Below are 144,179 nucleotides of genomic sequence, written 5' to 3' on the forward strand. Positions count from 1 at the left end.
AAAATTAATATCCTAATGGGCTCAAGCCAGTGAGGATCCACTCCTAGGGCTTTGAGTGACTGGAAATGGAGGAGGGCTCCACCAGGCAACCAGGGAACACTGTGGGAGGTGTGGTGGCGTGGCTGCCGGGGAGGCAGTGAACAGATGTCTACCACAATGCTCGGTAGGTCTGCATTTCCGCGGCCTTTGAGTCTTGCAACGGTCTTCCAGGATGGCCAACATTACAGCAATCACTAGCCTGGGCGATGGCCAGAAAACTTTTCTATTTCTAAATTTGACACACAAATTATTATGCTCCATCACATTGTTTCAGCGATCGACTTTAAAGGGCCCTGGCTTACCTCCTCCTGGAATAATAAAGCAGTCGCAGGAGTTCTTTGGGCCACTCCAAAAACCACTCCAGAGCGGTTTGCCACACATAATAGAGGGTGCACTTGAAAGGCAGCATCCAATGACCAGTTCTGGCTGAAAACTTTTGTGTTTTTTGAAAGTTCAATAAGCAACAGAAGTGACCACAATGCGTTTGAAACTTTATAGCATGTGTCTTCAGGAGACGAAGTGCCTAAAACTAGATGGAAAGACTTGTAATTTTTTAAATTAAAAACTGTAGACAGGAGAGGTAACAAAGTAAAATAAGCATGAATCCTACTTTTTTCTTTCAAAAATAAAACCCGAGGTATGGGGAAAATTGTAATATGGAATTCAGAAATCTGCTTTGGCCATATGTTACACTGCATGTTCGCTGTGCCTGCTCTCCTTGGGCCAAAAGGCTCTCAATGATGGGTCAAGCTTAGGTGGGGAAGACAAAACCGATGGGACCAAAGGCGCAGGGTGGGGGTGGGGGGCACACGTTCTGTCCTCAAGTCAGGGATCAGAGGGCAAACTTAACCGCCACCAGCCTCTTTAGACACTAGTGGTCTAGGTGGTCGGTGTGCGAAGGTGGAGGGACCAGCGGTGGACATCACTACTTCTCGAGACACTCAGGCCAGGTCAACTCCCCACAAGGAGGTCAGCTTTGTGATCTGCACAAATGGAAGGCAGCCAAAATCAGTACCCAGCCTTGTCCATCCCGTCTCAGAAATGGTTTGTGCGGATCCTGGCTCTACCACGTACTCAAGGAGGGAATTGGTTATAACCACTCCCTCTCAGCTTTGGGGCCCTCGTGTGTAAAATGAGGGCAATGATACTCATGTTGCAGACTGATGTGAGAAAAAAATTAAAAAAAAAAAAAAAATAGCTCATGTGACAAGTGCCTGAAAATGTCCAGGACAAAGCGAACCCTACAAAGACCATTCTCCCTCCTGCCCCGGCTCAGTCCCCTTCAGTGGCTCTAACTTTATAAACATACAACTAAAGTGCTTTGGTGTGATCACAGACCTTTCATAACTTCTCTCTGCCTTTGCTAGAATGCGTGCAGCACTCAGCTTGTACAATCATATATATTTTTCAAGTCATACCTTTTAGTGCTGCAGTAATTGGATTAGGGGGAAAAAAAAAACTGTGAAAAATCTTCCAGTTTTCACACGGACGTAAAAACAACACGAAATGACGGCAGGAGCATGGCTTCATCTCCTGCTGAACGTACCGTCTTGGGCAAGTTTAGTTTAATAGTAGATTTAATCACAGCTTTTACAACAGCAGCAACAACAAACATTTCTCCTATTAGATTGTAAGATCCTTGAGAGTTGAGCTCTCTTTTATTCAAACTTCTATTCTCCTGAGGAACATAGGGAGAATACAGTGTCCGTCGAAGCCTGGCCAAAATGGTAGGAGAGGCTGAAGGGAAGGATAAAATGAAATACCTTGAAGGGCTTATTGCCTTGCAAGGCTGAAAAGGCTGCTTAATTGCTAGAAAATAAAAAACAAAGAAACCACCGTTGAGAAAGCGTGGACTTGTTGCCTGAGGACTACAGAAGTCACGATTTTTTTAAATTTCTTCAACTTCAAATCACTCTTGAGAAAAGGTCACCCTGGCCTCGAGACAGAAGGTTTCCTATCGGGTCTAGCTTTGATTCCATGACCTCTGGGAAAGCTCCTTCTTCTCTCCAAACTTCAGTTTCCTCAACCACACAGGATACGAAAGAACAAGTTTTCTAAAATCCCTTACAGCTGTAAAATTAGGTGTCCAAGACTTCTGTGCGTACTTGTGGCAGTAAGTCTCCCCCGAGAGAGGCACCCCCCCCCCCCCCGCTAGACACTCCCGGGACAGACCTGGACTGTCTTCCACAGGCTCATGGCTTCGTAAGCAATAAAACACAAGGATGCAAGTGACTGTGATTCAAGGTGGGAAGGGGGAACGGCCATCCAAGAGGCGCTCACGCGGAATGTGGGCCGTGCAGACGAGGGCCAGCTTCGTGGCGGGGCGGCATCCGTGCCTGTCTCCGGGTGGTGAATACGAAGCACGCACTACGCCAGACAGCGTGCCTCAGTACGAAAAACACCACACAACCGGGCCTGAGAGAAACAGAGCCAGGCCCTCACAGTGCCTGAGGCCGGCTGGCAGGAGGCAGACATCTGGAGCGGGAGGGAGGCCAGGCAGAGGGACCTGGACCTCAAGACGGGAGGGCAGGGCCTCCAGAAGCACACAGGAGCGAGCCCGCGCTCGGCCTGTGCGCAGGCGGGCAGGGCACGGGCCGGCGGCGGGAGGAAAGGCAGACGGGTGGAGGGTGGAGCCCCTGACGTTGCCAGGCTGCAGGGTCTGGACCCGAATCCGTCCAACAGAACAACCTAACAATTCGAAGTGACCGAACGCTTAGGAAACGCGACGTGATCGCTCATCCAGTACCCGAACACACCGTTTACTGTCACTACAAGGCAAACGGCAGAAGGAAAACACCCCCACGAAAAGTAACTGGAATGAGTTTATTTGCAGAAGAACGTCTGAACATCAGGGACAGTCCGACCCACAATGATCCAACAGCAGTCGTGACACGTCCTGGGAGGGCTCTTGCACGGTCGCCGGACCACGTCCGCGTGCAGCACCAGCTGGACAGTTCTCCAAATTCACAAAGCCATCTAACCTGAGTAGTACACAATATAGCATGAGCATGATACAGTAATAAAAATACAATATCAAATACTCACTACTCTGTGAACTATAGCTACTATAGAAACCATTTAGGCCTTTTTTTAAAAAATGAGAAAAAATAGATCTATTAGAGCTTTATTTCAAGCATTTTCAGGTGGATACAACTTTAGATATTTTCACTCACAAGAGATAGCAAAAGAATGCCTTCTGAAGTATCTGTAGATAAAATACGTTACTTGTTTAAATGTTTGCAGTCTGACGCGTACTTTGCCAGGTAGGAGTTCAGAGAAGAGAATGAAACCGTGCCGTGGCCAAATCCTGGCTGCTGACCAAGACTCGTGGAGTTTTCAGATTTGTCTAAAAAAGTTTACATCAGGTGACAGAGAAGGGAGAACGTAAAGAGGACCAACGTTATTCTTTTCCAGTGAAGCCGTCTAAGTCCAGAGAAGGGCCATTTCGGATTCCAAGTGTGCCGTCCAGAAGTGGAATTCCGTCCGGGCCAGGGAGCGGCCTGCGGCTGACTGAGGGAGCTGAGAGGAAAGCGTTAACTGAACAACAGAGATGGCCACGGAGAACACAAGCTTCCAGAGGCGCCGGGCCCACACAGAGGCGAGGGGCAGCCAGGACTACGGGGACAAAAGCAAGCTGTGCTCACTGAACTGCACACATAGAGCTCCTAGGAGGGTTAACAGTTCTTGACATGGGCTCCTGGTTGTAGTTTACAATATCTGCCTTCACCACTCTCTGTCATAAAAGAAAACAGAGTCATTATCAGGACATCAGACCATTTAGAAAGAGCTCCTTAAAGTATATTTTTATTTTCTGAACTCTGGTGAACTCCTGATGACAGACATCATAAATGAAGCCGGAGCGGATATTAGAAGAATCAATCAGAGAACAAACTCATGTAGAGCTCAGACGGTGGGGAGAGAGGGATGTGGGTTTTTGTTTTTTGTTTTTTGTTTTTTAAGGATGGAATATTAATTCCCTTGCCGAGTCTTCCCCGGTTTCATGACGCTAACTTGAGGTCACCAAAAGTCTAATAAAAAATTGACAAATCAACATGCCTTATAATTTAAGGCAAAAGAATTAAAATTAATCATTCAGCATATTTTAATTCATAGGTAAGACCTCATAATTTCGAAGTAAAAAAGTCATTATTTATTAATATTTAAATAGACCATTATTTCCAGCCGTTAACTTTTTTAGAATGTTTGCAGCAATTTGTGAGTTAGTAAGAAAATGTGTAAATGTTAAATAAGAGTCACATATAAAGGAGAAATGTTTTGAGCAGCCCAATTTTTAAAACTTTCCTCCCAAATCCCTAACTTACTTCCAAAGAGCTCACTATTGGGTTATGAATAATGTTTCTAACAAAATACAGAAAGAAAAATTTAGAAGATTACCTCAGATTCGTGTTTTTAAAATAATTTCAACCAAAAGACACTTTTAACTCTTCTTTCCATCCCTCTAACCCACACTTCAAGGAATATCTTCAGTGATGAATTTAGCAATTATGCCCTAAGTAATAATTTAAATTAAAACAGCTCCTTTACTGTTCTCAACTCTATTACTAAGTCTGCACACACGAGCAGACAAAGAAAGGTAATTCAAGGCAAATTTTAAAAATACTCTTTTGATTACCACGCTACTTCAGGAAAAATGGGAAGGAGTGAATAATGAAATAACTGTCTCAATTCTCCACTTCACTGCACATGCAATAAACACAACTATAAAGACAAATATGTTTGAAAGTAACCGAAATGTTATTTTAATTTGTTCCAATTCCTTGTTTAATTTGTCGGTCTCCTGGCAAAGAATCAATTTTCCAAAGTTCTAAAACAGGACTCACACAATATTAATTCCCAATAATGTACAATAATCATTTGAACTTCAGAATAAAGAACAAGATAGCAACCACTAGTTCTCCCGCCCTCCTCCCCCAAGTTGCAATCATTTGCCCATTAATACCTGCACTACTGTACTGAACAGATTCTACTCTGAGCAGAGTTGGTACGTTGGTTATCTTCTTCCGGGTACTTCACTATTTCTGCCCTGACAATATGCTGCCAATTCCGTACGATACAAACAAGATGAGGAAGAAAGAAAAACAAAAAGAAAGAAAGAAAGAAAGAAAAAAATGGAAAGTATGTTCAATGACGATAATAGAAGGGGGCATCAAAGGAGAAAAAGAAATACACACATAACTTTCAACACGTCACAAAAGAAACAGCAGAATATATGCATATAAAAGGAAAGAAAATGAACCAAGACCCAGGAAACGTAATTCTTTGCAACTCTATTTAGTTATTGAAATAGACATGGCTACTGACCCTCCCAGATGAGCTGTGAGTTCTATTTTTGGTGTCACAGTTACACATAATATACGTAGTGCCCAGAATTTCAGAGGACAACAAGGAATTACAGGGCTTTTCTATGCTTAAGCGCAGTGAAAGTACTTAATTCCATCTCCTTCGACATTACTGAAGACCCCTCTTTGTGCCAGTCATCCTGTACTGGGAATGCGCGGGGGAGTTCACAGGCTCTGTTCACAAGGAGCTCTGGACTTAATGGGCAGAGAAACACGTACACAGCTAATTGCCATACAAGATAAGTGCTCTACTAGTGGACTTATACTACACTGTGGGAACACAGGGGAAGGAGTAATTAATTTTCTCTGAAGGTGGGGAGAGGATGCATAAATCCGAGGAAGCCATGTGTCACGATCTTTACATTTAATAATGTCTATTCCTTGTCAAAGATTTAATTTGGAGGCTCATTCCCTCATCCCACACAACCCTTACCTTCACGCTTCCAAATTCCATATAGAAGTAAACAAGCTGCAAAGCATACTTTTCTATCATTTAAAAAAAAAACTCCTGACATACAATATTTAAGCCCAAGAGCTGTTGTTTCAAATATCTAAGTGTCTGGTTGAATGAAAAAGCACAACTAGTTTGCTCGGTTTGGATCGCTATGACCCTGAAGATGAGAAGAGAACGTATCACAAGCAGGTATGATAAACATCCCCTCGAGTGTGGTAGACTTGAAATTATCCTCTCTTGTTTTATGATTTCAAATACCTGATTTCAGAAGAACTCTCTTCATAATAGTATCTATTAACACATATTGAAAAGCACGTTAATCTGGGCAGCTGTTTGTGACGACATTTCTAGAGACTGTGGACAAACAACTGAAAGCAAACAAAGAGGGCGCTCTTATTAGCCTTGGATGGGCTCCGCTCCAGTTCTCTAGCAAGCAGCATTAACTTCTGGACAAGACTCGTGATTTACTAGGCATTTGGCCTGATGCTATCAACAGAAGCATTACCAACTGCCACAAGAGGTATTAACGTTGAACACCATTATCTGACCTCCTCAAACCTAACCGTTTCAGGCCAAACTATGGGTTACAATAAAGAAAAGGGATTTTCATAATCAGTAAGCAACTCATTAATCCTCCGCAATGTTGTTTAAAACCTATCCTATAAACACAACCAGGTTACTGACCTGTGGTCAAAACATTTTGGTTGAAGTATTGACTAACATAAATGAATTGGATTTTCACCATTAATTTTCATCAAATTAACGGAGAACTAACAAGGCAATATCTTTCTCAGAGGCATTGGCTGTCCGACATAAAGCTTTATACGAAGTTTCTGAACTGGAAGTTAGACCAAGGCTCTGCAGATTCAAAACTTTGCTTTCTATGAGGAGAAAAACATAACTTCCATGCAGTAAACTTCATGGTAGGTGATTTCATAGTAGTCAGCTTGTTTACAAGCCACTCAGTGATGTTTTCAGAGAAAATGTTACCTACAAAACATCAACTTCTACTTGTGGAGCCACAAAGTACACTCTGCTATTATTCTCTGCTATTAATCAATGGAGTCAAAATAAAGAAGTGGCCCTAAGGGGAAAGAACACCAGCTTAACCCTTATTTGTCGAAGAGTATTTATGAGTGGATACTGAAAACGAACTTGTAGCTATGTAGAGGGCAAGCAAGAAAGCAACCCAGGAGCTGGGGCCATACGGTGTAAGGAGTGGATAGTCTCGTGGGAAGACACTAAAGATAAATTTGGCCAATTCTGTAATTGTGTCCTTATCCAGACAGCAGCAACACATTTACTATGGTAAAACTCGTAGTCTGTCATGTTCAGGATGTGGAGTAAACATACCCTGAAGGCTAAAACACCTGTCACTATCACTCATTCAAAGCCAATCACTATTCTAGATATCGAAGACATTCAGATAAATAATATATAATCTCTGGTTTTGAGATGCCTAAGAGTCTAGCATGGAACACAGGTACGTAAAATATTAAAGAATATCATGATGGATAAACACTCAAAGTGGAACAAAACTGTAGAGTACCATTTAAAGCATGGATATTGCATTTTTTTAAAGCACAGTACTTTGCACACCGTAGGTATTTTAAGGAAACTACTTTTCTTTTTCTTCCATACAATGTGCCATCAGATGCTGCCAGTAGCTTTCATTACTTTGGGTGAAAGTTACTTTACCGCTTTGGTGCTCACAACTTCCCGGTCTATAAAACACGAGGTTTATATACATGGTCTCTAAAGTCCCACCTTTAGATCTGGACACCATACGAGAAAAGTAACTTTAAAAGGTGAGGAGAGAACGAAAAACATGGGATATGATATGGAGATCCATGAAGCAATGTTCAGTATCCGAGAATTAGAGTAGTATGTACAAAGTGAGTAAATACGTTTCACAAGGAAGACAAGGATGTTCAGGGTAAGAAAAGAATCCCAGTGCAGTTTTTGTGAACGGGTTGAAAAAATTTATAAAGATTAACGTGTAGGTTAAGAAGAATCTATGTTCCTCATGGCTCCTTAAGGAAGATCAGTTTTCAGATACAGCTGAAGAGAGGGACCCTAGGACCAGGGGTCAAACAGTGCTTGAGTCGTACAGTCATGTGCTGACTTTAGTTAAGGCTTGAGCATGCCTACCACATACCAGGTCCTATACTAGGTAAGTTCATATATAGTATGAAAATACTCAGAGGGGACATAAGGAATACATATATTTTTAGCAAGTTTAGTATCTCAGACATGAGAGAAATTTTTGTTTTAAAGAAACTAATGCTTACCAAGTTCGAACCAAACAGAAATACAACAGTTTATTAACTGGCAAGTGAAAAATGTCAAGGCTTAAAAATGTATTAAGAACTCTTAACACCAAGTATATATGGCAAGGCCTTCTTGCAATTCAGACTGAAAGAAGGAAGACACAGGACGATGTATTTTCTTCTTAGATGATCTGATGGATTACTGAAAAGCTAAATGCTGTACGTTTTAGAGAACAGCAATTGGAAATTCGTTCTTTCCCCTAAAGGTCTGACTACTTTGTAAACAAACAAACCAAAAACTTAAGCAACATGGGAAATGAGGACATCTGTTAACAACGAGTCCTAACTTTTATAGGATGCTACAGGAGAAGAGTTGAGGGGAAGGGTGGGGGCAGGGCGGAGAACAGATAAAGGATACAAATGCAGCTATTGCTTAAATCAGGGATTGTGGAAAAGGCATCCAGAGTGCACATTAAGTGTCTAAATAGCTGTCTGTCCCCGCTGATTCTGGGAGCTCCTTGAGGACAAGGACTTTAATGCATTTCTCTCTGTATCCCCAGATGCTGCTGTGGTCCCTGGCATGAAGGAGGCCATCAAACAGTGTCTGCTGTATTAATGAACTGTGTGCCCTTTCTTTCCTCCCTTTTTCCCTTTCCCTTCCTTGCAAAGCTTGCAAAATGTGCTGGTAACTTGTTTTCTAGAACTTCCTGAGAGGAACAATGCAGGTTAGAACTAAAATAGCAGAATCTCTTTACATAATCACTGAATGGAACTAAGACTCTAATCTGATTATAAATACCTATGTCACAAACTCAATTACTAAAGTATCAATTCCCATGTGTCTGCTGGTGAGTCTACCATCCAGCTCCTTCTCCATAAAATAATACAAAACACTATCAAATGTTATACTAAATTCCCCCAGGTATCCTTCAAATGGCATAAAAAACCCAGAAAACAAGTGTGCGTGGGCTCTCCCACCCTGCCTTGCCTCCATGGCCCACCTCTGTCTGTCTCTCTCTCTCTCTCTCTCTCCTTCTCTCTCTCACTCACCAGTTAGAATGGCCATCATCAAGAAGAAAAAGATAAATGTTGGTGAGGATGTGGAGAAGTAGGAACCCTTCTGCACTATTGGTGGGAATGTACATTGGTACAGCCACTATGAAAGACAGTATGGCAGTTCCCCCCAAAATTAAAAACAGAACCACCATATATATGAGTTAGTAATCCCACTTCGGGGTATTTAGCCAAAGAAAAACACTAATTTGAAAAGGTATATGCATCCCCATGTTCATTGCAACATTATTTACAATAGCCCAAGATACTCAAACAACCCAAGTGTCCATCAATAGATGAATGGATAAAAAAAAATGTAGTGAAAATATATATAATGGAGTGTTATTAAGCCACGAAAAAGGAAGACATTCTGTCATTTGCAACAACATGGATATCCTTTTGAACTCATTAGGCTAAATGAGAGATGTCAGCCAGACGAGCACTGTGTGGTATCACTTATGTGTGAAATTTTAAAAAGTCAAACGTGTGAAAAAAGAGAATAAAATGGCAGTTGCCAGGGGATAGGAGATGGGGAGGACCAAAGAGATGTCGTTTAAGGGTACAAACTTTCAACGAGTAGTAAATAGACTCTAGAGATGAAACGCACAGTACCTTGAGGATAGACAACAGTATTGTATTATAATCATGAGACTTGTTAAGACACTAGAACTTAATTATTCCAACTACTAAAAAGAAAGGATAATGATGTAATGTGACAGAGGTGCTAATTATCACTACAACTGCAACCATATTACAATATGTAAATGTATCAAATTAATGTGTCATACACCTTAAGTTTATCCAATGTTATATACCAAATAAATTTCAATTAAAAAAAAAAAAGAAAGAAAGAAAGAACTCTGGGCTCACCACAGCTGGCTGGCTTGCAAGTAAGGTTCTTAGAAATCTCTTTTTAAAAAATAAACTTTCAAAAATGTTTCCACTGAGAAACATTCATTGTGCAATCAGTAATTTAATTGGCAAAGACACCAAATTCGTCAGGTTCAGGAAAGAAAAATGAGGCTTCCCTACACAAAGGATTCTGACAAACACAACAAAGGAGGGCTCTAGTAACTTGAATTCCTTCTCAAAGAAATGAATTCAAAGTAAACGCCACCAACAAACTGAAGATTGAATTAAATGTCGTCACATAATAAACAAGATGACAGGGTGCACTAAACAAACAAGGTTTACAAGGTGTACAGGAAGTATAGAGAGCCATGTAATTTACACATCTGGATACCTCCGCAGTTAAAATATGCCTAGATTGCTTCAGATTCTTTGTCCCCCTCTGTCTCTGCCCCTCCTCCACTTGTGCTCTGTCTCTCTCAAAAATAAACAATAAAATTTTTTTTTAAAAAAAGGGGGTGCCTGGGTGGCTCAGTCAGTTAAGCATCCAACTTCAGATCAGGTCATGATCTCACAGTTTGTGGGTTCGAGCCCCACGTCGGGCTCTGTGCTGGCAGCTCGGAGCCTGGAGCCTGCTTCGGATTTTGAGTCTCCCTCTCTCTCTGCCCCTCCCCAACTTGGGTGGGCTCTCTCTCTCTCTCTCAAAAATAAATAAACATTAAAATTTTTTTTAAAAAATATGCCTAGATGTTAAATCCATCTCTAACGTCAAAATAGTAGCTATCTGGCTCTGGTGACTGAGAGGGAGCTAAGAAACTTAAAGCCTCCCTAAAATTTTGCCGTCAAAAGTATCCCAAGTTAGTCCATCTCTCTGGAGTTTTTCTTGAAACTGACCACTGTTGTGAAGATGAGGCAGTACAGAGAACTTTCTCCCGGAGTGGCTGCCTGCGATGTATCAGCACACCTTCCACTCTAGGGAGGGCCCACCAGTCACCAGGGCTCTCCTTTGTCCATCCCCTTAGGAGGGAAATTGCAAAGTAATCTTGGACTTGTCTCTTTCATCCAGTCGATCCACAAGCCCTGTTGATTCTGCTCTCTTACATCCATTATTTCCCTTCCTCTCTGAGTCTGGTCCTTATCACATGAAGGCAGTATAGTCTCCTTGCTTCAATCTCTTTCCCTACCAACCACACACACTCTCACACACACACGCACACTCACACACACGTGTGTGCACACAGCCATTCGATTACTCCTACCTAAAAACTGCTTTCATTTTATTTCCCAGCTTTAAAAAATGATTTCCTACTATCTACATGTTACATAAAATGTATCCACTTGGCATTCATAAATCTCCATAATCGTTTTACAAATCCCTTTCACTCTACAATGCAATGGTCATTTATTTTAACCAAACTGCCCTTCTGCTTCTAAAATATAACTTAAGCTTTTCAGCTTGTCCATACGAGCTTCTCTTTCCGTCATTTTCTTCCTCCTACTTCAACCTGCCCAGCAAATCTTCCAATAGAGCAGCGTCATTCTCAAATGACCCTGAGTTCAAATCCTGCCTCCACCACTGCCTAATCATAGGTCAGTGAAATCAAGTTACTCAATCTCAACAGTTTCCATACCCTGCCCATAAAATGATGAAATACTGCCTGCCCCACAGAGTTAAGAAGATGGTTGAATGAGGTAACACAATGCCTAGTACATGATCATAATTTTCTTCACTTAAGGCAGAAACTAAATTCCTTTAAATCTTCTTTAGACCCACCACTATACCACATCTATATGATCAATATGATAATCACTCATGGACTCTCTAACCAGAGACAAACATCATTTAGAAAGAGAAGCTAGGGGCACCTGGATGGCTCAGTCAGTAAAGCATCTGACTCTTGATCTCGGCTCAGGTTACGATCTTATGGTCCGTGAGATCAAGCCCTACGTCAGGCTCCTCGCTGACAGGGCAGAACCTGTTTGGGATTCTCTCTCTCCCTCCCTCTCTGCCCCTCCCCCACTTGTGCATGTATGCGCACGTGTTCGCTTGTGTGCTCTCTCTCTCAAAATAAATAAATAAACTTAAAAAACAGAACAAAAAAAAAGGAGCTAAAAAGGAGAGGAAATCATTCGAGCTCTGGAGTCTGCCAAGTTCTGTTCAATCAAGCAAGTCATGGTCATTGCTCTTTCTTGTAGCCATCCTCCTGGGCCAAAGCCAAGCACAGTTGACCTTGGGTTTGAAATGCACCAGTCCACTTATACTGGATTTTTTTTTTATAAATACAGTAATATAAATGTATTTCCTCTTATGATTTTCTTAAAAAACATTTTCTTTTCTCTAGCTTACTTTATCGAAGAATACAGTATATAATACATATAACATACGAAAATCAACTGGTTATGTTATCAGTAAGGCTTCCAACCAACACTAAGCTATTAGTAGTTAAGTTTTGGGAACACCAAAAGTTACACGTGGATTTTTGACTCTACAGAGGGTGATGTCAGTGCCCCTAGCTCCCGTGCTGTTCAAGAGTCAACTGTAGCTATTTTTATATGTCTGAGAGCAATTTACATGGCATAAAATATCTTAACACTGTGCCTTACCATAATAAGTCTTGAAAGCTAAGAAATAAAAGATTTCCACAGTTTCAATATTATAATCAAATCCTAGGAACAGCCACATCAGCGTGACAATTTTCAATTGATATTTGCTCGGTTTTAAAACACACACACACACACACACACACACACACACACACACGCACGCACACAGAGTGACCATAAAAATAAGAAACAGAACACTGAAAGAATTAAAGAAAAATATAAAAAGGGAAAAGGACAATTATACCCTTTTAGCTGTATGGGGTGGGGACAGAGCGGAGGGGATTGAGGAAAAATGTAATTTATTTGTTGCCTTCTCAGCAAACCAAAAGCTTAACGTTATACGATAGGCTCTTTCTCTGATTTTTCATTCTATCAAACATGTGAATTGCATAATATTATGGTGGTATTTTAAATGCTTGATTTTTGGTATTCACATTTGTTTCTTAGTCTAAGAATTTCTAGAAATAGTGAAAGAATTCAGAAATTCTCAATAATACCATCATTAAACTGTGTATTAAATTAACGATAAAATAACATCAAGAATTAATATCATTACGGGGGGGATGTTTTTGAGAAGAACGGAGAACAGAGACATAAAGAAAACATAATGTTTTACCAAAGCAAACACGGAGTAAATGCTGAGACTGAACTTTGATAAATCTCTGGCATTTTATACGAAATACAAAAAATATTATAGTGCATTAATCCTGGAAGAACTTAAATAAGGAAGTATAAAACAGTATGATCAACATCTTAACCCATTATTTACTCACTGATGAAATTTGTATATTAATCTCAACTTTAGGACAAAATGGAGTTTGAAGGGCATCATAATTTGGCAAAATTATTCACATCTTCCACCTTCCACAACAAACACTGATTCACACACACAATTTATTCCTAAGGCTGTTAGGGATATGTACATAGAATGCATAAATGTGAAGGGAGTCAGTGATGAAAATTAATGCCTTTTAGGAAATAAATTGTTTTTTAAAAATATAAAGTTCAAATATAATCACCTGTGACTGTTCTATTTCTGCTTTGTTTAACTTGATTCCAAGGATTTCAGCAGCAACTTTCTGAAAACACAGGAAGACCTACATAACAAAAATAGGTTTAAATGATTTAAAACAGGCATGCTTAAGTTCCTTCAAATAAATTGAATTTTCTAAAAAATGATAAACAGCAAGAATTGCAAAAATACGATGTACCAGGTTATTCCAAAACTAGCTTTGTCAAATACACTAACATTTTAAGAGTAATAATTTTTTTAAATATTGAATCATAATTTGAAAATCATACAATTCACTAAATTGATCTAAACATAAAGGGGCGCCTGGGTGGCTCAGTCAGTTAAGCGTCCGACTTCAGCTCAGGTCATGATCTCGCGGTTCAGGAGTTCAAGCCCCGCGTCGAGCTCTGTGCTGATGGCTCAGAGCCTGGAGCCTGTTTCAGATTCTGTGTCTTCCTCTCTCTCTGACCCTCCCCCGTTCATGCTCTGTCTCTCTCTGTCTCAAAAATAAATAAACGTTAAAAAAAAAAAAAAAGTTTTTAAACATAAAGACATTTATCCCTAAAAATTTTAATTTTTAAGATTTTAACATAAAACAATTAATTATAGATACCACATTAAAAACAAAACAAATAAAAACTACTAGTATAACAAACTCCTAGAAGTCCTGGAGAAGATGAAAATAAATTAGCCTATACTTCAGTACCCAGGTTTTTCACTGCCAATTCTGTATCCGTTTTTGGTCTGGGTTTAGCCTATCTCAAAAGGTCTTACCTTCCAACCCTTTAATAATCTTTGTGGCTCTCATGGATTTCAATAAATCCTCCATATATCTTGAGCAAAACAACTTAGTAATGTCTACTGTATTTTATCAGTTCAGAGTAAAAGAACAGTAAACTGTTATCACTAAACAGAAATCAACAATACTTTTCTATAAATAGCCTTTCATACATATGTGGCTTATAATGGGCCCACTATGATTCCTAGGGCTCCAATCGCACACTGACTATGATGTATAACTTGTCTTGCTTCATAAGTGTCTTATCATATTCTTACTCCTACTTATCTCATGATTGCTTACTGAATATTTATTGCAACAAATTTAATTTTGATTTCTAATAAAAAAAAAAGATATACATGTACCCAACAGGCATATGTTGTTTACATCCTAAAAAGCATTATACATTATAGTCTGATGGTCAACAGTCAAGGAAAACAAGGAAGCTGGTATGTTGGAATGGAGACAAAGAGAGGGTTTGTGGAAGAAAATGAGCAAAGAGATGAAGGCAATACAAATCACAAGATCCGGCAGGCTATGGAGGACTTTGGCTTTTACTCGAGTTAAATGGAAGCCATGGGAAGATGGCCTGATGTGACTTCTATTTTAATGCGGTCAATCTGATGGTTGTATTGAGTATTCTCACTGTAGAAGATCAAGGGTACAAAAAGAGAAGCCAGCAAGGACACTGATGTAAGAGATGATGGCAGCTTGAAACGAAGTGGCAGCAAGGAGAGGGTACAAAATAGTCACCAAATCCCGCACATATCATGGAAGTAGAGCCAATAGGACTTGGCAATAGACAGATGTGGGGTGTGGGATGTAAAAGAAAGACAGGAGTTGAGACTGATTCTAAGATTTTCTTGGCCTTAGCAACAGTAGAAGATCTGCCGTTTATTGAACTGGGGACGACAATGAGGGATTTTAGGAGGGGCTATCAAGAGTTCAGTTCTGAACCTGAATTAAGTTAGGGCTGCTTATTAGACATCTAAGTGGAGGTGCTGGGCAGACAACTGGATATATGAGTCTTGAGTTTAGGGAAGAGGTCTGGTCAAAGCCCTGAGCCTAAATGAGATGACCAAGGGAGTAAGTTTAGAAAAAGATACCCAAGGACTGAGCCCTAGGGCACTCCAATATTCAGAAGTTGGAGAGAAAAGGAATCAGCAAAATGAAATGAAAGAGAGTAGCTAGCAAGGGAAGAGGAGAACCAGGAGGGGCAGTATCCTGGAAGGTAATGAGGAAAGTATTTCAAAGAAGAGAGAGTGATCAGCTATTTTACATGCCACAACTAAGTCCAGTAAGATGGGGACTAAGAACTGACCACCGCAATAAGCAAAAAGGAGGTCACTGGTGACTTTAATAACAGTAGTGTGCATCAAATACTGGGGGCAAAAGTCCAACCGCAACTGTTCAAGAGAAACTGCAAAGAGAGAACTGGGAGCTACTCTTTCAAAACATCCCACTGAAGGGGCGCCTGGGTGGCACAGTCGGTTAAGCGTCCGACTTCAGCCAGGTCACGATCTCGCGGTCCGTGAGTTCGAGCCCCGCGTCGGGCTCTGGGCTGATGGCTCAGAGCCTGGAGCCTGTTTCCGATTCTGTGTCTCCCTCTCTCTCTGCCCCTCCCCCATTCATGCTCTGTCTCTCTCTGTCCCAGAAATAAATAAACGTTGAAAAAAAAAAAAAAAAAAAAACATCCCACTGAAACCAGGGGAAAGAAAGAAAGCTAGAGCTCGAGAAGGATGTGGGCTCCACAGTTCCTTGTCTTTAAGATAAGAGAAGTCATAATATTTGATATGCAGATAGAATAATCCAGTAGACAGAAAACAAGCAATGATGTAGGAAGAAGAGAGAACTGCTGAGCAATGTTCTTCACTAGGCAAGGAGAAGTGGGACTAACACACACTGAGCCTGGGAGCACAGAAGGTCTCCCACAGTAATCGTAGAGAAGACAGGAAATATGGGAACAGAGGCAGCAAACATGGCAAGTAGGGGTGAATGTGGCAAGAGTATGCAGCTGTCTTCTGTTGGCTTCAAATTCCTTATAAACTAGGAAAAAAGGCCATCAGCAGAGAGAATGGACGAGGAAATGCTGAAGATCTGAGGAGAGAAGAGAAGTGATAAAAACAGTCAACAGCTCATCCTAGGTGAGCAGCAGAGACATGGCCTGGGGACACGTGGCATAATTACTGGGAAGCATTAAGGGCCTAACTCAGGTTGATGAGTATGAATTTTGAGTGAAACAGCTAGCATGCCTCTGTTCAAATACTTGGGTACGGCCACAAAACAGTGGGGGCTTGCTTTAAACCAGAGTGAAGACTTAGCCAAGTGAGTCTGATACTCTCAAAGTGGGGAAATGGAATTAAGGGCATATACACGACCATAATTTTGATTGCACCTCAGATTTAAGTTAGGAAAAGAGGAAAATGAGAACATGACAGGAGGTGAGGAACATTAAAAATATGTTCAGATCAGGGTCTATAGGTCCTGCCCAGACTGCAGATTGACTGGATTAGGGCAGTCAGGGGTATGAGCTGGAAAGATGGGAGTGTGGTCAGTGATTAGGACGTCTGACACTGAGACAGAGGTAACAAAAGAGCTGCAGTGATTTGTAATGACAGAGCATGGGAGCCAGTGGCTGAGGTGGAGTGGAGAATAAAGAACATGAAATCACCGAGGATTATGACCAAGGTAGTATTAGAGAAAAGTACAGTAAATTAGGAGTGCAACTCCTCAAGCAACGAGGGGAATAACCTCTAGATGGAGTGAACTACAAGTGTCAAAGTGATTCCATAAGAACAAACGACTTCAAAGTTGCATTTAAAAAGAAAATAATCGGGGCGCCTGGGTGGCGCAGTCGGTTAAGCGTCCGACTTCAGCCAGGTCACGATCTCGCGGTCCGTGAGTTCGAGCCCCGCGTCGGGCTCTGGGCCGATGGCTCGGAGCCTGGAGCCTGTTTCCGATTCTGTGTCTCCCTCTCTCTCTGCCCCTCCCCCGTTCATGCTCCGTCTCTCTCTGTCCCAAAAATAAATAAAAAACGTTGAAAAAAAAAATTTTAAAAGAAAATAATGAGGATTTTTAGTGGCGGCTCAACATAAGTACACAAAAAATACTGAGTGGTTAAACACAAACTAAAATACTGGAAGTTAAAATAATTCTAAAATGACAAAAGACTCCAAGGAAGATAAATGAGAGTAGAAGCCCAGCCCATGGATAGACTTACCAAGGAGTACTGATTTTTGTATATTTTTAAGTGGCATGTGTGGGTATGTGCTGATGTTTGCATTACCTTGGGGAAAAGGGTTCCGATAATAATCAGAAAATAAATAATGAAATCTTTAAAAGTTTAACCTTGATCAATCAAAGAAATTAAAATAGTAAAATACTTTTTTTTTTTTTTTTTTTGCCTACCAAATTGACAAAGATTTAAAAGTAAATACATAAATCCTGGATGCTAAAAAATAGTGCCATGATATGGCACTCATACAAATGTTGGTGGTAGTATGGATTATTAAATCTATTTAGTAATATTAAGTGACATGGCAAAACTTTCTGCATATAAATTTTTAAATAAAAGTAAAACGCAAAATTATTTCTACATTATGATCTTAATTTTTTAAATAAACATTTAGTGCAGTTCAAAACGCTGGAGTGTCACCGCTTGGGTTTACAAATCCTATCCCCACCACTCATTAGCTGTGCACCCTGGACCCCATTACATCATCTCTCCAGGACTCATCCTTAGCACAGAGATAGCGAGAGAATGAGAGAACCACAGTGCAGTCACGAAGCAAGCATTCAGTGAGTTCAATTCGCTAGCAGCAACAGCAGTAATGTTGAGTATTTGTGCGCATCAGAAAAAGAAAACTATAAGGAATCATATGAGGTTGTGAGTGGTCACCTCTGGATGCTGAGATAATGTATGATTTATACGTTCTTTTTCTTTTCTTATGTTCTTTTTAACTCTCATATTTTTAAATTCCCTAAAATATCCATAAAATTACGTTAAATGAATTGCAAATGTAATACAGACCAATTAAACATTATATCTATTTTATATCTTCAACAGGAATCAATTTGTTCCAAAAGTTATGTCTGGGAAGTATACTTCCTATGAATATTATTAATAAACAAAAGATCACTTATAATATGCAGTATTCATTATTTTACTTACAGAGTCTCCTGTCTTTGCTGAGACAAAGTGGCTACTAAAACCATTTTCCTGGCAAAACCGTAAATGTTTATCAGGTTTTACTGTTCGCATATGCTCCAAATCAACTAGAAAAGTGAACAAAAACAAACAGAACAAAACTCAGTATCAGAGTCAATCAATACATTGTTAACAAGTTTAACTGTGACTTACTTTCCAATATTATATCCCAGCTTAGACACTATCTGTGTAACCTTGAGCAATTTCTTTAACCTCTTTATGCTTGAGTCTATAAATCTAAAAACGGAGAATAACAAATAGACCTCCCTCATATAGAGTTATTTGAGAATGACTCCATGAACATTGCACAATGACCAGCACATGAAAAGTGCTCAAAAAACGGAAAGTACTCATTCCTATTATCTACAGCCTCAGGCACACTGATGAGACGTGAAAAAGATCTCATCGTGGCATCACATGTTTAAACACAATGATTACAGTGGACTGTTGAACATCATGGGTTTGAACTTACACGTGGACTTCTACTGTATAGTACTCTAAATGTATTTTCTCTTCCTTATGACTTGCTTGATAGCATTCTTTTCTCTACCTTACTTTACTGAAAGAATATATAATACGTATAGCAAATAAAAAATGTGTTCATTGACAGTTTATGTTATCAGTAAGCCTTCTGGTCAATAGCAGGCTGTTAGTGGTTATGTTTTGGGGAAGCCAAAAGTTATACATAGATTTTTGACTATGCGAGGGATGGGCACACCTAACCCCCATGTTGTTCAAAGTCACTGTAATTGAAAGCAAGATGCACTTCCCCAAGCATATTTAGTTTGAAACAACTTAATTACCTTAATAATTACAATAGTTCTATAATCCCTAGAAACTTTAATGTTAACACAAATACAAAATTAATTTTGTGCCAAAAGATAACAATATTTTGTTGCATGTTTACTTTATTTATAGCCACAGTTTGATTTCACAAAGATACAGCTCAGTTGCTTTCCAAATCTAAAGTGTACATTTTGAAAGTAATGGGCAAGCGAATATTTCCTTGAAAGTTGTAGGTACTTTAAAGCAAAGCACGGTACCAAAGCCAATACTGGCTTTATCCAGCACAGTCTATTTTTTCAAATGTGATCCTTTATTGAACAGTTTCTCCTTTTACAACACTACAGACCCTATAAGGGTGTTGACTCAATGCCGTCAAATTATAAGGCAAATATATTCACAGGATTTAAGGACAACTAGGCTCTTTGAGTCAATATAGGAAAAAAAAACTTAAACTGATTTCCTGAGGAAGGGACCCAACTGACTTGTAAAAACTTGTAAATTTGCAAATCTACTAAGCCTACATAATAGTGGCAATTGATTATCAACTAAAAAATGCTCTCATACTACATAAAAGGCTTTATTTAATATTATATCGAAGGTCTTTAGTTTGTAGGCTCAACAGATCTTTCTCTAGGAGATTCCTGATCTAGTGGGGGGATTTCTGAGTCCCATTTACACTGCTTAGCTTGGATAATGTGGAGCTTTTTTCCTTTCTGGCCACAAGTGCTGTTCCTTAAACATCACTGAGACCTTATTTACAAGAACAAGCCAAAAAATGTCCAGATACCACAGGCATCAATTTGTAGAAGACTAAAATACTGAGCTATTAGCACTGACATTTATACATCTAGTTTATCATAATATTGAGGCTAAAATGCTTTCCTAATGCAACATGAGTAAGAACAAATCATGTCACTAAGAAAATTACCCAATGAAATCACTGTCCAATTAAAAAGAAACAAACATGAAGTTTGTCACTTAATGTGTGTGTGCATTTGTCTTTTCAAATGGAATAGTCTATCAGTGTTCTGTTTTTTCTTTCTCTTTCTTCCTCCCTACCACCTGCCCCCCAACTCCCTAACTACCACTTACATTTATCTATAGCATTGGGGAATTAACCACCCAAGTACGAGTTTTTTTCCTAATAAAGATAACCATGAGAAACTAGTACTATCACTGGTCAACTGAAAACAGCAGCAACATTTATCCAACAAACATTTATTGAGTACCTATTATATACCAAGCACTGTGGGAGGCAGTGAGAACCCAAAGATAAAAAATATATAAGCCATGGGGCGCCTGGGTGACTTAGTCAGTTAACTGTCTAACTTCGGCTCAGATCATGATCTCACGGCTCACAAGTTCGAGTCCCATATCGGGCTCTGTGCTGACAGCTCAGAGCCTGGAGCCTGCTTCGGATTTGTGTCTCCCTCTCTCTCTGCCCCTTCCCCACTCACACTCTGTCTGTCTCTGTCTCTGTGTCTCTCTCTCTCTCTCTCTCTCTCTCTCTCTCAAAAATAAACATTAAAAATAAAAAAGAAAGAAAAGACAAAAAGAAAACTATACAATCCAGGTCCTAAAAAAGCCACCACCCTACTTTAAGAACATAAAAGACCATCAGAAACGTTATTTTAAATAACTGAGAGTCTGACAAAGGAGACAGCAGATCAAGAAAAGGCCCTCACAGAACTTCACCACAAAGTTTCCCTCTGTTCTGTTAGAATTTAGTGGGCAACCCTGAAGAGGACACAGTTACTAGAATACTTAATTCTAAATAACCCAGAAATGTACACCCTGAAGATAAAGTTATGGTGAGACAATGCTAAAATCTTTCCTTTCTTCACTTTTAAGAGCATCCTTAAGATTATTATCCAGTAGTCATCTATCATACATGCGATAATACTCTCACTGCTACCGTTTAATTTCTTTTATGTCCTTCAGTGAGCTACATCATCTTTCCAGTTCTCATATTTTATTTTTGAAAATGGAATAAAAATTTCCTAATAACAGTAATACATACTCATTTCCCAAACATTCTGGCATATATCCTTCCAATAGCTAAGCAACTGAAGGACAAAGGCATTCACATCATACATACGTGCAATTCCTTTCACCTCAACCACACTACAACGCTGCTTAAACATGGGCTTAACAATCCTTTTTTTTTTTTTTTTAATTTTTTAAATGTTTACTTTTGAAGGAGAGAGAGACAGAGTGTGAGCAGGGGAGGGGCAGAGAGAGAGGGAGACACAGAATCCGAAGCAGGCTCCAGGCTTTGAGTTGTCAGCACAGAGCCCGACACAGGGCTTGAACCCACAAACCGTGAGATCAGGACCTGAGCCAAAGTTGGATGCTCAACCGAATGAGCCACCCAGGCTCCCCTGAGCTTAACAATTTCTAAGGACAGCCACTTTATTGATCATTCATTCATTTGGTTATTTAGGAGTGCCTATTATGGCCAGGCACTGTCCTGGGTGCTGGGGACCCAAGGAGCTTACATTTTAGTAAAGGCAAGAGACTGACAAATAAAAATAACATAGTATGTCAACTGCTAATAGATCTTATGGAGAAAAATAAAGGGCACAGGAGGGGAAGTACTATTTTAAACAGGTAAGCCAAAGACCTTCAGAAGGCTAAGGGACAAGGAAATCTGGGAAAAGCCTTCCAAGCAGAAGAAACTGTAAGGGCAACGGCACTAAAGGAAGATTATGCATAGCAGTAAAAGAAAAGCCAGGAGGCCAGAGTGGCTGAAATGAGTTAACAAGAAAGGGAAACAGTAGGGAATGAGGTTTAAAAAGCTAGGAACCAGATCACAAAGGGTGTGCAGGTCACATTTTATAAGGTTAATATGGGCTGCTCTGCAGAGAATAAACTATAGAGTCACATGTAAAGCAGAGAAGCCACTGAGGAAGCTACTGCAAAAACCTAAGAAAACAAACAAACAAACAAAACCACCAGGAAAGAAAGCAGAGCCAAGAGAGACTGGGTTGCAGAGATTGTACGTATTTTTTAAGTCCCTGGATCACACCACACCTGAACACAGCATACTTATTGGGTTTTTCAGTTATGTAAGGCAATAAAATTCCCTCTAATCTTGTCCAAAAAAAAAAAAAAAATATATATATATATATATATATATATATATATATATGAAAGAGAAGATGGTACTTTGGACAATACTCTAGTTAGTAGCAGTAGAGATGATAAAAAGTAGGGCAGATTCTCAATATATTTTTGGAATAAAAAGTAAATACAAAATACTAATGGATTTGATGTGGGATGTGAGAGATTCTGAGAAATCACTTGCAGATAGTAACCTGGATTTAAAATGAGACACAGTATATTACAGGTCTTATTCCAGCCACATTCAGCTACATGGGTGGGGGTGCATTCAAGCAGAGAAATTACTTACTAATTAAACAGAGAAACTGTACCACGTACAATTACTGCAAAGAAGGCCAGGTAAATTGAGGACAGTAAACGTAAGGAAGTGATTATTTTGATGAAGCATGAAATCCAAGTTGGGTAAAGAGAGGTTCAGGAAATTGAAAACTGTTAAGATGTAATTGATAACTGATGTTAAGGTTTTGTGTGGGTCTAAAATTTACTGGAGTTGAGTTACTAAAGAAGCTGAGTTGGAAAGACAGGAGATAATGGACAGATTGGGATATACGAAATTAATATCAATACTATGGGAAAAGCTCAGAAACTGTTAATGACGAGGTCTTCAGAATAACTCTGTTGGTGTCGATCGGGGGCAAGATGACTGGAGGTAAAGGATTCATGGAACATGAGAGACCAAGGACAGTCCATATGGATACTGAAACTACCAAGAATGGTGACAGTAACAGCAATGGTGTGACTGTAATCCAGGAGAAATTTCTCTGAGAAATTCAAGGAATGATTCAGGCAGGGGTTGGCTGATAAGGCCAACAAATACAAGTAGCAAGAGGTATAATCACATGGCTTGATATTCAAATCTAAGGGTTTTAGGAAAGACAAAGGAGAATGGTCTGAAAAGAGGCATATGAACAAGGTCACCTATCCCACCTCCAGTCCTTACTGATAAGGTAGATAATGGGTCTTTAGGTATTGGGTCCTGAATCATTAGTTAACTGAGCTAACAACTCAAGACCCAATCTTGAATCTAAAGTTGTCACTTCATCCTTCATTTGGCCCTAATTCCAATGGAATACTAACTCCATAAGTTGATGTGATGGTTCAAAATTTATCCACGTGGGTAACTTTCAGGATAAAGTGGCCTGTATATTAGGATACAGAGACCGATTTTATGAGTAACAAGAAGTAAATGATGTTTAATAAACAATTATTCTAATACGTCACATCACATCAAATATCATCATAAAGAGTTATTACAAAAAATTATTCATACACCAGTAGATGATCTTTGTTACTATTTTATTGATCTGGAGTGATATATTACATATAAGAACTACTCTCATACAAGAAATAACTTTTCTGAAATTCTCAATTGTTTGCACTAAGGCAAATATAGGGGAGAAAAAAAAAAACTATGGTTCTTCAAAAATTCACTGATTTACGTCAAGAAGTAAGACATGGTAAGTAAAGAATGCAGTCTCCAAAGCCAGACTGCCTAGGTTTGATTTCCTATTCGATTACCACTTGTGGAATTTTGAACAAATCAATCCCTTTATCTCAGTTTTCTCACCTATAAGAGGAGGCAATAACAATACCTACCTCATAATGTTACTGTGATAGATAAAATAAGGAAATACGTATAAAGCACATGCAGCACTGATTGGTACATGGAAAGGCCATACTATGTGACTGGCACATACTCAGTAAGTATTAGTGTATTATGGTCTGTCTATCCATTCATTTATTCGTGAATTATTTACTCAGCACCTTGTAAGTGCTATAACTTACAAGGAAGGCTTATAACTTACTTATAGGAAGGCTAAGAGAAACACATGTAGACAGATATTATACAATGGAATTCTGAGACCAAGAGAACAATAGTGGTCTGTATAAGACAAGGTACAGCAAAAGAAAAGAGAAATGAAATTTCTAGAATTGCTCAGAGGGCTAGGAAAGATGTCACAGAGAAGATGATGCTTCAGTTGCCTCCTAAACTATGAGGGGAAAAAACAATCACACAACCCTGGGGATAGAGAGGATGAACATTCCTTAACAACATCAGCAAAAAAAAAAAAAAAAAAAAAAAAAAATGTGCATGAGCATCTGGAAGAACCTGGCTCCAAGAACTGGTGAAATCAGCAGGGCTGGGACATGAGGGTCCTGTATGGGGTGCTAAGGAGTTCATACACATATAGGTTCCATCTACACAGCCACATTTTCACCCATCTTACCTTATGTATTCCAGTCCACCTGAGCAAAACTATAGGCACAAAAAGGAAATCCCTCTGGGTGACATATATTAGCAAACCCCCATCTTTCCCCTGTTGGGTTCAAAGCACTTCCATTCACTATACAGTGACAACTCCTTGCTTCCAAATTCAGAGACCATTCAAAAGAAAATTACAAATGATAAAAAAGGGTGCACTCCTACAGATTTGATGAATATGGCATTTTTTTTCCGTTTAGCCAGCTTGTATATGGAAATAGTTACCATTATCTGTAACTTTCAAAATAGAAGGTGGCAAGTGTTACACATGTGCAGCTGATGATTCTTCCTCCCCAAAGTTGTAACAATCCTACATTAATCAACCTACAGATGACTCACTGGGGGAGGAGGAGCAGATGGGGAGTGACAGGAGCCAAGAGAGTAATGATGACAGTTTCATACGATGGCTATAGGAGACCTCTTTCATCTGAGACATAAAGGATGAGAACAAGCCAATCAGGCTAAGAGGAGGCTGGAGGAGAGAAATGTTGCAGTGACTGGAACTAGGACAAAACCAAACAGAGGAAAATGACTGTGTACAACTGAGGAAAACCAAGAAACATAATGATCAAGAGTGGGGGCATGTGGCATGTGTAACAGGAGGACAGGAGCCAAATTCAGCAACATGAAGCCCTTGCAGGGTCATAGCCCATGACACGATGTGATCTTGTGTTTTGAAAAAATTACTTGGATAGAAAAGATGAGGAGAACGGATGGGAGGGCAAAAACAGAGAGAAACCATTCTACGAGACTCCAGAAACAATCTAAACTCCGTTTCAAAATCTGCAAAACACTCGGACCTGGCAACACTCCTGGCAAATAGGTAAAGCACTCATCTAACTCACACATTGAAGAACCAAGGCTCACGGTGACTTAACCACAGACCCAATGCTAGTTGTCAGTAGCACCAGAATTAGGACCAAGCCATTCAATGTCTTGCAAAGAAGAATGAACATCAGCCTTGGGGATGATGTTTCCTTATTTTATCTAACATCAACTTAACAGAGATTTAGTTAAAAGAATGTAGATATACAAACTTTAAATTCTCATCATTATAAAAAAGTAAACTATTAAATACCTGGTTACTACTTATTAGTACTTTAAAAGTATTCATTACTAACAGTAAATCATAAAATTGAGCCCATCAACATTATAAACTAAGATACTCTTTGCCTTAGCACTTGATTATATAAAGTCTTTTACAAAGTACTTGCAGCTGTACAAATTGTGAAATTACATAATGTTTAAAAATGATCCATCATGATTATCCCAAATATGACAAGTAAAATACCTTTAATAATGTACTAAATTTGATTTACATGTGCTTAAAATATGTATATATTTTGACTTCTAAAACACACACACTAATATTAATTAGCCAAGTATAGGAGAACTTCTCTTTGTAAGTCCTATTTGTTTACTGGCATTCAGGCATCCTTATTCAGGACGTCCACTACATCTACCAATAGGATTACTGATATAATGAACAGAGCAGTCTTCAAAGTTACAGTACCAAATGTAATAAATAGCTTAAAAACTAGGTATATTAAAAAAAACATATCAAATGTATAATAATCAGAGCTACTGATAAGAGACTAAGTGATGAAAAACTTTTAAGATTTTTAAAATCTAAAAAACATAATAGTATTTTTTTTATTTTGGTCTGAAACTTTACAATATTCCTATTTTCCTAATATTCATTTTTAAATATGATATAAAAACATATTCTATAATGAATATGACTTTTTCATCCAAGCCAGAATGTATTACTACAGGTTTTTACAAAAAGGGAAAGCGCTCTACGATGCTAATTATTATTGTCTAGATAGATGCTAAATATTAATGTCTATTCCCTATCAGTGGAAAGAAAGCATTAAAAGGATAAACTGGTTTTGCCCCTCAGTTCATATATGATGGCAGAAACAGAATATTCTCCGTGAAATGACTGTAAAATATGTTGCTGTCTAACTTAAAGAAGTAAAAGCAAAATAGAAACATAGCACTTGTACAGATTTTCACAGTAATTTTTAGGGTATCAAGGAAACATCTAGAGTGTTGATCTGGTTATACTCAATTCAAACAAACTACTTGTCACATTAACTACCTCCAGGAAGTTACTCCAAACACAAAATAAACTGTTTATGCCCCTACTCAGATAGATAACATGACAGATTGTTATTAGTTGAAGACAGATGAAATACATTAATTTGATTGTGAGCATGTGTTTAATTTTACCCTGCCATGTACACTCTCTAATGCTGTCTTTCTCTGATGACACAGTAAATCATACTGTATTAGAAGAATTGCTAATGCCACAAAATAAAAAATTACCAGAACTTGACTTTGTAGATTCTTAAACCAACCAACCTTCTTAAAAAAACATAACTGCCTGGAAATCACTGTGTTCCACAGATAAAGAAAAAAGGTGTCATCAAAGAAACTACTTTAGTTTCTAGTATAAATTTAAAGACCTCAATGCAGTTTACCATTTTTCCTGTACACTAGATGTTTTATATGTGTGTGTATATATATATATGTATGTGTGTATATACTAGTTCTTATATTTATTTATCAAATGTCTCTTCCTTTCTTTTCCATTTTCTACTGTGTTTTAAGTGTTTAACCTTATCAATGTGTATAAGCACTTTCTTTGATAAGGACATTTGCCAAATTTGTTCCAAACATTCCCCTCAGGTTAGGATTTTCCTTTCAATTGTTTCATGATGCTTTAGAAACACAGAAATTCGGATTTCATGAAATCAAATACACTGAGATGGCAAACTCATTACTTAAGACCTGCTAATTTGGTTCTTTCGGTACGTGCAGCTAAAAACAAAAGCAGATGAGCACAGGAAAGCACAGAACACAAGAGCCACTGACAAAGTAGGTGTTGAATAAAGACAAAAACATTTTTAAGCTCTTAAAAGAAATACAAAGTATCAACTGTGTCTAAAATAATACGCAGTGGACCCTCGAAGGACTGAGTTTGAGCTGCATGCGTCCACTTGCATGTTGGCCTTTCTTTTTTCTTTTTTGAGTTCCAGTCCCACTTCCTTTTTATTTAAATAACCAAAGCCACTGCCTTGGCACAGCAGAGGGAGGCTTGGCTGGAGTAAGAGGTGGCAGTAAGTAGTATGACCTATGGGGGGCGGGGGGGGGGGGTGGAAGGGAAGCAGTGCCTGAGTCACACTGCACTCCCCACACGGATGCCCCACACCCCTCCGTCAGGTTCGGCAGTCCCGGCTGTGGTATTAGGGGCACCAGAGAGGAGACATCAGGTAATGATGTCTCACCAAGTCCCAGAGACCTTGGGGATGGGGGCTAAGTCAGCTCTGGCCAGTGGCAGAGCCAGGGCATCCCAGTCAGGGGTCACGGGGCCTGGGCTGCAGTGGCAGCTAAGGTTTGTCCCGCAATGTTGAAGACACCAGAAGCTAAGCCTTGCCGGGCCTCTGAGTGCTGGCACCTGTTCGGCAGTACAAGGAGCGGACCTGCCTGCACATCACACTTCCCAGGACAGTGATGCCGGTGAAGAACATCAGATGACAAAACCACAAACAACAGCAAGGAAAAGATTAGGACGAAGGATAATAGATGCCTCCAGAGCTAGAAAGAGGATTGATAAAGACACTTCGTGGGCCTCTGGGGTGCTCGGCAATACAATGCTCTGTCTCCCAACCCGGGAATGGCTCTTCTCTCATCTGTACGTAGATTTTACATATTCTTATGTACGTAGATCTCACTATATAAAACTTCCTATTAAAATGATAATCATGACAGTCTTTTCCTCAAACCTATTTTTTCATATGATCATAAAGAAGGTTCTTTGCTGCAAAAACACTGACAGTTTTCATAGTTTTTCCCAAGGACCTTTATCAATCCTTTATCAAAGCCTATTCTTTTGACCTCCTATATGCGCCATGAGTCCTGTGGATTCTCTCTTCAATTATTTACCACCTGACTCTGCCAGAGCCTCATTTGTTACCTACTTTGCTTCTAATAATCCTGCAACACGTTCACAGATTCTCTATATTGTTACAGAATTTGCCTAATCCCTTTGCATTGCATTTGTATTGTAGTCACATACGTATCACAAAGCAACGTATAAGAATTCTGAAGTGATAACGAACATGAACTCCGTGGAGTCACGAGACCAACACCAACAGCAGCCAGAATCAACAGGACAGGAGGGAGTATGTGAGAACTCATATTATTTCCTCAACTTATTTAGCTTCGTTAGATCACCTAAATTCTTTCTGGCGATAGATAATGGATAACTACTTCTCCTCTAACTTCATGCTAAAATGAAATAATAGGTCGAAATGAGAACACGGCACCGCAGAGTAAGTAAATCTTTCTACATCTGTGGCTGTCTACAACTTACTGTTGCTTTCTAGAACATGTGTGCATAAATCATGAAGATTAGCATTAGCCCACATGCCAAAAGCCTAAGGGAACTGGGAAATTAATTCACGTTTTAAACATTCTCCATAGGAATTCTCACTAGGGAATCGCATACCTGCACAGAACTATATAGGTTTGTTTGCAAAATTCTGCATGATATATATGTAATAGATAGGTATAACAGACACAATAAGGTCCAAGTTCACTTATGCCTTTCATACACAGACTTGCATGGGACAAAAAAAAAGTATACCTGTCTTGCCTAGATACCAGCATACCCTGGGATCTTGCAAAGAACAGAAGCCACAGTGAGAATTGCCTCAACTGGCAATGACACTACGGTTATCCAATTCTTCTTTATATTTTCCAATTCCCCACCACAGACTAGATCTACTGAGAGAGGCGCAATGAAAGAACATCATTTCAAATAACAACAAAAAGGAAACAGTAAAAGAACAGAGAGCAGTAGGAGCAGCTAACATACACACAGCAGCGCAGTTTTCCACGTGCTTTACTCCTATATCGTATCCATTCATCCTCACAGCTACCGTCATTGACAGATGAAACAACTGAGGCACGGAAAGGGTTTAGGACTTCTGGAAGGACACACATCTAGCGAGGAGGGGAGCCAGAATTCCACCCCAAGGCAATCCAGCTCCAGAGTCTGCGTTCTCAACTCCCGTACAACTTGCCCTTCACACGTGTAGTGTTCCGAGACGGTCTGTTTCTCACACCGCGTCATTTCAGGCATGGTATCCCAAGTCGAACAATCCACTTGTTTTCACCGCCACAGAGGACACCTCTGGACAGACACAACACAACTTAGAGATCTTTCCGCCCGCTGATGGACACGCAAGCTTCTCCCAGTCGTTGGCTATTACCAACAACGAAGCACTGTGATCATTCACAGTACACGTCACCTGACACACATGGGAAGCAGTCTAAGATACACGGCAGAGTAAAACTGTTGAATCATAGTCTACGAATGTTCACTGCTTCTCGGCCTTTTGGCTAAGACCAAGCATCGTCTATGAATGTTCTTCACAGATTAACGCCAAATCATTTTCAAAGCGATTGTACCAACTTATAATCCACCCAGTAATGAGTATGAATTCTTAGAGATTCATATTATGTCTCCATCACTGTTATTCTGAGGCTTCTTGATCTGTATCTCATTTCTTACCTGTGGTCCTATTTTGCATTTCCTTCTTAGTGATGAGACTGCACTTATTTTCACCTCTTTGGGTCATTTGTCTTTCTTATTCTGTGAAATCCCTATTTCTGTTTCATTTCCATTTATCTAGTGAGTTGTCTTTTCCTCATATATTTGTAAAGTATACTAACCTTTTGATTTTTACTTTTATTATAAATACCTTCTCCCAGTTTGTGGCTCATCTTTTGAATTCTCTAATGTGTCACCTGAGAGAGGCAAACGTGTTTATCTTACGTGGTTGATATATTCAATATTTAACTGCATCTTGGTTAAGAAACCCTTCTATGTACCAAGGTAAGAGAGAAATTCCTTTATTTTTTTCTTCTAAAAAGTTGTGCCAGGGAACCTGGGTGGCTCAGTCAGTTCGACTCACGTCATGATCTCACAGTTCGTGGGTTCGAGCCCTGCGTCAGGTTCTGTGCTGACAGCTCAGAGCCTGGAGCCTGCTTCAGATTCTGTGTCTACCTCTCTCTCTCTCTGCCCCTCCCCCATTGCACTCTGTCTCTCTCTGTCTCTCAAAAATGAATAAACATTAACAGAAGACCATGGGGGGGGGGGAAACTTACAGAGAGGTAAGGAGGCAAACCATATGAGACTCTCAATAACTGAGAATCTCTTAATAACTGAGAATAAACTGAGGGTTCATGGGGGGTGGGAGGTCAGGGAAAGTGGGTGATGGGCACTGAGGAGGGTGCCTGTTGGGATGAGCACTGGGTGTTGCATGGAAACCAATCTGACAATAAATTTCATATTAAAAAAAGAAGAAAAAAATTTAATAATAAATAAACAGTTGTGCCATTAACATTTCATTCCAAGTGAACAGTTTTTTTGTGTATGGGAATAACATAGCGATCCATTTTCTTTTTCAAGTAAACAACTGTCCTAGGACTACTTATTAAACACTCTACTCTTTCTCCAAGGTCTCCAAGACCATTTTCAAAATAACATCAAAGTTCCATTTATGTGAGCTTCGTTGCCAGTACCTCTACTGTGTTTCCTGGAATGAACTCCACATTGTCGTTATTCAACGTTTATTTATTTTTGGGACAGAGAGAGACAGAGCATGAACGGGGGAGGGGCAGAGAGAGAGGGAGACACAGAATCGGAAACGGGCTCCAGGCTCCAAGCCATCAGCCCAGAGCCTGACGCGGGGCTCGAACTCACGGACCGCGAGATCGTGACCTGGCTGAAGTCGGACGCTTAACCGACTGCGCCACCCAGGCGCCCCTCACATTGTCGTTATTAAAAGCTACTTATAAAAAGTCTTGATCACTGGCAGGGCAAAGGTTCCTCACCTAATTCTGAAGCATAGTGACTATTCTTGGTCCTTTACTCTTCCACATACATTTTAGATTTGGCTTACTTAAACACCACACACACAAATACCATCTGACTTTTACTGAAATGATGCTGGATCAATAAATCAATTTGAGAAGAACTGACAATTTTATAATACTGAGCCTTTGTATCCTTGAATACAGTATTTTTCTTATTTGGGTCTTCTTTATGCTTATACACTGTTCTCAACACAGGGATTTTCTTTTTTTTTTTTTTAAAGTTTATTTACATTTATTTTAAGAGAAAGAGCAAGCAAGGGAGGGGCAGAGAGAGAGAGGGAGAGAGAGAATCCCAAGCAGGGTGACCCTCACTGTCACTGTCAGAGTGACCCTCAACACAGGGATTTTCAACATAGTTAATCACATCTCAGAATTTGGTCATTTTGTTTCATTTTTAACCTGTGCATCTTATATCTTTTTCTTACTGTTTTATAATAGCCAGGACACCTTAAGAATGATGTTGAATATGAGAGTCATGGGAGTAGACATTCTTGCCTTGTACTTGATCTCAGGAGGAAAGTATTCACCCTGTGACTACTAAGTATGATATTGACTACAGCTTTTTCGTAAGTTCCATTTACCAGGTTGAAGAAGTTCCTTCTCATTCCTAGTTTGCTCAGAGTTAAAACGGATGTTGAATGTTATCAAATGCTTTTTAGATATCTATTGAAATCATCAAACGGCTTTAAACTCCTTTAGCCTATTAATAGAGCAAATTATATTAATTGATTTTGAATACTGAATTAGCCTTGAATTTCCAGGATAAACCCCCACTTGGACATGACGTAGTATCTTTTTTATTCTGTATATTGCTAAATTCACTGTTAGTATCTTGTTAAAGATTTTTTGTGTGTGCATCTGTGTTCATGAGGAATATTGGTCCGTAGTTTTCTTATAGTGTCTTTACGTGATTTCAGTACCAGATTAATGCTGCTGTTGTGAATAGGGAAGTGTTATATCCTCTTTGGTTTTCTGGAACACTTTATATACAACAGGTATTATTTCTTCCATACGTGTTGGTAGAATTCACAGGTAAAACCATCTGGGCTTGTAGTTTTCTTTGTGAGAACATTTTAAACTATGAATTCGATTTCTGCAGTATTCAGTTTACCTGTTTCTTCTCAAATGAACTCTGGTAGTTTGTATCTTTATAGGAATTTATTTAATCTAAGTAGCCAAATTTATGGAAATAAAATTTTTCTTAATATTCTCTTATTCTCCTTATAATACCTGCAGGATGTGTAGTAAATTCTTCACTTTTGTTTCTGATATTGTCATTTGTGTCTTCTTTTTTTCATGTTCAGTTTGGTTAGAGGTTTATCTATTTTACTGCTCTGATTTCAAAGGACCAGTTTTTGGTTTCATAGATTTCTCTACTGCTTTGGATTTCTACTTTTGCCTTCACTTTTCCCTCTCTTCTGCTTGCTTTAGGCTTCATTTGCCCTTCATTTTCTAGTTTCTAATGAGGAAGCTTAGATCACTGATTTTTTGAAAATTTTTTTTCTTTTCGAATATAAGCATTTAACAATGCTAACAATTTCTCTCTAAACACTAACACTTTGCTGCATCCCATAAATTTTGATATGCAGTATTTTCATTTTTGCTGAATTCAAAATATTTAATTTTTTGTGACTTCTTCTTTGGCCCATTGGTTACTTAGTGAGTTAATTTCTAAATATTTGGGGATATTACAAATATCTGTTACTGATTTCTAGTTTCATTCCATTATTGACAGTAAACACATTCAATTCTTTTAAATTTTTAAGACTTTTTTTATAGGCCAAAATATAATGTCTTGTTCCGTGTGCACTTGAAAGCAACATTTACTCTGCCATTGTCAGATGGAATGTTCCATAAATGTCAATCACGCCAATCAGCTGGTCAATGTTGTTCATGTCACTATGTCCTGACTGATTAATGGTGTATATGCCCTGTCAGTATTGAGAGGAGTGAGAAGTCTTGCCAGTAGTAAGAAATCTCAGCTGCAATGGTTCATTTGCCTATTTTTCTTTACTATCAGTTTTTGCTTTAAGTATTTTGAAGTTATGTTTGTGGGTTTATACACATTAAGGATTATGATTACTTTTTTGTGAAGTAACCCTCTGAATATTAGGTAATATCTTTTTTTAATCCCTGAACTAAATTCCTTGTTATTAATTTTCTACTCCAACTTTCTTCTGATTAGTGTTTGCAGAATATATCTTTTTCATTCCTTTTATTTTTAACCTGTCTATATCTTCATATTTAAAGTGGGTTTCTTACAGATAGCATATAAGTGGTCCTTGTGTCTTTATCCATTTTGAATATCTTTATATTTTAATTTATGTATTTAGACAAGGTTTTGGCAAACTTTTCTCTGTTCAGTGTCAGACAGTAAATATATTAGAGTTTGTGGGTCATACGTTCTTCATAGCAACTACTCAGCTCTGCCTCTGTGGTGAAAATAACAGCCACAAACACAGTAAAATATGAGTGTGGCTCTCTTCCAATAAAACTATTAATGGTCGATTTTCATATAATTTTCGGAATATCATTCTTTTGATGTTTTTCCAACCATTTAAAAATATAAAAAACATTCTTAGCTAGTGGCCATACAAAAAGAGGATATGGGCCATAGCTGGCTGACCCCTGCTCTACACTACCGGTCAAATCACTCTTCTGTAGCTCTCAGGAGAAAATCTAAACTCCCTAAAACATTATCTCTGTTTCTCAACTCTCCTTGCCTTACACCCTAACTTCCAGCTGGGACAAATGTAAATTTCCCTTATATTTCAGACTGTTTCCTAGCTTCTAAAGTCCTGGACTGGTCTTTCTTGGCCTTCTCTGTATGGTACATTCCTTAAGGGATGAGACATATCCCTTAAGATTCTGTTTACGTATTTACTTCTGCTGTAAAGTGCCCCTGTGTGCCAAGCACATCACTCTAGGACAACACTATCATGGCTCCTCCACCATTGTGCTTGGTACAGCAAAGGCATGAATGAATGGATACTTTTAAATGTAAGCAGAAATTGAATGTGTGCAAATACTTACAATAATAACAGTCAAATTCTAACACACAATTGTTTTTAATGGTCATCAGCATGTGTTTTAACCAAACTGATTTTAGAAAAAAAAATTTAATTCTCATAAAAGCTGAAAGCATTTTCTTAATTATAAAATGTCCCTTTGACTTTGATATTAAACTATAACAAACTCTCAGAAGGTGGTGCTAGCCCAAATGTCAATAAGCAAGAATACAGATAATTCCTAACAGAAAACTTCCTTTGAAAGAGGAAAATTTCACTCCCGAACCTAAGATTAAATGTAAAATTTAATCAATTCGTATAAATTCTTACATACAGAATAGTGATCAGTAATTTTTAATGCTTAAAAAAAAGAGATCCCGAAGAAACAAGGAGCTTAACTGCAAACCTAGAAAACACTAATCTCCACTGACAAAGAATTCAGTCCAGTCTCAATATATTGGTGGATCAAGGTGTAACTCTATGGCTATATGTAGCAGTGGTGAGGAAGAAGACGGAATAAAAAATGAAACAAAATTACACAATCATTTTGGTGTTCAATTTTAAATCAAAAAATACGTTTTTAAACTGAAACTAAAACGGGCAAATTCAGTTGATAAGTTTTAACAACACTCACTTGTTTTTTGTTTTCAGACATCTGCCATTTTGGGGTTTTTTTTTGTTACGACTGAACAGACCACTTCTATTTTTTGGCTAGTCCCAAATTACAGAAAAATTCTAAAGTAGGATTTAATAAACACTCCTGAAGATTCTTAAAACTCTACATTCAGGTATTCATTTTCAAAAAATTTATCATTTTTGTGTAGAAAATCTGTGTCTCCTAATAAAAATGTAAACCCATATGTGAGAAGTCAATGCTTGTATCGGAAGATTCAGTGAAAACCTTCTGGCTGAGGAGGAAACAAACCACCTAGGCAAAATCTCAAATCTAAGACTATCTGACTTAAAACTATCAGTCTTTCTTTTATTGGGGTATGGAACTAAATGATACATCCTAACATTAAAATACATTCAAACAGGGGCGCCTGGGTGGCTCAGGTCACAGTCCGTGACTTCGAGCCCTGCATCAGGCTCTGTGCTGAGAGCTCGGAGCCTGGAGCCTACTTCGTATTCTGTGTCTCCCTCTCTCTCTATTCCACCTCCACTCACTCTCTTTCTCTCTCCCTCTCAAAAATACATAAACATTAAAAAAAATTAAAATAATATGGGGTGCCTGGGTGGCTCAGTCAGTTAAGTGTCTGACTTAGGCTCAGGTTATGCATGATCTCACAGTTCATGAGTTCGAGCCCCGCATCAGGCTCTGTGCTGACAGCTCAGAGCCTGGAGCCTGCTTCGGATTCTGTGTCTTCCTCTCTCTCTGTTCCTCCCCTGTGCTCTCTCTCTCTCTCTCTCTAAAAAATAAAGATTTTTTTTAAAATTAAAATAATAAAAATAAATAAAAGGCATTCAAATACATACAAATACAGCACAGCGTACTTCTTATTCAAAATTAAACCCTAGAGGGGTGCCTAGCTGGTTCAGTCAGTGGAGCATTCAACTCTTGATCTTGGGGTTGTAAATTTGAGCCCCATGTTGGGTGTAGAGATTATTTAAAAAAATTTTTTTTAATCTTAAAAAAAACATAAATCTCAGAAATATCTCTCATGGGTGCAATATGTTCTATGAAGCTGAAACAATAAACACACGTGTTTACACCCAAAAGAGGCAAAAGAAAGCTGTCAGCCTATATGAATTATACTGTAAGTTAGAGATTACAGAAAATCCAACTGAAAACTACAGTGTATCAGTGTATCTTTAGATAGGTAACTTTACTTATGTTAATGAATCATCTGATTCTGAGACTATCAAAAAACAGACTTATTTTATTTATTTATTTTTTTTTTTAACGTTTATTTATTTTTGGGACAGAGAGAGACAGAGCATGAACGGGGGAGGGGCAGAGAGAGAGGGAGACACAGAATCGGAAACAGGCTCCAGGCTCTGAGCCATCAGCCCAGAGCCCGACGCGGGGCTCGATCTCACGGACCGCGAGATCGTGACCTGGCTGAAGTCAGACGCTTAACCGACTGTGCCACCCAGGCGCCCCAAAACAGACTTCTTTTAAAAGAAAAACTTTTAATAAGAAAAGCTGACAGCCTTCCTTCTAATTACATATCAGTAATGCAACCAATATTTATGGATAAAATTCTGAGATTTCTTAATGAATATTGTAATCATGGGAGAGCAATGAAAAGGAAACTACTGAACTCTGATTCCCCTTTTTCAGAATACTCACTATTTCAAAAATAAATGAAGATTACACCTTGAGAATTTAGAATGAATAAGCATTAAAGCTTTTTAGGTGAGAGAACCTAATAAGAATTTTCCATTCCTCTTTCTATTCCTCTTATCACTTTCTCAGTTTACTGGGATCTATTATTCATTTAAGTTGGACTCTTGATTCACTGTCTCTCTTATAATAGTGAACATTATAAAAGTCATGGTTCTTGAATTCAGAAATAATCACAAAGAAATAATCATAAATAGAAAAAATAAGTAACCTACAAGGCATCCAATCAGTAAAAATTTTAGGTAGCTCTTCAAAACACAGCTTTAAAAAACAGGTCTGCATTCAAGAAAAATACATAGGTTTAAAACCGTCAGTGAAAAAATACATATACAGAAAGAGATTGAAAGAATACATGCACATATTAATAAGTGGTCGGTTCTGTTAGGTAGAATTATGAGTGATTTTTTTTTTGTCTTCATAGGTTTCTGCATTTTCCACATTTTCTAAATCGAGTATGTAATGATAATTTTTTTTAATTTTTATTTTTTTTAGCATTTATTCATTTTTTGAGAGGCAGAGAGAGACAGTATGAGCGGGGAAAGGACAGAGAGAGAGGGGGACACAGAATCCAAAGCAGGTTCCAGGCTCTAAGCTGTCAGCACAGAGCCTGACGCGGGGCTCAAACTCGTGAACAGTGAGATCATGACCTGAGCTGAAGTCAGACGCTTAACCAACTGAGCCACCCAGGAACGATCATTCTTTACTTTAAAATCCTACAAAATATCTGTTACATAGTAATTGTAGAATAACTCTAGAATAGCACTATAACAATACCTTAGAATACATTACACAGTGACATATATTAAATACTCCACTATGCTAAAACTTCAATATGAGACACAAATGTACGGAAAAATGAGTTTTTAAATAAGTATATCAACGGCATCTTTGGCATCAATGGCACTGTAAGAAGTTATGAAGTTACTCCACTAATATTTAATAATATATTTTATTAAAATTTAATAATATTTTCAGATCTCCCCGTTTGGAATTAATTCATTCAATAATTATTTACTACATTGTCTTTTAAATGTGTCTTGGAAAAAAATAAAGCATTACAATAAGATCTCACGTGGGGCAAAAGTGGCATCAATTAATTTGAGTGGTCAGAAACAATTCTATTGCCGACAAAAAAGTCAACCTCAAAAGTCAAAACATTCAACCTCTGATACTAAATAATCATGCTAAAAAAAAAGATATGCAAGCCAATTCCAATGAAGAATCAATCACATGTCACTGAAAGCTGTTCAAACTTCAAAGTTGCCAAAAAGAAAACTTCATGCTGATCATCACATCACATCACATTATATGGCTATAGCATAATGCAAAGCTATGTCTGAATGTCAGTTGTCAAACATCTTTCATTATGCCTCTGCCACACAGAGCTGATTTAAAGTGACACTTGTGTCTCACTCTAGACCCTTTAAATGTGAGGACTTCTTTGGGTTTTTTGTACCTTCCCCAGCTCAATGTTTTTGTTACATGAGTCTTTTTGGTAAAAAGGACTTCAACTATCTTTAAAATATGCCTGTTGGGGGGCACCTGGGTGGCGCAGTCGGTTGAGCGTCCGACTTCAGCCAGGTCACGATCTCGCGGTCCGTGAGTTCGAGCCCCGCGTCGGGCTCTGGGCTGATGGCTCAGAGCCTGGAGCCTGTTTCCGATTCTGTGTCTCCCTCTCTCTCTGCCCCTCCCCCGTTCATGCTCTGTCTCTCTCTGTTCCAAAAATAAATAAACGTTAAAAAATAAATAAATAAATAAATAAATAAATAAATAAATAAAATATGCCTGTTGGGGCGCCTGGGTGGCTCAGTTGGTTGAGTGTCTGACTTCGGCTCAGGTCATGATCTCACAGTTCGTGAGTTCGAACCCCGCGTCGAGCTCTGTGGTGACAGCTTGGAGCCTGGAGCCTGCTTCAGATTCTGTGTCTCCCTCTCTCTCTGCCCCTCCCCTGCTCATGCTCTCTCTCTCTCTCTCTCCATCAAAAATAAACACTAAAAAAATTTTTTTAAATAAATAAAATAAAAAATAAAATAAAATATGCCTGTTAAATGTTTTTAAAACCAACCCTTAAGCACAATAAGGATTTTTTAATCCAAACTGTTATTTAAGGCTCAAAGTACCATTGATATGCCAGGTGAAATATTAAAAATGAGAATACATAGCAGTATTTTTAAAAAATAAGGAAAAGGTGCCAAGAGTAGAAGAGAAAAAAAGTTCCCGGAAGATAAAATGAGCTGGTAGAAACAACTCTCTAAGTACGGGATCTAATATAAAAGGTTTCTATATGAATCCTAGAACGGGTAAAGTGTATCAATCAGGGTTGCATCAAAGAGGCAGAACCGGTCTGGTGATAAAGAAGAAGTGTTTGTTGTAGGAGTTAGACCCTGGGTGCAGAAGCTTTTGGAGCAGTAGGTGCAGTATGCTGCCTCTGCATCTAATCTTGAGCCTGAAGTCACTACACGTCAGCCAGACCAGCAGTCAGCAAGGGAACTGGATAAGAAGAGGAGCAAAGACAAATTGGAACCTGTGAGGATGAGCTAGAACCGATAAACACAAGAACAAACTGGAACCAGGGTGCCTGGGTGGCTCAGCGGGTTAGGCGTTCGACTTCAGCTCAGGCATGATCTCACAGTTCATGAGTTTGAGCCCTGCGTCGGGCTCTGTGCTGACACCTCAGAGCCTGGAGCCTGCTTTGGACTCTGTGTCTCCCTCTCTGTACCCCTCCCCTGCTTGAGCTCTGTCTCAATCTCTCTCTCTCAAAAACGAATAAACATTAAAAAAAGAAAAAAAGAGAAAGAGAGAAAGAAAGAAAGAAAAAGAGAGAAAGAAAAAGAGAGAGAAAGAAAAAGAGAGAGACAAAGAAAGAAAACCATGTGCAATCCTATACCTACAACGTGAGCAAACAAATCAGGGACACTACACTGTAAGAGAGCTGACACAGTGCCAGGTACTCAGCACCGACCCTACGAGAGACAAAAAGCATGCAGCATGCCTGTCACTTCCTGTGCAAAATGTAACCACTACTATCCAAAACAAAACACGGAAGGAAATTTGGGGGAACGTTTTCAGGTCAGCCAAGGTGACCACCAGAGAGAGAAAACAGATCAGTAACTCCACATAACCTCAAATTTTACAAAGATATAAAGAGTGAAAGACAGCTATACAGATTGGGAAATCAGTGGTAAATCGGTGCAAAGAAATTCCTCAACTTCAAAATGGACGGGGGGTGTCTCAGCTATTGCTTGCCTGTATATCTAAATTAAATTAAGCCTGACCTTTCAACATCCTACCAATACACTATGTTCAGGGTGAAATATACTGCAAGCCCTGAGATCTGTCCTCACATTCATAACAACTGCTAAGAAAATCCAAATTGGCTTTCATCATACATTTTAAAACCCGGATCAGCTACTAATACCATTCAATTCTATCTACACATTTAAATAGGAAGAAGCAAGCATCTATAGATCGTAAGGAATCAAAAACATGAATGTGAGGCCACAGAGCTATTGGCTCTCAAGAAAGAGTCAATAAAAAAAATGAACAACAATGCAAAAAATAAAACATGCGAGCATCCTGTCCTTCTCATCTCCAGTCTCTTCCTGTTTGCCTTCTGGGGGCTGCTGCTACTAATTCCGCTTCTTTCATTTCTGCATCATGGTAGAGACGATGGCTGCAGCGGGGTGTGGACGTCAGTGAGGAAGACCGGGCTCATCTGGGATAGTAACATTCCGTATTTGATAAGGATTTAGGTTTTACAGGTGTGTGAACTGTCAAAAGCAACAAATGGTACTTGAAATTTTTTTCACTTCACTGTCATTAAATCTCACCACCAAAAAAAAAAAAAAAAAAAAAAAGGAACTCTAAGTAATGATATATGCAATGAAATGTTTAGGTTTAAAGAGCGCCGTCTGCAACTTATTTTGCAATGCATCAAAATGTAGCTGAACTGCTCGAGGGATGGACAGATGGACAGATATGTGGTAAAGCAAAACCAGCAAGACAGTCATTGTAAACTCTACATCAGGGGTCAGTAAACTATAGCCGGTGGGCCACATGTGGTCTGCCACCTGTTTATGTTATGGCCCATGAGCTAATGACATGGTTGTACATTTTTTAAAGGTTGAAAATCAATGAATAACTCATGACATGAATGTGAAGTATGAAATACAAATTTCAGCATCTATAAGATTTGATTGGAACACAACCACACACATTCATTTACATATCGTTCGTGGCTGGTTTTGCCCTACAATGGGCCAGTTGAACACTTGTAACAAACACTGCATAGCTTGCAAAGGCTAAAATATCTACTATCTGGATCTTTTCCTTTTTTTAAATTTTTTAATGTTTATTTATTTTTGAGAAAGAGAGAAAGGGACAGAGCTCAAGCAGGGGAGGGGCAGAGAGAGAGGGAGACACAGAATCTGAAGCAGGTTCCAGACCCTGAGCTGTCAGCATAGAGCCTGATGCAGGGCCCAAACCCACAAACTGTGAGATCATGACCTGAGCTGAATTCGGACGCTTAACCAAACTAAGTCACCCAGGTGCCTCTATCTGGATCTTTTAAAAAAAAAGCTTGGGGCACCTGGGTGGCTCAGGCGGTTAAGTGTCCGACTTCAGCTCAGGTCATGATCTCACAGTTCATGAGTTCAAGCCCCATGTGGGCTCTGTGCTGAAGCTCAGAGCCTGGAGCCTCCTTTGAATTCTGTGTCTCCCTCTCTCTCTACCCCTCCCCCACTCACATTCTGTCTCTCTCTCTCTCTCCCCCCAATTTTTTTTTTTTTAATTTTACTAACCCTTGCTCTAGACAGTAAGTATACAAGTGTTTACTGAAAACTTCTCTCAACTTCTCTGTGTTTGAAAATTTTTATAACAGAATGCTAAAAAAATAAAATAACAAAATCAGTCTTTTAACTGACTCTAAACTAATTCTACATTGGCCCACCAGGAGGGGAAGGGAGATTCCATCCTTTCTAAGTGCTGCAGTCAGCTTTTCTAAAACCTGCCCAGAAGAAAACTCATGTGCTTGGAGATGCAAACGGAGAGAAAACTAGTACCAAGACTCTAGTGTGAAGCCGAGAATCCTGAAGAGATGCCTTGTCCGTTAAAAGTGGGGAGAAACATTCTACCCACCAGCCAATGAAAATGTCAAGGCAGCCTGACATCATAGGAATGAAGTCTTAGGTCAAAGAAAGAAAAGTTAAGAGACATCCAGAAGAAATCAAAACCTCAGGGCTTCTTCCATTCTCCCCGTCAGTTAAAGGCTGGTCGTTTCCAGGAGCTGCCATTAACAACGTATCATAAACTAGGTGGCTTATATTAACACAACAGAAATTCATTCTCTCGTAATTCTGGAAGCTAGAGGTCAGAAATCAAAGTACTGGCAGGGCTGTGCTCCTTCTGAAGGCTACAGGGAACAACGGTGCCTTGCCTCTTCCTAGCTTCTTGAAGTTTCCAGCAAACCTTGGCATTCCCTGGCTTGCGGCTGCATCGCTGCAAACTCTGAGTCCACCTCCACACGGCTTTCTTCCTCATTTGTCTGTCTCTGTCCAAACTTCTCTCTCCTTAGAAGGATACATCATTGGATTTAAAGTTAACTCTAATCAAAGTGTGACTCACCTTAACTTGATTACATCTGCAAAGATCCCATTTCTACATAAGGTCACAGTCACAGGTACTGGAGGTCGGGATTTCAATATACCTTTTTTGGAAGGAAACAGTTTAACCCACAACAAAGACTATGCTTCCTATTTCACTGAGAAACTGGAAACAGCCGAGACCTTCCACACATCAAACATGGTATAAGAAATTGCCTATACTCCTGTTACTATGAATTGATAAACGGTCCATGCTCCTACCTCAAGCCAGACATTTGCACCCTAAATCCTACCCCTTTTCAACCATCTAATGACATCACTCCAGCGATTCTAACCTCGCTCCCCTACATCATCAGTTCCACCTTATTACTTCATTTCTATCAGCATACAAATGTATTTCTCCCATCTGAAAAAACAAAAGCAAAAATAATTTTAAAACTCTTCAGCATCCCCTACTTCTATTTCTCTGCTTTCTTAAAACTCCTCAGAAGAATAATCTAAACTTGTTGATTCCAATATGGCTTTTGTACAACACCATAATGATGGACAAATGTCACTGCATATTTTTCCAAACCCAGAGAAGGCATAATACCAAGAATGAATCACAGAGGGAACGACGGACTTTAAGTGATTATGATGTTTCAGTGTAGATTTATCAACTGTAACAAATGTACCACTCTGGAGTGTGAAAAATGGGAGAAGCTAGCCGTGTACCTTCCCTTCAATTTTCCTGTGAATCTTACTTACACTGCTCTAAAAAAATCAGTCTTAATGATATTAAAAAAAAAAAAAAAGAGTATCAGTAAGCAGGCAACTGATTCCGGAATTAAATAAGCTTCCGTGGATATTACTAAAACTAAAGACTGGGCGCCTGGGTGGCTCAGTTGGTTAAGTGCCCGACTTTTGATTTCGGCTCAGGTCATGATTTCACAGTTCATGGGATCAAGTTCCTGTGTCGGGCTCTGCGCTAACAGCATGGGGCCTGCTTAAGATTCTCTCTCTCTCTCTCTCTCTCTCTCTCTCTCTCTCTGCCCACCCTCCACTGCACTCTCTCTCAAAATAAATAAACTTAAAAACAATATGAAAAGCACTCAAGATCCTACATTAAAGCTGTTGGTGTGGAGGTTGCAGGGGGTGTATACACAGGCAACTGAGCAGGAGGAATTCTTAGAGAAAGCCAAATTTGATCCACATATATTTTTTTCAAGATCTTGAATTTGGCATTATAGGAGGATCAATAGAAACTTCTTTTTCTTAAGATTTAAGTTTATTAACTTTTGAGAGAGACAGAGAGAGAAAGAGAAAGTGAGCAGGGGAGGGGCAGAGAGAGAGGGGGACAGAGGATCCAAAGCGGGCTCCAGGCTGACAGTAGAGAGCCCAATGCAGGGCTCAAACTCACACACCGTGAAACCATAACCTGAGCCAAAGTCAGACACTTAACTGACTGAGCCGTCCAGGTGCCCCAAATCAATAGAAATTTCTAACCTCTAGCAAAGTTCCTGGCTTTAATACATCCTGGAAGTTTTCTGGGTTTTGATTTTTTAATTTACCACATGTATACTAAGTTCTGTGCAAGAAAAACGTAACAGTACAATAGTCATACTCTGGAGCTGAATCAATTCTAAACAATACATACATGACTATCCTCATAATGTTATCACTTTGAGATACTACTTTCCCCTTCCATTCCCACTCAACACCTACTTGTATTACAGTAGCGAAATAAATAAAAGAGAAAAGAATTTGGGGCACCTGAGTGACTCAGTCGATTAAGGGTCTGAGTTTGATTCAGGTAATGATCTCATGGTTTGTGAGTTTGAGCCCCGCATCAGGTCTGTAATGACAGCTTGGAGCCTGGAGCCTGCTTCAGATTCTGTGTCTCCTCCTTCTCCCCCTCCCTCCTCCTCTCTCTCTCTCTCTCTCTCTCTCTCTCTCTCTCTCTGTCTCTCTCACACACAAAAATAAGCAAACACTAAATTTTTTTTTTAATAAAGAAGAAATTAAAACTTAGGTTAAAGGCAAGATTTGATTTCAAATGTCACACTGATAACTTTGGCTTAAGTTTCATGACTATCATATTACTATCAAATCTATTTTCTCTAGAGATTTAAACTTGAGATAATGTTCGAATTGAAGAGGACACAAATTTGCCCTGATTGCTGTTTCAACCTGGAGCCCCTCTCTTTGACATTCCCATCTTTTGAAAAAATTCCTGGGAGACTCTGCAAAGATTCAGTGCAAAAGCCTTAATGGGGAAGAGAGGACAGAGCAGAATTCATCCCCTTCTTCACCTCAGGTCACCATCTGGTCTCACCTAATCTCACAGGAATCCTGTGCAATTTAAGAAGCAACCTTGGGGAAGACTCTCTGAGGAGGAGAACCTGAAGTGAGGCCTCAATACAATGAGAACCATGAGGAAAAAAACATAAATGATGCCATAAAACCCCAAAAGATATGTCATCCACATCTATGCCTTTTTTATTCCATAGTCTTCACATAGTACTGATCCTTTACCTTGATCTCCATGTAATATCCCACCTTCCCCTGACTGTCCATACTTCCAACCTTATGATTCCAACTTTCCTTGTAATTTTATGACCATCTCTTGAAAACGATCAGGTCTTTAAGGATAGGGACCACACCTTAATCTTCTTGTATTCCCAGTATTTAGTATGATTCCTAGGCATAACAGGCCCTTAACAGATATTTGCTAAGTAAGCATATTACCATATTGCACTGCTGAGATGATACTCATGTTATTCAATAGTATTAGTCAAAATATTTGGCTGACCTTTAAAGTACTTAACTATTAGTCTTAGTAACCTTTACTCTAAAGAGTATCACTAACAAGAATATTTTTACCCTATGGGTAACAACATGTACTTCAGAGGTTTTGATTTTCAAGGCCACTTTCTTAAAAAAAACATCAGTTTGTGTGGTTTTTTTAACCATCATCAACACTGTCTTTCTCTTTACTTTCCATGAAATCAAGGTATGTACGGTGTAAGAAAATGGCTCAGCCTCATGACCCAAATGAGTGAAATTCCCTATAGACTGGTATTCTGAAATGAACTGATTTTTTTTTTTTAAGTGGGGAGAGTGCAAGTGGAAGAGGGGCAGAGAGACGGGGACAGGATCTAAAGTGGGTTCTGTGCTCACAGGCTGACAGCAGGGAGTCCAAAGTGGAGCTCGAACTCAGGAACCACGAGATCATGACCTGAGCTGAAGCCGGATGCTTAACCAACTGAGCCACCCAGGTGCCCCTGAACTGATCTAGTATTGAGTTTCTCTAATTATTTTTAATCTTGAAACTCTCTTCATAAAAAAACCTAATATAAAACACTGGTAAGTATAATCTATGTTTTATTTGATATACAAATCTGAAAATACAAAACATTTTGAAGATATAAAATATTTGATGACTTTCTTAAAGTACTACTACTTCCAGTTACGATAGAATACTTGGGACGAGATTTTTCTCCTACCATAAACCACTAGAAAATTGGACAAAATACATTCAGCAGACACTGAACATCAGGCCGGATGACCCCTGAGAGATGAGATACAAATAAAGTGAGTTTACAGTCACTTTGACTTTCTGGACCATACAAAGGAAAGGGAGAACTGAAGTAAGCACCATCAGCTCACTGACGAGGGAAAACTGGGAACACAGTTCAAATCAGCAGAAGCACCTGGGACTCTGCAGCAGACTACCGAAAAGGACAATTCTACAAGGAGAAAAAGTCCAGAAATCTTTAGGAGAGTCTCTTTGAGCCTGTTCTGGACTAAGGCACATGTGTATAGGGCAAAATTCCATACGGCTGGGCAAAGAAGAACCAGAAAGATTGCCAGAATGCACAGATCTAGATCTAGCAGATATTCAACTTCCAACCAACTACAGAGGATGGAACTCACTGAATACCCAGGGCATTAAGTAGAGAGCACAACAGGGTAGCACCTTAGGAATGGAACTAAGTTAGCCCTAGAGTACAGGGACTCTAACAAAGCTTAAAAACTCAAGCTACAAAAAATTTAAGTGCCTACCAAAGCACAAAAGAAGGTAATAAAATACAGCACTCAAAACTGTCCAAGCCCAATAAGTATTTATATAAAGAAACAAGAAAATCTGAGCAATACTAGGGTAAAAGCCAGCCAGAGAAACAGATTCAGAAATGATAAAAATCATGGGGTTAATTAACAAGCACTAATGAAAAATTCACTAGAGAAGTTGAAGTCATAAAATAGCAGATTCAACAGAATAGCAGATTCCAGCAGGCAGGAAAAATGAGTAACCTAAAGACAGGTCCATTGAGGCTATTCATAATCAAACTGGAATACAGAAAAACAAAAACTAAAACAAAACAAAGAGATGACTGTCTCAACAGATACAGAAAAAGCATTTCATAAAATCCAACACTCTTTCATGATAAAAACACAACAGGGATATCTGCTCTCATCATTTCTGTTCAATGGAAATTCTAGCTGGGGCAATTAGACAAGAAAAGGAATTAAAAGTCATCCACGTTGGAAAGCAAAAAAGTAAAACTATCTCCACTTAGAGATGACATGATCTTATGTGTTGAAAATCTTAAAGAATCCACACACACATAAAACTATTAGAAATAATAAACTAGCACAGCAAGGCTGTAGAATATAATATTCAAAAATCATTGCATTTCTATACACTGGCAATAAACAACCCAAAAATGAAATTAAGAAAACATTTCTACTTATAATAGTACAATAGCATTAAAACGGATAAGATACTTAGGAATAAATTTAACAAAAGAAGTATAAATTTTACTCTCTGAAAACTATAAAACATTGTTGAAAGAAATTAAAGAAAAACTAAATAAACGAAAAAACTTCCAATTTCATGGACTGGAAGACTTACTATGGTTATAAATGGCATTACTCCCCAAACTGACCTACAGATTCAACACAATATGTACCTAATTTCCAGCTGACTTCTTTGTAGCAAATGACAAGTAAATCCTAAAATTCATATAGAAATGCAAGGAACTCAGAATAGTAAAAAACAATCTTGAAAAAGAAAAAAAAAATAGGAGGAATCACACTTCCTAATTTCAAACAAAGCTACAGTAATAACTCAATGTGGTACTGGCACAAGGACAGACATACGGATCAATGAAATATAAGTAAGAGTCCAGAAATAAACTCATACATCTTCAGTCAATTGACCGTAACAAGTGCCAAGACCATTCAATGGGGAAAGAGTATTTCCAACAAACTATGCTGGGACATACACATATGCAAAAAAGAATAGACCTGGACTCCTATTCACAGAATACAAAAAAACTTATTCAAAATGGATGAAACACCTAACCTACAGAGTTAAAACTATAAAACTCTTAAAAGAAAGCATAGATATAAATCTTCATGACCCTGGATAGGGCAACAATTGCTTAGATATAACACCTAAAGTGTAAGCAACCAAAGGGGGGAAAAAAAGATAAAACAGATTTCATCAAAGTTTAAAACTTCTGTGTATCAAATGGCATTAACAAGAAAATAAAAGGTAATCTGCAGAATCAAAGAAGATCTTTACAAATCATGTATCTGATAAGGGTATAATATCATATAAAGGACACTAACAACTCAATAATAAAAAGTCAACCGCAGCAACTTCCTGCTAGACATGTCCCCAGGGGCAAGGGAAAATAAAAGCAAAAGTGAACTATCAGGACCCCATCAAGATAAAAAGCTTCTGCACAGCAAAGGAAACAACTGGCAAATCTAAAAGGCAAACAGATGGAATGGGAGAAGATATTTGCAAATGAAACATCAGAGAAAGGGATAGCATCCAAAATCTATAAAGAACTTAAACACAATACGCAAAAAACAAACAACCCAGTAAAGAAATAGGCAGAAGGCATGAATAGACACTTTTCCAAAGAAGACATCCAGATGGCTAACAGACACATAAAAAGATGCTCCACATCACTCATCATCAGGGAAATACAAATCAAAACCACGATGAGATACCACCTCACACCTGCCAGAATGGCTAACATTAACAATTCAGGAAACAACAGATGTTGGCGAGAATGCAGAGATAGGGGAACCCTTGTGCACTACTGGTGGGAATGAAAACTGGTAGAGCCATTCTGGAAAACAGTATGGAGATTCCTCAAAAGATTAAAACCAGGGCTACCCTATGACCCAACAACTGCACTACTAGGTATTTATCCAAAGGATACAAAAATGCTGATTCGAAGGGGAACATGCAACCCCAATGTTTACAGCAGCACTACCAACAATAGCCAAATTATGGAAGGAGCCCAAACATCCATTGACTGATGAATAAAGAAGGTGATATAATATAATATTTGTGTGTATGTAAATATTTACGTATTTATGTGTATGTATGCATGTGAATATATATTATGTGTATATATGTGTGTGAATATATATTTATGTGTATGTATGTATGTGAATATACTATATATAATTATAATATATAACATATACACATAAATACATAAATATACATACACATAACTATACACACATAAATACATAAATATATACATACAAATTTATATATACACGTAAATACATAAGTATACACACACACACACATACACAAATAAATAAATAAATAAATAAATAAATAAATAAATAAATAAATGGAATACTACTTGGTGATCAAAAAGAATGAAATCTTGCCATATGCAGCAATGTGGCTGGAACTAGAGTGCATTATGCTAAGTGAAATAAGTCAGAGAAAAACAAATATATGGTTTCACCCATATGTGGAATTTAAGAAACAAAACAGATGAACATAGGGGAAGGGAAGGAAAAATTAGATAAAACAGAGAGGGAGGCAAACCATAAGAGACTCTTAAATATAGAGAACAAACCGGGGGTTGCTGAAGGGGATGCGGGTGGGGGGATGGGCTAAATGGGTGATGGGCATTAAGGAGGGCACTTGTTGAGTTGAGCACCTGGTGTTATATGGAAGTGATGACTCACTGGGTTCTACTCCTGAAGCCAAGACTACACTGTATGTTAACTCACTTAAATTTAAAGAAATAATTTTTTTAAAGTTAACCCAATTTAAAAAATGGGCAAATGATCTGAGTATGTATCTCTCCAAAGAAGATCTGCAAATAGACATTAAGTACATTGAAAGATACCTAACATCATTAATCGTTAGGGAAATGCAAATCAAAACCACAATGAAATATCATTTCAGAAAACACACTAGGATGGCTATTAAAAAATGAGCATAATAACAAGTGCTGGTAACGATGTAGAGAAACTGCAGCCCTCATACATGGCTGGTAGAAGTGTAAAATGGGGCGGCTGCTGTAAAAAGTAGCTTGGCAATTCCTCAAACACTTCCTCAAATATGGCCCAACAATTCCATTCCTAAGATCTTCCCAAGAGAAATGAAAAACAGGTCTACACAAAAACTTGTGCACAAATGTTCATAACAGCATTATTTATAATAGCCAAAACTTAGAAACAAGCCAGTGTCCATCACCTGATAAATGAATAAACAAAATGTGGTAAAGTGTCTCCATATAAAGCAATATTCTTCAACCATAAAAAGAAATGAAGTAGTGATACACATTATAACAGAGTACCATGAAAACGTCATCATTAAGTGAAAAACCCAGAAACAAAGGCCACATATTTCATGATTCATTTATAAGAAATATCCAGAATAAGCAAACCCACAGAGATGGAAAGTTGATTAGTACTTGCCAGGGGCTAGGAATGGAAGGGGGAAGAAGGGAAAAGGGCAATGAGTTACTAATGGGCAAAGAGTTTCTTTTTTGGGGTAACAGAAATGTTCTGAAATTCAATAGTGACAATGGTTGCATAACCTAGTAGATATTCTAAAAACTATATGCTTTAAAATGGCAAATCTTATAGTATATGAATTATATCTCAAAACAAACAAACAAAAAAGATCCTAAAACTACAGCATCTTAAAACAATAAAAGGGAAAAAAACTATAAAAGCATAAGATACTATATGGTCTCTTGGACTATTAAGAGGTGTTTTGAGGGGCGCCTGGGTGGCGCAGTCGGTTAAGCGTCCGACTTCAACCAGGTCACGATCTCGCGGTCCGTGAGTTCGAGCCCCGCGTCGGGCTCTGGGCTGATGGCTCAGAGCCTGGAGCCTGTTTCCGATTCTGTGTCTCCCTCTCTCTCTGCCCCTCCCCCGTTCATGCTCCGTCTCTCTCTGTCTCAAAAATAAATAAACGTTGAAAAAAAAAATTTAAAAAAAGAGGTGTTTTGATTCCTATTTTAACAATCTGAACTAATACATGGACAACAAAACTTTAAATCGTGCATACAAGACTCCCAGAGCCTCTTTTAATCCTCAAATTTTTTTCCAATACAATATGCGATGAATAATGCCATCAAACACAATTATGTATGCACAATTCCCAAAGCACTTACTGAATCTCCACTCATTTCTCTCTTTAGAAAGCCAATCAGAATACAAGGTAATACTTTATATAGACATATAGTACATTATATAGTTATCATATATTACATACATAGATCTGCCTTATTATTACTAAATTATTTGTAATACAGAGCACAACTGATTACATCAAGTGTGCCATGACTGCCTTTATTGCACCAGAAAATGTTTTCTGTGATGATTTACTTGAAAAAACAACTACTGTTCCTTCAACAAATATCATTGGGAAAACTGGACAGCTACGTGCAAAAGAATGAAACTGGACCACTTTCTTACACCACACACACACACACACACACACACACACACCCTCAAAATGGATTAAGGACCTAAATGTGAGACCTGAAACCATAAAATTCCTAGAAGAGACCACAGGCAGATATTTCTCTGACATCGGCCATAATAACATCTTTCCAGATATGTCTCCTGAGGCAAGGGAAACAAAAGCAAATAAACTATTGGGACTACATCAAAATAAAAAGCTAACTAAAACCAAAAGATGACGTACCAAATGGGAGAGGATATTTACAAATGACATATCCGATAGAGGATTAGCATTCAAAATATACAAAGAACTTAAACAACTAGGGGTGTTCACTTGCTTAAGCATCTGACTCGATTTCAGCTCAGGTCATGATCTTATGGTTCGTGGGATTGAGCCCTACATTGGGCTCTACGCTAGCAGCAGGGAGGCTGCTTGGGATTCTCTCTCCCTCTTTGTCCCTCCGCCACTCACTGTCCCTTTTTCAAAATAAATAAACTTAAAAAAAAAAAAAAAAAAAAAACTTTTACAACTCAACAGCCAAAATCCAAATAATCCAATTAAACAATGGGCAGAGGACATGAACAGACATTCCTCCAAAGAAGATATCCAGATGACTAACAGATATATGAAAAGATGCTCAACATCACTTGTGATCAGGGAAATGCAAATCAAAACCACATGAGATATCACACATAGCTAAAATATAAAACACAGGAAACAATTGTTGGTGAGGATGTGGAGAAAAAGGAACCCCTGTGCACTGCTGGTGGGAATGCAAACTGGTGTAGCCACTGTGAAAGACAGTATGGAGGTTCCTTGAAAAATTAAAAATAGAACTACCCTATGATCCAATAGTCATACTACTGGATATTTACCCAAAGAATATAAAAACACTAATTTGAAGAGATATATGTACCTCTATGTTTACTGCAGCATTATTTATAATAACCAAATTACGGAAGCAGCCTAAATGCCCACTGATAGATGAATATGGATAAAGAACATGTGGTGTGTGTGTGTGTGTGTGTGTGTGTGTGTGTGTGTACACACACATATATAAATAATTCAGCCATTAAGAAGAATGAAACCTTCCCATTTGCAACATGGGTGGATCTATACAGATGGCTTAATGAAATAAGCCAAAGAAAGAAAATTCCGTGATTTTACTCATATGTGGAACTTAAGAAACAAAACAAACAAACAAGAGACAAGCCAAAAAAATAGACTCCTCACTATAGAGAACAAACAAAGGGTTACTAGAGGAGAGGTAGATGGGGGAGGGGGTGGTGAAATAGGTAAAGGGGATTAAGCGTACACGTACCCTGATGGGCACTGAGTAATATATGGGCACTAATGGATGAACTGCTATACTGTACCCCTGACAGTTATACAACACTACACATTACACTGGAAGAGAGGAGAGGAGAGGGGAGGGGAGGGATCAACATTAGAATCTTTGATCATATAGAAACTGATAGATTATAATACAAAGTACTTCTTAAAAACACAGTTACTTTTAGTAAGTACCCAGTAGCTTCTTGTATAGTTCATTTGTACCTCATCATCTACCAAAAATTATTTAAAATTTATAGTTCCATATTACACATTTATTAAATTCGAGAAAAATCCATAGAAAGCATTAGTTCAAAAAGAGGTAAAATAACCAAGCTTCTGTAATTAAACCTACATACTCATTAAAAAAAAAAAGTACATATGAATGTTAAATATGTTTCTAAAAGTCATATGTAATACTGTATTTCTGTAAATCAATTCACTATCACCCTTCCTTTGGCTTCCATTATATTTTTAGAAGTACTGGAACAGAAAAAAAGAGGGAGGGCACCATTTACTTTTAGAAGTATTCTTCCTTAATTTGCAAAGTATGTGCATTTGATTCTCCTAATACCAAAAAAAAAAAGTTATTTAAATAATCTGATTCATCACCACAATAAACCACATTTTTATATACTAAATATTCAAAGGTAATTTGTAAATTTAATTCCCACTAATTTTCATGTTTCTAAAGGAGCTCTAATTTTGGTTTTCTCATTAGTAAGTAAAATAACAAAATTAAAAAAGTTCTAGATTCTTCTAGTTTCAACTTCTATAATTCTTTTTTTTTTTTTCAACGTTTTTATTTATTTTTGGGACAGAGAGAGACGGAGCATGAACGGGGGAGGGGCAGAGAGAGAGGGAGACACAGAATCGGAAACAGGCTCCAGGCTCTGAGCCATCAGCCCAGAGCCCGACGCGGGGCTCGAACTCCCGGACCGCGAGATCGTGACCTGGCTGAAGTCGGACGCTTAACCGACTGCGCCACCCAGGCGCCCCATCATTAGTAAGTAAAATAACAAAATTAAAAAAGTTCTAGATTCTTCTAGTTTCAACTTCTATAATTCTTTGAGATTTACTTCCAACATATTAAACATAATGGTTCTGTTTGGGGCTTAACTGTGTCACCCCCATCCCCATGAATTCATATGTTCAAGTTCTAATTCTCTTGTTCCTCAGAATGTGACTCTGTTCGGAGATAGAACCTGTAAAGTAAGAAGGTAAAATCAAGGTCCTACGGATGGACCCTACTCCACTCTGACTGGTGTCCTTACAGGAGACTAAGATACAGACGTGCACAGAGGCAAGAACGTGTGAAGACAAAGGGAGATGACTGCCAGCCAGCTGCAAGCCAAGGAGACAGGTCTCAAAAGGAAACCTTGATTCTGGACTTGTAGTCTCCAGAACTGTGAAGAAGTAAGTTTCTGTTGCTTAAACCACCCAGTCCGATGTACTTCATTATGGCAACCCTGCCAAATTAACCCAGGCTCTAATATTTTTCAGTTACTTAGATTTTCTTAGCATGGAAACAAAAACAAAATAAAGAAATAGAACTCCTATTTCAAGAAACTAAAATGAGTTCTTTGGAGATATAAGTGTGTAAAAGGGCTCTGGACATCCTTCCCAAGAAGCTGAATTGTTTTGGGTGCAGCAGGGCTTTAGAAATAGTAAATTCCACATCCCTAAAGCAAAAGTTAACTTTCTATCAGCTTTTCGTGTTATGGTATACGTATACATATGTTTCTTTAGTGTTTTTTTTATTTAATTGCAAAAGAGCCAACATTAAGTTCCATATGGATAGATATCCTTGAATTGGCTCAAAACAGCTGTAACAAAATGGAAAGGAGTGAAGGTCTTCAAGAGGAAAACAGCTGAGTTCAACTCTCAGCTCCACCTCCTACTAGCTATCTAACAGCAACCAATCTACCGTCTCTGAGATTGCTTCCTCAGTCATAAAGGGATATCACTTCGCATGAATGCCTGGCACATAACAAATGTTCTATAAAAGGGAACACCATACCATCACTATATTTAAACAACTCAGCATTAGTCCAAAAGGAACAGTAAGCTACCCACCTAAGCACTGTGTGTGTGTGTGTGTGTGTGTGTGTGTGTGTGTATGGCAGCAAAATGCCAAAACCTATAATGTAATTTTTACTATAATTTAAATAATAAAGCCCAAATAAAATCAAATTGACACATAGCTTATACTGCTTTGAAAAATAGTAAATACCTGGCATAGACTCTATTAAATGAATCAAATAATTAAGGATTCAAGATTCTGTCAAATTCTCCCTAAATACACTTTATCTTAAAATGTTAACATTTTGGGGCGCCTGGGTGGCGCAGTCGGTTAAGTGTCCGACTTCAGCCAGGTCACGATCTCGCGGTCCGTGAGTTCGAGCCCCGCATCGGGCTCTGGGCTGATGGCTCAGAGCCTGGAGCCTGTTTCCGATTCTGTGTCTCCCTCTCTCTCTGCCCCTCCCCCGTTCATGCTCTGTCTCTCTCTGTCCCAAAAATAAATAAAATGTTGAAAAAAAAATTAAAAAAAAAAAAAAAGAAAAAAAAAATGTTAACATTTTGCCTGAATTTCAGTCCTTCCATTTATATATCCAAACCCTACTACTTTTGCAAAGACTCAGTGTGAGTTACACATTCCTCTTAATCCTTAGGTGGCAATTTTTCCCTCCCACTGATACGACAGTACCAAATTATATGTTGTCTTTCCTTTGTACTTTTTATGTTAATCTCACTTCCACAACAAGACCTGAAATTTCCTGAAAGTAGGATCCATGATATATTTGCCTAGAAAGCAGCCATGTGCTCACAGAAAGAACTTACTACTTTATGGACTGTTATAATGAAGTTTGCTGCTGCCTTTCTATGTTGCTTATTTCAAATTAGGGAGAAAGCAAAACATATGTTAGAGCACACACAGACTTGAAAGCATCCTAAAGAATCACCTAATTTAGCCTAATTACCTAATTACTTCTTTAAAAGTGATTATTAGATCAAATACAGACCACATAACATTTTTTTCATTTTTTTATTTTTTTCCATTGTCAGCAATATATCTCTTTTACAGTCTACAGCAGTTAATCTCTACCCTTCCCTGAATGATAATGAGAATATATTTTCACAGTAGCAACTGGTGACATTTCAATAAATCAATGTGCTGCAGTGATACCTAAATAAAAGCTTATTTCACTATAATGATGCTTCCAGGCTTCCCTCAAGTCAGGTGGTTACTTGCAGTTAATGATCTGTGACATACCACACAAGTAGTCCTAAAAAGACTTATTATCCACTGCGTGTGCAACAATATTTGCTTTATGGATGGCTAAATGAATGAAGACATTCAATGTAACTGTAAAAGTAAAATCAAAAGAAAACGTACAAGTAACATGTTTTCTTTAAGTAAAAGGGCTGTGACCGTTTTCCATTAATACTTAACCTTTTGCTGGAGCAGTGCAACCACATATAATGCTCAAATCCATAAAGCCCAAGAGCTGTTCTGGGTTAATGCTAATTAACTGCCCCCAATCAAAAGAGCAGTAACTTTCCAAAAATGTGAGATCATCAGCCTCTATTGTTGACACCAAAGTCATATCACAAAGCTTAATGAACAATAAAAGAGACAAATATGCTTTATAGATAAGAATCTTTTAATCGAATTTCTATAAACCTGTACAATCCAAACATGTCAAGAAAAGAATTATTATGCTGCACACAAATTTGCTAATCTCAAACAATACTCCATCCTTCATGGCTACCAGACTTTGCAAGCATTCACATGTTTACCATTTATAATTTTATTTCATTCACTAGACTCGGCTTTTGTCCACCATATGTCCACTGTGGATTAACTATTCCCTTAGGTACAATTAAGGCCTTTCCATTTGTTGTAAGAAGAGCTAAGTATGAAGGACACGGCCAGAAATAACATTTATACCTCCACCAAAAACAGAAGCACATTGAAACTCAAACGATGGTTTATGCAGCATCTTTTTTTTTATTAGACATATGTCTACATAGCAAAATAAACTTGAGATAAAATTCATGGCAACTATACACCAGCTTTCACCATTGAGATTAGATATCAAAATCGTATCACCTCCACCGGGTTTAAATAATTTTTCAGAAAAATGTATTTCTAAAATATAAGCTAAATGAAGACTGGCTTCCAAATATTAATTATAACTGAAATTTTAATCACTATGTATTTCAGAGACATTTCACATGATTTTTAATGGTCTTGACTTTTAAATCCTTAAAGTAAAAAATTGTATGTACTTAGCAATACTTCCTCCCATTATCCATAATTAGAAGACAGAATTTGAGGACACAGTGGGAGACACAATAATGACAACTAACACACATAGCACCTGTTACATACACGCATTGGTTCTGGGAGCTTTATATAAATAAGTCTTGCAACAACCTCCCTGTAAATTATTCCCACTTAACAGATGAGAAAATCGAGCTACAAAGAAGTGAGTACCTTACCACGGTCAACAATTAATAAGTGAGCCCATATCTGAACTTAAGTGGTCTTACTTAGAAGTCTGTGCCCTTAACCACTGTATGGACAATATTAACGTGCCAGAACACACTATAAAGTAAATATCTATAAGGGAAAATACAATTTCTCATCTTTTTTAAACTAAAATTTTGTGTGAAAATTAAGAGATTAATTAAAGTTAGGACTTTGGTTTTCAAAAGAACTACATGTGTAACGTAGCAGGTGTCTTGCCTGGTCTGATGTGATAGTGACTCATAAGCATGAAATGAGTCTGTCATTATTAAACTCCTCTTCTGATTCAAAAACCTGGGCTCAGCATTACACAAAAGCTAGAAGAACAGTATTATTTTCACTTTATCATCTCAAAAAGTCCATAGTTCCGTTTTTCACGGAGGTAGAGAATGAATACTTTTCAAGTCATTCATAACAAGTATCTACTGAGCACTTCGGGTGTTCAGGGACTAAGCTAGATAGATACTAGAGAGACAGCTGTGAACAAAGCAGTCTCTGCCTTCATGGAGCTTCAATTACAGAACACCTGGATAACTGCAAAGGGGGGGGAACGTGTATTCGAAAAAAGGTGACTTTTTCAGAAGAATCTCAGAGTTTAAAAAGCAAGAAATAGCTAATAATTATTAAAATCAAGCAAGAAACTACCTAGCATTCTGTCCTACTCCTATTCTATTTGTTCGTGTCTCTCAACCCTGTAAGATGAGTTTAAGATTTGGGAAAGTCCTCACAAACCCCTTATGTTCTACTTTTTCACTAAATCAGAATCAGTGCAATAGACTCAAGATTAAGGAGTGGAGCTGACTCATTCAAAATTATATCTAAAAATAGAATCAGTGCTAAAACAACAAAAGAAGACGTAAGACGCGCTTAATCATCAAGTGTTTGCACACATACCTCCATGTCTGTCTCTCTCCTCCCATAAACACAAAACATGCTGTCATCTCTCCCATCCTTTAAAAACAACACCAAAGAGTTCAGACCCACATTCCCTCCAGCTGCTGCCCCATGTGTCAATTCCCTTGTAGACTGGCATTACATATACATGTTGCTTCTATTCGTCGTCTACAATTCATTGTCTTCCTTTCTCTCCCCAACTCACTATACTCAGCTCTCACCCCCACCACTCCGATCAATCCATTTGCCAAGGTGATCACCAATCACGTCAGCGTGCTTAATCTAATAACCATTCTTAGAGCTCACCTGTTGATCACTCCCTTCTTAAAACACCTTCACATGTGGTTTCCAGGATACTTCACTCTCAGACTTTCCTCGTACCTCCACTAGCCACATGCCAATTCCTTTGCTGATCTCTCTATTTCCCCAAGCTTTAAAACATGGCTGTAACCCAAGGATTAATCTCTGTAATTCTTCCCTTTTTATACTCACTCCTATGTAAAGTTCATCCAGTCTCAAGGATTTAAATATCATCAATATGCTGTTGACTCCCAGACTTTTATCTCTAGACCTTCTCTTGCCTCTGAACTCCGGACTCATATATCCAACTACCTATTAAGTAGCTCCACAGAGATGCTTAATAGAAGTACCTCACACTTAACATGTCCAAAAGGAAACTTGAGATCCTCACCCAAATCTGTTCTTCCTGCACTCAATTTCTGACGTCAGTAACCTGAACTTCAGCATTCCAAACGCCTAGGCCAAAACTCTTGGCATTATCTTGCCTCCTCTCTCCTCTACTCCACAGCCAACCTATGAGAAAATCCATCACCTGTCCCTTCAAAATATATCCAGAAACCAACTCATTTTCTCCACCACTTGCACTGCTGTAACCCTAGTCTATGCCACCATTACTTCTCACCTGAAATATGTCCAGTCTCCTATCTGTTTACTTTGTTTCCATTCTTACCCACTGTAGTAAATTCTCAAAACAAGAACTGCAGTGATCCTTTCAAGTGAAATCACTTCACTCTGCTGAAATCCCTCAGTGGGTTTCCATCTCACACACAGTAAAAGTTGAAGCCCTGACAATGGCCTACAAAGCTGTTCCTGATTTGTCCTCTTCCTAGATCCTTCCCTCTTTTTTTTATTTTTTATTTTTTATTTTTTTTTTTTAAATTTTTTTTTTCAACGTTTATTTATTTTTGGGACAGAGAGAGACAGAGCATGAACGGGGGAGGGACAGAGAGAGAGGGAGACACAGAATCGGAAACAGGCTCCAGGCTCTGAGCCATCAGCCCAGAGCCCGACGCGGGGCTCGAACTCACGGAGCGCGAGATCGTGACCTGGCTGAAGTCGGACGCTTAACCGACTGCGCCACCCAGGTGCCCCAGATCCTTCCCTCTTTATATCTAGTTTCATGTCCTACACTATTCTTTTGCTGACTATTCCCTACTAATTGCTACCTACCTACACACACACACACACACACACACACACACACACACATACACACACACCCCTCTTTATAGCTCCTAGGGGGAAAAAACAAAATCAAAAACAAAATACTACCTCAGGGCTCTGTTCCTACTCTTCCTCCTACTTGGAAAAATCTTTTTTTTTTTTTTAAGTTTATTTATCTTTTTTTTTTGAGAGAGAGAGAGAGAGAGAGAGAGAGAGAGAACATGAGCAGGGGAGGAGCAGAGAAAGAGGGAGACACAGAATCTGAAGCAGGCTCCAGGCTCCAAGTTTTCAGCACAGAGCCTGACGCGGGGCTCCAACTCAAGAGCCATGAGATCATTACCTGAGCCAAAGTCGGACACCCAACCGAATGAGCCACCCAGGAGCCGTGGAAACTCTTCATCCAAATATCTACATGGCACTGTCTCTTCCTTTATCTCTTTGTTCAAATGTCATCTTCTCAAACTTTCCTTGCTACCATATTTAAAATCTTAACACCCTCTTCCAAGTCTTCCTTTTTCTCCCTTTCCTGCTTTGTCTATGCAAAACTTACCATCATTTAACATATTATATATTTTCTGATTTACTTATTTACTATCTTCTTCTACTGGAACCAGGCTAGATGAGGGCAAAAAAGTTTGTCTCTTCATTTCTGTATCCCTAACACCTAGACAGGTATGGGCTCAATCACTAACTTTGAAATGAAATGAATGAAAGAAGACATAAGAAAGCAAAAAAAAGGAAATACATGCTGAATTGCTCTATTTATACTGCAAAACTACACATTCATGTGAAATTTGAGAAAATGTCATAGAATATAAAAAATAATTAAATCTAACTTCAAGAACAATTTTAAATTAAGAAGAGATGCTATTTTTAGAGCCCCCAAAACACTCCAAAGTTGACCATAGTTCCAGGGTGTGCTTGGCAAGTAGTAAGAAGTCAATAAATCTTAGCTAGATTTATTATTGTTATTATTAGGTATGGGCACTTATCCATGTATCAAGAAAATAGATTCTTAATAATCTAACAAGTGAATAAAATGACCTAAGAAACCATCTCTGCAAAGATAAGAAGACAGTGTTTACAATACACATAAAGTTAAAATTAAACTCTCTTAAAATTATATGGCAGGGGGACACCTGGGTGGCTCAGTCGGTTAAGCGTCCGACTTCGGCTCAGGTCACGATCTCGCGGTCGGTGAGTTCGAGCCCCGCACTGGGCTCTGTGCTGACAGCTCAGAGCCTGGAGCCTGCTTCAGATTCTGTGTCTCCCTCTCTCTCTGACCCTCCCCCATTCATGCTCTGTCTCTCTCTGTCTCAAAAATAAATAAACGTTTAAAAAAAAAAAAATTATATGGCAGGGATGCCCGGGTGGCTCAGTCGAGTAAGTATCCTACTCTTCATTTCGGATCAGGTCATGATCTCATGGTTCATGAGTTCAAGCCCCATATTGGGCTCTGCACTAACAAGTGGGAGGGCCTGCTTGGGATTCTCTCTCTCTCCCTCTCTCTTTCTCCGTGCCTCGCTTCTGCTCACTTGTATGTGAGTGTTCTCTCTCTCAAAATAAATAAACATTAAACAAATTATAAATATATATATATGGCAGTAAATATGTTCAATTAAGCAGACTTATTACTGGACATGTTTGGGTCATTGTATTTTAGGAATGGAAGGTGCTTATGATTACCGAGTATAATCCTTCATTTTATACATGAGGATGATCCTAAGTGATTAGGTAAACTGCCCAAGGTGACATAACCAGATAAAATGACAGCCCTAGCACAGAAGCTAAAGTTTTCTGATCTTCCCTATAAATGTTCCTTTAATCTGTATTGGATTTGTTCCTCAATCACCGCAAATAAATTTAAATTAGTAAAGGGACTTAAATTACATTAATGAAAATTTTAAATCTTTTCACAAAATCTGTTTTTATACCAATAAAAGTTTAATGTATACATTTTACAATGCTATATATTTTTTAACTTTTAATAGATTAAAATTAAGTTTAATATTTTATGTCTTCTAATTTTTAAAATCAGAGATTCATCACAAAAGAAATAAAAAGTAAAGTGGATGATCTTTTCTTTAGCATTTAATAAACTCTATCATGACAAGAAGATGGACAGAAATCATATAAACCGATTGTTATAACATATACAATGCTTACATAATTGCCCCAAACAAAGCAAAACCACAGAAATCTTAATACTTCTCAGGCTAAGGAAATTACAATACTGTCAAATGGTTTGAAGTAGACTATCTAAAAAAAAGTTACTCTGAAATGACATAGTAACATCACTGCAACAATTGTCAGGTGAAAATGATTTTTGATTAGTATCATGAAAAAGCACTCATCTGACATTTTGTTCCCCAATAATTACCAGTCCTAACACCAGTCTGAATGCAAGCTTATGCATTTGAGGAAACAACTCCACCAATTAAACTGGAAATACTATCAAAATGTTCTGAAAGTTCAGCAGAAGTGTGAAGTATCATGTAAAAGAATAGTTTTAAGAGCATGTATTAGGGGCGCCTGGGTGGCTCAGTTGGTTAAGCATCCAACTCTTGATTTCGGCTTAGGTCATCAACTCACAGTTTGTTAGATCAAGCCCTGTGTCAGGCAACGGGCTGTCAACACAGGGATTCTCTCTCTCCCTCTCTCTGCCCCTTCCCTGCTCACTCTCAGTACACAAAATACTGATGCTGTCACTATCAGAATCAGATGCTATCAGCACCTACTAGCAAATAACCATAGCTCTAGTTAAACAAATTTACATATAAAGAGAGGGGAAAAAAAAAAAGAAGAAGCAATAGAAACAAAAATATAAAGTCCATCTGAAAAAGACACTTGGATCTGATACTTTGGGATTACTATTCCCAGAACAAAAAAGTATTAAAACAAATGGGCAAAGAGGTGGAATGTTTTAATTCACAATGTATAAACAGAATGAATTTTTCAAATCTTCAAGAGTTTTGATTCATGCTTTATAAATTACAAATTCTCTTAAGCAAACTGATAATAATGACTCACTCGTTCACTTTGTTATAATACTGTAGATGGTAAATTTTACAGAAGTTGATACGAACTCTTCAACTCAGGAATCAGAGTAAATGTCACCTACCTCACAGTTTCCTATTTCTACTCTCCAGATAAAATAAGGATTTTTGAAGACTCAAAAAGTCACAGTATAGGCAAGCACTTTCATGTAAATTCCCATGAAATTTTTCAAGCCGGATGCATAACCATTTCTTCACACTCCTCTATCACTAAAAATAATCTTTAAAAAAATTGTCATAATTTTATTGAGGGTATCAGTTAAATTTTCCAACCTGAAATGTACTTGTTTTACTAATACATTTCCATTGAGTTCAGGGAACACAACTACAGAGTACATTAAAATGTGACCTTTGAACCTCGCAGTGTAACACATCACTTCCTGGGCAGAGATAGTACTCCAAGAACAATCAATCACTGTTAAGAAGAATATACACTCAACATTGTTAATTAGTGTTGATGCACTCTTCTCGATGCCCTCATCTGTCATGAAGATTGTTTAAAAATCTGAGTTATTAGTCTTTATTTGGGAAAGGATCTGGTTAATATCTTTAAGAGCAGAAATCATTCATCTATCCACTCTATCTTGGAGCGTGATAATTCCTACCCCCAATACAAGTTACTGATAACCACCACCCCTCCACTGACTAAGAAACTATAAATCAGGAAGAGGGCAGCTTCTATGCAACCCCTGTTAATTTCTGTTTACAATCTATCCAACAGAGAATGTTAGCTAGTCAGGGGAGAAACTAGCTGATGGATCAGATAGTAGGAAAACATAACAGCTTAAAGATAGAAAATAACAAAATGACAAATTAAAATGCCATGTGCTTATAACAACATGGATTGAATTTAAAAATTAAAAAAAATGAATATTCCTGAATGTTCATTTAATTTCAATGTGAACCTTCCCTGAAACACTGAAAGAAACATGAAAACTGTTACTTCAATGCAGATGGTTTTTGAAATTAAACAAAAAAATTAAAAATAAATAAAAAGTCAAAAGTGTAGGTTTTCTATCATTACATAAAGGTCACTTTAGGAAAAAGCAAAATTCTTAATTCTTTTGTATTCATTTAACCTAAAATCATGATATAAAATCTATGACATTTTATCTTGAACATAATCCAGCATAATATAACTTCAGAATATTTCCTAAGAAACTCTCTGACATTATTCACCAAAGTGGAATTCAGTAGGCCAGCCGGGCCTGAAGGCCATCTAATAGATTCCCTGTATCTACGTATGTATTTTTCCTCATTAAGAAAACCATTTGCCCTTAATAACACATCCCAGGCCATAAACACTTCTAATTCCAACAGAGGCTTCATGAAAAGGCTTTTATTCATTCATTCAGTATTCATTCATTCAGGCACTATTCTAAGCGATGAGGTCCCTATGCTTCATTGAGCTTAGATTTTAGCAGGGAAAGACAGACAGGAAACAAACAAGAAACATCAGGTGGCACTGAGGTGACACAGAGAAGTGAAACAGAATGTCCTGAGACAAAGGGACTACATGGCTCGTTTACACTGAGTGGTCAAGAAAAGCAACTCTGAGGAGATGACACCTAAGATGTGATCCAAATGATAAAATGGAGCCAATCAAGTAAAGACCAGAAAAGTATTTCAAGCAGAAGAAACCCTATGATACAAATTAACTTGGAATGTTAAAGTAGAGGAAAAAATACAAGTGTGTCTCAGCACAGAGTGGGCAAGGGAACACACAGACGAAGTCTAAGAGGCAGGTAGGAGCCAGATGACCTAGTGTCTGGTAAACCTGGATGAAGAGTTTAGGTTTCATTTTAGGTGTGATGAGAAAGCACTAGAAGAGGCATACCATGATTTGCCATTAGAGAACTGGATGGTATGAGAGCAGAGCTAGAAGCAGGAGGGACAGTTAGGAAGCTACTGCAGTATTCGTGTGAGAGGTGATGGTGCAGTGTTAGGCCATGGCCAGGTGCACCTATAATAAGCCCATAAAGCGGACATGAATGGAAAACCCCCAGGTCAAGTGGGAGACCAAGACTTTCAAAACCAGGAAACCAGGTATCAGACCTGGTAAAGATGGCTCTGTGAATTGCAGAAATTGCCTTTAGATGGTAATATAATTGTTTCCAGGTGCCTATCAGTCATCTCCCCCCACATTGGGCTACAGACACGATCAAACTTCAACAGAACTTCTGTAAAATACACAGAATAAACAGTTGACTTACCCTCTTTCCCATTTTGGAAAAGACCTAGCAGGAATTTATATTTACCTTGCTAGGAAAAAGTAGGGCCTTCCATGAAGATTTGGACATAATTGTATTTATTAATCCCAACAACCAAACAGAGCAAAAGAAAGGCAGTCAAGTTTTTAGAAAACTTGAAGTCAGCTAAAAAAAAAAAAAAATGAAAAAAAAAAAACAACCTCAAAAAACTAAGAGTGAGGTTAACAGGCCCTTTCACTACTTAAAAGCACTCTAGCTCAAACTTTGTGCAAATTAACAATGACTAACTGAATACACATAAATGGCACTCAAGAGTGTTTGCTGAACTGAATCGCCCTACCCATCTTATGGTACAAGAAGTATCAATCTAAAAAAAAAAAAAAAAAAGGACGGGGGGGCGCCTGGGTGGCTCAATCGGTTAAGCATCAGACTCTTAATTTTGGCTCAGGTCATGATCTCACGGTTCGTGAGTTCAAGTTCCACGTCGGGCTCCGCACTTTCAATGCAGAGTGCTGGGGATTCTCTCTCTGCCCCCACCCCGTTTGCCTCTCTTTCTTAAAATACATAAACTTAAAAAAAATTTTTTTTAAGAAATAAATGAGGCATAAGATAGTGACAAAGGAATTCTCTAGGAACCACTTCCTCCAGGCCACTTTTGTAAGATGTCTGTTTCAGCTGTACTAATTTGTAATTTGTGATCACTCAAATTGAAGCTATAGTCAGTGTTTTTTAAAGGCTATTATGATTAATAATAATAATGATGATAATAGTTACTGAGTATTTACAGTATACAGACCTCATGCTAAGCACTTGCCATGTAAATCTCACTTAATCTTTAACCTTATCAGACAGAAACTACTATCTTTACCTGCAGATGAGGAAACTGAGGTATAAAGATATAAAGTAACCTATCTGATGTCACACTGCTGTTAAGTGAAAAAACCTGGCCTTGTAAAAGCAGTCTCTAAATTCAAAGTCTTATGACCTTAACCATGACTCAATACTTCATTTAAAGTCTTCTATACTACAAAAAAAAATCACTAACTAGTGTCTTACAGCCTTTCAGAATATGGAAAAAATAAACTTGTTTTAAGTATTATACACTGAAATAGTTTAGTCATTGCTAATTCTATTTCATTAAAGCAAATCTCTTCCTCTACTGGCTACTTCATTAACCTACTCTAGTTACTCTTTATATTTAAACATAATAAAACACAATTTTTAGTAAAAATAAACCTGTAATTCATCCTTACCTAAGAGTATCCTCAATCTTCAGTCCAAATTTCTGTTTACTATATTTTCATAAAAACACAAACAATTTTAGGGGCGCCTGGGTGGCTCAGTCAGTTAATCGTCCGACTTCAGCTCAGGTCATGATCTCAGGGTTCATGAGTTTGAGCCTCACATCGAGCCCTGCACTGACAGCTCAGAGCCTGGAGCCTGCTTCAGATTCTGTGTTTCTCTCTGTCTGTCTGTCTGTCTGTCTCTCTCAAAAATAAACAAACGTTAAAAAAAAGGAAGGAAGGAAGGAAGGAAGGAAGGAAGAAAGGAAGGAAGGATGGGTCTCCTAAAATGAAAAGCTGCACTCAGAAATAGAAGGTAAGGTCACCAAAACTTATGATTTCTAAAGGGGAATTTCAGTGAATTGAAAAGCATCAGATTCACTCAATTAGAATTATTTACGGAACAGAAAAGTAAAATTCACCTAAAACTTAAAAAAAAACTGTACCCAAGGCATCCATTTCATGATATGTAATACTATTTTTCTAGACACTATTATAAAATTTGTATTTTTAACTGTTCAGAGAAATGATATCCACACCTGTTTTGTAATGGTTTTAAAGTAAGGCTTGGATTTATTAAATGTTCATCTAAGTGTGCAAAACCACATAATGAAGAAATCTTGGTTTAGTCCTTCAGGAAGTACTATTTCCTAAATAATTACAGACCAAAAAAATGCACTATACTTTTAAAGACCTTTGGAGAAGATAATTCTCTTGGTAGTATACTTGGGTATTGGTTTAACAACGCTTGTAGTCAGGAAACTCTTCCTGACCTAAATCCTCCATGGTATAATTTAAATTCATTTTCTCTTTTTGTGACCTCAAATAGTTGTAGAAGATTAGGTCATATTATAATATTTTATATATTTCAAAACCCTTATTAAGGTCTCCTTTTCCAGGTAACTGCACTGCAGGACTATGAACCAACAGTCCTGTACAAAATTCAGCCTTATAATTTTAGATGCCCAGCTGACAGATCTCAAAAATTATCCACCCTTTTCACCACGCACGACTCCTCCCCCAATACACTCTTTCTCAAAAAACAAAACAACACAAGAAATTATCTGTACTTTAGAACTAATCTCAAAATTTAGAGAGACGTTTGTGAGAAACAGGAGCAAGGAACCACACACCCAAAACTCCACCCGACGCTGCTCTCTTCCCTACAACGGGTGATCATTTAATGAAATCTCTCTCTCAAAATCTCTGGGGCAGAGCTGAAGCTGCAGTGCAATATCATAAAATCTGCAGCTGTGTTGCTGTTCTTAATAGTCCGTGCTGCTTCCTTAGACCACAGGAAGCCAAAACACACACTGTCAGAACAGAACTTACCTTAACGGGAATCGGCCAAAGCAGCAGGGCAGTGAGATCAAGCATCAGAACTGTCACTGAAAAGATCGTATACGTCCATGCAAACTTTCTCTTCAAGCAATTTACTTACTCCAGGAAAGCTGTATCTTTTATGTTTCTACACATCAAAATTTGTTTAGACTAAATAAATTTGTAAAGACTAAAGGATAGGCAGATAAACAACGACACAGAAAGAAGCATTAATGACTTACTTTTATTGCCCACCAAGGCAACCAGCGGCTGAGTCTCTGACTCCTCGCTCACTTTCTTCACCACAGAATACCAATCTTCTAAATTCTCAAAGCTTTGATAATTTGTAATATCATATACCAACAGGATTCCCTGTCACAAAAGAGTTACAGAACTTTTTGTAAGATACCTGGCACAGACGTGGTGAGCTACCACAAACACGAAAAAATCCTATCATGGGTGAAAAGGCTGCAAAGGTCTACAATCCTGCCTGTTACTTTCATGAGGTCAAACATGTAAACCTTCCAGTAAATAACCATCTGCTGCTGCTCTTTCTAAATATTTTCAAAAATGAGATTCCATGACATCCCTTGATAGTCAATTTTAGTGTTTAACACAATTTTCTTTAAATGAAGTAAGTCGATTTCCTCTTTTGGTCCTCTGTGCATTTGGAGAACAACACTGGGGTATCCTCCTTGTAATAACCCTTCATGTACTTGAAGATAGTTAAGTGACTCCTTTACCATCTCCTTTCCAGAATAAACAAACTCAATTCCTTAAACTTGCCTCAAAGGACCTATTTTCTATCCCTTTAATCATAGTTGTTGGGTTCTTCCCAGGACACACTACATACAGTTTTTTGACATCCTCTTTAAAATGAGCAATGCAAAACTGGACATGATACTGTAATAAGAGCCTGAACAAAGCCAAATATAACAGAGGGATTGCTTCCTGCCTCTTATATATCATATTCCTTTTAATATATCCCATTATTTTGTGTGGGAAGGAGAAGTATGTACACACACAAAAATAACAGTGCCACATTCTTGATTCTCATCCAGTTCGTGGTCAAACACTTAATACAAAGCTCTGCATATAGTCTAAGTCTGGACCCTAATAGCATTTACGTCTCCTCCTTCTTAGGATATAATCACAAACTTTTACTACATTTTGTACCTACTATCCATCTAGACGTATATTTAGATCTTTTCATCAGTCCTTACAATAATCATCTAATGCTGCTAACTCTTATTCTCATTTTACTAATAAGGAGAGGCTACAATAACGAAGGTCAACCATACTTAGGGCACATACCACTACCACTAGGGTAGGTGAGGAAGCCAGATCTGAATCAAGGGCTGTGTGAATATAAAGTCTACTCATGCATTCTATAAGCATTTGTCTGCCAACTATATGCCAAGCATTGTGCTGGGTCCTAAGGATATAAATTCCAAACCTCAAGAAACTCAGTCTTGCAGCCAGGCACATAAACAGACAAGTATAGAACACAAAAGTAATGACCAGTGATATGCTGGTAAATATTAATAAACTGGCTAGCGCCGTGGTGGGGGTCGGGAAGGGTAGAGTGTTATTTGTCTCATTTTCCTATTTCTGTGGTATAAATACTCCCCTGTGGTCATTTTCAAGCTATCAATGTCGCTTCACTCAACAAAGCTGGGTAGGACATCGCCAGATTGCATCTGAACCATACAGGTACATTAGACATCAATAATTTCAAGAACATACTTAAGAAAATATCTGGTAAAATGATTAGTAAGTGATGAATTTTGAGCATATATCTTCGTTTTTAATATAATTGATGAGTTTATGTATTTTTAATCATGAATGTATTTAACGACTGGCTCACAAAAATTCCCGAAAATTTAACAACTGCCTTTCTCAGGCCAGAGAATAGCATACTACTATTATAACCTTCTAGGACCATGTTCTTTTATTAAATTACACTGGCCCCTAAGTCACTTAGCTCCTCTGGGTCTCAGGTTGTTTGCCTCTAAAATTAGATCACTGAAAGTAAATGGTCTCTAACATCCCTTCCAGTTTAAATATTCTATAATTTTTATGCAAAATCACTTGTCTGATTCATTTTGGTAGCTTAGACACTTCTGTCTTCCTAAATGCTTTGAAATAATGCCCAGCAATAGAATTATTTGAAATAATCAGCACAAGCCCACTTTTCTTATGAAGAATAACGCCCCAGAACTGGCCTCTGAAGAAAACTAATCTTCAGTACTCATTTTGGCAGCACGTATAGAGAGGAAGAGAGGAAGAAAGGAAGCTAATCTTCAAACGACTGACTCCACCTTCAGCTGACTCGAATGATACCACATATTGTGTTGAAGGAGCTCTGCCCTGAAAGTCAGATCGCCGCTGGACTGCAGTCTTGGCCTGGCCCTACCATCCACTGATCTTGAGCAATGCTTCTGTAATCTACCTCGATGATAGCTGCCATGTCTAAGCGATTATGGGAAGTAACAAAAAGATTTATTTAAAAACTAACATACTACACAACTACTGGGAATTTTTATTATTCTGTGTGAGTAAGAATCACATTTTCAAGGCAACTCTGTGATAGTTTTTATAACTCATATATTGAGCTGCTGACCCACGATGACTCTTAAACCTTAAGATGTTTGGAACCCTTCTAAATCAATATGTGAAAATCTTCATCTCAACATGGGCCAGTACATGCATATGATGCAAATAAAACATGGCCACAATCCCTTAATGATCAGTACTAGACCAGAGCTTAGAATAAAAACTAAACACTAAGCTTAGAATAGGCATCTATTATATACCAGAAGTCAGTGAACTATGGTCCCCAAGTCAAACTCAGTTCAAAGCCCATATTTGTGAATAAGCTTTTATTGAAATATAGTCATACTTACCTGGTTAAGTATTATCAAGGGTTGCTTCTGTACTACAACTGGAGAGTTGAGTGCCTGCAACAGAGCCAGTACGGCCTGTGACACCTAAAATATTTCCTGTCTGGCTCTCTAAGGAAAAGCTGGCCAATTCCAGATCTAAACCAGTGTGTGTCAGTATTTTTCAGAGATCACTAAGTATGAATCTTCCAGAAGTCATGAGAAAGGCAAAAGGTTAAATGCCTTTCATTAATCTAGCTATCCACAAACCAAACGTCATATACCCCATTCTCAATACCACTTAATGTAAAAACTATGATTCCATCTTTGCTCCTAATATGGCAATTTTTCATCAGTTCTAACCTATACCAATGTGGTCAAAATCCAAAAAGGGAAATGGGAAAACCAAAAAGACATCAAAACACAAAAAAGTTCTAGAACTGTCAGCTTCAATTCTGACATGTAAAGACCCAAGAAGTCATCATGTCTGTCTTTACAGTAAGAAAAAATCTAAACAAACAAAATCAATGACTCTTCTGGACAAAACAGAGAGCTGAGTTTGCAGGGTAAATCGCCACCCTGAAATCTGGGGAGACAGGTGAATCCAAAGAGTCACAGCCCAAATATGCTAACCTGGCGCAGAAGCCACCACAGCCAGGAAACGGTGGGAACATTTAAATGGTAATTTTGATAAACTGGTGGAGGCTGCCTGTGTTCCACTGTGAGAATGAACAACTACCAGGCGACACAGTCTGTGGGGGTACCCCCACACTTTCATGGATTTTACCTCCAGAAACCCTACCACATCCTCTCGGTAGAATCAAGAAAGATCCCCACATGGCTCTGACATGGGGAGGGAGAAATTACCACTGTAAATATGCCCAGAGCATTAGCCATAAAAAAGGCATACTGTCCAGGAATAAAGCTTAAGGAGTGTCTGATATCACATGGGGGTAGGACAAGTTCCCATCTCTAGCTCCTTCTAGCCATCCTGTGTCACCTAAGTGGGAAGAGCTAATAAATACCTGTGAAGGTCACAGCCCAGGGACACAGGCCCACCATAAGGCTATGACTTAGTCATAAGAGCACAGAATGAAAGAATTCCCTCCCCCTCCCTACACTTCACCACGACACCAACTGGGCTCCAGCATAATAGTAGTATACTACATTTGAAAGAGCTGCAAAACATAAACTTCAACTGAGGAAGAGTGCTTTGGGATGTCTAAAAAGACAGGGGAGAAAAAAAACAAGGACACTAGAGGAATTTGACGTCTCTGGAACCCAGAGCCTCTGCAAACATTAAACGCAGACCAACTCCTGGCCAATTAACATAAGGCTCCACACTAAAGGCCTATTTACCTGAGTTCTTATCTAGCCTTCAACAGAAAATTAGAAGGCACATTAAAAGGCACTTTGAAGAGAAAAAGTAAGCCTTAGAGAAAGAAAAAGTAAGACTCAAATATGATACAGATTTTGGAATGATCAGATGATGACTTTAAAACAATAATGATAAATATTTTAAAGGTTCTAGTACAAAAGGTAGACAACACGCAAGAACAGGTAGATAAGGTACACAAAGAGATGGAAACACTAAAGGATAACAAAAAGAAAATGCTAGCTATCAAAAACACTGTAACAGAAATGAAGAATGCCACTGGTGGGTCTCATCAGTAGACTAGACACAGCCTAGGAAAGAATCCATGAGCCTGCAGATAAGCTAATAGAAATTTCCAAAACTGAAATGCAAAGAGAAAAAAGAATGAATAAAACAGAACATTAAAAAACGATGTGACAATTCTGATTTGTATATCATACATATAACTGGAACACCAGAAGAGAAAAGAGAACAGAGCTTAAGAAATATTTGAAGTAATAATGGCCAAGAAATTGCCAAAATCAATTAAAGACACCACACCATTGATGTAGAAATCTCAGAAAACACCAAGTAGGATAAATACCCAAAAAATCTACATGTAGGCACAGCATACATCCAAACTGTGTAAAACAAAACACAAAGAGAAAATCTTGAAAGAAGTCTAGGGGTTGGGAAGGGGTGGTGAGAGGGAATATGTTATCTACTGAGGAACAAGGATAAGAACTACAGTGAATTTCTTATCAGAAACCATATAAGAAAAGAATGGAGTGAAATATTTAAAGTGTTGAAAGAAAGGAAAAGACCAATCTAGAATTCTATATGTAAAATTATCCTTTATAAGTGGGGGAGAAATAGACTTTCTCAGATAAACAAAACCTGAGAGAAGTCAGAGCTAACAGGACTGCCCCAGAGAAAATGTTAAAAAAGGCCCCTGAGGGGGTGCCTGGGTGGCTCAGTCGGTTGAGCATCTGACTTGGGCTCAGGTCATGATCTCATGGTTCATGAGTTCAAGCCCCGCGTCGGGCTGTGTACTGACAGCTCGGAGCCTGGAGCCTGCTTCAGATTCTGTGTCTCCCTCTCTCTCTGCCCCTTCCCTGCTCATGCTCTGTCTCTATCTCTCAAAAATAAATAAACATTAAAAAAAATTTTTTTTTAAACAAAAGAAAAGAGGCCCTTGAGGGAGAAAGAAACGATATGATATGGGTCAGAAACTCATTTCTACATTAAGAAAAGGAGAATTTCAGAAAAGGAATAAGTAAAGACAAAACAAAAGCATTTATTTTCTTATTTTTAACTAATCTAAAATACAACAGTTTAAAGTAACAATACTAACGATGTATTGAGTGATTATAACGTATGGGTGAGTGAAATGAATGACAGCAATGTCACAGGGACAAGAGGGATGAATGGAGAATATGCGTTCATGAAGTATCTGAACTACATGCAAAACAATACAGTGTCAGATGAAGGTGGACTTAAACTAGTTAAAAATGTATACCGGAAATGCTAGAGCAATTGCTAAAAAAAATTGATCAAGTATAACTAATAGGCTAAGAGAGAAGGTAAAATGCTCAAATAAAACAGTAAGAGAAAGAGAAAAGGAAAAAGGCAAACATAAATAAAAAACAAATATGATAGAAATGAACCAAAATGCATCAATTATCACTTTAAATGAGAATGATCCAAATATATCAATTAAAGGACAGATCATCAGAATAGATGAAAAACCAAGATTCAACTATACGATGACTACAGGAAATTCTCTTTATATATAAAGACACAAATTAAAAGTAAAGGAATAGAGAAATACCATGCTAACACTAATGAAAACAAAACTGGCGTACTCGTATTCATTTCAGACAAAGCAGACTTCAGAATAAGGAAAGGTATTAGGTACAGAAATTGGCACAATGATAAAGGAGTTAATTCTCCAAGAAGACATAACAACCCTTTATGTATACCCACCTAACAACAGACTATCAAAATATGTAATGGCAAACTGATAGAACTGTAAATCTGCAGATCCACTAGCATTGTTGGAGACTTCAATGCCCCTTTTTCATTGACTTTTACATTAAGCAAGGAGAAAATCAATTAACTCACAATTAACTCACATGAAATATGCACCAAGACAGATGACATTCTGGGCCACAGAACATACATTAACAAATTTATAAGACTGGAAATCATACCAAGCCTGGGAGTCAGGCTGCTTGTATGAGTGTTGGGTAGTTTGTGTCTTTCAAAGGACTGGTCTATTTCATCTACATGAGCAAATTTTTGGCCATAGGGTTATTTATGTTACTCCCTTATTATTCTTTTAATGCCTATGGGATTAGTAGCGATGGTCCCTCATTAATTTGTGTTTCCTTCCTCTCTCTCTCTCTCTCTCTCTCTCTGTTTTTTTTTTTTTTTTTTTTTTTTTTGTTAACCTGGCTAGAGGTTTCCCAGCTTTTGGTTTTACTGATTTTCTCCATTATTTTCTTTTTTTAAAATTTCACTGAGCTCTCCTCTAGTTTTTATTATTTTTTGGTTCTGCTTTCATTAAGCTTAAATTGCTTTTCTTTCTCAGTTTCTCAAAGTAGAAGCTTAGATTACTGATGATTCTTCTCTTCTAATATATATATTCACTGCTATTCATTTTCCTCTAAGCACTGTTTTTGCTATCTCCCACAATTTTTATTAATTTAAGATATTTTAAAACTTCTCTGGAGACTTCTGTGTTACTGAAAAACATGTTTTTAAATCATCATAGATTTTGAGTTTTTCCAGCTATCTTTCAATTACTGATTTCCAGTTTAATTCCTTTGTAGTCTACTCCAGAGCCAGACCTCTAAGTACTCACCTCTTCAGGAGCCTAGAACACAAGCACCCCCAATGCCTAAGTATCTCCCCACATCCATCAATCCAGACCTCTTCTGACTGCTTCCAGAAAACTATCAGAATCCTCTCAGCCACAAGAAGGTGTAACTCCCTCAGAAATGCAACACATCTTGGCAACAGGGGAAACCCATGAAGAATGCTGGAAAATGCTGGAAAATACTGGAAGCCATTTTCTTGGCAAGCCGGTGGCCATCCAAATCCATCATCACGTCTCCTGTCCCTGATGGGCTTTTATCACCCTCCTATCGACCATTCATCTTTTTCCATCTTTTCCCCACACTGCCCCATGCTTGCTCTTCCCATCTTACCCTCCAACTGTTCCTCTTCATCCCAAATCTTTTTGATAGGACTTTTGGAAATCAGATTTCAAGTTTAATACATTCTTCTGTAGTTTCAAATTCTTCAACAAAAATTCCCTATATTTTCTATGCCTTCACTTCACTTTTTCCACCTACTATTCCCCAGAAGATACTATCACCCTTCTCTTCATAAACCTCAACACTTTTGGTAAATATTACATAAAGTCTCTTCACACAGCACTCTGTTTTCATCTCTCTACTGATCATCATATCTGATGAACACGACGAGTCATTAACCAGGCAGAAACCATTCTCCAAGGAACACTGAAGTCTTCAAGGAAACGTGAGCACTGGTGGCAACATTTGAGTCCTGTAGGTGACTCCATAGATTTAGTTCTAAAATTCAACCCACACAGTACGTACACCAATTAACCTTCCCAAAAGTGAAAGGGTCCCAAATCCCACAAAGCAGGTATTTTTTTCTCCCTGATTTGTATGACAAATAATCTACAGTAGCCTTGTATACGCAGAAATGGTTTAGATCATACAGATTATACCACAGTCCTAACAACACATACTTTGCTGTGTAAGAAGGAACACTAATCCAAGAAAGGTGTATAATCAGTTCTAAGCTGGCAAATAGCCAACTAAAAATGCATAGTAAAAGACAGCAGAGGGTCTCAGAGAGTCCAGCTTTGAGATGCGCTCTCTTCCCAGCTGCCATCCAGGCAACCAAATCCTTTTGTAGCTGGTTAACAGGCAAGCTCATCTGTGGGGGGCACTGGCACACAATAGTAGTTATGTTCTGCCTTACAAGTGACTACACTTCATTGAGTTTATGCTCAGTAGGGCAGTGTTTGCAAACCACTTAGATTCCAGGACGGAAAGAGCTACAAAAATGAAACACCCAGTCCTTCTCTGAGGTTTGTTATTAGCCTCTGTTAGCCACAGGTTACAGGGCACTAAACACTATGTACTGTGTGTTTGCTCGTAACCACTATGAAAAATAGCCTATAACATCTTTCTGAAGACTCCTAGAAAATTTTAAGTTAATTTAAAATCTGGGAATTTAACTGGGAAATACTTCAATTCTTAGAACTAGTTCTTGTCAAAATACCTCATTAATTCTTTCTTGGGTGTCAATCCAATTTTGTTTCAACCAACACTGTTCAACAGATGATTGCTGAAGTTTAATGCTACTAGGGGAAAAATGTGAACGGGGTGAAATAATCAGTTCCATTTGAATCTAAGTTCATTCCCAGCCTACAAGTAAACCTCTTTCTGATGTTAAGAAATGTTTTCAGAAAAATCGATTCAAGGGGCGCCTGGGTGGCTTAGTCAGTTGAGCGTCCAACTTCAGCTCAGGTCACGGTTAGTGAGTTCGAGCCCCGAGTCGGCTCTGTGCTGACAGCTCAGAGCCTGGAGCTTATCGGATTCGGTGTCTCCCTCTCTGTCTGCCCCTCCCCCGCTCATACTCGGTGTCTCTCTCTCTCTCTCTCTCTCAAAAAATAAATAAACATTGGGGCACCTGGGTGGCTCAGTCGGTTAAGCGTCTGACTTCAGCTCAGGTCATGATCTCACGGTCCGTGAGTTCGAGCCCCGCCTCAGGCTCTGTGCTGACAGCTCAGAGCCTGGAGCCCGTTTCAGATTCTGTGTCTCCCTCTCTCTCTGCCCCTCCCCTGTTCATGCTCTGTCTCTCTCTGTCTTAAAAATAAATAAACGTTAAATAAATAAATAAACATTAAAAGAAATTTAAAAAAAAAAAAAAGAAAAATAGATTCATTAGCTTAATAGCCCAGGTATGTATAAGATGAGGCTTTCCATACACCATACAGAAGTTAGAGAACCTAAAAGAAAATCCTAAATACACAGTAAACTGATGTCCTTCCTCAAAACAGCCAGTCAAAACATCATTTCTGAAAGATTTCTATCCTGTAGCAGGTATACCAAAATACAAAGTATTCATAACCAACATAAGCATCTACAAGAACTCTGGAAAAAGTACAGATCCACTCTGAAGAATAATTATATGACTATACAATATAAAGTGATTGAGTATATTAAAATACTATTTAGAATGCTTCTGAAAGCAATATTTTTAAAAAGTAACATTCCTCCAATTTATGGTAGTGAATTGTAGTCTGAGCTTCTCTGGCCTAGATAAAATATTTACATATATTGGGGCACCTAGATGACCCAGTCGGTTGAGCATCCAACTTCGGCTCAGGTCATGATCTTGCGGTCTGTGAGTTCGAACCCCGTGTCGGGCTCTGTGCTGACAGCTCAGAGCCTGGGGCCTGCTTCGGATTCTGTGTCTCCCTCTCTCTCTGTCCCTCCCCCACTCATGCTCTGTCTCTCTCTCTCTCTCTCTCTCTCTCTGTCAAAAATAAATAAACATTTAAAAAAAAATTTTTAATTTACATATATTTTACAAAAGAAACTACTAGTAAATGTTGTTTATGTATTACGCATAATTTAGTTTAGAATCTCTGGAAAGCAGGGAAAATTTACTATGTTATCATTAATTTATGATAATTCATTTTATCACCTCAGAATTCCCCATTTCCTGGCACAATTTCATGGAAATGTTCATGAACTTCTCAGAAATACTGTACTACATTGTTGTTTAATGAGACAAGACATATGCTTATAACATTCACAGAAATTGTAAAATACAAATAATATAAGGCACCATCCAAAGGAAAAATCCTCCCATGTACCTTCAAAACAGAAATCTTATTTGACAAGTTCTAAGAAGGAATATAAATATAACAAGCTCTTTCTCACAAGATATGAGGTACAAGAAGAGAATGAAGACATCCTACTGAAGTCAGGTCCTCTCAGAAAAGATGAAAATTTTTTAATTTCTACAAATTTAACCAATAATATCTGATTTTTAAGCAGTTATAAAATATGCACTGTAAAAAAATATGATTTAAAAGAATGGCCACAAACATTGTGAATGCACTAAATGCCTCTGATTACATACTTTTAAAATGGTTAACTTTATACCCTGTCAATTTCACATCATTAGTTTTATATATAATTTTATATTAATAAACCGAATTAATTTACATAAATCAAATAATAAATTTTTAATGATCTGAAGGTAAATTTAAGAGAATCCAAATCATGAGCACTATATTCTCTCAATTTTTAAGTCAAAAAAAATTCATTAATTGAATTTCATATTATTATTTGCCCTGAGAGTCATAAAATTTCCTGTTCTCTAGATAAATCTAAATACTAAAAAGTTACTTTATTTGACATTCAGAGTCAAATATTATGAGAAGCTTGACACATCTAATATTTATTTTTTTTTAAGTCCAATATGCACCCTTGAAGGTATACTTTAATGGACAAAGAGGAAAGAGACTACTATTTTTGAAACCAATTTTACCAAAAAGGGGAGTAAAATAACAACTATGGCTTCCCACACATCTCTGTCCACAAATTTTTCTTTAGCTTAATACCTACTTTAAATATAATCAGTTTAAAACAGAAAAAATTAAACAACAAAAAGCCAGACACAAAAACCTGAGACTTATCTTTTAAAAGAAAAATGAATACGCATAAAATATTAAGTCATACGTTACAAGTGAAAAATGCTAAATAAGCAACAAGAGTTTCAGGAGACAAAGAACAATGCAGAAGAAAAGGCATAGAAAAAATAGTTCTAAGATCCAAATCTATATATTAATAGTGCAAAAACCAATACTCTAGGGCCTTCACAAATGATTCAGAACCATATGAGCTTCATGTACTTTTCTCTGAATATTTTAGAAAATAATTCAGAATCTATTTTCCATCCAAAATTAAGGCAATGGCACATGCCAAGCATCAGCGTACAGAACAGTGCTTAACAGTCTGACTTTGTCTCCTGTCTTTGTCACTTCCTATAAACATAGTTCCACATAACCAAGGTAAAATCCTCCCACTTAAAACACTAAACTCCAATAGAGAACCAAATAAGGGTTATGGCTATTACCCCCTCTAATGCTTCATGATGGTGTAAAAGACACACACTAGAGTGGAAGAAAAAGCAAAACTAAATAGCATGTCAATAATTAACTTTTTAAAGTATATCACTCCATGCACGTTTTCTATTTGTATAATAATTTAGCAACTTATAAATTATGTCCATATAAGCTCATGTCGCCAAAAAAAAAATGTGTTATATAATTATTTGAGTGATTTTTTCTCCTTCTATATAGATTTTCTTCTGAAAAGATATCATATATTATGTTAAGATATTGTATGTGCTTCATATATATAGTTTTTCATACTTAGTTTGCTCATATAATAGATTCATATATGTATTAAATCTGAAAAATTATAAATATTTAGTAAACCATTTTATAGCACAAAAATATATAAATATGCTTTTTGTCCTTACAACTTAAAATGAAATTAAATTTTTCCCTTCTATATTTTTCATTCAGTTTGAATATTCTGAAAGCAGTCACTATAACCAAATCAGCTAGTAAATATATCACTTATCATGCATTTATTTAACTGTTGACATAATACCTAACAATATAAGTAAGCATACAAAAGGTATTACAGTCACACCAGTTCCCTGACCCAAATCATTCCAAACATAATTTGGGGACGATGAAACCAAAGGATTAGCACAAAGATAAAATCAGTCTCTCCACATATCAGATAAAAATCAAGTTATAGTGTGTGTGTGTGTGTGTGTGTGTGTGTGTCTGTGTGTGCGTGTGTGTGTGCACGTGCGTGTGTGTGTGCACGTGCGTGTACCCAGGTATATGTGCTTGGGAGAGGATATTTTAATACTGGAATAATCACAGAATGTCATACCTGTGCTCCATAGATGTATTTATCCAACATCTTGCCTCCTATTGTCTGTCCTCCTATATCCCAAACTTGAAGAGTAACATTCAAGTTTCCTTGAATATAAAAATAAGAATGCAGAAAAGATAAGTAACAAAATAACTGAATACAGTTTCAGAGAACACTAAGTCACAATGATAAACTATGAATCTATTTTGCCTTTTATTCTGCATGTTCCTATGGTCAGATATTTGGAACTGTGAAATAACGTTGCCAAAAGATATTATAGTGGGGGAATTTAGGTTTATACTTTTACCCCATTTCTATAGAACCGTATTTATAATCACCTTCAAAACAAAAGAAAGATTTAATTTCATAAACCTCTTAAAACTTAAAAAAACAGTAATTTCCTTAAACAGAGAATAGAACAATAAAGCACTTATATGTGGGGTAAAAAAAATATACTTAAAAAATAAAAATAGAGCCGTATATACTAACCTACCCTATAGCACATAATGAATTTTGCTGTAATCTAAACTCCATAGCTTCTAATACTCATAGATTAATAATAGAGTACAAAAATGGACCCAGAGTTTCAACTCAAATTAATGGACCTTTAAAATTTGAATGTCACCTATTATATGCAATAGTAAACACATTTTTTTAAAACTACATGTTTTCAAATTTAAGGTATAAAATATAAACACATATGATAGCTATCTTCATAACAGACAGGATAGATACCCAGTATTTCAATAATATTATGATACATTTATAACTGTTCAAAGAATTTCCGGTGAAACAAACTATTACATGTGCTTCGAAGCCTTCATAAAATGGTGTAAATCTTCCCCACACAAGCATAATGAAAGCATTTAAAAATACTAAAAAGCAATCTTTAAATTTCTTTTTTCTATTTTGCAAAATATTCGGCTGATCCAAAAATTTATGAGATAAGCTATTCTCTTATCAATGCAGAACCCCGGAAGTTAAAGACCATGTCCAACATGCTTTTAACATTTCAAACTGTTTCTCCTAAGAAAACCATACAGTTTTCTCCAAAGTTAGACAAAGTCTCAATTAGTACCTTCAAAATGAACTCCCATACTACAAATGTATCTTTCTGAATGATTTGCAAATAAGGAAAACTCAAAATAAAAACTTAAAGACAGCAAAAAATGGTCTTGCTTCAAAAGCAACAATAAAAAAGATTATAAAGACATGAATTTTTATACCAATGCAAAACACTCAACTTGGAGAATGTCAGTTTCACCATTCCACTGAAAAGCAAGTATAACACTGGATTAACCAGCCAAGTTTTACCCTTGACTCTAAGTTTTGTTGGGTTTGTAATACAGTCTTTCCATTATTTTGAGGTGGGTCTGTTGCATCTGCCAATGGGCAAAGGATTTACATGGGGAACTTCCATGAGCATTAATGAGAGCTCCTGGAGTTTATCACTCGTCATCATTCCCACATACACCGTCAAGGCTCACAGAGTAATGACAAAAATGTTCTTAAAGCTCTATGAATGTGAAAACCAAAATGTCACAAACTAAGACTGTATCCAATAACTGGGATAAACCCACTTACCTAAAAATCTAAATTTTTCAAGATTCAAAGCTGAACTCATTCTCCTCTGATGTGGCCTCAAATTAAGCAGGTGAGAAAGGGCCAGAAGTCACTAGATCTATGTCAGACAGCTTCAGAAGCCCCTAGATAAACAGGCAGTACTCTATCCAGTTTACTTGCACACTCTTACAGTCATTTATTTACTTCAAACCAACAGTGCTTAACAAAATTAACTTTCTTACAGGATTTTAGGCAACACTTAATAAAAGGCATTTAATCCCATTTTCTTCAAGGTCAATAACTCCTATCACTTAACTTTATATCAAGAAATAGAAAGCTTTTCTTTCTTTAAATTCTAATAGCGAGATCCTATCTGAATTAGTTATTGTGAACACCTTAACTACAACTTTAGGAACATGAGTTTCATTACACGTTTCCAAATTCTGACGACATCATTTCAAGACTCTACATTGTTTATTCAATTGTCTCCCATCCAAGAAGCTTTGATTTATATTCATGTGTTGCAGGTATTTTTTAAATCCATACCTTTCCAAATAAACAGTGTTGGTTGTTGTTGGCTTATTTCTTTACTATTTCTTATTTCCTTAATATACATATTCTAGTGCCTCAGAAATAAAAATAGTTAGGCATTACTGATAACCCACAATGCTAGCCAAAGCTGGGGGGGGGGGGGGTGGGGAACACTTTTGCTATCAGTATAGCTTCAACAAATGATACTAATTTCATACTCATTTCATATATCTAGAAACATATTTTTAACTTCCACATTTGAATTTTAGGCTTATTAACAAATAAAAATAAAAATAAATGAGAGTCCTCTATTTGGAAAACAAAATCACATACGGATGAAATTCAAGTTAATATTCATTTTAGTTTTCCCAAACATAAACATATAAAGCTTCCAAGTATATTTTCAAAGTGACATACCTAATAACCTATGTATGAGTATTCAAGTAATCAATACTATAAAATTTTTAAAAACCAAAAATCAATCTAACATAAATTTCCAACTAATAACATGAAGGAAATTGTCAGCAATCTAATCTTGAATGTAAAATGCTACAAAATTCCTGCTCCTCAGTAAGAAATGACATGTAACCAGGGAAAAAAATAAAATAAATGAGGTGACAAAATACAGGTAAGTTGCTTTTGGTATGAATCAAAGCCACCAAGAGGATTCAACAGTGACCTTGTGAAAGTACACTTGGAGCCTTGGTTAACCTTACTTAAAGTGCTGCATAGTCAAGATGGAACTAAAAACACAAGTCTGCCCACTTCTTGTACTAAAGACTTAGAAATCCTTTTCACAGTAGAACGCTGTTTACTGGACTGTACCCACAAGCTTCCTGAAAGTATTTTGACTAAGGCTCTTAAGAAGCTCTATCAGCAGAATCTCTGACTAACAGATACACTATTTTAAGCAGTAAAATCTGCACAGTGGTTGCATCCAGACTATACAGCATACCGGAACATGAAATATACTAAAATGGATGAATATTTACAAAGTAATGACCTTGAAAACTTGCATGAAGAGAATGTCAATAGATGGACAGGAGGTATTACACCTCTAACAATCTGAATGGACAGAAGACTTACCAGAATACTTAACAAACATTAGATTTGCCTAGTACACTCTATAAATTCAATAATGCTGTCTATAATGTTTTAGCTAACGATACAAATATTAATCATTCTACATTTGACACAGTTAAAATTAAGGTTGAAGTTATAAAGGGTATACTATGAACCTTGTAATTTACTTATCTCATTTGTTAATATACTATTAATTGTATAAAATCAAGTTATATTAAAATAATTTTTCCTGCTGAAATTTCTAACATATTTTGAGTCTATTAAGCAGCATAAAACCAACTGCCTTAAAATTTTTTTTTTTTTTCTGGAACTCTACCCATCAAAATAAAAACTTAATCAGGAATATTAAAATACACATTCATTGGACTATCAATTTCCTAACATCATTTTTAATAGAAGTACTCTTTAACTCTAAAATATTATACTATAAATGTTGATTTCAAAAAATACCAAGTATTTTTACAAAGTCATCAAAACTTTAAAATGGGTCACACTGTGCAACAAATCCGAAATCATCACATACATATTATATATATATATATATATATATGATGTCCAAAACCAGTCTTAAAATATCTTAATATCTGCGTGGTGCTTATTCCTTTATTTAAGCCTTTGAACTAAAATGCAGAAAAACTAATATTAATGGTACAGAAAGCTGATGCTTTTGCCGATTAGCATCAAAAACAGTCAATAATTATATGCATATTAAAGTTCTCTGTACAATTGGCATCCCTGAAAACACTGTTGCAAAAAATAAGCTTCCAGCATGTATATTACATGATTTGAGCATGTATTCTGCTAGTGACTGCTGTAAAAATTCTGAATGTAGCGTTGACCTATCCACACTAGTGAGAATAATAAAATGAGATTTTCAGTTTTGAATAGATTAAAAGTGAATACAATCGAAACAAAATATGCATGTTTCTCATTAAGCCTCTTGCTGAACAATAACTTAGAATGGAAAGTTGGAAATCTTTTGTCACACTGTACCTTTTAATGCATTCTTCATTGGTAGCTGCATTCAGTCACAAAATATAACAGAGCATATTACCAGTGAGATATGCAGAATACCTTCAATTACCAAGAGTTTTCATTAGCTGCTCTAAAACTTTCACGGAGAGATGTCTGATAGATGGGATGCTTGAGAGGTTAACATATTTCAATAATATTGGAATTTATTAAACCCCTGCCCATTGTATCACTCATGCTCCAGTATATGAATCTGACGCTATACTTGCAACTGTTTTTACTCAAACGTGTTTCCTCAGAGAGGAGAGGGATGGACTGGTTCAGAAAGTCAATCAAGATAAACTGGTTTTAATAAAATACTTTAAACATATAATTTAACCATTACAAATGAATGGACAGAGCATTTTAAAGCCCCAATTGTTCAGAAACTAACTTAAAACAGAAACCACTCTCTTTTTGTTATTATTTCCCTGTATTTCCCACAAAATGTGCTGCAACTGGCATCTAAATAGTTTCTTTGCATGGTGAACTGAAACATCTTGAATGCTCAAACTGTATTTTTATGAGTGCCTAGGGACCCTAAATTTTAGTGGTCTATTAAATGCCAGCAATTTCATGCTGCCTTGCATAAAACAGCATTCACATATTAGAGCACAGAAGTTCCATAGCTACATTATACTTCTGTTCCAACTTTCTCTCGAACAAAAAACTGAAGCAGAGGCTAATCAAAATAATATTTAAAAAAAATAATCCTTTCCAGTCTTTTCACATTTAGTTTATACAATATCTGTTTATAATTGTACAGCATTTGATTTTTTTAACTTTTTAGAATTTTATAAACAACTATTATGTATCCTCAAAAAAATGTGTAGAGTGGTCAAAAATAGCAGGAGAGTAGGGGAGTATATAAACTTTTCTCTCACGCCCATAGACAATTCGTCTTCATGGTAGATGCTGATGAAAGTTAACCTCTGAAGATAGATTTGCTAATTATATATATTTTCACACAGAAGCGACCCCCAAATTTATTTTGCATGTCTCCCTATGTCTCTTATTGTAAGATATATACAATTTACTATGTTAAGATTTTTTAGTCTCTTACCTGGCAGTGTTATCCTTCTCAAAAAGAAATCCAGTCCTATAGTTTGTTTGTACTGTTTCCCAAAAGTTTCTTGAGCAAAACACGTAGCTAAGGAGGTCTAAAAAATTGATGCATAGAAAACCAAAATTAATGTCTTTGTTTTAGAAATGTAAACATAAAATCACTACTAAACCTTATTAAGTAATCTTAGTATTTACACTCCCATTAATCCAACAAGCAACTTTAAGCAGTTCTAATCAGTTGCAACGGGAGGAGGGACTTAACACTCCACCAGGTAAATTCACTTGCAACTACTATCAGTGGGGACAACAGGCTAATGGGTTGGATCTCTTTAAATCCCCAGATAGTCAGTCAAGCTCCTTCTTGCTGGAAATCAGAATTTGAGATATATCAACAAGAAAACTAAAACAACACAACTAAAGATATGTATATCTATAGATATCAGTTGAATACAAATTTCAGAGAATTCTAAGTTTCATTTCTGAGGTTAAATATTCTGAGTATTTGTGCCCTCAGCCAATAACAAGCAGTACTAATCAAAAAGGGGGAAAGACTGTTTATATAATTTCTTTTTTCCCCACAAAAAAGTATCTTTAAATATCTAATTTTCTCTACATTAAAGATGTTAAATGAAAATGATCCTATAGAATGACTGTGATAATATTTATCTTTAAAATTAAAAAGCATTTTTGAGACTAATATTATAGGCAAAAATAAGTATTTTCGATCCAACAACCATAAAGATTAAAAGTCACAAGATTATTATAACCAGGATATATATATATATATATATAGACATATATATATATATATAGACACATATATATATATATAGACATATATATATATATATAGACACATATATATATATATAGACATATATATATATACTTTTTTTTTTTTAAATAAAAACTCAAAGTTGTACTCAAAACTCTAGAGTACCATTTCATATCAAAGTAGAATCATCACTCTGGTAACAAGTGAAATAACTCAATAACTTAAAGGCTTCTTAAACATTAAATGCACTCTTTATTTGTACACTTCACCAAAAAGGAGAAAGGCAGCTTCACGAAGCTTTTATGCTCTTTAAGCAAGACTCCCAAAGTTAAGTGAAAATTACCCTTTTTTACTCTGAAAGTTAAAATTAGATGTCAACTCCCAAAATAATGAAAACTAAAATAAAATTTCAAAGATAACTTAGTATAATTAATTATGACATAAGTGCAGTAATGCAAAAGAAAACTTGGCCACATTTCAATTCCTTCAAACAAAAAGACCTAAAATTCCTTTTGACACAAGAACCAGATTTTTCACACAAATAACAATTTGCACACCCTCACTCCAATTCTTTTATTATTTAAACACTCAGAACTTGTAATAAATTTCTAAGATATTTGGTCAAATATTTATTGAGCACCATAGGAAAGAGGTTCTGCCAGGCACTGAGAAATAAACTCACTACACCCAAATGAAAATTTATTTGGCTTCCCTGAACAATAGTATAAAAACTAAGAGATTAGAATGAAAAAGGTAAGCATTCCTTTTTAAAGCTTTTTGTTTTTCATTTAGCTTTATTTATGCCACCGAGCTTGTTTAACTTAGAGTGCAAAATCTGTTAAGAGGCTCATAGTTCTAGAGAAAAATACCACTATTTAGTACAGATGTTTCAAAGTGTTTAACACAGGGATGGTTGATATACTTTTATAAGACAAAGAGAAATTCAAGGCACATATAGCATTAGCATCGTGCCATTTAAGGTAATTTTTCCCATTCATTTAGGGTGTTCAAAGTTCAGTATTTTTACATTGATGAGTATTTAGAAAAATTCGAAGGTTCTTTTCTTGGAAACAGGACTGCAAGATTCTGAAAGCCCTACCCTCACACTTTTGAGGCAAACGTAAAGCTAGGATTTTTATTGGAATAAAGTATAATCTGTCAAAAGCATAGGTCACTGGGAACACAGAATATTAACATGTGTTCTTATACCATCTCTGGACAAACAGAGAATCGGCTGAATCAGTGGTAGGCACTTCCTCAATCCTCTGGACCTTCTGCCTCTTTCATACACAAATAAGTTCTCACAAGTCATTATATAAATATCATTCTTAAACAATCATCTACCACATCTGAAACATTTTTATCTGATTCTTTATATTGTTTTTTTGGGGGTGAACTTCTGCTTATAATTTTTACCAATATTACATTTACTAATACCAAAAAAAAAGGGACCAAAAAAGAACATTTTGCCTCAAAAAAATCTTAAGAAACGTGTAATAAAATCAAAAGTATGAATCAAAACAGAAAGAAATAGAAACACATGTTATTAGGAGGAGGAGCTTATATTTCTCCTGGAGAAACTGTTAGTGATTATCTCAATATTCCACTGCCTCCGTCCATGTGTATCTAAATGCCAGGAGTTAAAACTAACAAGAAAAAATAATGCTAGAAAAAACAGTCAGGCATTGAATCAGGATACAAGTAAGAATGAAAGAGAGGCCGAATTCATAAAAGGATAGTAAAGGAAACAGAATGGGGATGTTGATAGCAGCCAGTAACTTGAGGGCTGGACAGGGTACGGAGGAGAAAAAAGCTTGGTATACCAACAGAAAAAACGTTCAGTTCCTGATGTTTGTGTCTGAGAATCTCCGGCAGAAAATGCCTTTACAGCTTCCAAATAGATTAGTCGAGACTCAATCAGAACACCATAAAGAGTTACCACTGTTACCCTCTGAAGCAGAATGATAGTCCTAATTCAACAGTATGGAAGGGAGAGAAATTATGCCCTGTCCTACACTAGACGGAATTTTATAAAGAGATGAAAAACTGTTATTATTCACATTAAATTAGCAATAAGAAAAAAAAAAAAAACATATGGCAGGCTAAATAAAAAGCCCAGAGACAACATGATGAACAAACTTCAACTGAGTCACACGTGTATGAAGACTGATATATACTAGGAGGGAAAAAAAAAAAATGAGCAAAAGTTTAAAGACTTATGATAGAATGCAGGATAAAGGGCAATTTTTGTCTCTTTAAACAAGTGTACTGGGGCTATAGACTGTCATTACAACTTGAAACAGGAAATAAATTCAGTTATGAGCTGACTGTAAAAGATTTAGGAGATGAAAGCTTAGAAGGTATTCAGAAGGATATTGAATAAAACCATACAAATACACAACTTAATTTTTTTTTTTTATTAAATAAGAGTGTTAGAAACAATGCCGATTTATTTAAAACAGTCGAACTATTCAAAAAGTTGCTTCCCCAAAACCTTCAAAGGTCATTAGAGGGTACGAGGACGCTTTTCCTCAGCAATAAAAATCAGTAACAAAATCTCCACCCGGGAAGGCAGAAGGAAATCAACGGAATGCTGCACATTTCGCATGTGGATGCCACCTCTCCCAGGTGCCCCAGGGAACTCGAATCCCACAAAGCCAGGGGCAGCTCTGCAGGGCCGACTGCCAGGGAAGATGCAACGAGCAGGCGTCGCCACAGAAGCCAGGGTCCGAGCTACACCAGTCACACGGATCGGTGAAGCCGGACACTGGTGGACAATAACCACCTGCGTTTCTGCAGACTCTGGCTGGGAACAGGGAGAGGGGAGGAGCGGAGACAGGCTGCAGCAAGATTCCAGAAACTGTGGGCGCCTTTGACAGAAGCGACAGGTGTGAAGGCACCGCGGGCAGCAGCTCTTCGCTTTATTTGGGGGAGAGTCACTGACCCTTCGGGATCCCGTGGACCCTCCCCAAAGAGCAAGCACCGAGAGAGGATTTTATACCATTTGCGGAGCTCCACTACCCAGAGTTAAAAGCCTCAGCCTAACAAGCCAGGAGACTGGCTGTCGGATGTTCTCACGCACTCGGGCTCAACCAACCGTCCCCAAAGGCTAGACCCTAAGCAAGGATCCCCTCTGGCAGGAGAGCGGCCGTACCCCTCGGCACCCGGCCCTCACTAGGAGCGCCCAGGTACTTGTTGAATGAATGCTTGTGCGGACAGGTGCTGCATGAGCAGCAGCGACGACGAGGTATGACGCCATCAAACAGCAACTGGCGTTTATTGGGTGCACGCCGCGTTCTGAAAGCTTTACGTGGCTTTTCACATCTCTTGTGCATTTGCACACTGCACCCTTTGAGGCGACCCCTCTCCATACCCACCTGACCGATGAAGCCCAAACAGGTTAAGAATTTGCCCTCCGCTGCCCCGACCAGTTAGCGATGGAGCCCCGAGGCGCACCCGGGGAATCTGACTCCAGAGCCAAGTTCCTGACAGCCGCCAGCGCAGTGCTGGTATCCGAAACCGTAAAGCGGCCGGGGGCGCGGAGACTGGGGGGCGGGGGTGGGGGGCGCGGAGGCAAAGTGCGACCTGGACTAAAGGAAGAACAAGTAAGAGGCCCTGGCAGATGTCTGCCAGTCGTCGGAGGCGAGAAGCTGGAAAGCTTCCCAGGAGGGCGATGCTGGCCCGACTCTCGAAGAAGTAGGAGTTCGAGATCCAGGCAGAGAGAGCTGGGGAGTGACTTTTTTTTTTTCTTTCTTTCTTTCTTTTTCTTTTCTTTTTTTTCTTTTTTTTTAATTTAATGGGAGCTGGACAGCTCCGTCAGCCTTCACCCCGCGCCTACTTCGTGTCTGGCCCCAGGCCACACGACCAGGTGGGCCCCCGCCCTTGGGGTAACTAGGCGACGCAGAGCGGCGGGGAGAAGGCTGGGGGGGAGGGGGGTGCCGGGGCCGCGCCGGGGTTCCTGCAGGCCGGGGACGGCGGGCCCGCTGGAGGACTGACCTTCCCGGAGGTGCCGTCCCCCAGCACGACGATTTTCAGTTGCCGGTCCTGGCTCTCCTCCTCAGAGTCCGACATGGTGTCCCGGGAACCAGACTCGCCCCCCCACCCCCACCCCGAGGTAGAGGGAGGAAGGGTAGGGGGGCGTCTCCGGGGGTGGGGGAGAGGAGGAAGGGCGACCGTGGGGGCAGGACCCCCCGCCCCGGTGTCTCAGCGGCCGCTGGACGTATCTGGGGTGAATCACTCGCCGGGCGCCATCTTGCCTACCTCCCCTCCCCCCTGAGCGCGGCCCCGCCCCCCCACGCGCTACGTCGGTCGCGCTCCCCCTCCTCTGGGCCAACCCGCGCCGACCGCGAGCCTCCCTGGCGAGCCGACCCATCCGCCGGCCTGGGATGGGGGAGGCATTCGAACCGAGCAGGGAGAGATGGGCGCTCCTCTCGCAGGGGCAGCTGTGAAGCATAAAACTAAAATATAGTGTTCCAACCAGGTAGAAAAGTGGAAGCTGAGGAGCTCTCAGACGTCGTATCATATTCCCGTGTTTCCATCACCTCCTCAGAAGATCCCTGAAGCAAATGGTTTAGCCCGAGGGGGAGGGGGGGCGCGTAGACGCCTGGGCTGCGCGCCACGGTTGCCATGGAAGGCGGTGGGGCGGGGCCTGTCTCCAGGCGCCCGGGAAGCCGGTTGCGAGGGGCAGCGCACTGGGGCGGGGCCTCTGAAAGTGGTGTGGGCGCCGGGGGTGGAGACCCCAGAGGAGCGTGGACGCCGCGGACGTTGCTCGGGATCGCGCTGCCTTCGGGGACACAGCGATAGTGGCTTGCCGTTTAACGGAGCTCTAGCGCTTATTCTGACCTCTCGAACCATGGATTTTCTCGACCGAACAGAATCCGATGTTTCATTAATCTAGCAAGTACCCTGGAACAGCAGTTCTCAAAGTGTGGTACGAGAAACCCTTGGGGGGTTCCCAATAAAGTCAAAACTATCTTCATAACAATACAAACACCTTTTTGCCTTTTCTGCGTTCCTTCTCTCACGAGTGTACGTTTTCCAGGGGATGCATGATGTGTATGATATCATTACTCGGACAGTTAAGGAAGCGTGTGCTTGTTACGAAGTTTCAAACATTTCTTGGTATTAATTGCAAAGCAGTCATGATAACTATAACTTACATAAACAAAAGCTCTTTGGGGTCTACAATAATTTGTTAAGAGTGTAGACAGGCCCTGAGTCCCAAAAGTACAAGAACTGCTGTCCTGGATGACCTCAGTCCATTAGGGTAGGTAAAAAGACATAACTGAAAATTTCAAGATAGTAGGATAAATTCTACAATAATAATGCCAACTTACTCCTACGCTTGTCTCGTTGTTAACTACTTTACAGGGATTATCACGGTTGATTCCTCGCGGGAACCCCATAAAGTAGGTAGAATTATCTCATTTTACAGATGAGTGAGCTTAAGGGACAGAAAGCCTAGCTCAGAGGCAGTGGTCCTGGAAAGAATGTAGGAAGTAGAATAGGAAACCAGTACAGTTTTAAGGGGAGCCCTAAGGGGAGCATTGGAGTTCTAATCGTAGACCCACACTTACTAAATGTGTGACCTTGAACCACAGTTTCCTTATCTACAAAACAGAGGCACTACCTCCATCATAAGGTTGAAAATTAAATGAAGTAATCAATGTAAAGTAACAGCGCAATGCCTGACATATACTAGTAAGCACGCAATATTAACTGATGTAATTACCATCTTCATCATCATCATTAGCGATGGTCCATATTGGAGCATCATTGCTTCCTAGCCATGTGACCTTAGACAGGTTTCTTATGTAGAGTCTAGTCTCTTCATCTGTAGATACGGTTAGTCCATGATACCCAGTTAGTAGTTCCCAGTACCTTCCCTACTCCCAACCACCACCACTAACAACAACTTCCTACATTACTAGGTGTGTTAATGAGAATCAGAAAAAGTACCTCAAAGGGATCTGCAAAGTTATTTGTAAATGTTCGTTTGAGGAATCTGTTTCTAATGAGGACAGATTTAACCCCTTCTTGTCAATGAAGGGAGTTAATGTTATAGAAATTTGCTTTTCTACTCATCCTTAATGGAAATGATTATGTGACCCAGTTCTGACCAATGAGACAGAAAAGGATATGCTTTGGGAAACATCTGGAGAAGATTTTCCTCCCTGATGAAGAAAAAGAAGAGGAAGAAGAAGTAGAAGATGACGACGACATGCGGGGAAAAAACATCTCCCCCTCCTTTCCCTTGCTGTTATTATTTGGGTGAGGCCATAATGTTTGGAACTGCCTCAACTTGCTTCAGCCCATCTTCCAAGCTTCTTGTCATGGGGCACTTTGGCAATGAATTCCATTACTTGCAGATAGAAACATCCCAACTGGCACAACTACGTTGGCCAAAAGCTCGATTTAGTTAAGATCATAAGATCAATTATCGTGTGTGGCTTCATGTGAGAGGAAATTTAGAAGAAAACTTTGCATTTTCCTATCATCAATTTTCGAGACAACTGTCCTGATGGAGAGACCTCACTTATTTGCATATGGATTCATCCCTGAGCAGTGTTGCTACATGAAACAAGCCAATTGCATTATTTTAGTGACCATATTTTATACATCAGTGGCAAGATTCCAGGTTGAAAATTAGATTTGAAGACTTGGAGCCATATTTGTAAATTAAAGAGAAAAAAAAAATTCCTCTTTCAGGCTAGCTAGCACTGAAAACTTCCAGTATGGTGTTACCAGTCTACAGAGACATAGAGCTGATCCATGGGAAAAAAAAAAAAAAAAAAAATGTTTCTGTGGCGCCTCTGTAAAACAGCCACAACAGGGCCATAAACTAGGGGAATCTTTTTCAGTGGTCATAAAATCAACAATTTAACAAAATGCTTAAAGAAGAATTCTAGAAATTTCAGGAGATTAGGGTTCTTTAGATATGAAGAAGTAAAAGTACTTACACAAGACAAACTTGACTGCTCTCTGCTACCACCTTCCCAACTAATTTTAAAATACCTTCTGTAGCATCCCTCCCTAACAGATGATAAACCTTGTTGGAATACATCCAGATACAAGGAGTTTATTCCCTCATGAAGCAACTCGAACTGTGGACTGATAGGTCTAGTTATTAGAATATTCTTTCTGAGATGAACTGAAGCCCTTCACTATAAATCCCAACTAGTGGTATTGGCTATCTTTTGGAGTAAAACAGATCTCCCCTATTCTAAAAGAAGATCTTCAAATTTACTCATTATGATTACTTACCTGACATATATTAAGTGAATGACTACTATGTGCCAGACATTCTCATTGCACTGTTTTAAGCAATGAGAGCACCCAAAATATACAAGGGCTCTGCTCCCATGGTCCCTGCAACTTGGTGGAGAGGTATAGTAGACTGAATGGTGACTGTCCTACAGCTATCAGGTCCCAATCCCTGGAACCTATAAATATTACCTTGTTCAGAAAAAGTATCTTTCAGATGTGATTAAATTAAGGGTCTTGAGATGAAGAGATAATCCTGGATTATTGGGTTGGGTCTTAATTGCAATCATACATACCTTATGAAAGAGAGACAGAAAGAAATTTGACCCAAACAAAAAAGAGAAGGCAATGTGACCGCAGAGACAGTAACTAGGATGATAGAGCCCCAAGCCAAGGAATGCCAGCCACCGCCAGAAACTGGCAGGGGCAAGGAAGGAATTCTCCCTGTAGAGCCTCTGGAGAGAGTGCAGCCCTGTCCACACTTTGACGCCAGTCTAGTGAATGCAGATTTAGCATTTATGGACTCCAAAGCTATGAGAGAATAAGTGTTGTGTTAAGCCACCAGGTTTATGGTAATTTGTCACAATGGCCACAGGAAACTAATCCAAGGAGGAACACAGATATTTCATACATCAACAGGAAAATCTTAGATTCAGGTAAAATAGGTAATAAAACATTCAATGGATAGAATTAAGAGTCAAAACATCGGAACATTCTATGTATCACCAATTAAGATGAAAAAATGGTAAGTGAATCAACAAGTAAACTAATTTCAAAACCCCCATGTCTGCTATCATTTTAACTCCAAGAGCCATCCATTAGTTTTCTGTCATCTTTTTAAATATTGCATAATTTTGAAGATGCAGGCCTTAGGATTAAAGCCCAAGTGAGGATAGATTTGGAAACAAAGGTAAAATATTGTTGAGGAAGGCAGAATAATGGCCATGCTTTCCGCTTGGGCGCTGTGGCTGTATTTCTGCTGAAAACGTAAGAAAAATATAGAAATGATCTATAGGCTTTATTGTTCCGTTAAATTCCTAGAGGACATAAATAAATAAATAAATAAATAAATAAATAAATAATAAGCAAGCATCTCTTCCTGAAATTCTCTTCTCCCTTGCTTATACACACCTGTACGTGTGTGTTGCAGGTACATGTAAACACCACAGAGATCAAGATACCGTACAATTCAGAATCCCAGCAGGCTCCCTTGTGCTGTCTCTCCATCACTACCTCCTCTGCCACTTTGACTTCTAGCACCATAAATTAATTTTACCTGGTTTTGAACTTTATATAAATAGACTCCATATAGTATGTACTCTTTTGGTATCTGGCTCTATTCACTAAATATAGTCTGTGAGAGTCATCCACGGTGTTATGTGCGTCAATAGCTTGTACTTTTTCATTGCTGCATACCATTCCGTTGTGCGAATTAACCACAATTTAGTTATCCACTCCACCATCGATGGACAAATAGATTGTTTCAAGTTTGGGGATATTATGAATAACGCTTCATGTCTCCCTCAAAGAAAACCACAGACCACAAAATAGCACTCTCCTTTCCCACATGCACACAAGTGCTTGCACACACACACACACACACACACACACACACACACACCAATTGTCCATCTACGTTTTATAGCCTTGAGATAGTTGGAGCATTTAATAATCATGGAGCTGGTTTTTGAGAACACCTTTGTAACATCTAGATACGTTGATTTGTTTTTGGAGTGGCTCATCTGTCATATCTAGTGGTCTCCACTGAAACTTCAGTTTTCACACAGGGGTTTCTAACATGCCAGTTCCACACAAATAAACAGATTGAGCTCATTTTCAACCAAAACCTCCCTGACTGTCTTAAATGTCAGATAATGTTAAACTTCATCCAAAAGAATGAACAATGAGAAAAATTAAGGGAAGAGGCAAGAGATGAAAGGATCACCAGACAACACAATTTTTCCAAAAGACACTATTTACCATTGCAACTATATCATGCAATACCTAGGAATGTATCTCAAATATGTATAGGAAAAAAAATTATGAAACATTGAAAGACAGTAAATAAACAATAAATGGTGATATATCTCATGTCCATGTATAGAAACATAATATTGGAAATACATCAGTTCTATCATATGACCTATAGTATAAATGCAACTAATAAAATTTTTCATGGAATTTGGAACGGTACATATGGAAGGCAAAGATCCAAGAACACGGAAGATATTCCTGGAAAAGAAGAGTAAAGAATTTGCTTTACAGACGTCAAGACTTTGCATCAAGTTATATGAATTAAGATACAGTATATTATTTCAGGGATACACAAATTGACCATTATAAAAAAAAATGGAGAGCCACAGATAGGCTCCCATATTCATGGAACTTTGATATATGACACAATATATATGGTAGTAGATAAAAGGGTAGGTAGTAGTTAGAAACCATACAGGAAAAGAAATGAAACTGGAATCCTACATCTCATCTGTCTCTCACACACACAATCCCAATGTAATCAAGATTCTAAATGTGAAAATCAAAATTTAAATGATTTGAGGTGCCTATCTTTTCTCATCTTGAGATAGGTTTTCTTGAACAAGACACAAAGAGTTCATCATAAAAGGTAACATGAAGAAAATTACAATAAATTTTAAAACGACTAATGAAAAGATACCATAAAGAAAGTAGAAGGGCATCTGGGTGGTTCAATCAGTTGAGCGTCTGAGTTTGGCTCAGGTCATGATCTCACAATTCACGAGTTCAAGCCCCACATCGGGGTCTCTGCTGTCAGCATAGAACCCACTTTGGATCCTTTGTCGCCCCTCTCTTTCTGCCCCTCCCCCACTCATACTCTTGTACACTCTTTCTCTCTCTCTCTCTCTCTAAAAAATAATAAACATTAAAAAAAAAGAAAGGGAAAGTAGAAGTCACAAACTGGGAGAAGATATTTCCAACACCTAAAACTTAAAACCAGTTGATATCCAGAATCCACAAAGAACTACAAATCAATAAGAAAAAAAAATTCAGTAGAAAAATGAGCACATTCATAAAAAGTTATTTTACAGAAAATGAAGCATGGAAAATAAACTTATGCAAAATGTCCAATCTCCTTAATATAACTGCAGAAACACACACACACACACACACACACACACACACACACACACAAAGAGAGCTCAATGAGATACCATTTCATGCCCAGTACATTGGCAAAACTTAAGAAGTCCAACAAATCTTTATCAGTCAAGGAAAGAGAAACCACATAGTAATGTTATCAGAGAGAATTTAACATAGGGAATTGGTTACATGGTGTTGAAAGACTGAAAAAAAAACAAAAAGGAAACACTGCGGTAACACCAAGTTAGTCACTCCTGGAGGCAGTTGCTACCCCAAGACCCAGAGAATAAAGGGAAGAGGTCAGGAATTATCCTAACATTAAAGCTCGAAGGAAGCCTGGGGCTTTGGGACCCAGACTATTGGCTCACTGCTGCTGTGCTTCAGGGACAGAAAGAACCCAAGTAGCTGAGTCAGAATTCTGAGGACAGAGTTCCACTTGCTGCTACAGGCCATGCATTGGAAGATCTGCACAGGGGGCCCCTCCAGAGCTAGAACTCCCCACAGAGGAGAAAAAAACCATTCCACTGCTCTGGTGCCTTTATGTGAGCACAATGAGGCTAATTCTAGGAGTGTGGAAAGAAGTGGGAAACTAGAAATGCTGCTGAGGTGAAATGTCATTGTTGGAAGAACATTGATAGGAATATGCCAAAAATGGGGAAGAAAAGCCCCTCTGCATCCTCCTACCTTCCAAACTCTAGTACCCCTGCCATTGGCAGAAACTGAAAGGAAGAAAATGAGCAAAAGAACAATGCCGAGTAGAGAGTACTAGTCCTTATCATACTAAGTCCATAGGGAAGGTGGGGTTGGGGCTTAACAATGATATTACAACCAGAACAACACCAATTGTTCAGGAGAGTGCGGATCAACAGGAACTTATACTTTTCTTGTAGAGAGTATATGAAACCACTTTAGAAAACAATTTGTCATTGTGTTGCATAATTAAAGATTTGTATACCCTGTGACCTAGAAATTGCACCCCTAGGTGTGGATCCTGAAAAATCCCATCATGCACCAAGAGAATTGTGCAAGAATTTTCATAGGCTGATTTTCATTTGAGAAATAATCCAGTGCGTCTGGATGGCTCAGTCAATTAAGCGTCCAACTCTTGTTTTCAGCTCAGGTCATGATCTCATGGTCCATGAGATTGAGCCTCATGTTGGGTTCTGCACTGGTGGTATAAAGCCTACTTGGGATTCTCTCTTTCCCTCTCGCTCTGCCCCTTCCCCACTTGTGTGTGTGTGTGCGCGCGCTCTCTCTCTCTCTCTCAAAATAAATAAACATTAAAAAAAGAAATAATCCAAAATCTTTTGACAGCAAAATGAATAAATCTTGACATACTCACATAAGGAAATATCATATAGGAGGGTAAAATGAATAAACTACAACTGTGTGGATTAACCTTAGAAACATAATATTGAGTGAAAAAGGCTAATCCCCAAAGACTACATGCAGCATGATACCATATTTATAAAGCTCTAAAACAAGAGCTCAAAACTAAGTGTATATGCACATATATGTATATACATGATAAAAATTGTCCCCAAAAGATAATAATAAACATAAAATTCTAGTTAGTGGTAATCTCAAGATGGAAAGATGGATGAGAGAGAAGAGAAACAATCACAGTGGGGATTAGGTCTTCAACATAAGAGTGGTGTCCTTACCCCCACCCACCCACCAAATTCATGTATTGAAATCTTACCTCCCAAGGTGACTGCATTTGGAGATTAGGGCTTCTAGGAGGTAATTAAGGTTAAATGAGGTCATTGGTGTGGAGTCCTAGGACTGGTGTCCTTATTTTTTTTTAATATTTTTTGAAGTAATCCCTACACCCAATGTGGGGCATGAACCCACAACCCCAAGATGCAGAGTTACGTGCTCCACCAACTGAGCCAGCCAGGAGCTCCAGGACTGGTGTCCTTATAAGAAGAGAAAGAGAATGAGAGACAGAGACAGAGAGACAGAGAGAGAGATCTCCCTCCCTACATCTGCACATGCCAAGGAAAAGCCACATGAGGAATGAACGAGACGGCAGCCATCTGCAAGTCAGATAGAGATCCCTCACCAGAAACTGACCTGCTGAGCCTGGGACTTCTGGCCTTTAAAACAGTGAGGAGAAAAAAAAAAAAAAAAACTTCTGTTGTTTACATTACCCAGTCTACAATATTATGTTATGTTAGCCCAAGCTGACTAAAAACAGATCAGGAACACAATTTATATCAGTATCTAAAAAAAAAAAAATAATAAGTGACACCTGCTTAATTTTTAAATACTGAAAAGAGATTAGAACTTCCAGATATTTTTAAAGTATTATTAAACTACTATAGTTAAACTCATGTGAAAGGGCACCTGGGTGGCTCAGTTGGTTAAGCATCCGACTCTTGATTTCGGCGTAGGTCATGATCTCATAATTCGTGGGTTCGAGCCCTGTGTCAGGCTCGACGCTGGCCGTGCAGAGTCTGCTTGGGATTCTCTCTCTCTGCCTCTCCCCTGCTCTCTCTCTCTCTCATAATAAATACACTTAAAAATTGTTTTAAAAATTATATGGAAAATACCCTGGACTAGATAGATGAATTCCTTCAACAGAAAAGTTCAGAAGGGTTGCAATATATAAAGCCATTAAATAAATAGAAAAGGTGGCATCTCTAGTCAGTGGGGAAGACATGTTATTACCCACTAGGTGTTAATTTTCAAAACTGGATGTTTACCTCATCCATTACCCCGAAATGAATTCCACATGAAATTAAAGCATATTCTTTAAATAAAGCCATAACAAACTAGGGGGAAATGGGACAATATTTATAACTTTGGATGGAAATAGCTCCTGTAAGCATCGCATAAAATTCAAGTCAAAAAATTACATACCAATAATTTGTGTACCTAAAACTTTATATATCCATGTGGCAAAAAGCACCATTAGGATCATATAAGCTTCCAGCAACAATAGGTCAGTTAGGACCAATCTTCCCACTGAGGAAAGCTGGAAAAGCTAGCCATAACATTTATTTTAATCTGTTTGAAGTTATCAGAGAGTTACCAAAGATCTAATGGAGAAAGGAAGCCCAAAGAGCAGAAGCCAGCTGTCGGGTCACTCTTCCCAGAAAGTATCTGCTGATTCGAGAGTTGAGTTTGAGGGGCACCTAAGAGGTTCAGTTAGTTAAGCCTCTGACTCTTGGTCTAGGTTCAGCTCATGATCTCATGGTTCTGATGAGATCGGGCCCCTGGTCGGGTTTCAAGATGACAGCACAGGAGCCTGCTTGGAATTCTCTCTCTCTCCCTCTCCCTTAAAATAAATAAACATTAAAGTTGTGTGTTTGTTTGTTTGTTTTTAAGGGAGCACCTGTGTGGCTCAGTCGGTTAAGCTTCCGACTTTGGCTCAGGTTATGATCTCATGGTTTGTGAGTTCAAGCCCCATGTCAGGCTCTTCCCTGACAGTTCAGAGACTGGATGGAGCCCGCTTCAGACTCTGTCTCCCTCTCTCTGCCCCTCCCCCGCTCAATCTCTCTCTCTCTCTCTCTCTCTCTCTCTCTCAAAAAATAAATATTAAAAAAAATTTTAACAACAACAACAACAAAAAAGAATTGAGTTGAACGATAGGTAAGTAGTGCTCTAAAGAGCCAGGAACAGAGGTGTGAGCAAACATGAGAGTTAAGCACACATCAGCTCCCATCTTTTTTAAGACACTGAAAAGTTCCATTTTAGAAGTGAGGGTGGTTGAACCAGAAAACAATCATCTCCACAGAAACTAAAGTCAAGTTTTGTGTTATCTCAATCCCTCATTGGACTCAGATGACGGGGGCAGGAGGGGAAGGGGGGGGTGGTTGCTGGTGCCCTTAAGTGAACTACTAGAAGCAAAGCTATAGTCTCTCTGGAGGAATATCAGGGTAGCTCTACAATTTCCCATGATCAATTTCTGACTCTCTGTCAAACACTTAGGATATAAGAAGAAAGACTTTGTGACTAAAACTCAAAAGAAATTATGAGCTAGACAAGTATGCCACCAATATCCAGATAATGGAGCTATGCTACAGGGACTTCAGGTAGCTGATATGTGTAAAGATTTATAGGACAAGATTGAGAATTTTGTTAGGGAGGTGGAAACTAAAAAAAGCACCAAATGGAAAGTAGCAATAAAAGACAGAATAACTGAAATTAACCCCAAAAGTAAGTTTAATAGCAGGTTAGACATAGTTGAAGACAGAAGTAACATGGAAGTCAAAAAACAATATCTACACTGAAGGACACAAAAGCAGTGGGATAGAAAATACAGAGAAGACGATAAAAGACAAACGGACTATGTTCAAAATAAATAATTGCCATTCCAAAAGATAATACCTTTTTTCTCGATTCATCATTCTGGCATTCCAGAACACCGAGACAAGAAGACTTTTCAATAAATAACACTGGGCCGATTAGATATTCATATAGAACAAAAATGAATCTTGACTCCTACCTTATGCCATATTCAAAAATCAATTCCAGGCATTTTGTAAAGCTAAGTCCCAAGTAAGAAAGTTTTCTGGGTGCCTGGCAGACTCAATCAGTAGAGCATGCAACTCTTGATCCCGAGGTCATGAGTTCAAGCCCCATATTCGATGTAGATCTTTCTTTAAAAAAATAATAGAAAATAAAATAAAGTAAGAAAGCTTTCAAAAGATTACACAGGAAAGTATTTTCATGATCTTGGGCTAGGTGAAGATTTCTTAAAGAAGACACAAGATAAACCAATCTTTAAGGGAAAAGGTAATTAAATGAGTTACATTAACATTTTTAAATTGCGCTCATCAAGGGGCACCTGGATGGCTCAGTCCATTAAGCGACCAGCCCTTGATTTCCGTTCAGGTCGTGATCTCACAGTTCGTGTGACGGAGCCGGTGTTGATAGAGTGGAGCCTGCTTGGGATTCTGGGATTCTCTCTCTGTCTCCTTTTCTCTCTGCCCCGCTCCCTTTCTTTCTCTCTCTCTCTCTCTCTCTCTCAAGATAAATAAATAAACATTAAAAAAATAAAATTATGCTCATCAAAAGACATCTTTAAGAAAATTAAAAATGAAAACCCAAGAGTGAAAGAAGGTATTTTCAATACACATAACTCACAAGGGATTTGTATCTAGAATTGGAAAGTATACCTATTTCAATAAGAAAAAGACACAAATGACCCAATAGAAAATTGGACACGAGGCTTGAATTAACACTTGAGAAAATTACCAATAACAAAAAAGGTTCTTAACTTCATTAGTAATCAGGTAAATGTGAAGGAAAACCACAATGAACCGTCGCCACACCCACACCAGAATGACTAAAATGAGAAAGACTGCCTTGCCAAGTGGTGGAGATGTGGAGCATTTCAACTTCCATGTGCTGTTTGTAGAAGTATATTTTTCTGAAGCCATTTTGAATTTTTTTTTTCAACGTTTATTTATTTTTGGGACGGAGAGAGACAGAGAATGAACGGGGGAGGGGCAGAGAGAGAGAGAGAGACACAGAATAGGAAACAGGCTCCAAGCTCTGAGCCATCAGCCCAGAGCCCGACGCGGGGCTCGAACTCCCGGACCGCGAGATCGTGACCTGGCTGAAGTCGGACGCTCAACCGACTGCGCCACCCAGGCGCCCCATCTGAAGCCATTTTGGCAGCAAGTATGGCATCGCCACCTAAAGCTGAACGTATGTCCAATAGACCAACAATTTCATTTTTTAGTGTCTATCTGACCGAAACGCACCTAAACGCATACACAACAATGTTCACAGCAGCATTATTCATGATACCCCACAACTAGAACCATTGCAAATGTCCATCCACAGTCGAATTGTGGTATATTCACACAACGGGAAATTATGCAGCAGTTAACAATGAATGGGTGGCTACATGTTACAGTGTGAAACAATTTCATCAATATAATGTGGAATGAAAGGAAGCCAGATGCAAATGAGCATATTCTCCATGATTCCATTTACATAGGGTTCAAAAAAATAACTTCAGGTATTCAATTCAAAGTCAAATAAATGGTTACCTCTGGGGAGGAGGAAGAAGTGATCAAGAGCGGGACACAAGAGGAGCTTTTGGAGGACGGGTAAGGTTCTATTTTTTTACGTGGGTCACATGAGTGTGCCCACTTTCCTAGAACTCACTAGGGTGTAATCTTAAGACAGTGCAATTTTCTGTAAGTACGTTATTCTTAAATTAAAATAGTATAATGTAACATAACATAATATAGTATATAGCTGATCGCAAATAAATAGTAAAATTACACCTAGAAGAATAAAAACCGTATTATTAATACCCATTGATAGCAATGAGATCGTCAAGAACTGTCACTTTCCGTGTTATACATTTCTGCACTGTATGAATTCTTTATAGTGAGCATGCCTGTGTGTTATAATCAGAAAAAAAACATGAAAAATATATCAACAACAACAAAACGCTAAATAGCTACAGTCCTTCTCACAGTGGGCAGATGAGAACTCCGTGATGTGAGTAGATTCCATGCATACAGAAAATTTGTTAGTTTCATAATCATCTAAGAGCCTTTGTTTGAAAAGGAAAAAAAAAAAAAACAAAAACCCTTGCTGGTAACAGAATCCCAAGCTGGTGTGCGAGCTGCAATTTCCCAGCTGTCCATAGTTCTGCCTCATTGCTTGGGGATGTGCTTCACTGATTCCTAAAGCATAGCTCCAGACAAAACCAAAAATTTGTAAAGCAGGAGAATTCTCAAATCACCTCTACAGCTGTGAAAACCAGACCTATCACAACTTACCAGTGAGTCTGACATGGTTAAATAAGGTAATAGGTGTAGAAATGGTTTGAAAAAAGAGAAGTTATGGTACAAATGCAAAATATTATTTGAAACTTGATTGTGGGAGCTTTGGGAATGTGGATTTCCCTGACCGTCCAGAAGGAGCATAGAGAAGTCAGTGATTTTAAGGAAACTCTGCACTTCCAGATTCCATGGAGAGTTATGGCACAAATGTTCTCTGAGGCATAATATCCTTGACTTTGATCCCTTATGGAACCTTGTTTTACACAGCTCTCCTCTACAACATAACTGCTTTACCGGTGGTGTCCCTTAGCTGTCTGGGTTTCCAGCTTATCTACTTTGTTAAATTTAGATTTAAATCATTCCAACAAGAAAGATGCTATTATAAAGTGTTATCTTAACCTTGGGACAGCATTTCCCAGAAGTGTGTTCTTTGGGACACTAGTCCCATGAATTGCTGCTTAGATAAAGTTTGCGACCGGCTATAGCTAACTCCACATTTGGAAAGTGATCATGCCCTTTCAGCATGCCACACTCAGAAATACTGAAGAAAACAATCTCTTTGGACTTTTTAAACCCAGATTTGCCCAAGTTTATTTGACCAAAGAACCCTTTTTCCAAGTAATATTTAATGATACCATACAGAATTAATGTTGCATAAAACATTATTTCAGAAACCCTACTTTTAAACTAAAAAGTTCCAAGAGAGAAATCTTAGAAGTAGTTAAGAAACTGATTTCCAGTTCTTACATCCTTGTTGTAGAAGGGTTCATATGAAAAAGGCCTCAATTCTCCTACATGTATTAAGAGTTCAGTTACTACATACAAATGCTTTGATTCAGAATGTACTTAAAGCTTTTCCAGTGCCTTAGGTATTATTACTAAAATAAATTAGTATCATAAGAACACGAAGAGGTGCCCAAACTTAGTGGTTAAAGCTATAGTCTATAAGCTATAGCCTACATTCAAATAGGTCAGATTTTCACTTGTAGTCAAGTTTATGATCTTGGACAAGTAATTTAAATCCTATGAGTTTCCATTTCCTCATCTATAAAATGGATATTCTAGTAATAGTACTTACTCAATAGGGTTGTTATAAAGCTTATCGATAATATATATACAGTGGTGCCTGGCTGGCTCACGGGGTAGAGTGCACGGCTCTTGATCTCGGTTACTTAACATAAAATCTTTTTTTTTTAAGTTTATTTATTTACTTAGAGAGAGATTGTGCACGAGCAGGGGAGGGGCAGAGGGAGAGGGAGAGAGAGAGAATCCCAAGCAGATTCCACACTGTTGTTGTGGAGCTCGACGTGGGGCTTGAACTCACAAGCCAGGTGATCATGACCTGAGCCAAAATCAAGAATCAGATGCTTAAATGACTGAGCCAACCTTAAAAGTAAAATCTTTTCTTAAAAATACATATACAGTATTTAGTACAACACCAAATCTATGTCAGGACCTATTTTAAAGCTTCTCATGTTAATACCAAGTAAACACATTAGACTACAAATATTCAGTTGAAATTTGTCGAAAAGCCGTCACCATAGCGAGCTCCACAGTGAAGCTAGTGATGCCAATATTTTTCAAATATCTTTTTTGGAAGGTGAGTAAAGGGAGGGAGTAAGTTTTCTGATGCAATGTGGATAAATTAAAGCTTGGTGTGATACATGAGAAACATTCTCCAAAAAAAAAATAGTTTAACTGAATTCAATAAAAACATGTGATGTAGGCTCTGTTTACACAAAGCTGTGGATTAATACTACACGCTGTGTGATGGCTAATTTTCAAAAACTGAGGTTTCCTGCAGAAGAAATTTTGCTTCAAGATGGCAACATAGAAATCCTGTTTCCAGCCTACCAGCCCACCCTACAAATTTTAGACTTACCAGCCTCCGACAGTCCCACGAGCCAATTCTTTAAAATCAGTCTCTCTCTCTCTCTCTCTCTCTCTCTCTCTCTCTCTCTCCCTCCCCCCCTCTCAACACAGACACATGCATACTCACACACGTGCACACTAGTGGTTCCATTTCTCTGGAGAACCACGACTGATACATGCTGTAAGGGATACAAGATGAATTACGACTTCATTGGATTAGCACTTATTCTTTCTTTGCAAATAAAATAACTTACCAGTGGCTGTTTGTTTGAATGCCCGTTATGAACCAGACACCATGAGGAACTTGGATGTACATCATCTAACTTCATCCTCACAATGATCCAATAAATTAAAAAGTAGTAGATCTTAAATTATTATCAACTGCAATTTGTAAATTGCCGTATAAAACATAAGATCCTAAAAAGGGGGGTATAAAATAGGAAAAAATAAAGCAGGAAGTAGTAAAAAAAATAATAAGGAAGGAAAAATAAGTAACTCTGAAAAGGCGTTGTCATTTGGAGGAAACATTTGGAGTTATCTTGGGCTGAGCTCGATTAGCTTCTTCCAAAGAAAGTTTAATTTATAGATAAAGGAATAAAGACACCTCTCCCTAATCACTCAGCCCTCCACCATCCCATGGCAAGTACACAAAAATAATTTAAGGATTATGTGCTGGGGAATTCTGGGATAGAACGAGAGTCATAGAACATGTGTGTTAATTTCAGCTCTACTTATTACTAGTTTGGAGACCTTAGGTAAGTCTCTGAGCCTCAGTTTTGTTACTCATAAAATGGAAATAAGAGTAAGCACCTCATAAGAGTACCATGAAGATCAAACTAAATACCAATATGTTAAAGAACTCTATAAACTATACAAAGATGTGCAAGTACTCGCTGTGGTTAATTTGAACGTTCTCGCTATTACATTTTCATCTGTCTGCCAGTTTGCTTACTATACAGAGATGGAAAGTCTTCCCAACACACAACGAAAGACTTTCAAAAATGAACCCTCTGGGTTTGTTTGGTTTTTGTATTATTAAAAACGGACCGTCAAGAAAGGAAAACTACAGCCATTGAAATTGAAATCTTAGCGAATGGATTAAGCAGTACATTTGAAACAGCTCAGCCACCGGAAGGTGGACATGATGAAATTACTCAGAACGTAACACAAATATTTGGGGAGATTAAAAAAAATGAAAGAGGGATTAAAAAAAAACATGGAGAATAAGATGAGAAGGTGTAATACTCAACAGGAGTTGGAAAAGGACAGGGCAGAGGAGATGCAGAAGTGATATTCTACAAGGCGAAGCCTAAGGATTTTCCAAATTAACGAAGGGCATTAATGCAGACAGAGAAAACACAATATACGGAGGGGAATAACAGAATTGTGGCAAAACTTCATGACCTACCAAAGACCAAAAAATAAAAGAAGAAAGAAAATGGTTTGCATGTTATATTCTATATGCTAATCACAGACTTGATTTATTTTCTTGTAATCAGGAAAGCGCAAAATAATATGCCATAATAATGCATTTAATTGCTATTGTTAAAGCATTTGGAGTTTCTCTTGCATTTGTTTCTCTCTCTCTCTCTCTCTCTCTCTCTCTGTATCAGGCCAATTCATTACCTGCTGGAACTCACAGCACAAAGCATTTTTGCCAACTATTTATGTTCTTTTCTTACTTAGGTAAAGTAAATCCCACACTTTCTCAGTGGGGTTAAGGTCATGACTCGGAGGGGAGCCACTCCTTCCTAATTAGTTCCCCAGACTCCTCTCTTTTTTTTCCCCTGTAAATGGCCACAACAGTTTAGAAAAATGTGTGGAGTCATAATCCTCCTGATAAATGAATCCTTGATCAAGCAGCTGGTTTCCAGAAGGGCCTCCCTTGCTGTGCTGCAATTATGTTGAATCTGAGCCCCAGTAGTTGAGGTCACTGCTGAAGTACTTGAGGGAAAATACCTGTCTCGGAGCTCCACTGTATGATACGCCAAGCTAAGAGACTCCAACTTCTCTGCTCCAAAGCCCTCGTGCAAAATATCAATTTTTCTTCTTAGCAAATGAGAAAAATACTTATCCGTGTGAATGCATATGAAGATCCTCTACTGGTGACCCAAGGTGGGGGGAAGTCCATGCTTTTAGAGATGATGGCAATGTAATACCTATTCTAAAAATCTTGAAAGCAGTTTTCTATTTAGATAATGCGCTTAATTACTCTGCTACTGAACAGTATCTATTAATAGCAATGGCATAATAATAACTGTGGGTGGCACCATATTATCGGTCTGGGATTTTCTAGGCTTAAGTCATTCTAAAGGGAAATATTTATAAAAACGAAGTTATATCTCAGACTAAGAAAAGGGTGTACAGGAAATTACAAAAGGCTACATCTTAAATACTATAAGCAATGATACTTTAACACACATACACAAATGTACATGGAATTTTTCATCTGAGTACACACTGAATGAATAGATTTCAGCTGCTTTTCTATAAATCTTATAGATTTATTTTCCCTGTCTAATTGTCCCAGAATAATAAAAATGTCTTCCTGCTTCGTGTGAAGGTGCAATCCTTCTTTAATTAGTACTGTCAATAATGTTACAACAATTTCAAAATTGATCTGTGTTTTACCAAGAGACTTTCCACTTTCAGTGCCTCTAATAAGAACCATACTTTTTTCTTGAGACTGCTATGACTCCACCTTTGCCGTAATCACACACAAAAAAAATTTTTTTTTAATCTTTATGGAAGAAAAGCTCAGAAGACAATGGGACTCCCTGTGTGAAAAGAGACGATGATCACCCATACTCAGTTAAAAAACAAGAGGCTCATGGAAGAGGTTTGCAACATATAAAATAGAGAAAGAATTAATAACAAGAATAAAGAACCCCTAATATATTAGTTTTCTAGGGATGTCATAACAAATTGCCCCAACAGAAATCTATTGTCTCACAGTTCTGAAAGCCAGAAGTCCAAAACCAAATTGTCCATAGAGCTGCACTCCCTCTAAAGACTAGTGGAGGGGTGCCTGGGTGGCTCAGTTAAGCATTCAACTGGCTCAGGTCATGATCTCCCGATTCACGAGTTTGAGCCCCGCGGCGGGCTCTGGGCTGACAGCTCAGAGCCTGGACCCTGCTGCAGATTCCGTGTATGTGTCTCTCTCTGTCCCTCCCCAACTTGTGCTCTGTCTCTCTCTCAAAAATAAATAAATAAAATAATAAATTTTCAAAAAGACTCTAAAGAAGAAACCTTCCCTGCCTCTTCCAGATTCTGGTGGCTGCAGGCAGTCCTTGGCTTGTGGCCGTGAGATACAGAGAGAAGGGGGAGAAGACCGTGTAAGGAATCCACCTTCCTCTTCTGTATGTTTCTCAGAGTGACACTTATCATTTGACTTAGAGTTCACCTGGATAATCTAGGATGATCTCATCTTGAGATCCTTTACTTAATAACATCTGTAAAGACACATTTCAAATAAGGTCACATTCACAAGTCCCAGGGATTAGGATATAGACATATCTTTTTAGGAGTACTACATCTTTCGATCAGACTTCTAGTTAAAATAGTTCTATAACCTCTTGATTTGAGGCAATTTCCTCTACTGTGTACATATAAAATTATACAGGTGAAGTATACAAATAGAATTCAAGGTATAAATCATGTTGAATTAAAGATTAAGACCATAGAACTGAAACTATGGGCATAAATGACTTCAGGTCTTGAAAAGACAAAAGAATTTATCTCTTTCAAGATTACAGAGATCAAAAGTGCATTCAACAAGAGTCCATATTAACTCATGGGGGGACTTAAGAAAAAGAGGAATAGAAGAGAACTTACTTAATCTGATAAAAAAAATAACTCTCAAATTCTTCAAAATTCTCACAACCTTCATCACACTAAATGGCAAAACTATTGAAACATTCTTAAGAATAAACAAGAATGCTTACTAATCAATACTTTAAGTGGAATAAACATTCAAAAGGAAAAGACAGATGATGTAGATGATATGATCATCTGTAGATGATATGATCAAAGACATAGAAATGCCAAAGAAGCATTTCAATAAACTTAGAGTACAAAAAAGAGTTCATTAAAGTTGCTGGATATAAGATCAACATACAGAAAATAATGGTATTTCTAAAGACCAGCTAAATCAAGTAGAAAGTATAAAGAAAAAAAAGGATACCATCTACATACAAACACAAAAATTATAAATGTAATGAGGAACAGAAGATCTGCAAGAATTTTGTTGAGAAAATTATAACACATCATTGAAGAAATAAAGATATATACTATATTCATAGATAGACTCAAATTTTTTTAATAAAGTCTGTTTTTATTTTTTTATGTTTTATTTATTTTTGAGAGAGAAAATGTGAGCAGAGGAGGGTCACAGGGAGGGGGGGACAGAGGATCAAAAGTGGGTTCTGTGCTGAGAGCAGACAGCCCAACTCAGGGCTCAAACTCACGAACCATGAGGTCATGACCTAAGCCGAAGTCCGATGCTCAACCAACTGAGCCACCCAGGCACCCCAAGACTCAAAAACTTTTTAAAGTTACTACTGTAAAGTAGATCCAAATCTACAAAAATTCTACCCAATTTCAATTAATTTTTCAAAACAGGTTTTAATGTGATACTTGACAGGATGATCCTAAATTTTGGTAGTCAAGTAAGTTTGAAAAAGAAAAACAAATTAAGCAGACTATGTGGAGGTAAAGGCACCAATGGAACAAAGAGAGAACCCAGAAATAGACTCTTACATACACTGAAACATGGTACTTCAAAACAGCAAGGAAAAAATAAACCATTTAGTAAGTGGCACTTAGACTACTGGATATTCATTAGGAAAAGAAATAAATTTTCTATTTTACACTATAAATAAAAATAATTTACAGATATAAAAATCAAACTTTCTAGTATTTTAGGTAAAAAATATAGAACCTATGACTTAGAATAGGGACCTCTAAAACAAAATGACAAAGAAAAATTTTAATGCTCTCCTTAAAATTAAAAAAAAAAACTTTAGTTCAATAAAAAACATGGTAAACAAAGTTAAAAGCAAGCTATGAGGGAACACCTATGCCACATATATAACTGACAAAATTCAAGCCATGGGTATAGCTTAAATTGGATCTCCAACCTTAGTGTTCTTAGGTACATGGAAAAAAACAAAAACAAATCATTTCTGGAGGTAAGCACCCATACCCTATGCACGAAGCATCCCCACGATTAGTTTTATAAGAAAAAAAAAAGAAAACAAAATGGAATTATTGATACAGATAATGAAGAAAATCTGCTTGGTATGTTTAAAGTGATAAAAGGAGGGGCGCCTGGTTGACTCAGTAGGTGAAGCATTCAACTTCAGCTCAGGTCATGATCTCGTGGTTCACAAGTTCAAACCCTGCGTCAGGCTCTGTGCTGACAGCTCGGAGCCTAGAGCTCCGAGGGGCAGCTCTCTGCCCCTCCCCTGCTACTGCTCTTTCTCTCTCCCTCTCTCTCTCTCTCAAAAATAAGGAAACATTAAAAAAAAATTTTTAAAGAGATAAAAGGTAAGTTTGAAAGCTTGAATATATTTGCGGGGAAAAAGAATTTATTAAATACAACAGAGCAGACATAAAAAAAATCAAATAGTATTTCATAACCTGAAAATGAAAATAATTGAGACTAAAAACACAACAGATTTGACAAAGATGATAAAAGAATCTTTGAATCAGAAGGCCGTCCAGATGACAGTATCCAGAATGTAGCACAGAAAGAAAAAAGATTTTTAAAAAATATGAAATAAAAATTGAGAAACCTACAGGGTAAAGTGGAAAGATCTATCGAGTATCTAATCTGAGCTCCAGAACGCAATGAAAGAGGAAACAGAGCAGGTGCTAAGAGGGGAGAGTTGTCATGATAAAGGGCAGAAAGAGTTTTCCAAAAACTGATGAATAACATTAATCTACTGATTCAAGAATCACAATGAATCCTAAACACGTTAAGTAAAAATAAATCCACACCCAAATACATCCTGTGGAAACACAGAACTTCAAAGACAAAGAGAGGATCTGAAAAGTTACCACTGAAAGAGAGGTATATTGACCCTTGACTTCTTGACGGCTATAGTTGAAGTCAGAAGACTGAGGAACTGAACCTTCAATGTTCTACAAGTGAATAACCATCATGCTAGATTTCTATATGCAGAGAAAATATTGGACAAGGAAAAAGACAGAATGAAGGTATTTCCAGGCTAGTAGAAACGATTTACCACCATTAGACCCACTCTAAAGAAAATTTTAAAGAATACACTTCAAGCAGGAAAAACGATCCCATATGGACTGACATGTAAGAAAAGAAAGGGATAAATAAGTTAGTGAACAAATGAACGCTGAATATATAACATAGTAACAATCATATCCTGTAGTGCTTAAAAGGGTAGGATTAAAATACCTGACAATAATTGCGTACGAGCGGGAGAAAGAAAGGCATAAATAGAGTAACTTGGTTTAAAGTCATGATGAAGTTGCACTTCTCACGGGAATATAAGGTTGGTTTGACAATATAAAATTAAATAATATCCTATGCTACATTTAAGGATTAAAGGATACAAATTATGACCATCTCAATAGATGGAGGAAAAGATTTTAATTCAGTAGAATTCAACATCCTGTCATGATTTTAAAAAATCCTTTAGAGGCGGCTGGCTGGCCCAATTGGAAGAGCGTGTGACTCTTATTCTCAGGGTCATGAGTTCAAGCCCCACATTCGGTGTAGAGATTACTAAAAGAAAGAAATAAACTTTAAAAATAAATAAAAATAAAATATTTAAAAAATACTTTTAGCCAACCAGGATAAAATACTTTATCTCCTATTTTGATAAACCAATTTACAGAAAGCCTAGAGCAAATATTACACTTACTGTTACAATGTTGAAAGTTTCTGGGTGCCTGGGTGGCTCAGTTGGTTAAGCATCCAACTCTTGGTTTCAGCTCAGTCATGATCTCACAGTTTGTGGGATCCAGCCCCACACTGGGCTCCATAACAGGCATGGGGCCTCCTTGAGATTCTCTCTTTCTGCTCTGTCCCCTGCCCCCCCCCACCCTCTCTCTCTCCAAATAAATAAATAAACTTAAAAATATATATATTGAAAGTTTCCATCTGAGGTTGGGAAAAAGGTTCTCACTGACACTGGGATTATTAATTGATATACTGGCAATCCTATTTAAGAAACATAACTATGGGGGCACCCGGATGGCTCAGTCAGTTAAGCATCCGACTTCAGCTCAGGTCATGATCTCACAGTCCATGAGTTTGAGCCCCATGTCCGGCTCTGTGCTGACAGCTCAGAGCCCGAATCCTGCTTTGGATTCTGTGTCCCCTCTTTCTCTGCCCCTCCCCTGCTCGCCCTCTGTCTCTCAAAAATAAACATTAAAAAAAATTTTTTTAAAGAAATGTAACTATATACTTTAACAACAAAAATATGCTGTTTATATTTTTATATAAAATATCAAGATATAGCATACAAAATTTTTTATTTTTAATTTAATTTTTAGTGCCCCACTAAACTCACGTTGAAACGCAACTAATGAGTTGTGCCCCAGCATTCCAATGACTGTGGCTGCATCACAAATCCCCTCACACTGGTGGCATGAGACAAGTACGATTTTATTAGATTTTATTATACTCCGGGCTTCTGGTGGTCAGGAATTTGGGCAGAGCACAGCAGGGGTGGTTTGTCTCTGTTTTGCAATGCCTGGGGCTACAGCTGGGAAGAATCAAATGACAGGGAATGACCTAAATGCCTTAGGTCTGGAGTAACCTGGAGGCTTCTTCACGCAATGCCTAAATCCTGGGCAAGGATAACTTGAAAACTTGGCTCAGCTGAGGCTGCCATCTGGCGCACCTACACGCAGCCTCTCACTGCGTCTTGGGCTTATCACAGGTTACTGGCCATGTGCCCAGAGAGAGCATCCTGAGAAGGTGCGACCAGAAAGCGTGCATTCCCAAAGACCTAGACAGAAGCCACCGGGCTTCTTCTGGAGAAACTTCAGAAGTCATATGGTATCATTTGTGCTGCATTCTATCGGTTACAACAAGACTCACTAAAGCAGGTCTGTACTCTGGGGAGGGGAATTACACTCCATCTATCAATGGAGGAGTGGTAAGGACACACTGCAGAAGAGGACCTAGAATGGGAGACATCGTGGTGGCCTTTTTTGGAAGATATGAGCTACAATATCTACAGTAGAAAAACATTTGTCTGGGGCGCCTGGGTGGCACAGTCGGTTAAGCGTCCGACTTCAGCCAGGTCACGATCTCGCGGTCCGTGAGTTCGAGCCCCGCGTCGGGCTCTGGGCTGATGGCTCGGAGCCTGGAGCCTGTTTCCGATTCTGTGTCTCCCTCTCTCTCTGCCCCTCCCCCGTTCATGCTCTCTCTCTGTCCCAAAAATAAATAAACGTTGAAAAAAAATTTTTTTAAATAAAAGAAAAACATTTGTCTACTGAATAATGAAACATGTCCATGCAGTCCAGTTGGGGTTGAATTGTTCCCTCCACCACAAAAAAAAAAAAAAAAAAAAAAAAAGTTGAAGTCCCAACCTTCCAGCTCCCCACCCCCTAGCACCTGTTAACGTGACCTTATTTGGAGATAGGATCTTTGCAGATGTCATCAAGTTAAAATAAGGTTATTGGTGTGGGCCTTTATTCCAATATAACTGGTATTCTTATAAGAGAGAAAAGAGGAGAATGCCATGTGAAGACACGGGGACACATAGAGAGGAGGAAGCCATATGAAGACAGAGGCAGAGATTGGGGTGACCTTGCTACAAGCCAAGGAACACCTGGAACCACCAGAAGCTGAGATGAGGCAAAGGAAGATTCTCCACCAGAGCCTCTAGAGGGAGCATGGCCCCTCTGGTCATGTTTTTGGTTTTGGACTTCTCACCTCCAGAACCATGAGACAATAGATTTAAGTCACTCAGTCTGCGTTCCTTGGAAAACTAACACACGACACCTCCATTTTTTGACACAAATACAATATCCACCACTCTACATTTTTCCTTTTTCGTTTATAAGTGCTCATATATAATCCCATTTAAATGTAAAGTTGGCTTTGCTTCTTTGTAACATTTTCTTCATCTGAAGACATAAGTATTGCTATCAACTCACTTCCTGAACTCTTTCACCTGATATACACTGGATGTTCCCTTCCACACCCATTTCTTTTCTCTAGTGATCTCTAAGGGAATTTGCAAAATGGTTTTCCCTCAACACTTTTCTTTTCTCCCCTTTAATCATGGGCCATATGTGTATGGTTGTTAAGTTACAAAATCAAGCTACTTTCCTGTCCCACTCTAGCGAAATCTCCATTATTCACTCCATTTTATATCACTTCAACAGAGTCAATTCTACATGTTCTCTAAAGGACTATTATTGTTTGCAACCCAACTTCTTGTACCACCATCCTTCGTTCAGACCTTTTTTATATGTATAATTGACATACAGCATTATATTAGTTTCAGGTATAAAACATACTGATTTGCTATTTTATATATTGCAAGATACTCACCAGAATAAGTCTAGTTAACATTCATCGCCTCCCTTAGTTGTGGTGATTTTTCTTAGGATGAGCACTTTTCAGATCTACTCTCTTAGCAACTTTCAAATAAACAGTAGAGTATTATTAACTATGGTCACCCTGCTCTACATTACATCTCCAAGACTTATTTGATTTATAACTGGAAGTTTGTATCTTTTGACCCCCTTTACCCCTTTCCTCCACCTCCGCCCCCCACTTTTGGCAAACACCAATCTGATCTCTGTATCTATGAGCTGTTTCTTTTTTCTTTTGTTTTTGTTGTCGTTGTTTAGATTCCACGTTCCATATATATAAATGTGAGATCATACAATATTTTTCTTCTCTGTCTGACTTCTTTTAATTAGCATAATGCCCTCCAGGGCCATTCATGTTGTCACAAGTGCCAAGATTTCCTACTTTTATGAGACTGAGTAATTTTCCATTGTAGACCCCGTTTTCTTTATCCATTCATCTGTCAATGGACACTTAGGTTGTTTCCATGTCTTAGCTACAGTAAATAATACTGCAATGCACACCGAGGTGCAGATATCTTTTTGAGATAGTGTTTTCATTTTCTTCAGATAGTGAAAGTGAAAACCTTTTTTAAAATTTTTTAATGTTTATTTATTTTTGAGAGAGAGGGAGAGAGACACGGAGACAGAGTTCAAGCGGGGGAGGGGCAACGAGAGAAGGAGACACAGAATCTGAACCAGGCTCCAGGCTCTGAGCTGTCATCACAGAGCCCAATGCAGGGCTCGAACTCACGAACCTTGAGTTCATGACCTGAGCCGAAGTTGGACGCTTAACCAACTGAGCCACCTGGGCGCTCCTGGAAAACTCTTTTAATTAAAGTAGTAAAATGTACCTTGGACTAGACTTAATTTGTTATTGGGGTACAAGAGTTTCCCATAAAACGAAAGGACCTGAATGGAACTGAGCCTCACAGAAGACTTCAAGCAAGACCTAGAAATCCATAAGGGAGACAGAGTCCTCTGCCTGTCTCTCATATTTCTTTTTCTTTATGCACATAATTGAGTCCACTCTATGTAGCCTGGTCCTCTTTGCTTCCTTGTCTGGAAGACAGCCATGCCTCAGCTCCCAGGCTTACATTACTGTAATTCCAACCGCACACAGACATGAATCCTCTGTCTCTGAATCCCAACTCCAAATTTCTGACTGGCCTACATGAGTTCAGGGGTCCATTACAGGTCTAATCAACTGAAGCTGGGGGCCGAGGTCACTAGGCAGGGTCCCTGGTAGGGGGAGGACCCTTACCTGACAAAGGGTGAGGGGAATCTATAGACTATGGTCCATAGGGAACAACTTGACAGAAATCCTTTCAGACGTTTGTCCCTCAGCGGCTCTATTTCAGCCCCCTTTCTACCCAGGTCCCTCCTGTCTGTCTTTTCTAAGCAACCCAACTCCCGGCGACCCTGTCTTCATTTTCCTCCTTACTGATTTCCCTTCGAACTTTACATTCCTCCCTCTCTATCCTCTGAGCTCTTGGCGCCCACCTATGTCTGCATATTCAGGTTGAGGATGTTGGGGGGAAGGTTGGGAAATGAGAGAGCATTACACTAATCACTGCATTATCCCATAAAGATAGTCCTGTACCTAGAAAAGAAACTCTGGCGAACACGACTTCTCAATCCTAATACATCTGTTCATTGATTGATGTTTATCGTCTCTCTTCCCAAAAATGATTTTAAGAAACTCCTTTCGGGGCATCTAGGTGGCTCAGACGGTGAAGCCTCCGACTTCAGCTCAGGTCGTGATCTCGCCATTCGTGAGTTTGAGCCCCGCGTCGGCTCTGTGCCGACAGCTCAGAGCGTGCAGCCTGCTTCGGATTCTGCGTCTCCTCTCTCTCCGTCCCTCCCCTCACTCACACTCTGTCTCTCTCTCAAAAATAAACATTAAAAAAATGTTTTTAAAGTAGTCCCTCTCATCTCTACTTCTCCCCCCCCCACCCCCCACACACACATTCCTTCTTCCATCTCTGCACTTTTTCTTGTAGTACCAGTTATGTGCAATGCTTAGCTTTCAATGCTGACACGTAGCCTTCAAGCCTACAGGGACCGCTGACGCTGTTGACACCGCCTAGTTCTGAACGTCACTTCTCGCACTGCCTCTGAACTTCCAAGTTCATATTTCAGGAACATATACATGAAGCTATATGTTTCTCGGATGGGGTTCCCTGACAACAGGTTTTGAGCCAGAGAATCGCATGCGGAAGGTGGCTTGGGGAGGGGAAAAAAGAGGTTGATTGCTGGGTGCTCCAGTGAGATATTCCTGTAGGGAAGTGTGCACTGGGCAGCAAGAGAAGTTGACCCTGAATGTAGCTGCAGCTGAGGCCTTAACCCAACCTGGTGCTCTGGGGCTGGTGTGGCTCTTTGGGGTTGTTCCGAATTGAAAGAGGAGAGCCAGGTCCCTGTATTCTGAAATCAACCAATCATTCACCACGAGACCCTCTGGGGGGGGGGGTGGCGGGGGGGGTGCATATAACCTGGGCCAAAGCAGTTTCCTGCAGCCAAGGGCAATTCTCCATGAGGAATGCAGCTGTGAGTGGCCAGAAGCGTCTCCAGCCTCTGAGGAGGAGAGCGTTTCCTGGGAACAGAGGATTCGCGCAGAGCATCGGCATATAGCCACCATATATGGTGTCACAGAAAAGTCAGTAAACTACAAGTCAGGAGACCGGGGCTTTGGTCCTGGCTTTCCCAAAACTCTGCATCCTTTAGGCAAATCGCTTTATCTCGTGGAGCCTGGGTGCCTCGGTTATAAGAGGATTGCAGCACAGTCCATGGTATTTACTCTAGAGCAATAATCCCACACGTATATCAAGAGGGGCAAAGGGCTTATGGTTATGATAATGGAACATTCAACACTTGGGAGGTGACTCATAGTATGGATTTACAAGCCCCAGGCAAAAAGAATTAGGTATATCTATATGTACTAATAGGGGACACTTTATTTTTTAATTTTTTAAATATATTTTTTAAGTTTACTTATTTTGAGAGAGAGAGCACGAACAGAGGAAGGACAGCGAGAGAGAGAGAGAAAGAGAGAGAGAGAGAGAGAGAGAGAGAGAGAATCCCAAGCAGGCTCCCCACTATCAATGCAGACAGAGCCTGATGTAGGGCTTGAAACCACAAACTTTGGGGTCATGACCTGAGCCGAAGTCGGACACTTAACTGGCTAAGTCACCCAGGGGCCCCTAATGTGGAAAACTTTTAAAACAATGTTTAAAGTGTGAAAAGTAAGCAGGATGCATAAAAGGTATGGTGTGATTCCATTTATGTTTGAAATAACTCACACAAAACAAAATTATGTACAAAAATACATTTGTGTCTGGAGGGATCAATGCCAAAGTAACATCAGTAATCACCACCGAGAAGGTTCTAGGATTGAGGGGGATGGAGGGAGAGTAAATTATTTTACTTTATATAACTGATTATTTTTAATAGCCATGTATCACTATGTAATTTGAAATTTAAAAAAAACAACATGAAGCAGGTTAAAATAAAGTAAGGTGACTAAGTATGAGTCCTGAAATTCTAACTCTGAAATTCCATGATTTTAGGCCACTTGTCCATGTTGATTCCACCTCCCTCCCTTGAACAGCTATCCACCAAAATATTGGTAACCCTAACAAGACAGAGCATTGATGTCGGAAGCACATCCAACCGGAAGTGACAAGGGAAGGTGAGAAACCATAAATAGAAATATTCTCAAAAGTGACTGCCTCTCAAATGTAAACATATTAGCTAAGAAAACGTAAGAACCAAAGGAGGTTAGAGTGGGAGAGAGCCAAAGCATAAGAGACTCTTAAAAACTGAGAACAAACTGAGGGTTGATGGGGGTGGGAGGGAGGGGAGGGTGGCTGATGGGTATTGAGGAGGGCACCTTTTGGGATGAGCCCTGGGTGTTGTATGGAAACCAATTTGACAATAGATTTCATATATTGAAAAAAAAAGAAAACGTAAGAACCATTTGACTGATACGTGCTCCATACTTAACTCTAGTTTTGATTCAGTAGACCCAGCAATAACAAGAGTTATTAAAATTGTAACAGCTTCAAATAGATGTTAGCTGGTCCCATGGGTCTTTAAGAAAGGGTTTTGACTTTTTTTTTTTTTTAAGTTTATTTATTTCTGAGAGTGAGAGGCAGAGAGAGGAGGAGAGAGAGAATCCCAAGCAGGATCTGCACCATCAGCGTAAAGCCCAATGTGGGGCTTGATCCCACGAACCCCTGATATCACGACCGGAGGCAAGATAAGAGTAGGATGCCCAACTGACTGAACCACCCAAGCACCCTGAGTATTTTGACTTTTAATACAGATAGGAAAGTTAGCCTCCTGACATGTGATCACTATCTTAATAATCACAATCTTTTAATATGTGTAAATTATTATCATTAGGCATTCTTGATTTCCCCACTTCAAAAATAAGCTGTTGAGGGCCGCCTGGGTGGCTCAGTTGGCTAAGCAACTGACTTAGGTCATGATCTCACGGTTCATGAATTCAAGCCCCACGTTGAGCTCTGTGGGGACAGCTCAGAGCCCGGAGCCTGCTTGGGATTCTCTCTCTCTCTCTCTCTCTCTCTCTCTGCCCTCCCCTGCTCACACTCTCACTCTCTCCTTCAAAAATAAATAAACACTAAAAAAAAAATACACATAAAAATAAGCTGTTGAAACTCTGAAATTAAAATAACTGCTTTACATCCTCTCTTAAAGTACCCTAAAAGTAAAATCTTTTGAAGGGAGTTCCTATGCATCCGCCAAATGATGTTTATAATTTATAAATGCGAAAAAGTCGCCTAATCCTAATACATGCACAGTGTTGAAATTCACCCTTAGCCACTTTGATAATGCACAGAACATCCTCATACTCTCAGAAATTTAGTCGAAGAAGGGATGACTGTCTTCTTTCTGCCAGAATGGAAATGTTTGGAGGGGGGAAGACTCCGTCAAGTGAAGAAAAGGGTCAGACCCAATTAAATCTGCAAAGGAAACTTCGAAAGGATGAATGCCATTAGCCCAAACTGGAATGTGGCCAAAACACGGGGTAATACTTCAACTCTTAGGAAAAGTGCCAGGGGGATATTTAACAACTGCAGGTGGCCAAATGCCTTTTCGTAAGTCTCATCAGAAAAGTCACTTGTGGCAACAATATTCACCAAGGTAAAATAATATTATTTGACAAACTGCCTAGTCAAGTACTAGTTTAAACTCTGACGTTTGTCCGGTTATCAGTTGAAACTCCTTCTCCATAGGACAAGTAGAGAAATGAAATACTTCTGTTACTAAGCAAGGTGAGAACGTAGGAAACAATTGTTACTTAAATCTGGCACCAGACTTCCTTAAATGAAACATCAATTATCATTTTGTCCAACAAACTGAGCCTTGATACATGCATGGTTTTGATTTTTCCTTCTAGGTTTTACAAGTCTTTGGGATATTTTAACCAAGATTTTATTCCCCACAATATTTCCTCACTATTATGTTTATCTTCGATGACTTCAGTCAGGTTTATATTTTCCACATCTCCAACAGAAAGAGCTTGACAAGTTAAAAAAATTCACATCGCAAAACATTAATATGGTACACTTTCTTATAACCTTCTTAATCTTTCTTTTTATCTCTTTAATTTCTTCATTTCCTTGTAAACAACCTCCCCCCCCCCATCCACACACACTTTTTCTCTCTTATCTCACTCCCTCTCCTGGGTTGCAAGGGAAACATTTCGTGAACTGTGATATAAGGGCACTGGAAAATGCAAGCCTGTTAAGTGACATAACACATCCATTCTTGAATCCTGCAAAGGATATTATGTGAGCAAATGCACATCGTGAAACCTGAAAAAGGTTCCCGGTTGAAAACGCTGAACGCTTGAGAGCTCTGCCTTTACCTGCTGTGATTTAAAAGGCTCGAGGCCTCATTTTGAGCCACGAAAATTCAAAGTGACAGAAACCTACAAATTTTTATTGCTGTGCATTTAATAAAATTTACATTTACAAGCTGTCAGTGTGAAATGTTGAATAACTGGTACTTTCGCATTCAGACGAGCAGATTGGGTTGTACCGGGGGTTCATTACTACCTACTTACACGTTCTTGAAATGCTCAGAATAATCCTTCAATCTATGACTTTTGATATCTCTTAATTCAACGCTGCACAAAAACACCATTGAGCCTGCAGTAAGGTCAACAAAAGGAATTTATTGTGCTCCCATAAAGCAAGGCGTAATTAAGAGCCCCCTTTCTGCTTGTTTTAATGTGCTAATACGAGAACATTAGAACCAAGGAACAGCCAATTGCTAGGCGTCTGCAGCAGCTGCCTAGGTTTTTGGTAATTTACTTACTCAATTATGTCGACTCTCTTAAATCCACAACACTGGTGGGTGGTAAGGTAGAGGGATAATAAAAAAACATAGAGTAGGAAACGCTTTTAATGCATGTTTTATGTGCATCTTGGGTAACATTTTTTGTTTGTTTGCTTTTGAGAACAAGAATTAAAGATTGTAACTTTAGGAAACTCAGCACAGGAATAACCATGCATGGGTTTAAGACACCTCTAAAAATTATGACATGTCTAATAATCCTATGATTATGTGGTCTGTTCTGAAAAAAGAATATTAAACCAAATGTTTGACTCAGTATTACAAAAACAGATTATCTAATGGCTTCCAAGGGGGAAATATGAGAAAGACCATTCATAAAGTTCCTTAATAGTAATAAATTACACACACTTCCTTATTCTCCACGTAAATGGAAAGACAAAGAGAAACTCTGAGAGAGAGGATGTGTTCTCACACTTTTACAAGGGCCACTGTAATAAAATCTCTTAAAATTGTTTGCTATCAATATGAATCTGATATTCTTTTGAAGTGAGCACCAAAAAAGTGCTCATTACACTTGTAAATATCTCACTTTTTTTAACATTCAAAGAAGCCTTGAATGCCAACCTCAACGTCTTCATTTTTTTTTTTTTAAGAATACATTTGTTGTGTATGCAAGTCAAAACACAAACTGGGGAAAAAGGCCCAAGGTGGAAACTTCATCATGAATTACCTTGCCACTATTCAAATATTAAAAGTTAAATTATTGAACTAAATGTAAATCACTGACAACAATGGAAATTCAAATGACCTCCTTTTAAACTTTATTTAAATTATTTCTATAATTGTGGCTTTCATATAAAAGGGCACATTCTTACATGTCAATATAAGCTGATACTTGGAGGGGAAAAAAAGTAATTTTCTTCAAATGTCAAAATTTATGTAGCACGCATCATTTATTTTCATTTCCATTTAAATTCCATGAAATGTTTTTGATAAATCAAATAATCTCTATACTACAGCTCAAAAATTGCAAAAGAATGTACAAATACCAACCTATTAGTTCTGATTGCATATTAGATACCCTTAAGCTTTCCTCCCTGGAAATTTTCATTCTCTCTTAATCAAGGAGGAATAATTTAGAAATAAGAAAGAGCAAAAAAAAAAAATACCCTATTTTAGTCATTGTATTTGAAATCAGTTTTATCTTTTGCCTCAAAGAGAACATTTTTTCATTTTAGTCTCAAAGGAATTGAAGGTATAAAATATTATACTAATTAAGTCATATACAATATTATGTTCAGTAATACAGGTACCTTTCTCAGTTTTCAAAAGCAACTTATGCCTCATTTTTCCTTTTAGTTGCCAGAAGTGAATTAAATAGTTTGGAAGGGAGCCTATGAAACTTTGTTTTTAAAATGAAAAGTGAAACCTGAAAATGGCTGGGAGGCTGCAAAATGACAGAAGAATGTGTAAAAGCCGTATTTTCCCTTTTTTATTTTCCTAATAATGAAGTCACTGGGCTAGAGGGACCCTACTGAGTTTTCATGGTGCAAAGATCACTGAACTAGCCTCTGTCTGAATTCTGTATGTCCAACTGAGCCACTTGATTCTGTGTTATTCCGTCCATTCTGAAAGATTGCATCCTGCTCAGAAAATATAAACAAATATAATATCTCTAACAGAGCAAAACAATTTCACCTCTCAAAAAAAACAGACGCTATAATCATTGCACGGTAAACATGGCAGTGACATATCTAAGGTAACACATGCCCATAACTCATCTACTACACTCTAGAAGGATCTTTTGCCCTCATTCATCAGCTCAGAGCAAGCTCAGCCTGACCACGAGTATTTACATGCTGACCCTTCCTCAGACACGTAGTTTCCAGGTCTGTTAAAATGCTAGGGTTATTGGTGTAATGCGTGCATTGAGTAGACCGGGTCTATATTAGTTGACTGGCTGCCTTCAAGATAACTGAACTCTTAGTAACTAAAATAACACCAATATTAATATAATTGTATTTACTAACCTCTTGCTACACCCTCCTGCCTGGCATAAGTGTTGGAATTACAAGTCAGACGGCGCTGAACAGCAATCTTCAAGAAAATTGCTTTAAATTGGCCTTCATTAGCGCTCACAGCCCTGGAAAACAACTCCAAGTGCATGCCTTATGGAAGGTAAGCCAGTAGCAAGAGCTCCCTATTAAAAAGGCAGCACATTAACCTGCTCAATCAGCATGTACCACATTCTAGAAATACTATTAAAGAGTCTTTAACCACAAAATAATTCCGCTAATTCTAAGTATTGGGACAATTAGGACCAAATTTAAAATTTCAACCTTCAATGGCATGTATGTTAATTCCAGTTTACTCTCTCCATTTTAGAGAATTGGATATTGCCATTGAAATTTTAAATTTCCTTTACACAAAGTTGTTGCTGGGTGATTAAAAAAAAAAAAAAAACAGTGCCACACAGTAACCAAGAAGAAAGAAACTAGACCTTTCCTAGGGAACTCAATTTAGATACCAACAGCAAGAAGAAAATACATTTCAAAGGGAAGAAAAAATTCTTCTGTTTCATAGTTTTGCTTTGAAGAGCATGCTCTCTCTTGACATCTGCATAGTAAAAGGGAGTTTAATTTCCTTGGTCAACTATCCTTTCTGAAAATCCTGCATTGGCAGACTTGGAAATGGAAGGAATTTTTCCCGGGGATTAATTCGCAGTTCTTAACACTCAAAACGCTGAATATCTTCAGTAGACAAGCCAGGGAATTTGGTGCTGGGAGTTACACTTTTTAGCAAACAAATGTTAAAGAAAAATGTTTTTCACAGAAAGAGGCCACATGAAATCTATCAGATATATGAAGTGGTCTGATGCGAAATTGATATGCATATGAAATCCCCCAACTCAGCCCCCTCCGGTTTACAACTTGAAAAAGTTCCAGCATTTCATCCTTTATATTGGCATTTCCATTTCTGAACCTTACCACTGGTTTTGTTCCAAAAAATGACATTTCAAAACAGAACAGTAAAGTAAAACATTTTAGGCCTAGCAAATAAGACCACCTTCTTGAAAGCCAGGTAATTTTTCTCAAAGTCTAAGTTCATAGCCAATTCTTCCATTTCAGCTCGAACCATTTAATTTAGTAAACATTTTTTTTTAATACAAGGTTCTGTGAATTCATGTCTGTTCAGTGAAACATGGCTATTCATATCAATGGAGAGAGTAGCTTAGAGTAGTGGCTAAAATTTGCATCTGAAGGTCAACTGATCCCAGGTCCACTCTTTACTACCCATATGACCGTAAGAAAGTTAACTGTACCCTGCAAGGCTCCGCCTTTTCAACTGTTAAGTAGGGATCATATCAAAAATTTTCATAAGAAGGAAATGAAATAATGTTTGTAAGGGATCAAGCGTAGTGCCTAGCACCTGGGAAGCCCTCCCTAATGGTAGTTATCTCCATGCTCAACCTGATTATTTTTAAAAATTAGATGGAGTAGTTTTAGACTAAAAATGGCCAGTCACATCTTTTAAAACTACCAGTATTCAGTTCAGATTTCAATTGACCCATCATACACTGCTTATACACACCAGATAAAATGTGAAAACCTGGACCATTCATAAAATACTTCACACACACACACACACACACACACACACATATGTAGGTCAGGTTTTTCCCTCCAAAATATCTGGTTATCTGTTTCTCTTTTTTTAATGTTTATTTACATTTGAGAGAGAGAGACAGAGTGCAAGTGGGGGAAGGGCAGAGAAAGAGGGAGACAGAATCTGAAGCAGTCTCCAGGCTCCAGGCTCCAAGCTGTCAGAGCAGAGCCCCACCCAGGGCTCGAACCCACAAACCAAACCAGGAGATCATGACCTGAGCTGAAGTCGGACACTTACCGACTGAGCCATCCAGGCACCCCTCTGGTTATCTGTTTCTGTAAACAAGACTTAAAGTGACAAAGAGCATGTTTCACTTTTCTTCAAAGGCTTTTACCATCTTAAAAACAATGGTGCTATGTTCCTTCGTATGCCATGTGCATGTAAACCAAATTGTATTTTAAACATTTATTTCAAGATTTGTCTTGAAGCTGATTTTAAAATTTCTTTTCATTGTCCACCGTCGAGTTCTCAAACCTTGCTCTTTATTCTAACTCCAGATTCAAATAAGCTACGTGGGTTTTTTTGCTAGAATCTTGATTTCTTAAAAAAAAAAACAAAACTGTATGAATGGTAGGTAGAGGTATGTACTTTTTTTCCCCTTCAGTTCTCTTGCATACACAAGCAATTTTCTTCAATATAGGTAATATAAATTAGTTCTCTTAATTGCAACACCCATCAGGACCCAAGATTATTTATGTTTATGCCAATCTACCTGTTCTTTACTGGGAGTCTAATTGCCTTATCAATATTTTTAGTCTTATGTTTACAAATAAAGGAGTAGAGAAACCCAAGATAAAAGCCCACGTGGCTCGCTGTCCGCAAGGGGGGTGAGGATTATTTCATACTCATTTACTTCAAAGAAGAAAACTGGATGCTCTGTTAAGGGAGCAGGGAATCTATCTATCTATCTATCAATATATCTATTGAAGGAAGCTTCAGTTTGGGTTTCCTATTTGTAAGGTAAAGTTGGAAGAACAGCCCAGGCACAGCAATGGAAAACACACACACACACACACACACACCCCTCCAGCACAATGATGTTCTTGCCAAATGATCTCTGAAGAGACAAACTGATTGAAGAAACTACCCAGGCCCAGTTTCCTGAGGGATCAAGAGCTTTCTTCTGTCCCTGGGACCAGAGCCACAGCCACTGGGGTGGGGTGGGGGTGGGGGGGGTCTGTTGGCTGTTGCTGGGCATATAGGACAACACAGATTTAGCCAGCTTACCCTTCGGTGCCATTTTCTACTTGCCTCCCTCTGCCCATGGAGGTGGGGACTCCAGAAGTCAATGGGAGTTCAGGGCATGTGAGCCTGTGTAAAGCAAGCCCATACAGCCCAACCAGGCCCATAAAAGCCAGGAAATGAACAAGTTCAAGTTCTCATAGTGTGTTAATGTGCCCACAAATGTACCTACTTTATACATTTAACAGCTCATGTAGTAATGAAAAATGCCATGTAGAACATATACCTGCATGTGCAAGGTGGGGTAATTAATATGCCTGTATGTGCTCCTTAATTGTTTCATTCCCTGTATTTTTGGTTAATGCAACACTCTGCAAACTTTTATATAAATAGTTTGTGTTTTATATGGATTTCCATGTAAAAGAAACCAAGGGGGAATGACGAATAAGGGAAAATTCTAATGGTATTCTTACTGAGTTTCATTAGCTCAATATTCCACCTTATTTTTCTTCCCTATAAACCGCCAATATATTGACACACAATTTTCAATGACTAGCTTGGTCACTCAGCAAGCCGATGGCCGGCTTAGGAAAAGAAAAAGGTCCCCATATCTATCAGAATTAACATGTTACCTTTTGTGTCCTTTCTCAGCCAAGCCATCTCTGTAAAACAGCCAGATATCAAGTTTGGCATTTGAAGTGCAAACATGTTTGCGTTGTCAGTTGAAAACTGGGGAAGCATGGGATAAAGAGCTGAATTTTAAGGTTTTCACTATTACTAGTGAGGTGTGGGTTTGGGTTGTTTTTCTAGGAGAAACCCAAAGGCCACTGAAGATGTTTTTCCATCAATTTTTCATAAGCATTTAAGCTAAAGGGAAAAAAAAAAGGTGGAAAGGTGGGAGGACATGGTTTTCTTTGGGGGAAGGAAATTAGAAGTCACCGCAAATAATTCACCTGGATAGGTAAAGGCGAGCAAACACTGTTTGCTTGTGAATCCCCGACAACCTCATTGCCTTGTACCCAAGGGAGGAGACAGAACCTCTCGCTTCATTTCAGACCGGCCGGGAAAGCGCTTTGAGGAGGGAACCGGGGAGGGGCACGTTCCCAGGTGTGGGTTCAGCTCGGCACTCGCCCGCGGCCTCCGCAGGTGGCTCTCCTTGGCACAAGGCCGGGCGCAAACCCGCTTGCTCGGGAAGCCTGACGTGACCCCCGCCCAGGGTGGCAGGAAGCGACGCTTCTGTTCCCTGCGAGGAGAATGAGGCCTCCGCCGGTCGGCTGCAGCGGGACCCAGTTTGCTCGAGTGCTTCGGCACAAACCGCTGCAAGACCCGAGCTGGGAAACTCAGGACCCTAGGCTCCCCAGCTGGTGACCGCCCTCCCCAAGTTGGCAAACGCCTCGTCGCCGGATGGAGTGTCGGCTGGGTCCCCCGCCAAAGCACTCGGGGCCCCAGGAAAGCTGCAGCGCGTGGCCGCTCCCTCCCCTGCCGGGACCCGGGGACGCCTGTGCTGTCCCGGACCCCCACCGCGTGCGCCACCACACCGACCGCGCGAAAGCGACTCCGGGAAACTGGGGCCGGTGGCGGCACGTGGACCTCCGCCTGGCTGGAGGAAGTAGCCCAAAGGCAGAGTCCAGGTCCCAGGCCTGACTCTCGACTGCTAAACTGTCACCTCCCAGAGGGCGAGGCTCTGGCTGTCCCTGGCTCCCCCGTTGCCCCCGGCACCCAGGCTGTCGGGACGGGCTGACCCGGCCCAGGCCGGACTGCCCTGCACGCGCCTACCGCTCCCCCCCACCCCGCCCGCCGCAGGCGGCGGGTCTCCCTGTGAGGTCCCCGGACCACGTGCACCAGGACCACCCGTGGGGCGAAAACGCGGACTCGGGGCCCCACCCTCACCCCGTGAAAGCAAGCACCCTCCCCGCTGAGTTTTGACTCGGGCTGAAGTTGGAGGCTTGCTGGGCCCTGGCCGATCGCAGCTTTTGCGTTTCAGAAGCATCTTCAGCTTCGCAACGAGAGAGACATCACCACCCCATCTTACAGGAGGACGACCTACAGCACCAAGAGGGGCGGGGGCGCCCAAAGCCCCTCGCGGGCAGCGGCCCTGCGCGGCTGGGGCCGTGCCCGCACGAGCCCTGCGTGGGGCGGAGCACAGGGCTGCTAGGGCCTGGAAGATTCCTGGCTCCACTGCTCCTGCATACCGGCTCCCTCCACCTGCCCCCCGGGACCCAGAGGCTGGCGTTCGGGGGGGGGGGGGGGTTCCAGGGACGGGGGGGGGGGTAGGGTGGGGAACGGAGCCCCCAGCTTGAGGACAGAGGCTGGTTCAGCCAACTGCACCCTGCGTGGCTTTCGCCAAGAGGGGGCAAAGGGAGGACTGGTCTGGCTGGTGCGTGGGGGCCAGGCCATCTTCGTGAGAGTGGGGACTGCGCCCCTCAACCCCATCGCACCCAACTCAAGCTGCCCCTGCGGCCCTTAAGCCGTTTCATCCCACCCGCGGGGGGCCCGCGCCTCCTGCCCGGTTACACTCCACTCAGGCCCGGCTTACGCCCCCTCACCCTCCCACCCGCGAGGCTGCCCCAGGCACCAACCCGGACCGGATTCCTGGCCTCATCCTTTTTGCCTGCCTTGCTAGGAGACACCGACAGGATCCAGAGCGCAGCCGCCCTGAGCAGCACCCCCCACCCCCCAACACACACGTATACACTCCGGGCTCTTCATCCTCGGCCTCCAGCACCCTGGAGGGACTCAGTGTTTGGGGGGGGGGGGGAGGTGGAGGGAACGTTTAGTCCGCGGAAATGGGGTGGCCTTCTGATTGGAGCGCTCGGAAATAAAACTAAATCAGTGTCCTCTGCGCGCCGGGCTGAGAGCCCCTAATTCACAGAACTCCCTGCTCTGGTTGGGACCGAAAGACCCAGGTATTGAAGGCAGGGTGGAGCCGGCTGGTGGCCCCGTCCCCCTTTCTCAAGTCCACCTCGGTCGCAGGGGAGAAGACACGCCAGCGTGGCATCAGACCCCTTCCGGGCCCCGGGCTTGGCTCAGCAAGTCTGTCCGCTTGCTCACCGTTAGTAACAAGAGGAGAACAATGCCTTCCTCTCTCCGCAAGCAGTCGGGCACCGTTCTGGGCCGGAAAGACGCTGCGGAAAGCAGCATAGAGGCGCGGTGAGAGATGCGAGGTGCCACGGTTCAAACCCAGCTTTTTTGCTCGGGAAATTACAGGACCACAGAAAAATTCAGTTCTTGCACTTGAGTCCTCGTAGCTGCGATATGGGGGTAACAATACGTCTCTCATAGAACGGATGTGGCAAATTATCGAATGGGCATAGGTAGCTTGCCATGGAGACTGACCCCTGTGGAAAGCTCACCAAATCGTTAGCGGTCACTTCCATTATCCTGCTTCAGAGTGCAGCGAGCGTGCTACCCATCGGTCTCGACAGCAACGTCTCCGTAAGGATCAGAAGGAAGGGGCGCAGACGTGAAGAACGCAGGGAGACGCCCGCACTGCGGCCGCCAGCCCGGCGGATGCCGACCCTCGGCCCCTGCCAACAGGGCCGGAGAGCCGGAAGCGCAGAGATCCTGCTCGCTCTCCCAGACCTCAGGGTTGTGGGTCGCCCGAGGCGGCCCAGCAGTGCGCCCGGCACCCGGCGCGGACCAGGTGCCCCAGAGCAAACCGCGGGCGCAGGTGCAGCCGCGCGCACGGTTCATCCCAACCCGCCCTGAGCACCCGCGCTGGGCACCCGGGAGCCGGAGGAGCAGGTGCTAAGAGGCCCCCCGGCTTCGCTTCTTCCGAAATGAGTTGCTAGATAGCCTCCTGTCTGAAAGAATTCTAGCAGGAAAGTTCTCGGCTTCGGGATGTCCCTCAGTGAAATGGACAGAAGTTGCACCACAAGCCTCTTGCAGGCTCATCCGGGAAGGCTTAAAAATGCCCCCGGAGGCTTCTTGTGAATGTGTCCCAGAAGGTCCCGCTTAGGCCCTTTTATTCCAGGCATTTATGATCTGACTTAGGAATAGGGGCTTCCATTTTTCCAGGACTGTGTGCTAGGCAAGTTGCCAAACCTTTCACATGCTCTAATTCTAAATCTACAAAATAGGTCCTGAAGCCTGTGGACCTTTTAAATCCCACGGGCAAACGCAAAGTGGTTTCTAAGATCTGGCAAGTAAAGGGGATTTCTGATCAATTGTCCTGCGGAGGAGGAGTTCGGGAGCCCCAGATGAATTCGGCCCTTCCGCTGGCCTTTTGTGAGGGGCTAGGCAGAAAGTGCCCTGTCAACCAGACTTTCATCCATTGTGTCTGCAAGAACCCGCAGACCTGAGGGATTATGATAGGCGTATTAGCACAGCACTTCGATCTCTACCAGTGGACTGAGGAGCTGGTGCCACGGCCTGCGGGGTCCCTTCCAGTGGATCACAGCATCCAATCTAAGAAGAGACTGATTGTTCTGCAGAACACCTTTAAGACTAACTTCCAGATGACCCAAGCCTCCCCGGCCCTTCCTGTTGGGAAATTCTGGAGTTTCCACTGCTAAATGGAAGTTGTTGTCTTTCTTGGAGAGGTGGCAGCTGGCTCCAAGAGGCCGTAATGGGCACAACGTCACCCAACTGTGAGTGGTCAGGTCAGCCTTGAACTCAGGTAATCCCTAAAGTCCTTGTCTCTGAGCGGTCATATCCAGGCGCTCACCAGAGCACGATTATATCGTCTTCCTCTATACTGGGAACACACGTGTCTGTAAGGGCAGTTCATACACCAAGAAGAAATAAGGGCTAACAATATTGAACTCTTACTGTTAGGCAGTGAGATCAATGCTTTACATCTATCTTTTAAAAATCATTTTACATAACAGGAAACCAAGGCACAAGCAGATTAAGTATCTGTTAGCTTAAGGTCACCTGGAAACAACAAGTGAGGCTGCGGCGGTGACCTTGGGTGCAGGGAGAGGCGCCCTGCGTGGCGAGACCCGCGGGGAACCGTGGGGAGATGCCAGGCAGTAGGGACGGCAGGGAGCCGAGGGCACTGGGGCGGGGACGGTGGAGTGGTGGGGATGGGGCAATGTGGAGGCGGAGAGCCACCCCGCCCCCCTTTCAGACCAGGACGCGTTGTTTCCCTTCTCCAGCTGTTTCCAGAGTGGGCGTCTGGTCTGGTTGACCTCGCTGGGTCTACGCTGCTTCTGCGCACTTAGATCGGAGTGATGTCTGCAAACTCAGGCGGTCAGTCCCTCCCAGAAGAGACTTTGTAGAGAGCACCAGGGGTCTCCTCTTCTTCTGGGCCCTCGAGTCCTTGGCTCAGGACTCTGCACAGACAGCAGATAACCTCTAGGAGGCACTTACACCCTCTAGGGAAGCTCGGGGCTTCCTTTCAAGATTGGGTTGCATTCCTTAGTGACAGGAGCATCCCTCACCCACCACCGTGGAAGTGGCACAGTGGCTTTGCTGGAATGGAGCCCCAGCGAAGGTTGGCGCCTTCCCAGTGCCTGGACAAGAGGTCTCTACCGCTCCCTCAACCATATTCGTAGGTGGGTGTTTTCATCCCCATCGGACAGAGAATGGATCTGAGGTTCTACCACATAACTCCCAAGGCCAGGTAGTCAATTCTGAGCAGACACTCCTCCCGGGCCGGTGGACCTTCGTGCTTCCCTAGAACAAAGTGCATCAGTCACTATCAGGCCCTCACGCCTGTGTGATGAACCCTTGTTACTGCGACCCCTGGCGGAGGGGCTGTATCTCCATTTCTCTCTCTTCAAGGTATCCTGAAGACACACGCCTGACGGGGGGGGGGGGGGGGGTAGTTCGAGGAGCACAAGGGAAGCTACTCTTGAAGCAAACTGGAGAATGACGGACAATAGAGAGGTCCTCTGGGTCCACCGAGCCTCTAAAAACGAGCAACACCCGAGACACGGACGGGGGACTCACAGTTTCAGCTTTCTGCCTACTGGCCTCAATTTCTTCACACCCTAGGTGGGAATAATAATCTGCACCCTGCTGGTGTGCGCGCTGGATATGAGTGAGTGGTCAAGGTGAATTGCACCACCTTGGAAAGTGGTCAAGAGCCTGAGTTCCGGGCACGACTCCATCTGTACCAGCCCTTGGAGCAAATTACTTAGCCTCTCTGTGCCTCAACTTCTTCCTCTGCATGAATTCTCGCCACAACGTTCCCTAGAAAAATTTGCCTCCCTCGGTCCGAGGCTTGCAAGTAAAGGAACATGCCAGGTCTCCCTTTCTCACTGCTCAGCACTCCAGAAACGGTTTTGAGAAGAACCTCCCCTCCAATGACCAGCCCTGACATCTTGGACAAGATGCACTCCCCTCTCTGCCCCTCTGTGCCCTCATTTGCAAAGGGAGGGGTCCCTAAAAATGCATCCGCCTCTGAGGTCCCTTCCAAGTTCCGGTGTTTGCCATTGGTAGTTGGAGGAACCTCCTGTTGGAGGGAGAGGCCGGGAGACTGAGCAGCGAGCAGAGATGGGCCCACCCCAGGGGCCCCTCCAGCTCTCCCCCCACCTTGGGCGCGGCCGAGGGGGTGGGGGGAAGCGCGGGCCGCAAGATCTCTTTGCCCCAGCGGGGAGGGAGAACCGTGGGGCCCACAGTTCCCGCTGCCACATATGGTGTGTGGATTTAGGTGTCAAAAACCGGAGAATTAGAAATGGTAATTTTCCGTCATTATGGCTGAAACGCGATCTGTCACAACAACTGGAACATGTCTCCGCGCTAGCGAAAATAATGTTCGTGATTAGGAATCATTACGCATGTCAAGCCGAGTCCATTAAGTTGTAGGGAGAAATTAGGCTTGACGGGCGGAATCAAACTACAAATATACAGGCCTCGCCTTCAGGCGGCCGAGCAGCAGCCCTGGGCAGGAGGCGGGCCAGAGCACCGTGTTTTCTTAATAGGAAGCTGCCCAGAGAATTAATACCCGCTTTCTCGCCCCCCACCAGGGAATTCCTCACCTCTCCCCACCGCCCAGACCCCACCCCAGGAGAGGGAGTGGGGCACAGAAGTGTCCCTGGCCAGTAGCTGGAAGCTTTGAAGTCTCACAGGCCCCCCGGGGTAAGTTTTCTGCTCACCACTCGCAAGTTGTGTGACCCTGCCCTAGTCACTTGACCCCTCCTGAACTTGGCTCCCTCATCTGTAAAGGAGAGATAATCCCACCCACTTCATGGGGTTCTCCTGAGGATTAAATGAGATCAGGTTTGGTCACCAGCGAGCACCAGAAACCCTCAGACCTGAGAGATGCCTTTCCCCTTGTAGGAGCACCCTGCTCTGCAACGGGGGGGCCCCCCGGTGACAGGTCCTGTCTTTGTGCTGGGAAGGGTTGGAGATTAGGGTTGGGTAGCCACAGCTGAGACGCCCTTGCCAATCAGGCCCTGAGAAACGAAGTCAGAATCTCTGAAAATCACGGAGGGGTAAACTCAGAGCAACCCGTGTGCCTTGGGTAGACCTCGTACCCCCTTCCCCATCACATTGCCAAAGAAACAGAGCGCCGGGTCCTCCACTGTGCCTCCCTGGGTGCCCCAGCCACCAGCCCAGAGGGATCCGTGGTGTCATGGGACACCACACTGTCACCAAGGAGAAGTAAATGGTAAAGGGAACCAAGAGTAAGAAATCTTCCTTTACAGGCAGCCCTCTCAGTCCCCTGCCCAGATGAAAAGGCATTTTACTATCCCCTGCTCTCCTCTGTAGGGAGTTTGGGGGAAATCCCCCTCCTTCTGCTGGGGGGGTGGGGAGACCAGTGTGAGAGTGTGAGTGAAAGAAGGCTGGTTCCTGTCCTGCCTTGGACCCTTGTCACCTCGGAGAGCTTGCTCTGTACAGGCACCAGCTCCTGTGGGCTTTGCCCACATTTTCTCCCATTATCTCCCACCACACCTAGGTCTCCAGAGTTCCTTCCTACGGGGAAGCTGAGGGTCAGAGGTTAGGGAACTCGCCCAGGGGCCACAGAAGCCGGGAGAAGTGACAGCCAAGCGCGCCCGGGCTCCAGAGCCTTAACCCGGCGATGCGGCCGAGGCCCTCCTTCATCTGAGCCTCTTGCTACGGGGTGGGGAATCTCGCCTCGCCCAGAAGTGGTGGAAATGAAGTGAGCTACGAAACTGAAACGTTCAGTTCAGTTCGGTGCCTGACCCAGCGCACTCTTCCCGGGCCTCATTCTTCTCCTCCGTAAATGGGATGCCGGTGGCCACGGCTCTGCGGTGGGGAACAGAGCGGAAATATGGCCAGCGCTAAGTAGTTTGGAGCCAGACAGTCTAGTTCGAACCCCAGCTCCGCCAGCAGTAGCCGCAGCGCAGGGTCGATCCCCAAAGTGGGGTAACAGGAATGGAGCTGCCAGGAGGAATGAATGAAATAATTCAAGGAAAGCACTCAGGGAAACAGAGTAAGCGCTAAATACAGCACTGATTACCAGGGCGGCGGTTGGCCCGCGCAGGCTTGGACGGCTGCTGTCTGGGGAGCAGAGGCTGGCCCCAGCCCCCTCCGGAAACTTCTCAGCGTTTCAGCCGCTCCCAGCCCTGGAGATCGGGAACTCGGACATCGGTTCCGAGAGCTCCTGGGTCACGGGGCTGCGCCTCCTGGGCCCTCCCGCAGGCCTCTGGGAGGTGAAGGAAGTTGTTCAAACGGGAGGAAGGCAGGAGCGGCCCGCGCTGGGAGCTCCCGGCCTTTTCTCCGCCCCCACGCTCTCAGAATAGGGAAGACTCAAAGACGGGGTTGAAGGAAGGGACACCACGGGGCAGGGACTTGGCCCGAAAGGGACCTCCTGGTGGAGCCAGTCGGAGACTCAGCCCCAGCGAACGGCACGCACTGAAAGCGCTGTTAACACACGGTTGACATTCCAGTGACCTTCCCGGACTAACCTCGCAAATGATACCCCTTGCGCGCCGCGCGCTACCCCACGGCCTGCTTTATTTTCCTTTCGGCACTCGCATCCCTGCCTCCCACTAGATGGTAAACCCCACTGGGACGGGGCCTCTCTCCTCTGCACCCCTGGCACAGAGTAGCCGCCCAACAAATATTGCTGGATATCTGGACAAACAAATGAATGAAAGAGGAAAGAGGGACTGTCAGCAGTTCCACAAAAGGAGGTTTCTCTAAAGAAAGAAAAGCAAAGAAAGAAAAAGAAAAAGAAGAAAGAAAGAAAGAAAGAAAGGAAGAAAGAAAGAAAAAAACACCCTCTCTGTAATTCCCCTCCCAGCTCTGTTGAGGTCTCCCCTTGACCTACACCTGTGAAGGGTGAGACCCCAGTTCTCCTCCCTGCTATCCTGTGGCTGTCTTTCCAAGGGTGTTCTGGGGTTGCCTTCTCCAGACTGAATGATAAAGCAGGACACGAGCCTCCCGCAGACATCAGCAGCAGCATGGAGGTGGGGGAGTGCTTCCCCGTAGGCAGCATTGCAGAGAAGGATTAGCGGAAATCAAATAAGTAATACGCATCTTAGAAAACAATTACTTTAAGAAACTTTTCTGCCAGTTCTTGTGGACGGAAGGAAACAACTGGAGGGGCGCTTGGCTGGCTCAGTCGTGGAGCGTGCGACTCCTGATCTCGGGGTCGTAGGTTCGAGCCCCGCCCCCCACCTTTGGGGGTAGAGATTACATAACAAAATAAAATCTTAAAAAGAAAAAAGAAGGAATCAGCTGGAAAGCCGTTGATGTATGTCTTCTTTAAACCTTAAAAGTCTACACACTGAATTTATTTTAAAAGCATCATTGCAGTCGCAAAAATACACAGGACCTGTTGCATACAGGGTTTGCAGTGCGGGTTGACTGTTCTCACCGTTTTGCTTGCTTTTACAATCACTCAACATCTCTTGTCCACCCCTACCCATCTCCGTAGATATGTTTCTTTAACTGGTAAATGTCTTATTTAACTGGGCAAAAAATATTATCAGTCAGGCTGTGAGCATTTCATGGTTCCTATTGTTCAGGAAGCACTCCGTTCTTAGACTACCCCATCTTTGCGGAGGTTGGGGGGGTAATTATCTCTATTTTCAGCAGAGCAACTCCATGTGGGTCTTCATCAACCGTCTAGTTCCAAGTCTCTGTTCCCATGGGGTTTTTCAGGAGGAAGCTCTTAACGCCTTCCCTCCTGGAGAATCAAAAAGATGTACTTGGATGCCGGGGTTCAGCATTTCTGTCTGTGAACTTTCTGCAGGCACCAGCTTCTCCCTCTTTGAGGCTACTCACGGAACCAAAACTGCTTGCCGCCGACATTGAACAGAAATGGGCCGGGAGAATCTGTTCATGAAACACAAGCCGCTGGACAGTAGGAATCTTTCATCTAAAAACATGTGAGTGCCAGGCCCTGAGTTGACAATCCAGAGAGTTGCTCAAAAGCAGTTGTCCCAACTAACAGCACAGCCTTTAGGTGGTGATCACAAGTCTGCTCCCCGGGGGACCGGAGACCAAGTTCATCTCAAGGCCTCTAGATGAAGCCGTCGTGCCCAAGGCCAATGAGCTCCCCCCCCAGCTAAGGCCCCCCCCCCGCCGGATCCACCAAAATAGCTCTCCCAGGGTGTCCCCATCCATTGGCCCCGGCTCTGCACTCAGTGGGCCAGCTGACACTCTCCACCATAGCCCCTGTCCAGTTTTGAAATTGGACCAGTGTCCCACCCCACCCCAAGTCCCCCTCCCATAAAAACCGGAAGCACAATATTTTTCAGGACCCTGGGTTTTTCAGTCCTTAGTTGGTCAGGTACTGTGTACATTTTTAAAAAATGTTTTTAATGTTTATTTATTTTTGAGAGACAGGGACAGAGACAAAGCATGAGTGGGAGATGGTCAGAGAGAGAGAGAGAGAGAGAGAGAGACAGAATCTGAAGCAGACTCCAGGCTCTGAGCCGTCAGTACAGAGCCTGACGCAGGGCTTGAACTCACAGACCGTGAGATTGTGACCTGAGCCGAAATTGGACACTTAACTGACTGAGCCACCCAAGTGCCCCTACTGTGTACATTTTAATATGATGAAGTAGGAGATGGTGAGAGGCTTTATCCAGTTTGCTCACAGCTAAGGTGGCTGCCAGGGCGCCAGGAAGAATTTGAGCCCCAGGCCTGGAAGCCTGACCCTGAGACCCTCGAGGCTCCTCCCTGAGCCCAGCTGGGAGAACAAGACTTTGGTGAGGTTGGGGAAAGTGCAGCCGGCCTGTGGATACGCACTCGGGCCGAAGGGAAGGATGGATGGAGCGGGGACAGACAGGGACAAAGCCTTAAGGATCCTGATCGCCATTCAAGAGTCCTTCAAGTATGAACAGCACGTCAAAGAGCAACAGACTCCGTGCGAGGCGCTTAGGGCCACTGCAGGGGCAAGCCCTCCGGACGCTGGGACCCTGTCTTCCCGGATGTTGGAAGGCCAGGTCAGATGATGCCAGAGCACGACACTGAACCCAATATTACTTATCACTGCAGCAAGTGATAATGAACAGGACAGTGGGACAGCCTCAGGGGGGACGTTTAATTGAAACCTGCCGGGAGGGTTGACTCAGGGAAGGCCTGAGACCTGTATGTTGAGACCTGAAGGGCCACCATGAACTTGGTCAGGCTAGGTCTTCCCTTTAGTCGACTTTTTCTTTCACCTGTTCTGTGTCCTAGGAGGTCTGTCTACTCTTTCCTTTCCAACGAAGTTGGTGAAGGCGGGGTGGGGGTGGGGGGAAGGAGGACCAGTTGTTCAGCTTCCCCTAGAGGGAGGGATTCCCAGAAGTCAGTCAGCCTAGGACACGCCAGCTCCAGGTCTCGCGTGCGGGCGGACCAAGCCCCTGTCGGCCCGCCCTCAGGGAAACCGAGAGACACCTGCACACGAACGAGATTTTACAATTTAGTTTTTCGATCTTCAGGGAGAGGTGCCACTTTCATTGACAATCGATCGTTGCAAAAACACAAGCAAAAATGTAGCAGAGCGGGAACAAAAGGCCAGACCTGCGGGTTCATCGAAGCCACACATTGGGGCCACACATTAGGTGACTCCAGCTCCTTGGCGACCTCTAACCTAGCAGTCCCGCATCCTTCAATGGACGCAGTCTGTCGGGCTGGGCTGTGCGCAGCAAGGCATGGACCAGAGGGGAACACCGAGGTCCCTGAAAGAACACTGTGGACACCCCCACACCCACCCCCGCAGCCCCAGCCCAGCCAGGCCCCCCTGCACCCAGGGCAGCAGCACCGAGAGGCAGCGAGCTTGTCTTTGCGTAAAAACGCCCCCGCATTGCTGGGCCACACCGCCAAGGGAGGCCTTGGCGCGCACAAGGGGAGCCATTCAAAAATGTTAATAAGCTTATTAAAATAATCGGCTTTACTGGCTCGTTTTACAGCCTGCTGCCCACCCTTGCTTTCTGGTGGACCATGGGAGAGAAGGCACCAGTGGCATTAATTTTTTTTTTTAACGTGTTTTCCGTCCAAGGACAGGGGACTCTCCAAGGCTCAGTGTGGCCACAGAGGCGGAACAGCCTCAGGTCTCCCCCCACTCCAGAGCGCGGTGGGTGGGGAGAAGTCCAAGCCGAGGAAAAGCTGGACTTTCCAACCCGGCTGACCACCCAGGCTTGGGAAGTGGACAGAGGAGGCCCAGAGATAACGGCCTTGGGGAGACCCACGGTGCGGCAACTTGGGGGACCTAGCTCCTTTTTAAAAAATAACACAAAACAACTCTCCCCCCAAAAGACTGCTCAGGAAGGGCGCGGCTCATTATTTAAAGCAGAAAGGCTTTGCCTTTTACCTCCGCTCCAAGCCAGAGGTGAGTGTGGACTCCAAACATTACCCAGATTTAAAGCGCATGTCACAACCTTTTTTCTTTTTTTAAATATAGATGCGGAGAAGAGAAGTTAATTGCCTCCAATTCATCAAGTCAGTGGCAGAGCTGACTCCTGCCTGTAGACTCAGGCCCGAGGCAGAATCACTCTATGAATCTATGGGGCCATGGAGTCCGATTTGTGCAGGCTGGAGAGAGAAGCTCTCACCTGAACATCTCAGATGTCCAGGGCCGCACTCCCCTAAAAGGATAGGGCGCACCCCCAAGTCTTAGGAGGGGAGCTCAGTCGGGATGCCTGAGTGTGGCGACAGGAAGCGGGCCAGGCCGGGGAGTGGAAGGACTCACCGAGAAGCCATCAGAAGCCCCCCTTATGCCTGGAACTCGAGTTGCTGTTGCAGAAACAGTAAGGAGTGATGTAGGCACCGAGGCCTAGGCCCAGATCACGCGCTCCCAACCCCCGGGCGCTCTAACCGCTGGGGTCCGGGGGCTCCACCGGAGCCTGGGGGCGGGGCACCCCTGGAGAAAATGCGGGTGTTTCTGGGAGGGAGGGTTTGGAGTGCGCGGGCCCCGGGCGTGCAGGCCGGGGTGGGGGAGGAGACAGCCGGACACGCACTCTCCCGCGGGCAAGGAGGAAAGCTTTGAGCCCAAGATCTAGCGCACCTAGCCGGACACTCCGGGGAAGGTGTTGCCCTGGCTCCCGCAGCTACTGCGTGTTCCCTTTGAAATTGACATTCCAACAGGAACTTTCATTTGCTAGTTCTGCCGATTCTGGGTCGGCTCCGGATCCGCCAGAAGGAGGGCGCCTGCTCCCCATCCCCCCTATCCGCCCCCTCCCGCGCCGAGGCAAAAAGTAACCGTAACAGCAGCGTTCCGGCGGGGTGCGGGGTTGGTGGGGCCGTCTGCTCATTTCTCACATCCGCAAATTGCCCCAAATGTGGACGTTTGACGTTCCCCCCACAGCCTCCTATACACCCAACAGGTTGGAAAGAAGTTCATCGTTCAACTTAACCTGGACTCCATACCGGACCACCCCAGCTTGAGGGGCCTTGGGAATCAATCTTCTTTTATAACCGTTTTAATGATTTGGGCAACCAAATTTATGTTGAATAATTTCTATGTGTAACTACAGAAAAAAAATAATTTATTACATGATGTAACCATTTACAGTATAACTTTTTTTTTTTTTTTGCCGCCTGCTTTGGCATTTCTTCATTAAAAAAAAAAAAAAAACAAAAAACAACAACAACATATTGATCAGGAGACTTGAAAACTGGCCAAGCCCCAGAGTCTCTACACCTCTAAGGGACCCATCGCTGAGCACATCCAGGTCACCTGGAAAACCCTGAAGGGTGCAGGAGTTCAGGGAGACTGTTTCAGATCTGCCTACGAGCATTGCCCAGAAGTTCATAATAATAATAATAATAATGGCCACAGTAGTAGCGAGTCCACACTGGTTGTACCGTGCTTAATGGTTTTCAAAGCACACGCATCCAGTCACCCAAAGCCAAACCTGGGAGATGCTTGCTCTAAAGGACCATCTATCCACACTGCTAGCCTCAAATACTAAAATATGCTTCTGAGCTTTGAATGACCCCGAAAGGCCTCTTTATGGCCTCTAACTTCGGTCAAGTCACATTGCCTCTTTGAGGCTCAATTTCCCCGTCTGTAAAATGGAGACCAAGCCCACGCAGCTAAGGCGGCCACAGGAAAACGCTGCGCAGCAGGGTACGGAAGCACTTTTTCAGGCGTAAGGTCCCTGACAACAGACCGTAGTTATCGATGTTTGGGGTTGTTGTTATTATGTATTGTTTGGCTGCTTGCCCGGGCCTCCCTCGGATTATGGAGCGCTCAGCTCCGGCTTCCTTGGCGGGTCTGGGCGCGGCCTTCACTCTCAGCCAGGGCTGGTGCAGTAGCCACGCGCAGCTAGCCTGCGTAACTCCCAGCCGCTACCCGCCCGCAGCGCTTTTCAACTTACGAAGCGCTTTCAAGCGTTTGCTGTGTCCCCCGGCCTCACGCAGCTCGGTGTGATTCCCAATTAAGATTGCTAGCACGGTGAGGTTGGTGGCCCGCAAGACTGGAGCCCTGCAGCGCCTGGGCAGGGCGCCTCCCACCCCCCTGCCCCCTTGCGCCTCGCAAAGTCTGCCTCGATCCCTCCTCGTGCTTTGCGGACCTGGAGCTCCTCCGCCAGTGTTCGGGTTGAGGGGAGACGTCTAATTTAATCCGAGGCTCAGGCTCGGCCGGCGGCAGCTTCCCCGGAGGCAGAGGCCGGAGACTACCTTTTCCTGGCAAACACCGACGAAACGTGGGCCGCAGAGTCGCAGGATCCCCGCGCGGTGGGACCTCTGCAGGCCTCGGAGGAGGTCTGGCCTCTGTGCGATGCTCGGTGCGGCGCTCCCACGCTTGCCACTTTCTGGGTCAGCAAAAACTCCCCACTCCGGGCTGCCCTCAGACGCCGCCCCTCTAGGGGCGCAGCCCCTCGGGGTCCGGGGATCCAGACTGGGCTCTCAGAGGAAAAGGGAGATCTTGTGGGAGCCTTTCTCAGACCTTCTCGAACGAAGTCAACCTGTCCCTTTCCTAGCGCGGAGGACTGGCGGGTGGGCGCGGATTTTCTGCGGCCCGGAAGCCATTTATTTTCTGAAATGGAACTCATTCCTAAACTCCCCGGTTTGGCCCAGCTCTACCGAGATACGCCCTCGCGTCAGTGAGCCCCTCAAACCTAGTTGCTTGGAATTAGAGGAAGGTTGGGAGAGCCAAGGCCAACAGGCCAGGGGTTGGAGTTAAACACACACACACACACACACACACACACACACACACACACGAGACATTTGGCAGCCTGTCATCCCAAATTTGCTGCCCAGAGCCCAAGAATCATCGTGGGCTGAGCCTGAATCCTTGGGGCCGATTTCAGTGCAGGTACAGCTGTTCGCCCCCCTTCCCAGCCATTCCTCCCGCTATAGTTTACCCCTGTAAGTGTGCACGTCGTCCCCAACTGTACCGAAGGCCAGCGCTGAGATTCACTACGGGCCCCAAAGGATTGAGAAAGACGAAAAGGTACCCCCCCCAACATTGGGCTCAGCTGCAGCTCCGCTGGGAAATCAGGCCCCAAGGAAACCGACAGAGAACAGGGCACGCCAGGGGCGCAGAGAGTGAGTGGACTAAGGTCCCCTCCGTCAAGGTGGACAGGGAGCAGGACTGGCTGTTTCTCCCATTTTTTTTTTTTTAAGGCGGGGGTGGGAGTGGAGAAGGAAAAGGAAACTGAGAAAGTAGTACCGCCTGTTTCCAACAGGTCCCGCGTCCGCGGCCAGGGGCCCAGGTAAAGGTGCCGGTCTCGGGTCTCCCAAGTGCGTTGGGAAACCTCCCCAAGCCCGGCTGGACCCGAAGGCTGACTCCGACTCCACGAGTCAGATCACAAGGCGCTGGTGGCAGGGCCAGCCGCGGGGGAGGTCAGAGGGAAACTGCCACAACCCGGGGCAAACTGAATTCGTTTGAGTCATTTTCCCCAGGCGTCTGGAGCCAGCCCGGCAGCGCTGGCCCTGGCGGGGAGCGGAGAGGGGACGCGAAGGGAGCAGGCGCCGCCGGGCCTACTCGAAAGAAAATCCCCAGTCCTGTCAACTCCAGAGCTGCAAGGATGGAAGACAAACCTACCCCCCTCCTGGGCCCCAGTCACAAGTATCTGACATTTTCCCAGAGGGAAGTAATCGACCCTCTCCACCCACCCCACCCCCGCCGGGGAAACCTCTCGTTGTGGCGATCTCTGCGGAGAGGAAGGGCAGAGACTCTGGCATTATCGGAAATGTTCTTTCTACAAGGAAAATGCATTCGTGATTAATTATGAGGTTAAAATGGAATTTTTAAACATGCCAAAAAGGAACAAAATGATTGCAGGAACCACTTAGAAGGTAGTTGGACTCGGGGACAAGGGTGTGCATATCCCGAGGGCCTGTGCCTTTCCCTTTGCGCTTTGCTGTGTCCACAAACAGGAGTCGGTTGGGTAAAGCCCAAGTCGCGACTGTCCACCTCGCTGCCTGCTGGGCCGAGCGGCCTGCAGACCCCTGGCCAAGGACTTTGGGCTACAAAGGCCTAGGGGTCTTGAGGCTGGAAAAGGTCACGGCCTGGGAGGAGGGCGGATCGGCCTTTCCGCGCCGGGTAAAATTGAAAGTAGCTGGGGCCTGGGTTTGGCGTTTCCCCGCTCCGGCGGCCGGCCGGGCGGCCGCCGGCCCCAAGGCCTCAGAGCCTCCAATGTGGCATTAACTCTTCCTTGCTCGACGCGGACCCGGCGGCGGGAGGGGACTGCAGCAGTGAGCATTTTGCTCTGGCCAGTCCTTGACAGCCTGGGGAGTCTGAACGGGGCCTGGGGGAGGGGGGAGGAAAGGTTGTGTTCATCTGTAAAAGGTAAATAATAAATAACCCTCTCCCCACTCATTCTCTGCTTCCGCCTCAGGCTTCTGTGTGGATCAGATGACACCATGTCACAGAGAGAGTCGAATCGCTCTGGAACAAGGTAGAGGGCCATTTGCACCCTGCCTGGGTCAAAGCTCAGTTGACCCTGCCAGGGGGTCCCCTCATTATAGCCTAGTTTGCCTATAGCTGTTTGCCCCTAGTCGCTTTAGAATTTCAGCTTCTTGCTAGCCTATTCTCCAAACGAAATGAAGACAGGGTCACTTACACAAACGCTCGGAAAGTCGAAAGCAGAGAGGACATGGGCAGGTGCAGAAGTCAGCAGGTTAGGAGGGGATTGAAGCTGGGTGTAGGTTCAGTTATGAACGATTTCCAGACTCAGAAACCAGTCCCACGGAAAAAAAAAAAAATAAAAGGGAATCCTAGGCATTTGCTCCCGATTTAGTGGGATTCATCTGTGACTTCTGCAAAATCTCCTAAATCGCCATTCCCTGAACTACATGGGTTTAAGCACTTTCTGAGGGGCTGGAAACACGGCCGCTTCCTCGAGGGGCGAGGCATCCTTGGTCCAGGACCAAAAAGTGGTTGGGAAAATGAGCCCCAGACATTTTCACGGTACTGGATTCCCCAAAGCCAGACGGAGAGAGGCTCAGAGAAAACACGGCGTCCAAGAGGGCATGTTAAACTAAAAGTTTATAAATTAAAGGAAAAAAAAGATAAAGCAAATAGAGCTTCCAAACTTCACAAATCTTTTTAAAGTTAATATTCTAGATGAGTGCACAGTGCCCTTAAGGAGGCAAAAAGCGACGAGGTTGACAGGATCATCTGTCTTCGGGGCAGGGACAGGGATGACAGAATCCTGGGTCAGAACGCAAGAATCTCGGAGGATGGTCGGTAGGGACAGAGGGCCGGGTGGCTGAACAGTGAGGGATGCCACGGAAAGGCTGGTCAGCGATATTCACATTGAATACAAAAATAACCGTTATTTGAATACAAACAACTGAAAAGTGCTACAAGTTTTAACCTCCTTTAAAAAAATAAAAAGAAATACAGGAAAGTTTCTGTGAAGGGCTGCTGGGTTTGCTGTCTCCTGGTTTGGGGTTCCCAGGAAGCTCCCCAGTTGGTGGCGGCCCTGGACTTCGCAGGGGAAAGATTCCGGGGGGGTCTATGCCCTGCCCTGTGCTCAGAGGCTCCCGTCTTTACATTCAGCACCCAATAGGGCATCCCCACCCGAGCTGTGACATGGGGAGGGGTGGGGCAGAGGGCAGGAAAACCAAACCTTTCACGGTTCAAATCAACCCCACGGCTTGGGGCTCCTTGGGGCTGCCAGGGTTCCGCCCCTCTTTGATACAAATGCAATTTCCAAAAAAAAATAGATATGTAGATACACATAGATTGGTAGCATGGATACCATGAACTATTGTGGCCTAGCGCACGAAGCTCCCGGCTAGCCTGAAATTCTGGGGATTCAGGCTAAGTGATCTCCAGGAGTTCTTTCCGCTCCAGGGAAACGTGGTCTCCTGGCAGGTACAATCCACAT

The 144,179-nt window shown here is 40.5% G+C and overlaps 1 protein-coding gene across 3 annotated transcripts; it reads right to left on the reverse strand.

The window, feature by feature from the left end:
- Positions 1 to 2,848: 2,848 nt before the first annotated feature.
- On the reverse strand, positions 2,849 to 90,049 carry RAB28 (RAB28, member RAS oncogene family). 3 transcript variants are annotated; one of them, XM_047091597.1, is made up of 7 exons: positions 89,798 to 90,049; positions 85,025 to 85,121; positions 79,792 to 79,880; positions 67,771 to 67,900; positions 18,591 to 18,694; positions 13,649 to 13,726; positions 2,849 to 3,558 (listed from the first exon to the last, which is right to left on the reverse strand). In XM_047091597.1, the coding sequence occupies exons 1-7, from the start codon at positions 89,870 to 89,872 to the stop codon at positions 3,463 to 3,465; spliced, it is 669 nt and encodes a 222-aa protein (XP_046947553.1). In that variant the 5' UTR covers positions 89,873 to 90,049; the 3' UTR covers positions 2,849 to 3,462. The 3 variants fall into 3 exon arrangements, with proteins under 3 accessions (XP_046947553.1, XP_046947554.1, XP_046947555.1); XM_047091598.1 differs by having other exon boundaries at positions 3,466 to 3,772; XM_047091599.1 differs by lacking the exon at positions 2,849 to 3,558 and adding an exon at positions 3,680 to 5,094.
- Between the last annotated feature and the right edge of the window lie 54,130 nt (positions 90,050 to 144,179).

This window comes from Lynx rufus, unplaced genomic scaffold (genome assembly GCF_022079265.1).
Source record: "Lynx rufus isolate CCGP_SWC_20201006 ecotype Redwood Valley unplaced genomic scaffold, mLynRuf1.p SCAF_3, whole genome shotgun sequence".
Classification (NCBI taxonomy): Eukaryota; Metazoa; Chordata; class Mammalia; order Carnivora; family Felidae; genus Lynx; species Lynx rufus.

Coding starts and splice junctions, on each gene's coding strand:
- RAB28 (XM_047091597.1), bottom strand. CDS start 89,872: ATGTCGGACTCTGAGGAGGAGAGCCAGGACCGGCAACTGAAAATCGTC. Junction 79,881..85,024: donor GAGAAGGATAACACTGCCAG/GTAAGAGACTAA, acceptor TTTATATTCAAG/GAAACTTGAATGTTACTCTT. Junction 3,559..13,648: donor CAGAAATAGAACAGTCACAG/GTGATTATATTT, acceptor CTTTCCTCTCAG/CTCCCTCAGTCAGCCGCAGG.